At 34.0% G+C, this 144,179-nt stretch overlaps 2 protein-coding genes and 1 non-coding gene across 3 annotated transcripts; 1 reads left to right on the top strand and 2 right to left on the bottom strand.

Moving 5' to 3' along the window:
* Positions 1–25,994: 25,994 nt before the first annotated feature.
* On the top strand, positions 25,995–115,542 carry LOC143256640 (uncharacterized). The gene is made up of 17 exons (XM_076514115.1): positions 25,995–26,399; positions 75,758–75,875; positions 83,088–83,159; positions 83,837–83,962; positions 88,682–88,753; positions 89,291–89,399; positions 90,943–91,094; positions 92,155–92,322; positions 93,352–93,613; positions 100,826–101,089; positions 101,284–101,448; positions 101,693–101,888; positions 105,363–105,436; positions 106,049–106,173; positions 107,058–107,244; positions 107,965–108,054; positions 110,022–115,542. The coding sequence occupies exons 2-17, from the start codon at positions 75,777–75,779 to the stop codon at positions 112,682–112,684; spliced, it is 4,824 nt and encodes a 1,607-aa protein (XP_076370230.1). The 5' UTR covers positions 25,995–26,399; positions 75,758–75,776; the 3' UTR covers positions 112,685–115,542.
* A 7,357-nt stretch (positions 115,543–122,899) lies between these two features.
* TRNAE-UUC (transfer RNA glutamic acid (anticodon UUC)) lies at positions 122,900–122,971 on the bottom strand. The gene has a single exon. It is a non-coding gene; the product is annotated as a tRNA-Glu (tRNA).
* A 5,018-nt stretch (positions 122,972–127,989) lies between these two features.
* LOC143256639 (inositol 1,4,5-triphosphate receptor associated 2-like) lies at positions 127,990–132,640 on the bottom strand. Its single transcript, XM_076514114.1, has 6 exons — positions 132,115–132,640; positions 131,723–131,750; positions 130,964–131,104; positions 130,657–130,788; positions 129,766–129,975; positions 127,990–128,362 (listed from the first exon to the last, which is right to left on the bottom strand). The coding sequence occupies exons 1-6, from the start codon at positions 132,162–132,164 to the stop codon at positions 128,081–128,083; spliced, it is 843 nt and encodes a 280-aa protein (XP_076370229.1). The 5' UTR covers positions 132,165–132,640; the 3' UTR covers positions 127,990–128,080.
* Positions 132,641–144,179: the final 11,539 nt, after the last annotated feature.

The following is a 144,179-nucleotide window of genomic DNA, read 5'->3' as shown; positions in this document are numbered from 1 at the left end:
TAAACTGGTTTTGGGACGAATGTAGTGTAGTGTAAACTGGTTTTGGGACGAATGTAGTGTAGTTAGAATAATATCATTACACATTTCTCTAATTCTTGAGAATCACAATGGAGTTAGATATGGAATGTAATGTTAAAATTATAACATAATTAATAATATTGTCTTCTGACAATTATAATTACGTGTCTCAAGTATCTAAACGACGTTCACATCATATCAAAGCGAGTGATTATTAGATTTCATAATATGTACAAATATTCTATCATGATGTTAGAAAACATATAGGTTCAAGAAGTTTTGATAGAAATGAAATGGAAACTCTACAAAGCGAGCGCTTTCCAAAGGTGGACCTTTTTACTTCAGGGGAAAACTGGAAGTGTGATATAATCGAATGAGTAACATATACATAGAAAGAGTTTAGTGGCATTATGAAGGCCATCCAAGAAATGTTTATTTCTCTATATACTATTCTAAGCGTCTCATTTCCGGTACAATGTAGCAGATAGCAAGAATGTACGTGAAATGTGCTAAGGATATTGTAATTTAGAAATGGCTAAATATATATATTTAAAACTATGCTTAGGTGTTTAAGTAAAATAAAAGTGACACTTGGAGCCTGATTGAAAACGATATGTTATACTAATCAGCTTAAGAAACATAGGTGTGAAAAATTATATGAAATAACTAGTAAGTTACACCATCACTTGACACTTGGAGCCTGATTGAAAACGATATGTTATACTAATCAGTTTAAGAAACATAGGTATGAAAAATTATATGAAATAACTAGTAAGTTACACCATCACTCCACTGAAGAAGAAAGGTCCATCTTTTGAAAGCGTTACAGAGTTTATATTTCATTTCTACAAATATTCGATATCACTATTGCTGAGTTTTGCAGCATTCTTGATGACGTATTTATTGTCCACTTGTTATAAGCACGTGTACATACCAGACTTTTTTTCACGCATGAAGAATGCTTCCATTACAAATACTGTAAATATATTTTGGGAATACGTGGTTGTACCTGATGTTATATCTAGTAAGTTTGTGTCTAAATGTCTGATTTTTAGCAAAAATCGATATAGAGTACCCATCATATGCAACCCATATCGACAAACATTGTACAAATCTTTATATTGACTTGCTAGGAATGAAGGCGGTACAACAAAAAGGACCAATTACCGTTTTCTTTCTCAACACTTTATTATCCACTGGATTTTAGGGCCAAAAACTGCCTTTATAGGGACTCATTCTTTTAAAGGGTACTTTTACTTAACCCAGGTAAGTAAACAACAAATAAAACATTAATGAACAGTTAGTTATTCATTTAAAAACAGTTGTTTATTCCACTGCATTTTCTTCTACCAGAATACATAAACATTGCTGTCTATGAAGTTGCATTTTTTATTAAGTTCTACGTAAACTGTCCACTATGTCATCGTACTTATTTTAATAGGATATCTAAAATCTGACCGTTATATCATTACACTTATTTTATTAGCATGTATATAAACTATCCATTATGCCATTGTACTTTTTTATTAGGACAGTTATAAACTGACTATTACGCCATTACGCTTTTTCTATATAAAAATTGCCACTATGTCATTACACTTACTCCTAGAATAAGGTTTCAATGCTCCCCAGGAAAGAGCCTTTCCAAGCCTATCCAAGCGTTTCCATTCTTAGCTCATTCACTTTCCTTTCCTTAACTTAAAATATGTTATTGCGTGAATGTACAAGTATGACTCTTGTGTTAGGCTAAACAAGTTTGCTAGTAGAAACAGTTATAACCTATAAGCTTTTCAACAATACTTATAGCTTCACTTTTATGATGTGTTATTGACTTCATGAACTTAACTTCAGTGACTGTTTAAATGACCGATTTATTTGTTGTTTGTTAATCCCCATAAAAATAAACTATAGATAGTTGGGTTCAGCCTTGAACATAACAGTGTGCATTGTCAATTTTCTATTCGGTCGTGTACTTTTCCCACCATGTTGCTAGCCGCACCTGAAACTGAGAAAATAAACAAATTAAAACCGTTAGATGTGAGCACCTCTTACAAGTTTGGTTTGCTTTGAATTTCGCATAAAGCTACAGCAGCTATTTAGCTCTCCTTGATTTAGCAGTGAAAGACTAGAGGAAAGACAATTATTTATCACCAATCACCGCCAACTCTTAGGATATTCTTTTACCAATGAATAGTGAGATTGATAGTCACATTAATAACGCTCTCACGGCTGAAAGGGCGAGCGTATTTGGTGGGACAGAAAATCGAAACCACGGCCCCCAGATTGCAAGTCGAGTTCCCTAACCAACAAGCTATACTATACCATCTAAGAACTACCTCTAGTACAGCGGTAAGGCTACGCATTTACAACGCTAAAATCAGGAGTTCGATTCCCCTCGGTGGGCTCAGAAAATAGTCCGATGTGGCTTTGCTATAACAAGACACACACATAGTTGACCTAACGTTACATTAAAAAAAATGTTATAAATTTAGTATGCTGTTGTAAATAATATTATATTTATATCCACCTTTTGTTTGCATCCATTGAAATGAAGTACGCGTACATTTTTCAAAACAAAGAAAAGTTGAGGATTATTATAATAGATACTTCTCATACGACATTAATATTAGATCTGTTATATATTTAATACTGCGTTTTTTACTTAATTCCTTATGGATTTTCACGAATCCGAAAAATGTTTAATAATAGTATTTGAATTACACTGTGTTTACCATATCCATAACCGACAGGCCTGGCAGGGTCAAGCGGTTAGGACACTCAACTCGCAACCTGCGAATCGGGGGTTCGAATCTCACCCCAAACATTCTTGCTTTTTCAGCCGTGAGGGCGTTTCATGTTACGTTTAATACAACTATTCGTTGATAAAAGAGTTGGCGGTGGGTGGAGATGACTAGCTGGTTTCCTTCTTGTATTTACTGCTAAATTAGGGATACCTCGCGGAAATAGCCCTGTTGTTGCTTTGCGCGAAATTCAAAATAAACAAACAAAGCTGACGTTTTGTTTAATCCACAGCTCATTTTGAGTGTTATACATTCTCAAACTCACCACTGAGCTACTGAGAGGCCGTTCATTCAGAACAAAAGAGTACACGTATAGATAATATAACGATTAGTTTTTGATTGATTAATTTGTATGGAAGTGAAATGTGTTTTCTTATAGCAAAGCCACATAGCCATCCGCTATGTTCACTGAGGGGAATCGAACCCTCGATCTTATCGTTGTAAATTCGTAGGTTTGCCGCTGTCCCAGTGGGCGGACGTAATTGAAATGTTGTATAAATCTTGTAAAGTAAAGGGTGAGAAATTCGAAATGATTTATATTTACCTGTTTAACGGTCTTGGTAATCAATAGGGTGCACAACTAGCAAGCTGTAGATCGCAGGATCGAAACACGTCGCCAAGTATGCTCGTCCTGTCAGCCGTGGAGACATTATAATATTGCAGTCAATTCTACCATTTGTTGATAAAGAGTAGCCAAAGACTTGTTGGTGTCGACCAGTTGTTTTCCCTCTTGTCTATTATTTCAAATCTAGAGACAACTGGCTTAGAAAGAAATTTAACAAATAAACAATAATCAGTGACCTGTGTGACAACTAGTGTGCATACATTTCAGCTATTATATCTACGAAAGTTTTTTGTTAAATTTAATTATTTTAAGCATTTCTCATTCTGAGCGAACTGCGCGTTTTCTCTCGACATGATGATTTACTACATAGTTGGGAAATACTGTTGTCGTAAAAGCTGTGATATGCAGAAAAATGTCATAGATGAGAAATTTACGGATAAATATACGTTTTAGACTACTTCTCCCCTGGACAAGTTGTAATACAATGGAATGCTGGCGCCACGCGTCCACGCGGGTTGAACGTTTTACTACCAACCATGAGAGTATTTTTATCCTGTAATTTAAAGAGAGTGAATAGCCTACAGTTGACACGTGTGTTGAGTACAGCGACTATTATATTACATTTTATACCCGTGAGAGCAACTCTAAACGTAAATTCCAGTTTTGTTTTAGAGTCAACTAAAATTATTACGCCTGATATATTGGAACCCTATCTGTTTTGTCTTTTCAATTTCTCTTTGTTTTACACTATAAAGCTTAATGTAAAATTTATTAATATCAAGCCATTGATTGCTATATAGCTTTAAGGTTGTCAGTGTGTCGGACTTTCAAGAAGGCAACATAGTTTATTGGCAAGATTATTTCAATCTAGAGTTGTGCCCTAACAAAAGTGCTTGCGCATGAGTCGTAGTCATAAAGAGCTAATCGCTTAAATTTAACATTTCACTGAAGAATGGGAGTCGGTTGTCAATTTGTAGACAAGTTTTGTTTCCTACGGTTGTGGCTATTGTACTTTAAGCCCCACATTAACTTTTTCAAAGGTTTTCCATTCGGAAGTTTACATGCTAATCAGTATAGGGTTTTATTCACCCCTGGAGTAGTACTTATCGTGGTACGTATTTTTATTAATTTTCTAATAGCACTCTTTTAAACAAAGTAAATGAGAGGAAATTTAACTTACTTTCTCGGTACTTGTATATTTTACTTAAAACAGTGGCTCACCCGCTAGTACAGCAGTAAGTCTACGGATTTACAATACTAAAATCAACGGTTCGATTTCTTTGGGTGGGCTCATCAGAGAGACCGATGTTCTCTTGGCTAAAAGAAAGCACACAAATTTAAAACAACAATAGAACTCGATATTTCTGTAAGATGAAAGTGTTTCAAAGAACATTTCGTTTATTAAAGTTAACTTCTATTCCGAAGTTATAAATATTGAAAAATAGTAGTTTTGATGAGCAGTGATCATAGAAGTATTTAGAAGAAGCAACTGACCATAGTATGGTTTACGAAAATTTCATTCACCTAAAATACTTTAAGTTTTTCGCCCACGCCAAGCACACTTGGATCATTAATTTTTCATTTGCTTTGTATAGTGGATTATGCCTGGCGGTTAAGGCACTCGAATAACAATCTGAGAGACGCGGGTTTGAATTCCCTTCACCAAACATGTACTTTCAGCTGTGGGGGCGTGTTATGTGATGGTCAATTGTATTATTTGTTGACAAAAGAGTAGCACAAAAGTTGGCGGTGGGTGGTGTTGACTAGCTGTCTTTCTTCTAGTCAGTCATTACTATATTAAAGAAAAATAGTCAAGATATCTCTCGTGTAGCTTTGTGCGAAGTTCAACAAATCTATCTTACCCTGAATCAACCCTCTAGTCTATTACTGTTTAATAAGGGACGGTTAAGGAGATAACCTTCGAGTACCTTTACGCGAAATTCAAAACAAACCAAACTTGATGGATTACATAAAATGTTAGTTCTGGTCTCAAGGATTAATCCCTTGGGTTTGTTTGTTTGCTTGTTTGTTTTGAATTTCGCGCAAAGCTACTCAAGGGTTATCTGCGCTAGCCATCCCTAATTTAGTTGTGTAAGACTAGAGGGAAGGCAGCTAGTAATCACCACCCACAGCCAACTCTTGAGCTACTCTTAACCAACGAATAGTGGGATTGACCGTCACATTATAACGCCCCCACAGCTGAAGAGGCGAGCATGTTTGGGGCGACGAGGATGCGAACCCATGATCCTCAGATTACGAGTCGCACACCTTAACCCACCTGGCCATGCCGGGCCCAATCCCTTTGGTTTACAAGGTTAACCAACATGGCTGTATCGAGTGAAGATTCACATCTTAATGCAGGGTCGAGATCAAATGTCAAGCAGCTAGCTTTCGCGAGAATACTACTACTGACCTCACGATATCTAATAAAAAATAGGAGAAAAAATGTTGTTTATAATAAACTGGATTTTGTTCCTTTTTTTTACCACCAACTTTTCAATATACAAATGTATGTAGAAAAGAAAACGTTTTGTTGAAAGTATTCTTCGAGTAAAATGTTTAATTTAAATTTGTTTGGAATATTTCGCTCGTGCCCGTCATGACCACGTGGGTTAAGGCGTTCGACTCGTAAACTGAGGGTCGTGGGTTCGAATCCCCGTCGCACCAAACATGCTCGCTCTTTCAGCCATGGAGGCGTTATAATGTTCGGTCAATCCCACTATTCGTTGGTAAAAGAGAAGCCCAAGAATCAGCCGTGGGTAATGATGACTAGCTGCCTTTTCTCTAGTCTTACTCTTCAAAATTAGGGGCGGCTAGCGCAGATAGCCCTCGTGCAACTATGCGCGAAATTCCAAAAAACAAAAACAAGCAAACTTTATGTTTCAGTCATTATAATTATAACAGCATTGATAACTCTGTTGATGAAAGAAAAGTGTTAGAGTTTAGGTGGCAAAATAATTTAGTGTGCAGGTAGAGTAAGTAATAACTTTTGTTTTGTAATGTTGGTTTTTAAAACATTTAAAAAGTCAGTTTCCGGATGGGAAAAAATCAAATGTCTCAATATTTCTGCACTTAGTTGATATGCGCATAGGTTAATCCGCTAATTAAAATAAAATCATTTTGTTATATCTGCCCACCCCTCCCCATCCGATAAGTTGTAACATTAAAGTTCGTTTTCGGAGTGGTTATAGCGCGCAAGGACACAAACATACGAAAAGTATTGTTAGAAGTTACTGCCAAGTTTTAACAGTTAAATATCTGAACAGGTAATAAAATTTATTTATTACGTCCATTTTCTTTTTATCATTTTTAGTATCGTTGAATAAATAAATGTTATCTATGAAAAATAAAACTGAAACAAAGGAGCATTATTGTGTCTTGATTTTTATTTCAAGGGATTTTTAATGAATAAACGACACTTTCTAATTGAGAATATGAATCGTAGTGTCATAGTTTATTTTTGAATCAAGTATACATTGTTCTAAACAGTTTTAAAATGTGTCGTCGTCTTCAGTAGAGTATGTTGTACTCTGTGTGTGTATACCTACGCTAAGTGAACTTTCTTTCCCAGTCTGAGTAAACAATACTAGAGGGGTAATACTAATACAACGCTGTTAATTGATACGAATACCGAAGGAATAATGTTAGTTCTCAAGGAGAATACTACAATTTTTTAAAAGTTTAAAAGTGAGTCATCTCAATTAATTCTTTAACTTGACGAAAGGCCTACAGTGGCCGTGACTCACGACTATTAAACTAATAAATTGGCTGTGCCTTAGTGTTTGTAGTTGTAATTCAAGGCCAGTATGTGCCTTGTTCAACTGAAATTTGCGCCTGTTTTTCTTTCTTGTTTATATAATTAATATTCATTGTTATAATATTTTCGTCTTTTGTAAATGCCTTTTATTTGATATCCTTCAATACAAGCACGTTGTATTTTTTTAATATGTTTTTTTGTAGGGTAACCAGGCGTTCTCTTTTTTTGTACTTTGTTTCAGTGTCCCGAGAATAGTTGGCGAGACACACTAAACGTCCTGGTTTTATGGTAAAGATATTAAACTGTCAGTCACATAGAATCACAAATGTAATAGGCCTACTTGACTTGCTCATTAGTGTAATACGTACCCTGGTGTCGTCAAACTCTCTCGAAAACTCAGAATGTAAGAGAGGAGAAACCCATTAGTACTCTAGTAAACTAATAATAGTTGGGGAATGCGTCTTTCACCAAAAAGAAAAAGAATTTGAAGATATTTCAAAACTATGCCAAGATAAATATGTTTGGAAATAGTATGGAACAACCTATTGTCCCTCTTTTCTTTTGTGCGTGTGTGGTTTGTTTATTTTAGAACAAAGCCACTCGGGGCTGCCTGCTGTGTCCGCCGAAGGGAATGAATTTTAGCGTTGTACGTCCGTAGACACACCACTGTCCCTTCGGAGGGCTCAAATTCGTAATAACCATTATGAAGTTAGGCACAAGGGCTGTCTCGGTTTTTCGCTTTGGAAATCTGGTCACTCTGTTTTGGAATGTCTACTTAACATGAAACCTTTATAATACAATTACTAGATTGTTTGTTTTGTTTTTTTACTTTCATTTTATGTGGATAGATGGCTCTAATTAGAAGTTAATATTAATTTCTAACTAGTTTATTGACTTAATTTATAAAACAATTGATGATTAGGACGCTCAGTGACCCACTGGCATAGCTGTATACTTCCGGACTTAAACGATAGAAGCTGGGATTCGACACTCAGATAGCTCAGATAGCCCAGTGTGTGATTTTGTACTTAAGTTCCAACAATTAAGATGCTTAACTCGCAGTCTTCTTATTGTGAATTCGAATCCCATTAGCAGACATGGAAATCCTTTCAGCCATGAAGGCGTTAAAATGTGACAGTCGATTCCACTGTTCGAGCAGTGTGTGGTGATGACTAGTTTACTTCTTCTCCACCTTTCCAAATTAAGAATGGCGAGCGCAGATAGCCCTAGGGATGCTATGAGCGAAATTAAAAATAATTACAACAGCAACACTTATAAATGATTATTACTAAAATTAAACAAAATCCTAATTTATGTCATAACTTTTAAACAGTGAGATTTAATTGAAGACCCCCACCCCCATTGGTTGAGAAAATATAAACTTTCGGTTCATAGATAAAGTACTAAAGTAACTTAAGCACATGCATATTGTACAAAATATATCATGTTACAACTCTGTCGGCTACGCCTTCAAATTCATTGTGAAATTTCAATTATATGCATTGTTACAAAACCATTTATTAAAAATAGGAAAGTTTTCGTTATGTCATATTTTGCTACAGAGTTTTACGTAGACGTAATCTCTAATCTCATGCTCAGTTTGTTACAACTGGTAGTGAACCCTTAAGTTCGGAATGTCATTGGCTAGTTGAACGCCCTCTGGCGAACGATCAAGTTACGGAATCTGGTAGTCATTTTCGCGGTACTACAAAATATGCTTCTCAAACTGAAATCGAAATGAAGCAAACCTAGCACTGTTCGAACGCCTATTCATGGTATTGTGTTTGTGAAGGTTATAGGCGTATGAAGTTCAAGGTTATGCTTGATATATATTACGCTACTTCACTTTAGAGGGCATCACTTGCCGATTATTTCTAATCAGAAAAAATGAAATGTTCTACATGTGTAACAATTTGTATTTTAGTCAAAACGTAAAGCTCTTATCCTGTGTGACCTTGACGTTATATTCGCTGAACTTGTTGGTTTTCTCTTACTATATCACTCACTTCAGAGTTTGAATTCTTACTACGAGAGATTAAATAGGTGTATATATATGTTTGTTTACATAAAAACGTCAGTTTAATAGGGATACTTCGAGCTCTGGTCCCCGCTAGTACAGCGGTAAGTCTCCGGATTTACAACACTAAAATCATGGGTTCGATTCCCCTTGGTGGGTTCAGCAGATAGCGCGATGTGGCTTTGCTATAAAAAAAAACACACTTCGAGCTCTACGATAACTAAGGTATTAAAATTTAGGAAAACTTGTGACTAGCTGGAAAAGATAGGGTAGTGCTATGCTGTGTTGCATACATCGATAGCTCTAAAAGATATGACAGCGCTGTGTTGAGTAGCATACAACAACATCTATAAAAGGTATGGTAACACTGTGCTATATTATATAACGAAAGTTCTGAAGAATATGGTTGCACTGTGTGCCATAGTATACAACTATAGCTGAAGGATATGGTAGTGCTGTGATGTGTCACAGACAACGACAGCTCTGAGTAATATGGTACCATTGTTGTGTTTAGTGGACAATGAAGGTTCTCAATGATATGTTCTGTATCATATAAAGCGAAACAGATATTCAGATATTATTTTAGACATTTATCAACAAGAACTTAGACAATACTTATAAAACAGTTACAAGTGCGTGCAGTCACTTTTAGTTGTTTGGTTGTTTTCTCTCAAAGCAGTAGGGGTCTATCTGCGCATAGATGTTCTTGTGTTCGGAATAATAGATTAGAGAGGGAAGACAAGTGGTCAATAGCACCTATTGCCAACTTTTGGGCTACTCTTTTTTTATCCAACCTAATAATGAAGTCCTGTATGTCTTATATCTTATCTTTGATAGCATCATCCCTATCTACCCTATTGTTGACGACCCCCACTGTGTGGGCATTATTTTGCTGCCTGAGCGAAGCCCTAACTACTAACTTTTAAAGTAGCTGACTGCAGGCCCGGCATGGCCAAGTAGGTGTTTAAGGCACTCGGTTCCTAATCTGAGGGTCGCGGGTTCGAATCCCTATCACACCAAACATGCTCGCTCTTTCAGCTGTGGGGGCGTTATAATCTGAGGCGTTATAACTAATCGTTGGTAAAGAGTAGCCCAAGAGTTGGCGGTGGGTGGTGATAACTAGCTGCCTTCTCTCTAATCTTACACTGCTACATTAGGGACGGCTAGCGCAGATAGACCTCGTGTAGCTTTGCGCGATATTCAAAAACAAACAAACTAGTACAGATCGATCTTGTGCTGTTTTGCGTCAGTATTTACTGTTTCGTTTTCATCTTCGTTCGACTATGAAGTTCTTTTCGTCAACAGTTTTTTTTTTAACCGTGGTATCATTTGTTTTGAAAATATTTCCATTAAAGATCTTAAAATATAAGTTGAGGTAGGGGGCGCAAACTAATTACTTACAATAAAACATAAATTCACCAAATCGGTTCCTCCAATCACCGAAATCTTTTATTTATGAACATTTATTATGAAGTTTGTAATTTTATATGCGTGTAAATGTAATTTAAAAGTATGTTGTAAGCATTTATACAACAACCTGTTTTTCAAACAAAGGTTAAAGAGACAGATTTATTAATGAAAAAATCGAGAAGTGTCAAGTAAAGGAATAATATCCGAAAGACATCAAATTTTAAAACTTCTTTGGAATACATGTGAGAGACAAAAGAATGTTCATTGAATGACGTCTCATGCACACAGTGGACAGGTCAGAAGTTCCTGTGGTTCAGATACAGTTTGATCCATATTTGTTACGGGGATGGGAAGTCAGTTCAGAATGTGCACATAGCCGTACTAATAAAGTAGAGAGGCGTGAACTAGTCAGAAGCACTGACCGCCATTTCTTCAACTACTTTTTCTATAGCACATCTACAGGGCGGGGCGTGATTCCGCGACAACGAGACACAAATTTTGAACCCTTGGATTTACAGTCCACTAAATCACGTCCAGCTGGATTATCAGCACTCTCATAACGTATTCCACACGTGGCAGTATTTAGTAAAACAGTTATTCGAACCAGAGATCCTTGGACCTCCAGTCTGGAAAGCTAACCACTAAGTCACGTCCAGCTGGATTATCTGTACTCTCATAACGTATCCCACACGTGGCAGTATTTAGTAAAACAGTTATTCGAACCAGAGACCCTTGGATCTCCAGTGCGATACACTAACCACAAAGCTTTGCTTGGGGTCGCAAACAAGCGTATCAAATAAATATTTTCACTGCTGTGAAAAATTCTTCAAGTATGCAGTTATCTGTACTTGAGAGGTTAAATATTTATTAGATTATTAAAACAACTTTTTAGGTGTGTTTTGTTTTTTAGCCACGATAACAAGAGTAGATTATGTCATTTTCCTTTGGATTTGTTTGTTTGTTTTGATTTTCGCACAAAGCTACTCAAGGGCTATATGCGCTAGCCGTCCATAATTTAGCAGTGTAAGACTAGAGGGAAAGCGGCTAGTCATCACCACCCACCACTATCTCTTAGGCTACACTTTTACCAACGAATAATGGGATTGACCGTAACATTATAACGCCCCTGCGGCTGAAAGGGCGAGCATGTTTGGCGTGACCGGAATTCGAACTCGCGATCCTCGAATTACGAGTCGCACGCCTTAACACGCTTGGCCATACCGAGCCTTTTCTTTGGAAATGTACTGAAAATACATAATTTATTACCCTTGTCCTCCTAAGGGTGAAGGTATTACACTGTAGTCCGTGTGTGTATCTGTTTGTCTGTGTTTCCACGCAGCTTATCTCGAAAATTAATATACTGATGTAAACAAAAATTTTACACACGATGGAACGTCAGTATGGGACAGTCCTCCCAAATTTTGTCCAATTTCTGGATCACCTTGAAGCAATTTTTGTAATTGGAAGATGGAGCATTTTCGAAGTTTAGGTTTAATAACTGTAAAGTGTGATCGGATTTCTACCAAGGTTTATGAGAACACTTAGATTGAGAATCCTCATCGCAATGTATGTTTAACCTCTTCTAACACCTGTAGAGTAATTCTCTGTATTTCGTGGACTTCGCTGCATTTTTTTTAAAACTTAAGCATTAGATTTGAAACCGAAGTCTGCGTAGAGTGAAGGATCCGTTAAAAGGTTGTTAACACGTGTGACCTAAAATTTACCATGTCGTCTTTCGTAGAATGTCTTTACAATAAAACGAACAATAGTGCGGAATAATGATTTTTATGATAAATACGGTTGAAGATAGAAAAACTATTTTCAAAGGCAGCATAAGATCTGGAGCATTCTCCTTATAAAGGACGATTATCTCCTAGTACTTATTTATTAAGGTTTTATGGAAATTATATTTTTTATATGCCTATCTGTTGTATACAGCTTTAGGCTTTCAGGGCTATTAAAAAGTTACAAGCGTTAAAAATAGAACTATCTACCGAAACTTTGTACTTCCTATATATATATATTTTTTAACCCATTCCATTTAGCTTTATTTTATATTATTAACATTTTAAGCGAGCTGAGCACAGTCTGATAGTTAGCGCATCTGCTGCTGGTCCAAGGGTTCGAGGTTGTAGATACAGTGTGAAAGTTTGTTATTCGATTCATTTACCCGAGCAAAGTACTTATGGAAACGATTGCTTATATATGACTGTTTGCCTTCAAAATTAGGGATTATAGTACCTGAATCATGGGTCTGTGACCTGACCAGTTATACCGTGTGCGTGGTAAGGTGTTTCTCAGGATTACATATTTCAATTATCCATTGAATTAATTAAATACATCTCTTTAACACTACGATATTTTATATCTTACATCTCGTTCACCTTCAAGATGAGCATTGCGACATCAATTTATTTCAAAAATTCAGACTGACCGAGTTTTATAATAGATTCTAGTCGTGTCTGGTAAAGTCAAGCTAGAATCGTGAACCAAAAGCATCATGTGTTACAACCTCTTTGGTCTGGGGTTGAACTTATTATCTGAGTCACTGTATAGATTGGAACGCGTGTCTGTTCGTTAACTGATGTTGTACATTTACTTTCATCAAGTCACGTAATAACACAAGTTGCCAGGCGATGAATCTGAGAACATGGGCGTTGCCAGGATTATATTTGTGAGTTCGTTTCTGTTCTTTTTGATATGTATATACGTACACGTAAGACTACAACTGTTATAAAGGAACTTGGTCGACGACGAACAAGTTACATAGAAATAAATATTGATACAGGTTTCAAAAATAAACTTGATGCCCACGCAACAATTATACTTATGCAAATTCCTTTTTGGATAAATATTTTGCACCTAATTAAACAATATAAGGTGGGCCCTCTACCTTCCAGTTTAGTCCATACATTTAAGTATCGTACCATGCTAAATCGAACTGGCTAGGGGTACGTAGGTGTGAACAGATAACCATAGGCTTCAGCAGCATATTTAGTCGTTCGAGAGTTAATAAAAAAAATTAAAGGGTTTATTGTGACCCGAACGTGATTTTACACTGTGGCATTTGTCTGGTCATTACCGTGTAGAATGGCATGGTACTTGACCATTAACAATTTACCGAAGAACAGGACCACACGTTGAGGTTGCGCCAAGAATATTGTTTTCATTGTTAACCAGTATGGCGGTTTATGGAATTAGTTATGGTCCAAAATGAGATTTTCACGCCCCCCGAACCCTCTGTGAAGAGTCCAGGTTTTACCAAATCACGCTTCACAATTTGAAGCTGTAGGTACATTATAACGGTGACTGTCAAAAGCCACTATTTAATAAGGTTAGTCTAACAGTTGGCGGTAGGTGATCTTAGCTTTCTGCCTTCCTCTTAGTATTTCTATTCAAAATTAAAGATAGATAGCTTAAGAAGCTCCGGTGTAGCTTTGCGTGAAAATTATGAAACAAATAACAATGTTTGCACGACATTGGTGAGACCGATTCTGAAAAAACAATAAGAAAAATATATTATTAACAACAATATTACTTTATTCAGAATATTATTTAACTTCTGAGAAAGACAACAAACCTTAATGTTCTAGTTGTTATTAGTGATTGTATCTCCGAGTTCATAATAATCATGGACAGATTACTTTATTCATTCTTGTATTCTACTTCCTCTATTTGACAGACTAGTCCCCACCCAGTCTAACTTTTATCATAATAGCTTAATTTCAACTCCATGCATTTTGTTGATACATTACAAGGTGTTTTTGACAGTTGCTCATTAAAATTTGTAGACAACAAAATTCTGGTATGTTGATTACAGACCTGCCTAGAAACAGATAGAGATAAGATTTGTCGTGACGTTTTCCACTAAGTTCTTCTCAGTTTTTTTCTTTACCAGAAAATTATGAGTTAGGCAGGTTAGTTTTAAGGTTTCTTTGCTCTAGGTGTGATTTATAATCTTTCAACAAGTGCCGAATATCTAAAGCTGAAATAAATCGACGAAAAGTTTGGTACTGCAAACCTTTGTTCTAGTAATAGGATACTTATAGTATATACCTTAATAATATTTATAGTATATACCTTAATGATACTTATGGTGTATACCTTCTCGCCAGAAACACTCAATACGTTTACTTGTACTGCCCTGACAATCTGTGATGTTACTTTAAACGTATTTATCGAGATATATTTTCTTCACAATCAGCACGAACCTTGACTTTTATTAGTAATTAATTGCATGAGCAGCTTATTCCATTTTCATATTTATAAAAAAGAGTATGAGAGAGAAAATGAAAAGCATTTTTGAGTCTGGCTGTTTGTTCCTGACTACACATAAGCCTCTATTTATACATGCTTATATTTGCATGAGCATGCTCTTTGTCTTTGTAGGCACAAAGATCTTGAAGTTTAAATTTCCTATACATACACATTGTAACATCCATTCTTGTCTATAAACTTGTGGATTGTTCCGACACAACGAGAGGAAGGGAAGTAAAAACTTTGAAAGCCGTAAAACTATGTAGAATACATTTAACTTCCTTTTTAAGTTCACCTACAACTTTGAACTAACGCAGCAGTGTTGTTATATGATCCGTGTACATTGGTTTCATCACCACATGTGACTTGTAATTATATCCATGTCGTAGATTAGTTTCATCTCCACATGTGACTTGTAATTATATCCATGTCGAGATTAGTTTCATCACCACATGTGACTTTATGATGGTTTAAACTGGATAAGTTACTCTGTTTATCAGAATTTTAAAATTATAATGGCCATAAAGACTGTTTATGTATTGTTTTCAAAATTAATACCCATATTTATAATGCACACACACACACATTTATTTGTAGTATACCTTCTTAAATATGCACATTAAAAATGATGTAATATCATTATATTTTATATGTACAAAACTAGTAACTTATTCAGATCCGTTTACTTTAGGATACAATTCTGAATAGGCGCAGTTTCTAAAGGACTTCGGACATTGAATGAATATTAAATACCGCTGTTGAGTTGAAGATAAGTGTTATGATACCGTAAGTTTCTGAAGAAATTAAATCTGATAAGGCATTTTTTAGCTGCGGCATAACGGCTCATGCAACGTCTCTTTTTTGTTGTTGTTTTTTGAAGTAGAAACTTCGAGCTCATAGTTCTACCTTATTATTATTTTACAATTTTGGAATCAGAAGATCAAACCCTTTCGACTGATGTATTTTAACACGCCCAAGGCCTCATTGGTTAATTTGCTCTAATCCTAACTTAAAGAATTTCAATTGTAGATTAAGCTGGTGGAGATTCTGATTAGTAATCAAACTGAATAGAGTATGCCGTGTTCCATGCTTATTACTGCTGGCGCACAAAAATAAATCTAATAAAAAAGTTTCATATATTAATTTACTCCAACACCGCTTAAAGGAATTTCAAATGTCGTGGCTGTTGAGAATTCCTTCTTGTTTAACTGGCTATCCGTAATAAGAAGGCAACTGATACAATCATAAGGAATACGACTCTGTTAGTTTACAATAATTAAACAAACAATTTCACTATGTTATTTTATTTCTTAAAGAATGTGTGTGTATGTTTGTTTTCTTATAACAAGATCACATCAGGCTATCTACTGAGCCCACCGACGGAAATCAAACCCCCTGATTTTAGCGTTTGAAATCCATAGACTTACCGCTGTACCAGAGGTACTTTCTTCATGAAGAAAGCAGTTACATTCATTTTTAATTTGCTATACTGGGACTAAGACCAGAGTTCTGTTTTAAAACATAATAACTGTGTTTACCGTATTATGTGTGTCTGTAAGTTTACTTTGTGGTAAACCAAGAAATCCACAGCAAGTTACACAATAACAGAAGATTCGCAGGATCATATTAGTTCTTTTTGTGATTTATATAGTGATAGTCGCCCCCCGCTAGTACAGCGGTATGTCTCCGGATTTACAACACTAAAATCAGGAGTTCGATTCCCCTCGGTGGGCTGAGCAGATAGCCCGCTGTGGCTTTGCTATAAGAAAAACACACAAAACACAAACACATATTGACAGTTGGAATGACGTTACATGACACCAGGTTTCACAGATTAAGGCACATATTTATTTAGCTATAATTAATATAATGGCGCACACAGTGTAACCAAAACTGAACAGAATTTTGCACAATAATATCATTGTTAAAAATCATATACAAAAGGAAAAGTTACATATTAATATGACTAATGCTGCGGCAGTGCACAACCTCTAAGCTTTTCCAAACAAAATATTTTGATAGTTAGGTAGGACAGATGAATTAAAAGCTCAGGATAAATTCGAAGCCACAACCCTAACTAACCTTGCAAGCGATATTAACCCTATTAGTTGAGCTAGTCACAACCAAACAAAGTTGGATTGCGCTACTTCTGTCTTTTGACATTCTTAACAAAAAGATGTTGTTGGTTCTTGGTGGGGTTTCCCACGGGCGGTCAGTTCTTCTACACCCGAATTCTTGGTCTCTCTTTTCTTTCCAGCGTGATTGACGTTATAAAGTGATCACCACAACCAAACAGACCAACGAAAGAGTCTACATTGGCAACAATAAAACAGGTGAAATGTCTAACACTATGTTTACAAAAGAGCAACAGTGTATAACGTTTAAAATAAACGTAATATCATATAATAATGTTTTATGTGTGTTATATATCACTCAAGAGTAAAGTTCATAACATACCAAAACTTTTCTCAAATAAATGTGTATCATACTGAGAAGATATTCTGTGAATCACGTGGACTCATTCAGTTTTGGTGTGAAGAGACCGAATCACATATCTGAAGTCGTTGGTTTAGGACTGTAAAGAATGATTGACGTTTAGAACTTGACGTCATGCTGAATATCACGTACAGTTGTTTTGTAGATCCCTTATGTATATATAGTTATATCTATGTGCGATTATTTGAGAAAAGACTTCGGCTACTTCATTACAGTGAAAAAATAAAATAAAACAATCTTCTAAAAAAATAAAAGGCGCATTTGGTTTGTTTCGAATTTCGCGCAAAGCTACACGAGGGCTATCTGCGCTAGCCGTCTCTAATTTAGCAGTGTAAGACTAGAGGGAAGACAGCTAGTCATCTCCACCCTCCGCCAACTCTTGGGCTACTATTTTACCAACGAATAGTGGGATTGACCATCAGAATATAACGCCCCCACGGCTGAAAGAGTGAGCATGTTTGGTGTGACGGAGATTCGAACCCGCGATTTTCGAATTACGACTCGAGTGCCTTAACCACCTGGCCATGCCGGGCCTAAAAGACACGTAAGCATGTATCTAAGTATAAATATATTGATGACGTTTGTTTGCATTTATTTATTTGTACATTTACTTAGTGAATAATTCTAATACTTCAACATATGATTTCCCATCTCATTCTTCATACGTATATATAAATATACATATGTATGATAATTTTTCAGAAATGTCCTTTAATGTGTTTCTAGTTTAAAATACTGCAATGTGAAACTAATAAACCATGTATTTGTTTTAGAGGGAAACTCGTGCAGATGTTCTCGTGAACGAATTGATGAGCTCTTAGCAATACGCCTTGCGATTACGACAGTCTTAAGACTTGTTTTTATGATGATATAGCTATTAAGGTGATGGTAAGACTTGCTTCGCTTGAAAATATTTCTTTTATTTTAGTAACCTCGTTATAAAGAAACAACAACAAAAAGCGATTTCATGATTGGTTTCTTGCTAGAACAATCTCTCACTGAACAGTTGTAAAAATTACCTTCTGCTATTGTTTCCCTGCTATCGAATCTATTTAGTAGTCAAACTTCTTGTTTGATGTAGCTATAGTAACATCTATATATTTTTTTCACTCTTTTTACCGTAAATATACTGATTTTAATTCTGTGCAATAAGGTTTGAATTTCGTGCAAAGCTACACAAGGGCTATCTGCGCTAGCCGTCCCTAATTCATCAGTGTAAGACTAGAGGGAAGGCAGCTATTCATCACCACCCACCGCCAACTGTTGGGCTACTGTTTTACCAACGAATAGTGGGATTGACCAACACATTATAACGCTCCAACAGCCGAAAGGGCGAACATGTTTATTGCGACAGGGAACAGTTAGGCTTAGGAAAATGTTCAGGCATTTTTGCTAAATATAATTTAGTGTATTTACTTCTGTAAGAGCGTCCAAAGCTTCTCAACATACTTGTAGAAATGTTGCAGCAGTACGAGAATGAATCACGTTTTTAGTTTTTCAACATTACCACAGAAGAAATTTAATGGACTTACTTTTACAATTATAAATTGACGTCAGAAAATACCTGCTAGTGCAAATGGTAGACTATGCAAAAGATAGGCCTAATTTGGACCTATTGCCTTAGTTTTTTCGATATTTTAGTACAAAACTCGGAATATAACACAAAATATTAACATCTTATTAAGTTGAAACAAGTTTAAATGAAGAAATTTTAACTTTACTAACCACTAATAACCTATTGTATATAGTCTTACATTCTAAATTAGGGATGACAAGCGCAGATAGCCCTCGCGGAACTTTACGCGAAATTCAAAACAAACACACACAGTTAGTCACAGAAGTCGTACACTTATTTAACCTTTGTTTCTTATGCATGAAAATGCGTCAACACACACTGATATGCTTAAATATGCATGAGAAGGCAATGAGAAGGTAAGACTTAGCTATTACAGTAAACTTTAGATATTGTCCTTTAGTTCCAACCAGTATTACAAGAGTAACTTCAATACTATGTTTTTCACGATTTTTCTTCACTACAAAGAAAGCACAAAACACGAAAAACGACACAAACAATGCCAAATAAATTTGGACAGATCACAAAAAAGCTGACAAATTAATTATAGTTAGCGAAACTAAAGTTAACCAAACAAACACTTATGAGAATCTGGAGTTTGCTAGTTTGGAGCCAACTATTAAACAGAAGAATTCGCTAAGTTGACAAATTATTTTAATAAACAGAGAGTGAATAGATTTTACTCCATATTTCGCCATCTTTAGCCCAAAGCTTGTTGTGAATAAATTTGTACGTGGAGTAATTCCTTTTCATTGTATAATTATCGAATGTTTCTCACCTACTTTATTAGCCTAATAAAACATGTTATCAGTTTATTTTTAGCCCTTCCAACCTCATCGACATAAAATAAGACCTTGAGAACATCAGTGTAATTATTCCTCTGACAAAGCTTCTTACTCATTTTCTTTTCACATTTCAGTGAATATAATTAAATATTCCAATCGTTTCGAGTCACAATGTCAATAACTTGCTTCATAAAACTGATTAAACAGCCAGTCACCTGAATACTTCTGAAAAATAAAGTATTAGTATCAAAACAACATATGTTTCAAATCCTAATCCGATACAAACATTGTTTGACTAAGAAACCGTATGTTGAACTTCGTACAGACCGAGAAAAAACACTATAGACTGTCGACTTTATGTTTTAACTCACGTATAAGAATTTCCGTGTTCTTAACAGCTGTATTTGATTGACAAAATGATCATACTCGTGATTAACGTTTTGTTCAATCTTCTATTATAAATCAACGTTAAGTACTCTCGGGTAAGTATAGACTATTTATCATATTTCAGTCTATAAACTGACGGGTGCTATTGCTTCGGCAGAGTAAAGTTGTTCTTGACTTTCATTCTATCAGTTTTGTTTGTTTTTTTGAATTTCGCGCAAAGCTACACGAGGGCTCCCTGCGCTAACCGTTCCCAATTTAGCAGTGTAAGACTAGAAGGAAGGCAGCTGGTCATCACCACCCACCGCCAACTTCTGGGCTACTCTTTTACCAACGAATAGTGGGATTGATCGTCACATTATAACACACACACGGCTGAAAGGGCGAGCATGTTTGGTGTGACGGAGATTCAAACCCGCGAACCTCGGATTACGAATCGAGTGCCTTAACCACCTGGCCGTGCCGGGCCCATCAGTTTTGTAGAAAGGTTCTCGTCATTCTTCAACCTTCATATCGATGTTTAACCAATATATAAAGACTAAAAATAAGTTCATATCTGTAAAGAAGGCCACTCTTTCAATTAGCTAGAAAATATAATGTGCTGTTTTGTTCAGATCTGTTATGTAGCTTTTCTTTTTTCATTCATTTTACATGTTATCTTCGAAGTTTGGTGTAAAAGTTTATTTCAAGCATAGACCTACCATAAAGAAAATCAGTTCTTTTTACAGTTGGGTAACACTAATGGTCTAACCTCTTTATTTTGGTGAGGATATTCACCATGTCCACTCAGTTTGATAACCTTTTAACCACTGTTTTTAAACAGTTCTTCCTGAGATACGATAATCTTTATCGCACTTAAGAAGTAGTAATTTCGATTCTAACGGAGATACCATAGCTAGGCGCCTATAAACTCTGCACTCTTTGTACGATAATCCTTTTTATCTAGACTCCTCATGAAAATATAGTTTTAATGCGATCAGTGTTTTATATCCTTTCCTCTAATTTACCTGGATCCTCCCCTTCAGTACAACGCCCTCTTGTTCTTACGTCTGCTATTCCACCTACAAATTATCATTTTTTATTCGTCTTTGGGAACAAAAAGTCCTATGACGTAAGATGCGTGTTTCAGATCATTAATCGTCCTCACTTTGGCAAAGCAGGTGCGTTTTCACCATTACTTGGGTCCATTGAAAGTGTTATTCCGGGTGTGTTAGTTGCGATATGTTCATTCAACTATTCTTCGTTGTATCTCTTCAAGGATGACTTCTCGATTGGTGATATTCCTGTCCTTCTGGTTTCATTTTAGTCTAACGGGAGGGTATTTTAGCTTTTTATTTTTGTCTTTAGTACTATAACTTATCATGTTAATTTCTGTATACTTTTTTTATATTTTGATTCATTTTCGAAAAGTAGGTTGGACGGAGAATGCTAAATAAGATTTTGAATAGCTCTCTGTAAATAAGCTGCTAAAGCTGTGATTGATTTGAATATATTCATAGCTATATTAATGAAAACATATTACATATCAGCGTTTTAGGAAACAAATTAAAACTGTTGGATTGTAATATTCTGTGTTTATATAATGAAAAATCCTAACCAACAGATTGGCTAGAGAGGAAAACTTCTTAAAAGAACTCTCTCTCTCTATATATATATATGTCTTCCCTTGTTTCACAAATTGTGATGAGCTGCCTGAGCCAAATTCGATGAAATTTGATAACATTTAAATGGATAGGCAAAAACCAAACATCAGTGCCTTAATGCTGCTTGTAAGAGTTGAACTAAACAAGGAAATCAACAATGAATGAAATGAAACCAAAACCAAATGAAAATGGCGTATAATGTGGTTCAGAGCCTAGACATTTTTGCATTAAGCTAATGATTCATGTATTACGGATGAAAATAATAGAAGTAAGTAGCAGGTGCTTCCATGTAAGATATAACTTTTGAAGCACAGAGTTTTCTCAGGTACTTTTGCATCAAATGAACAGTTCGTGTACTACAATGAACACAGTATGAATGGGTGATCCACGCTTTCCTTTAAAACATTACTTTCTTCATTGCAGGTTACCTCTGCTTGTTCTTATAATTAAATGTGACACCTCTTCGCATGCAAACAAATTACCGAGAATTGAATTAATATTTATGGTAAGTTTTAATGCTACTTTCTGATAAATTGGTAGAATTTTGGTAAATTTACATCAATAATCATATGGAATTGTTTATACTTCTGATATTAGAATTAATATATTAAAACAAAGTGTAAATTTGTTTAAGCACAGAAAAAAAAGAGTTTGTTTCAGAGCAAAACTACATTAAACTACATTAAAACTATCTTTTTTTAGCCTTTTAAGTCCATAGGCTTATTGTTGTCCCACTGGGGGATAGAGAGAAGAGTTTGGTTTTTGAATTTCGCGAAAGGCTATACGAGAGCTGCCTGCGTTACTTATCCCTAATTCAGTAGCATAAGACTAGAGGTAAGGCAGCTAGTCATCACCGCCCACCGCCAACTCTTGGGCCACTCTTAGATCAATGAATAGTGAAATTGACTGTAACTTTATAACGCTCCTATGGCTGAAAGGCTAGCATGTTTGGTATAAGGGGGATTCGAACCCGCAAGTCGAGCGCCCTAACCAGGCTCGGAGAGAACTCGGTAACTTTCCAAGGATAAAGATTATTTATGGCTCAGAAAGGAGTTTGTGTTTATTTGCTACTGGAGTTCTCTTTACTTTTAAAAATAGAATAAATTGTTATTCTCTGTGTGTGCGAGAAGTCTCGAGCGGCGACTAGCTGGAAGTTCGACAAAACACGATTAATGTTCCAAGTATTAGGAATGTTATAGAGAATTGTTTTGGACTTTTTAGGAAATGTTCGATTTTACCAAGAAAGAAAAGAACTGCAGCAGACGCGTGCTACTAGAAAGTGTTATCTTTTGTTCATTTCTAATTCGATTCTTTGAATTTAGGTTTCAGTTCAGGAACATATGTATGTATATTAATTAACGAGAACACAGCAGAAGTACTCGAGAATCGTGTCAACCACATACGGTTTGTAACAACCAGTACAAGTATATACCGTACAATGTAGGCATAACATCATAACAACTCCAAACAAATTTGAAATATACATCTTAGTATTACATACTTACAGTGACAGAGTTTGAAATGGATGACAATTGTGTAACGGTTCATTTAACTGGTGAATGCTCATGAGAACTTTCATGGGATTTATGGAAGAGTCGAGCTCGTGCGATAAGAAGAGCTCAGAGGCAAAGTTGTTTGTTCCTTTTGAATATATGTAAGGAAAATTTTGATTTTACTTCACTGTGGTTGTTTATTTTAAGCATTTTAGTGTAACTGATTATAGTTTGAAATTTATTTTAGATAATAATTTTTAAATAATAAATTCAAAATTAAAGTTACTGTGGTTAGATTAGTCTTCCCATTTTCATCGTTATAATACATGTATAATTCACTGATTTGTCACGTAACTAAGAAATAAGCCTAATACCAAGTATAACCACTTTTGATTGAATAGCAGCCTTGCTACAACGTGACATACAATACAAAAGATGCTTGTAGGTGTCCTGGGGGCTTTCTATTATTCAATCATTAATAATGTACGTAATTCATGGAACGAGGTAGGTAGAGGACAGTGATGGTGAATTTATATTTCAACTAGATTGAGTTCCATAAATTGCGATGGTCCTGGAAGATGCCTGAAGTTCCCATCATGTTCCTCAAACTATGCACGCACAATCTGAGCAAGGTGGACGGAAACATTTTCGTCTTTGAAGTTAATGTCTCCATCAGTGTATTCATGAGACATCATTGGATTCACTTAATCAGAAATTATGTACGCTTTACAAGCCTGTTCAATCGTTTTAACCCCCTCGATCGGTCTCCAGCTGCTGGCAGATACAATTCTTTCCAGTGGATTACAGCTCTTTATGGACTTTTATGACAAACGTCATTAAATAGTTGGTCAAAGAAACTGATTTCAGTCAGTGTTTCTACTCGAGTCACCCCATTATCCTACCTATGCTTCGTTATAAAGCTGAGTCACTCATGTGATATATCACAAGGTCAATTTTATTTTATATTTTAAATAGTTTATTTCGTGTATAGGAGGATAATAATTGATAAAAATGTTAATAAATGTTTTGTGTGTTTATTTTTACACGCGTCATGGATATCCAACTATTTTACATAGTGTACAGAACAAGAGAGAGAAAAACCTATAAAAAATAAAAATAAGCAACATATATTTTGATACCCCTGTTACTACATCGTTTTCTATATGAAAGTAATTTACATTTATCTAATTAAGTTCAGGCTCATTCTCTGTTTTCAACGCGTTCTTACCACACTAAGTTAAACAGAGGTACGACAGTTTTGGAATTACATATTGCATTGTATTGAAAGTTTAACTACAATCGCTTCTGCTTTAGGATTAGTTTTCAAGTCTACAGTGAGATTAGAAAAGAACGTTGTAACTTCAGTTACGTGCGATAGTACGTATTCAAAAGATGTTTGAAACTGTGGTTGGTAATAAACCCGCGAGTCATATATCAATTACAATGAATCAGTTTGACATCCCAGACTTTCGTTTCTTTGTTTGGTGTTTTTTTTTTTTTTTAAATTTCGCCCAAAACTACACGAGGGCTGTCTGCGCTAGCCGTCCTTAATTTAGAAGTGTAAGACTAAAGGGAAGACAGCTAGTCATCACCACTCACGGCCAACGCTTGAGCTATTTCTTTACCAACGAATAGTGGAATTGCGTCACTGTATAATGCCCCCATGGCCGAAAAGGCGAGCATATTTGGTGTGACAGGGACTCGAACCCACGACCCTCTGATTACAAATCAAGCGCCCTAACCATCTAGTCATGCCGGGCCTAGACTTAACGTAATCATAATCTCCAGCATCACAAACTAAGGTAGGCATCAGAGCACCATTAGCTCACGCTCACTAGAGATCCAGGAAACATTAAACAAATAACCATACATACATATGTTTTTCCTGAAATACGGGACCAACATATTGATACCCGCAGACATGGCCAACAATGTGAAGACTACCGAAAACACTAACAAACAGTTTGAGAAAAAAAGTTAGAATTACTGTTCGGTATAATCAAAATAAGTAGGCGATAGAACAATTTTAAAATCGGTAGCTTAACACCTGGTGTGATAGGGTTGGCAAGTACACAGAGGTGATGTTAACCAACAAAATTTTAATAAAGATCTCGTGTTTTGTTGTAAAATTCAGTTTAAGCCTTATATGTACGTACGGAGAATTTGGCCCCCATGTGGCACATCGATGTGTCTGTAGACTTACAACGCTAAAAACCGGGTTTCGATTTCTGTGGTGGTCTAGATGTGTTGGAAAAATATTTGGTTTATTTATAATAAGTCTTCAATGAGAAATGTCAAGTGAATAATCCACCAACACGACCTTTTATAGGTATTATATTAACTATATCGTGTATTTTATCTGTAACATATTATTAAGAACAGATGTTGTATAGCCAGGACATTAATGGTTATCACAAGTTCTGAATTATATTCTTCGATCTGCTAAACATTGTGTTTATTCTGCAGTTTTGCACATGCGCATTGTGTCAGGAAAAAAATCAACTGCTGTAGTCGTTGTCACTTGGTTTTAAAATATTGATTTTAAATGTTGGCTTTTAAACGTTGAAAAAATTTAATCATATCGTACTGGTACGATTGTGCTAGCGTGAGAAGATATTGTGTATGTTTTAGAGTTGAGATTTAACTAAATCAATAAATGTTTAATAGCACTCCAGTTGTGTGCCTAATATTGCCTCGCAATGCCCGTTCTCCCCTAACTCTTCGAGAATGAACTCAACTTATGCAGCAAGGCCTCTCTGATTTGGTAAGCCGTGTGACTCCGCGAACGTTGTAGCAGTGAAACCGATCTTTGCTTTTGCCGGTTCGGTTGTAAACCCTGCCTGCATTATTTTTACAATATTATATTGTACGTCTTTAGAATATATTGGCAGTAACTTTTGCAAACAAGATATAAGTCTGTCCGTAATAGTCTCAGCTTTTCAAATCGAAAGGCTGATGATATATGCGTCTGTTTGATCATATCCGCAACTTGACTTTTGAGTGTCTTCATTTCGCCAGTCCTCGGTGAAGAGTAAACATTTGTTTTCAAATATTGAATAATATTAATTACGTCAATATTAAGATCATGGAGACATCTCCCAAGGTCGGTAGAAATGAAACCAAATTGCATTAAAAAACAAAATGTATGAAGATGTGATGAGTGAAAAAATATCTCATTTTGTTTTCATTTAGGGCCTCAGGTGAGTGATTTCAATTTTCATTTTTAGTTTTAGATTTAAACTTACACAGTTTAGCGTTTTGGTAAAGAGTCACTACTTAATATTAACTTTTGAAAAGCTGAATTGATAATAGCATTATGAATCCTGCTGTTCAAACGTTAAAGACCGGAACTTTAAGATATGCACTCTTTTATTTTCATCTTTAACAATCTGGACGTGCGTTTGGATAGGAAATTGAAGAGTTATATCCATAAAATGTGAGTTTCTTTTACATTTAACACTATTATTGTTTAATGTACCGTTTAAAAGATTCGAGAGACAAACATTTGGTTGATAAAGTGAATAATAAGTATAAGTGTCGCTTTTATTTTACAATTTGTATTTACGTACATATATATATATAGTGACGTAAGACCTTAAACTGAAAGTAATATAATTGGTTTAATATACGTTAAGTGAACGTTAATGTCAAGAAAATGTAGTTTTGAAAGCCAGAAATCTCTTAAAGTTGTAAAATCAGTCAATACAACTTAGCCCATGCTCCATGTTCTAGCTTTTGCTCGTTTGCTTCTGGAGCACACAAAGCTACAGAATGGGTTTAATGTGCTGTGCCCAACATGGGTATCGAGAGACGAATTTTAGCGTTACAAGTTCGCAGACTTATCGCTGATACGCTGAGTGGAGGAGGGGTGGGGCTGCTGCAGCTTTATTAGGTTTTGCAACAAATGTGTTATTTAAGTTATATTAACACTCCTACGAAAAGACGTTTCTAGTCCTGATTTCTCCAAGCCCGTTCTCCTGGCTGTGGTTTCGCTAGATAGTAGATAGGGACAGTGGGAATCTCGTTAATCCATTCATTAATGGATTTAAATGGTAATTTTATTTAAATACAAAATTATTAGCCTAATATTAATAACCTTTCAAGTTGCTCTGGGGCCTATTAGGCCCCACTTTTCGTAGGAGTGTTAAATAAAAGACAAACTGGTGTAGCAACTCTTTCTCCTCATTTTAAAGTGGCACATATGGTAAAAGATTGAAACGACCTGACGAATGTAGCGACTTTCGAATACTCTCGACATCGTAAAACTGTGAACTGAATATATATTGGAATACAAGCAAGCGCTGAAGAGATTATTTCATAAAATAAAACATCTGGAGTGAATTTGAAATTTATTTTGTGTTAGTGGCTGAACAATGTATTGTGCATCAGATAATGTTACATGCCAAAGAAGGTATATTTGAGGTGACCATTTCAAATACTAAACTTTAAACCAAACGTTAAAAAAAGTATTACGGATAAAAATTAATTATTATTGTCTTTCATGTGAGTTAGGGATTTTATACCATTAAAGAAATGTCAAGTTTTAGGTACTTAAAGAAATATTGAAACATGTCTTTGATGTTTTGTGTCAGTGTTACTTCATCGTATAAGTAATCAAAATTAAGTGAATAATGCTATGATATTTCGTTATTAACAAAACACGTCTTTTTCATATTTATTTATTGTCAACAAATCTAGCATCTGGAGAATGATCAGCTATAAACATATGTAAAATGTTATTAAAACACGTAAAAAAGATAAGTAAAAATTATATTAAAAAGATATTAACTGGTCAGTTTTAGGGAAAACTCCTAAAACGTTTTAATACCGTCTGAGCTCATGAAGGTTTTTACCACTTGATTTGTGTCGAAGTATCTTGCTTGTACGATAAACAACACAAGTAGAGAAAACGATTTACTGCCTAATGAGTTGTTGGAAGGAATAATTTAATTGTTTGATGATTTTATTTGTCAGAAGCAAAAAGAGAAAAAGCTTATTATTGCTAGGCGGACATTTGGAGAATCTGTTCTTTCACACAGGGAAACACCTGTACTGATAGAATCAACTTTATTGCTGCTAGTAAAACTTTAGATGGTTTCGCTGCTCATTAAGGTTGGTTTCATTTGCAGAGATGGAAACGCTGGCAGAGAAAGGATTAATATTTTTATTAGAAGCTGAATATTTCGAAGGTTTTATTTGCTCACTTATGGACGACATTATCTCTTCAGGAAAGTATTTTTGATTAACTTTTATGGTTTCAACTAGGACGCCATTGGTCCCGTCTCGCCCAATGAGGAACTCCAGGTGTTTATAAAATATTCAACTTGGTAAAAAGAATCTTTGAGTAAAGGATGCATTAGAAGTTCATGAATTCCTTTGAAACAAACTACTCTTTCATGAGGGTTTTAAAATGTAATCAATATTAGAGCTTCATTCGTTTATACAGATGCATTTATTATTAACATGTAAAGTATAACAGTAGCAAAATGTTTGTGGTATAGGACGTTGTCAGAGCTAATGATATATATATGAATAACAACTCAGCATTACCTAAAGCCATGGATTCGTTAGTCTAAATAGCTTATAGGCGCTATTTCTTTGGTTTGGAGAAACAACAGCGACAACGTGCAAAATATACCACGATATTTTGAAATTTCCACACAAATAATGTAAAAAGTAATAAATAATTAGATGATGACGTAATAAATAATTAGATGATGACGTATCTTGGTTCTTATTCCTTGATCTACTTATCAGAAAGTTTCCATTGTTTCACCGTTCTTTGGACTTATTGAATAGAAAAACTTTGGTTTTAAATGTACACGACAACGAGTTCAAAACCCTGCCTTATTTTTGTTTATTTCTTTCGGACTACTTTTATATTTTAAGATCTTAATGTATTGTTACAGTGACATTAAATTCTACGTTGACCAGTTTTTATCTGTTGCATTCTATCCCGGAGTGTCTAGAATTAGATAACATTAAGGAATTTATAAACAAAAGTTGTCCAGGATTACATTCTGTACGTTTGTATCTTTAAAAAGAGATTAGAAACCTTCGTCGAAGGAGTTGTCTTCTGTAATAGTGTTTGCTGGTATTTTGTAACACCAGAAGCTTGTTATAGTTGAACAATGCGCAGGAGTGGCTAATGTTATCTTTAAGTTATGCGCGTTAGTTTTTTTCTCATTAAAATAGAAAAAAAAAACTCGTTTGAAAAGTTAACACAATGGTACCTTGATACGGAAGTTGACTTGCGAGACACTAGATTTCAAACGTTGTTTCCCGATTAGATTACCTATGCATCACGTATTTCTCTTGAGAATCATGGTTCACTAAACATACGACATGAACCATGATGACATTTTGTGTTTTATTTCACGAATCTGGTGTTAATAGTCAATTATGTTTTAATCACCATTTTTATGTATTTTCATATGGTGTACTTTTCCTCTTTTAAGTCCCTCGCTGGTACAGCGATAAATCTACGGATCTACAACGCTAAAATGAGGGTTCCGATTCCCCTAAGTGGACTCAGCTGATAGCTCGATGTGGTTTTGCTATAAAAACACAGACACACTTCTTTTAATTTGAATATATTAAAATCCTACAACGTCGTCTAGCGACAACCAAAAGAATTATATATAATGCTGCTGTTCATTCAGAGAAGAATTGTTTTTCCCATCATATACGGTCTAAAGAATGTCAAAATAATTATAATTATATAACCTTTTATATGTAACTATTGTAAATTTTCTATGACTTGCGTTAAGTAATAAAGTTGATTAAAATGTACCGCATTTTAAAGATGAATATAAGTTTGACTTAGTGATTGTTTCTCCTCGTGCATTAGAATTAAAATGTATTGGCCGTTAGTGTAATTTAAGTTTAAAATAAAGTGCTTTTTTATGTTTTCTTTCTTTTTTTTCTCTATGTGTTTCGAGAGAGATAAGATATGTACCTCCTCCCTACTTCTACGCACTCGAACTTGTATTGCTTGAACGGGTATCAACGTTTTTACTTGTTCAACAGTGCAGTTTTACTTTGTATTCATTCCAACTGAGACATCGTGGTATAGTTTGTAGGTCTTTCTTGTGTGATAAACAGCACATAACACGATTTTAGAAGAGGACATTGGGGAGGGGGCTGTTCTTACTCTAAATAAAAATAGTTCACTATACCCACTGGTATGTGTGACGGGAAATTTATAATACTGACCTAATATAGCCACATGTTAGATTATATTTGATAACAGCACATTTTTTCCCCTTCTTTTTATAATTAATGAGTTTAGGAAAACACTTGGTCTGGCCTAAAGCTATCTAGAATCGGTTCACGTGCCACCTTTCATCACTTCGGGCCTCTGACCGCACGAGCTGATCAATATTCAGGCACGTGACGGTTTTTGTGTGTTGCTAAGCAATTTAATATCGTAGTTCACATCTTGTTTATAATTCGGAATGAGTGTGGTATATATTTACAAGCAATTTGTGTGTGTGTGTGTTATTTCTAAGGAAGCAATGGATCATACGTACTATATTATTTTGTGTTTGCAGAGGCTTGGCGGCAAGCCTGAAGGTTTATAACGCTAAACAACCGGGTTTACATACTTATGGCAGGCAAAACACAGATAGCCCAATTTTCCTGCTTGGACAATCGTAAGTCTATGGATTTACAATGCTATAATTAGGCGTTCGATTCCTTTCAGCGGACGCAGCAGATAGCCCGATGTGGCTTTGCTATAAGGCAAACAAACAGATAGCCCAATGCGTAACATTGTGATTAATAACAAAAAAAATCAAATATTGAAACTAATTTTTTTATAGAATAAACATGATCGGTTTTACGGAGTACACTAATATTAAACTGTTTATTTTCTAAACTTAACAGTTTAAATGGTGAAAACATGTGAAGTATGAGAAACCAAATGGTCTAACTTTCGCGGTAAAAACAAGTTTGTTTTTGTTCTTATTGTTCAAAATTTGTTTACATCAGAGTTCAAATATGAAATGTGTAAACCCATTCTATCTTTTGTTTCACACAACTTTCACATATCTCTGACTTCAAATTCGAAATGGGATTAAATGAAGAGGAACATGAAGAGAAAACAAACAAACAAACCAGCAGCTGATGTGATGCTTGTGACTCCTATGTAACCGCGACTATTTTTATGAAACTTTCCATTTTGACTCTCTTATAAGCTCTGAAAGAGTGAGATTTTGTACTGGTTCGTATAAAGTGTTCTCTGTTCTGTAATTCATCGAGACAGGCTAACTCGAGAATTTATCTTGTGAGATTTCAGTACTAAATGTGTACACGAATTTAGCCTATCTAGTTGGTTGAACCTAAGAGGCTTATTGACCAACAGACAAACTATATACGAATACGACAAGGTTTACTGATGTTATGTTTTACTGATTGAAGGTGTTATTTATCGGTTGCCTCTGGTTCGTTCGTCTTAATGTTAATATGTTGTGTCAAAGTTCATTGAAGCAATGGAGATAGATCCACATCTCTTTCTCTCGTTTCGGCTAGTCACACATGTTGATAAGACAAAAAACAAGAATAACAATCTGCAATGATAAAAACACGAACAGTGTGTTTCTAGATAGACACTGCCCTGATTATTTCCATGTTTTTATGAAATAACACCTTTCAATACAGTAATAAACCAAACTTTCGTTTGTAACTTTTTGAAATTGATTACAAAATGACCATGTTTATTTTCCATTTCATAAAACGTACAGTATGTGTTATTGTAAGAAACGTTTTATACCAACACTCAAGAACAATGAAAATAACAGCCTTTATCTGGTTCAATTTCCATCATCCCCCGCTTGATACAGCGGTAAGTCTAAGGATTTACAACGCTAAAATCAGGGGTTCGATTTCGGTGGACTCAGCAGATAGCTCGATGTGGCTTTGCAATAAGAAAACACACACAGTCAACTCCCATCGTACACTAACAAGTAACCTAAAACATACCAAGCAGCATTCGATCTGATATCGTTATAACTCAGTATTGACCAGTGAACATAAAGAATATAAACGGTTGTTGTATTTCCAAAATAGCCCCTACTAGTACAGTGGCAAGTCTACGGATTTACAATGCTAAAATCAGGGGTTCGAATCCTTTCGGTGGGCTCATCAGATAACCTGATGTGGCTTTGCTATAAGAAAACACAAACATTTCCAAGATATCTTTCACAAATTCAAACATAAAAATAGTGTCAAAACGTTGTTTAGTGTAGCGTTTTATCTCATTTAAATATGATATATACTACTATTTTGACCGTTTTTCGATACCCGTAGACAGAGCACAGATAACCCCTTGTGTAGCTTTGTGCTTAACTTCAAACAAACAAACTTCTCAGGATAAATGCCATCGTTCATCGAATTTTAATGGACCAAAAATGATATATTCCTGTTTATTTAAATATGTACAATTACTTTGGTGAAATTAAAATAATTATAGCATTGGATAAGGTAACGTCCGTGTGTATTTCATCGAAAGTCAAGTATCAAAACTTATATTCTGTTCGACTACAGTACAAGCCTAGAATCCTGTTCGTAGGACGGGTATAAATTTGTACTACTTTAAAGAAGAGACCCAAACTTCACCCGTATGGTGCTTTTTCATTTTTTCGTCTTTACGACGATATATTACCTTCAAAAAGTGTTTCAAGTGAATACATTTACGTTGAAACATATTACAAAAGTTCTAATGCGGTTGTAAGAAAAAGGAAAAAAAAATTTTTTTTGGCTAACCTGCTGTTGTATTTTTGTTGTGACGTATCAGTACTTAGTGTTGATTATTCTCTAAGCAGTAGCCTGTTAAATAACTGGATATAATAAAAATTATGCGAAAAACTATCTTCAAACTTAAGTATGAAATAGCCCCTCCCTGATAAGTTGATGGATTATGACAATAAAACTTTTGGTTTCAATACCTGCGGTAAGCAGAGCACAGATACCCCATCGTGTATCTGTGGACATAACAACAACTGAACTGTTAAAGAAGAAATAATGTCGTTTACTATAAAATTTGTCCAGGAGTGAACTTCCATGTTCTCGCTGAACGAAACATTGTGTTATCCAAACAAATCAGAATTCTCATGTGTTGGAATGGTGTGAATGTGTTATTGATTAAACAAAGATTCCTTTTTAAATGTGTGTGTTTTTGCACGTGAGTATATATATTTTTACAAGTACAAACATACACGTATATATTACTTGTATATTTACCAGTGTAAATACAGATACACGTTGTTAGGAGTGTGTAAATAGTTGGTCATGGTTCAGTAAATGTATTTCTCGTACAACTGTTTTTAAGGAGGTATTACAAACTTGTTCCATTAACATCATTGGTAATAACACAGTATACATCATATTTCTGACCATTAAATATAGTTGTACAGAAATTTCAAGTATGCGAGCATTTATTCTTTTCTTATAGGCATGATAGGGCAGGGAGGTCACGTGACTGTATGACGCACTCTGCATTACATTCGTGATTGGTTGTAGGGGTCTTTTTATTTGTCAATGTTATTGTCGAAATGAACTAATGAAACAATGAAAGAACATTATAAATGATAGCGTATTAAAATGGAGCGCTAAGCAAAACGAAACCTAATTTCTTCCAACATACAAGTGTGTAATCTCGTAGAGTTCTCACTGTAGCGTGACTGAAATAGTTCTTCAGACGTTTGGAAGCAATTTGTTCACAGAGTTGTACGTTTGCTAAAGCATCAGAGACAAAATACACTGTAAAAACAGTTAAGCTTCTAAACGTCTAGCTATTTGTATCTTTAGTCAAATTTATTATATTCTACAGTCAAGCAGTCTCAACCTTAAGTTATGCATGAAAACTTTTTGCATATTGTGTAAATAAGTGACTGCAAGCTTATAAATAATGCTGTTTTCTTTTTTATTTTCCAACTTAGAATTCAAAAGAGCTTTGAATGATCAATTATTTAGAATTTAGGCACTAAGCTACACAATGGGCTGTCGGTGCTCTGCTCACCATAGGTATTGAAACCCAGTTTCTAGTGGCGTGAGTCCGCAGACACATCGTCATGCCACTAGGGAAGGACGAGTTAAAAAAGAGATTGAATATAACTGTTTTGTAAAATAAACCCTCAGTGCCATTAGATGTAGTATAAAAAGAAAAACACAGGATACATGTAAATTTACTTTGTTATATAAAGTTAATAAAAGGGGATTTCTGATAAGTAAAGGCAGAAGTTTTAATCATACAGGTAAAATGTTTAGGTTTGCTACATACGAGGTTAAGTACAAGTCTTCCGGATTAAAGTTATGTAATTTCGTGATTAACGAAAGGTTATCTTATGACATGAAAAGTTGATTTCCTTATATGTATTTGTAAAGTAAACCCAACTAAACGCCAACAAAAACTGCATAACACACAACGTGAAACCGCAATTGGGATGTACCTCCGCATGGGGGGAAAGCTGTGGCAAAAAAACGCCCGTAAAACCAGCAAAACTGAAAATGTGTATGCACCCCTGTATAAGACTAATGAACCTCCGTACCAGTTTTGGTGAAGATCCATCCACATCCTATGTTGTAGTTACATGGACATATACAACAGACAGTACTATTGTATTTATATAGATAACAGTCTTTGATTGGAGGAAAAACAAGCGTCTACAGAGGTGACAGTGTTAGTATAACTAGTATAGTTTTGTGTTAGTGAAAACGTCACTCTGTAAATTAAAATAGACAACAGATCCTGAGGTAGTAAATAGGTTTTTCTAAGGCCCGTTGGCTGTTGCTGTTTCAAATTTACATCTCATAAAAATTACATATATAAGTCTGTTTGTAAAATTAGGCCACACAAGTTGTTAAAGAAAAAATAAGAATTTTTATATTAGTTCGCTGTCAGAAGAATTAGTGTTCTACATTCTATGACACGGAAGGTGTTTGTAATTTACTTTTATTGTAGGTTAAACAACAGTGTGAGCTTCGAAAAAAAAGTTACACCTGAAAAGCTTCTTTCTCTTATTTGTGGTTAAAGTCGATGTTTTTAGTTGTGACTAAACTACCCTTATTAATAGATCTAAAATTTGACATACGACTCAGCCTTCTTTTTTTTTCGGGGGGGGGGGGTGAATTAGGAATAGGTTTTGTTAATACATTTTTAAGTGCATGAAATATTACCATTGTAATGTCCTGGGTTATACAATAATATTACCATTGTAATGTGAATTAGGAATAGGTTTTGTTAATACATTTTTAAGTGCATGAAATATTACCATTGTAATGTCCTGGGTTATACAATAATATTACCATTGTAATGTCCTGGGTTATACAATAATATTACCATTGTAATGCCCTGGGTTATACAATAATATTACCATTGTAATGTCCTGGGTTATACAATAATATTACCACTGTAATGCCCTGGGTTATCTGATAATATTGTCATTCAAGGATAAACGTATTTCACAAATGCAGTATTGTGGTAAAACCTAAACCTACAAATAATGTACATTTCTCAATGGATATTTTCTCTCTATCTAAAATATACCTCTGACCAGTAGTGAAATCGAGGTTTCCTATGCGAACTGGGAACATCAAGTTTAAGTGTTTTATTAACATTTAAAATTGTACTGTATACGGATGAATTAGACATGCCTTAAGGGAAACATTATTGAGTTTTCGTTTTTTAAATTGGTGTACTTTGTTATATACTGACAGCTGTTCGAGTTTCTTGGAAGCATTGTTACAGGTATTACCCATAAGCAACATGAAGCGTTAATATGAACTTCTGGGAATTAGAACCAGCGATAAGTTGAGTGACCACGTTACACCACTAGATGGCAGTTTGTTAGCGACTGGGAAATATTTTGGGTATTACAAAATATTTGAAAAAGTTGTCTTCACTGATGTTATTAGTTATAACTAAAAATACTTCATGGTTATACTGCTCCAAGATAAAAACAAATAATATTTTCCTTATTTTATCACATTAGCCAAGCTTGAGTTTATTACTGTTATTATTATCAGATACCCCCCCTTCAAAAAACCAATATTTACGGTAGTTTTCATGCATTTTCTCTGTTTATAATTTTCACGCACGGCGTTTAAGCTACGCTTTTTTGCAGACACTATCTGTTAGATCGCTAAATTTTAGCCTATTTCATAAATATTTACGAGGTCTGACAAATAACTTCTCACAGACTTAACTTCATTTAATAAAACTTCTCGTCAAGCTAACAATAAAGTAAAGTAATGGGTATTATAAAAGTGTACAAGGTATGAAACAGTTATGAGTGTTCAGTGTATTACATTTTTTTACAATGTGGACAAAGAAACTCGTAAAATAAAGAATATTATTCGCACAAGTAGCTAAAAGATGTTTCTAATAGTCTACATAGGAACAGAAGATAAATTGTTGCAAAGTAAGAGTGAAGTTCTAATGAAGGTACACTTAGCTGGCAGTACAGAAATGCCTGATTGCATGTACATAAAGTGATAAACATGTGGTTTTTAATGAGCTGTATTTGTATATTTTAGACCTAAATAAGTCGAGAAAGCCCATATCGATTGTATTTAGGGTAATGCTAATTTTTTTTAGGAAATTAAATGTGGGTTAAATGTTTTATGTTTGAAAAAACAAACAAACTAAAGCTGGAATCGAAGCCAGTCTTTATGTGATGACACAGATATTATACCATGGTGTAACATACTCTTTTAATTAAAAAGTTGAACTAAGCAAAACAAGAAAAAAAACAGATAAGTTGGTTCTGAATGGAAAACCAGTAAGCAATCCATAATCCTTGGACAAAGATCTTTCTAACTATATAAGATTTGTAGCATTTGGTCAAGCAATTTCCGAGAAAAGTTCGAAACAAACAAATCGATAAACGTTATTATTCATACAAATTATCTGTAAGCACAAAGCTACACCATGGACTACCCATGTTTTCCTAACCGCGGGTATCGAACTCTGATTTTTAGCGTTATAGGCTCTCAGACTTAACGCTGAGTCACTGAAGAACCTTAAGTTTAGAATGATTAAAAGGACTCTGGGGCTATTAAGAAACATTAAATATCTGAGTTCATTAAAAAACTATTATGATTAGTTTCGTTATAATGAGAAAACATAATAATTTGCGTTACTTATTATAGAATTCTTGCCATCAAGAAAACGTGTTTAATACACATTAGATTATGCAGTTCTTTAAGTAAATAATTCAGCACGTTATAATAAAACGGGCGTAGCAGTTGTAAACTTCTCACAACCAAAACATTAAATGTACCATGCGGGAAACAGTAAATATAATAATATGAACGTGGTGGAACTGATTAATTAATATAATCATACGGTAGTGGAAAAAGTAAAGATATTGTAATTTAGTGCTTGACTACACATATAAATATACATGTTCAACCACCATTAAACAGAAATTCAGTAAGTTCGTATATGTGGGAACAAAAGATTGGTTTGGTTTGAATTTCGCGCAAAGCTACATGAGGGCTATCTGCGCTAGCCGTCCCTAATTTAGCAGTGTAAGACTAGAGGGAAAGCAGCTAGTCATCACCATCACGAGGGCTACCTGCGCTAGTCGTCCCTAATTTAGCAGTGTAAGACTAGAGGGAAGACAGCTAGTCATCACCACCCAACGCCAACTTTTGGGCTACTCTTTTATCAACGAATAGTGGGATTGACGGTACATTATAACGCCCCCACAGCTGAAAGGGCGAGCATGTTTGATGTGACGGGGATTTGAAGTTGCGACCCTCGGAGTACGAGTTGAGTGCCTTAACCACCTAGGAACAAAAGAAACATACAGTTTGTGTATGTAAAGAAGCTATTTCCTTTACCTGCGTCAAAATTTCTAATACACAGGGTGGCCCGTATGTCCCTACCCATCAATATATTTTATGTATCCAGTGTATCTGTGTGCTCTCCCTCATTCTCGCTGCATAATATTATGCCACAATATGCTCTTCAATGGGCTTACATCGGTCATATTTATCTGAAGAAAAAAATATAATACATACGTAATTTAATATAACATAATAACATATGGATGGGTGGGGACTTATGGGCCACCCTGTATTATATATAATGTATGGAAACACATATCAATTTTCAGAATTGCACGCTAAGACGTCACTGTAATTGACTTTTCTCATTGTTGGCAAATGATGAACTTCCGTTTAAAAAGCAAATAGCAAATTTTAAAATTATTATTGTAATATATGAGAAGAATTAAATAAAAGATTATACCTTACCCTTTGTTTTATGAAATAAAAAGTTATACCTTACCCTTTGTTTTATGAAATAAAAGTTATACCTTACCCTTTGTTTTATTAAATAAAAGATTATACCTTACCCTTTGTTTTATTAAATAAAAGATTATACCTTACTCTATGTTTTATTAAATAAAAGATTATACCTTACTCTTTGTTTTATTAAATGAAAAATTATACCTTACCCTTTGTTTTATTAAATAAAAGATTATTCCTTACCCTTTGTTTTATTAAATAAAAGATTATACCTCACCCTTTGTTTTATTAAATGAAAAGTTATACCTTACCCTTTGTTTTATTAAATAAAAGATTATACGTTACCCTTTGTTTTATTAAATAAAAGATTATACCTTACTCTTTGTTTTATTAAATAAAAGGTTATACGTTACCCTTTGTTTTATTAAATAAAAGATTATTCCTTACCCTTTGTTTTATTAAATAAAAGATTATACCCTTTGTTTTATTAAATAAAGGATTATACCTTTCCCTTTGTTTTATTTTTTGAGATGGAGAAAACCTTTTTTTTTTTCTGACGAACGAAATACATAGTGTGATCTATTGCCTTTTAACAAAAAGTAAACAGGTGGCCTCTTCCCTTAACTTGTAATAAAAGAGGTATTTGACCCATTTCCACAGTAAATAGGTGTACGAGGTTCATTGTTTTAATACATATGAGGAATGTGGTGTGGCCCCTTTAATATATAACAGTTTAAAGCAGTTTGTGGTTATTTTATCAGTGAATAGAGAAGAAAGCAGCTGTGATTCGATTTTTAATATCTAGTTAGAAAGATAGCAATTACTTTCACTACTGGATAAAAAGGAAAGCCACTATTAGTTAATTTTTAGTGAGTAAAAATGAAGCTTGTAATCCATTTACGAGAACACGGTACACGGTAAACATGTTTATGGCATGTCATGCATTTTCGTTGGCAAATTAGGAGAAATCTCGTGTATGGTTAATTTGTTAGTAAGGAATAGTGGCAAATGATGGATTTTCTTGGCAAGTGAAACGAAAGCTGTCAACTGACTTGTCTCATTAGTAATATCGTGTTAGTTTCCGATTAGAGCAAGTTACATACTTAAATCAAGACTAAGAGCTCAACCTGGTAACCGTTGTAGCTAATTAAATACAGCATTTTTACGTTTCTACTTACAAAGATAAGAATGGATTGTTTTATTAATTGGCTATTGATGATATTTTCTGCCATAATCCCAGAATACCTAATGATATCCGGTTACCTCATGAAATTAGTCTTAAATATATATATGTTAAGCTAGCAATGCAAAACAGTCTTTGTATTTAAAGCATGCAAGTGAACAAAAAGAAAATAATAACATTTGACATATTAAATAGTATGACCCATACTGTTAACAAAAGTAACAACAAACACTAATATAGTAGGTATCACTTTTGGAGCTCGGAATCGCTGGCTGTTGGCTTGAGGTATTGTTGAAATATATTTCTTTGAAAAATGCAACCTTAATATAACATGCCTGTTTTACCTAACGACGCAGACTCGGCATGACCAGATGGTTATGACGCTCGACTCGTGATCCGAAGGTCGCGAGTTCGAATCCCCGTTACATCAAACATGCTCGCCCTTTCGGCCGTGGGGGTGTTATACTATGACGGTTAATCCCACTATTCGTTGGTAAAAGAGTAGCCCAAGAGTTGGCGGTGGGTGGTCTTCCCTCTAGTCTTACACTGCTAAATTAAGGAAGGTTAGCGTAGATTGTTTTGCGCGAAATGAAAACAAACAAACCTAACAACTCTTGAAAAAAACACAAAAACTAAGCCACTCCCTTAGTCTAAGATTAAAAGAGAGTGATATCTGTTATAATTAAAGAAAGTTGCGCGTGATCCATTTTCTTCGTAAGTAATGAAAATAGCATATCAGTTCCGTGGTTGAATATCGAAGATAACATATAATCTCTTTCTGTAGTCAGTGTATAAGGTGACATATAATACGTTTCCATAGAAAATATAAAAAAAAATACATATGATTCATTCATTTCTTTAGTGCACAAAGAAGATGATGAGTGATTTCTAATGAAGAAAGATGCTACATGGCTACATTTCTTGCCAATTAGACAATGAGTATTTTTATTTACAAGTCATACGTGTTATTTGTAATTTACATAATGCTGGTTTGAAAGCCGTAAGATGACTTTTATTGGATGTAGAAGCTGCGACCTGTAAAACATTTGTGGTAGTTTTCATGCCCTTCCCTTGAAGTTCCTAACTTCAAGCGTGGCTTTAAGCTACTCTTTCTTGCAAGCATTATGTGATAGGTCGATAAATCCTGATCTGCTTGAAAAACATTTGCGTGGTTAGACAAACTCACGTAGACGTAATTTCATTTAATAAAACAACACCTGAAGTAATACTGTTTTCATAGTGTACAGTATATGAAACAGTTATGAGCGTTCAGTGCGTGACCCAGTTTTACAAATTGAAACAAAGAAATTCATAAAAACTAAAAAAGAAAAAGTAGCTAGAAGATGTTTACAGCAATCTGCGAAACGAACTGATGCTCAGGTATTACAAGGGAAAGTAAATGTAAAGCTGTAATGAAAGCAAACTTAGCTGATTATGCAGAAACGTCTGAATGCATGTTCACAAAATGATAAAGTTTTCAATGAACTGTGCATATGTATTTTAGACATAAATAAGTCGGGAAAGCCTATGAAAATTGTTTTTGTACAATGTAAGTTTTTCTAGGAAATTACACGCTACTTAAATTTTCTGTGAAATACTTTGCAAAAAAAAAGGTAGAGGTGAATGCAAAGCCAGTCGTCACGTGATGACAACATCATTGTGCCATCGTATACTATACTCATTGCATTGAAAAGTCTGACATGCAAAAGACAGGTAAAGTTATTTTGAATAAAAACGCGATCATGCAGTCCAGACTCCTCTGACAAAGGCCTTTCTAACACCGTAAGACTTGTAGCGTTTGATCAAAAAATTTGCTCTCTAAGTTCTGAACAAACAAACTCAAGTATATTATTTATATGGAGTATTAATTTACAAAAACGTTTTAGCACACATACATCTGCCTTCATTAGATCAATTTGCTCTTCGGATATTCATACAAACTTACAGAAGGGCTATCTGTGTTAGGTATCCCCAATTTTGAACTCGTAGATTAAAGGATAGGCATCTAATCAACAACACCCACCGCCAAATCTTGGGGCACTGTAATCAATTAGGGTAATTTTACCATTGCTCTTATAACGAACCCACGGCTTTGATTTATATAGCACTATTTCACCGCTACATGACGCGACCGTGGACCACCAAGTTCGCAGTCCAGTATATTAACCACACCTGTCCCTCTAGGCATATGGAAAAAGTGGTAAGTGTTCTATTCAATAATTAAACGAAAACATTGCTTCTGATCCATTTCCGAAGTAAATATACGTGAAATACGCACTTGTAGTCACGCACACACAAAAACTGTATTGTGGTTCGTTTTCTTTTCAAATAAGCGACACCATACCTTTTATTTGCTTGATAAATACTGAGAAATAAACAGTAGTCATTGTCAATATTGGAAACATGACTGTGATATGTTAACCATTTTTTTTGTAGTAATTATGTGCAAAAGTGGAATGTGCTCCATTTCCCATGATAATGACCAAGAATGCAATATATCATTCTTTCTTGCGGTAATATGTATTATACTAATAATTTGTTTTTATCTGCTGCTGATATCTGTGCACACCCTATTATCTAAATGCACATGCGCGCGCACTTCATTTCGACAGATGTAAACAAAAGGCGGGAGAAAATATACTTAAGTAGACATTTTGTACAAGATACCGAAAGCTTATCAAAGTTTTTAAAAGGTGTAACGTTAAGTCATATAATAATGTTATCATTTTATTTAATGGTAGTATTAAATAAGGTAAAGTTTAGCTCTAATTAAAAAACAAACAAAGAAAACGTACACAAGTTACAGTGTTAATTTATATCTTTATGGAATATAGGCCCCACTTAATAAAAGCGTAGCTTAATGTTAGGCCTAAGACAAGTGTACTTAGAGGTTTCGATGTTTGCAATTACAGTTCTTTTGTATTATTATAGAATCCTTGTATCTCAAGGATTACTGTTGCAATAAAGATACTAATTTACCACAAATATTTTGTGCGTCTCTGCTAGTATACAGATGTTTCTAGTTTCGTAGAAAGTTAGGAAAGATAATGATAGCAGGCGTTTTGTTTTGTTTTTTATAAAAAATTATCAAGTTTCAAAATTATATTCCACTGGGGACATTTTTATCAGTACAAACTCCATGATAAGGAAACAGCTTTTTTAAAACATTTGAAGCAAGTTCAACATACGAATTTTTTGTTTGTGTTATAGCAATTTAAGAAAGTAGGGAGTCATATGAAACTTACATGTCAACATGTACAATTCATATTTTATGGATTGAAATTGTGCATAGCTCTCGGTTACTCTGACTGTAGCTTGATTTTATACACTATTCAAGTATTATCATTGACGCCTTAATACGCTTTTATTATATCTATATTATAAAGCATATTGTGTCCATGTATATATATACCTTTCCATAGCAAAACATTCTAACTTCCCGACCTCTAAATAGAGCGCGGACCAGTGAATAGTATGTTAGATTATAAATATGAGGTTTCACAGTTCGTGTCAATTTACCACAAAATTTGTTTTTCTGTACTTTTCGAGAATGTCTGAGCAAAATTCAACAAACAAACAAAATCCTGACCATGCAACATTCAGAGGCTCTGGATGGTGCTCTAAATGAAACTCCTTACGAAACATTCAGAGGCTCTGGGTGGTGCTCTTAATGAAACTCCTTACGAAACATTCAGAGGCTCTGGGTGGTGCTCTTAATGAAACTCCTTACGAAACATTCAGAAGCTCTGGATGGTGCTCTAAATGAAACTCCTTACGAAACATTCAGAGGCTCTGGGTGGTGCTCTAAATGAAACTCCTTAATTCACTAATATTTTATTATTTACTAGATTGACAGAAATTTCAAATTTTCATTTTTGCTACTGCCAACGAATTGAAATACATGCCGTTTCTGGCGGGGATATCTTTGCTGGCGATTTTAACTTTCTAATGATTTCTTTTCTTAACGTCAACTGAATTAAAAAAGAGCATAAAAATTAGTTTTTGTTTTTATATATAGTGAGTATAGTTTCGGTATCGCACTGTTTGCAATATTATTGAAACTTGATATGGAAAAAAATAAAAAATGAAATAACCACATTAAAAAAATTATGAAACCCTAAAACATGATTGTTTTCTAATGGTCTACATTTCAAAAGTGATCAATTTATAGGGTTTCATATATATGTATATATATATATATATATTGATTTCCAAACTACGTATTTTTGTAACATCACTAACAGTTATATTAATATTTGTATTTTTTTATATATAATAGCATTATAATCATATATATGTGATATTTAGGTAAGTTCGCAAAACTTGTTTATTAGTCTGTTTCGTATTAAGATGAAATGTTCAGTACTGTAATTACATCTCAAATCGGTAAAGAGATGATGGAGATATGAGATAAAAGTTTGTAATTGAAAATAAAGAACAAACGAACTCAGTGTCATTCCATAAGAAGCTCTACCGCGACTAAAAATAACTGTTAGTTTAACAGAACTAAAGCTAATAACTTATATACTCATTTAAACGTTTTTAACAACTTTTAGCATTTAGTCAATCATGACTCAGTGACTAGTGTACTGGACTATAGAACTACGTGTCCACCATTCGTATTCTGTTATCGTAAAAAGAAATCGTACTCTTCACTCGGGTACGTTATAAGGGTTCCGTTCAGATTCTATTATTTGGTCAGACAAGAGTAGTCAGAATTGGCGGTGGGTGTTATTGATTAGCTATCGTCATTTTAGTCAGTACAAAACTAAGGGTCATCCGCTAGTACAGCGGTAAGCCTTCGGATTTACAACGCTAAAATCAGAGGTTTGATTCCCCTCGGTGAACTGAGCATATAGCCCGATGTGGCTTTTCTATAAGAAAACACACACACACAAATTGAGGACTGCTAGCGAAGGTAGTCCTTGGGTAGCTTTGCACGAATATCTGAAAATATTTCATGACACAATTTTCTTTAATTCTTATGTGAATGTGTTGATTCGTTCCCCTGATATATTATTGTTATAGGTCACAAACTGATTTTGATTAGACGTTGTTTAACTCGTATTTGATAATTCAGAGTAAAGAACAAAATGAACACTTAATTTTAGTGTATTTTAATATAAGAATCAATACTAAAGAATCATTAAATAATTGCGTAATCTTCTGCTAATGGTGCGTATTAAGGTTCATGAAAACAATAATATAGGAGTTTGACATGCAGATGTAATGTTCTTTTTTTTGTCTATTAGTCAAGTGATTTGGAAAAATGCTCACGATTTTCCCATTTTTCCATTCTATAATCCGTTAGACAGGAGAAGCGTAAAAGCTACAGTACTGACCCGATTATAAGGCGACATTTATTATTATTATTATTAATTAGGCTGTAAAACTCATTGTCACCTTATAATGGTGGCTGACCACAGGCTTTTTCCCCCTGCTTTATCCTGTCGCATTCCTGAATGTCCAGATACATCTCTCGACTCCTGCGTGCCAGATAGATGTTTACTTATTTCTTGCATTTAATCTACCTGCAGACTATTTAGTTATAGTATTGGTTTTGCGGACCTAAAAATGGACGTTATCAGACTCAACGTTTTTTCTTTTCCATGGTTTCTAAAAATGGAGGTCACCTTATATTCAAGATCGCCCTACAATCGGGCCTATATTACGTATGGCAGTCATTTATTAAAAAAGCGGTTGCTAGTCTTACATAGGAAATTGGAATTTCCTCTCTTTTTTCATTCTGTGTTATTATTATAATACTTAAAGTATATTTATAATATTTCTACTCATTTCAAAGCGTTGACTACATACAAACAGTGCTATCTTACCTTATTATTATTGTAAAATTTGAAAATTACAGAAAATGAAATTATAAATGCTATATACACCTTTTGCAAAAACAAGTTTTGGTAATTCATTTCCCCTAAACACTGATTGCAAGCAATGTTTATAGTTCAATGGCAAGTAATGAATAATACGACCGAGTAGGTAAGGTGCATGTGCACGTTTGTTTACCTAGCACTACGTGGAGGCATTCAGTATTGATTCCAAATGCTTGTTCTCCATTTGTAAGGTAAAACACAAATAAGATATTAAAGAAATTGTCTGATACTCTTGTTTTACCGATTTTTACCGACATCACGTGTATGAAAACAAAAATACTTTGATAATCGATTTATAATGTTTCGCTCTTTTCATACCTAATTCACAAAAGTATGCAAATATCTAAGAATGTGATATTTGGAAGATATAAGTAATGTCGGAATATTTCTTAGAATTATTTGACGCTGTTTCGGTAATGCGTTGAAAAACGGACAGTGCACATGCAAGTATTCAACTGTAGTCAAAACTGTAAAACAGGTAACCAATTTTGAGAAATAAACCACTAAGGCACCAACAAAGTTATTCAAAACAGTTATTGTAAAATAATTATTTATATATAGGTCATAGTAAACACATGTAAACTCCATTAGAAACATATAAGACTTTAAAAAATTAAAACATAGATCATAACAATATAAACACCTTGAATTAGTTACTCAAAATGCATTCACAATTTTAATATAATGTTGTTTGTTTGTTTGTTTTAACACAAATAAACTATTTCACTATGTCCGACCTGAAGAAAGAACCTAAATTTTAGCTTTATAAGACCGGAACCTTAACGCTAATTTACAAAGAAACGTTTTATAAAATACATCATACAAGTTTATTTTATTTTTTTACAAATTCTTCGTAAAACCAAAGAAATGCAAAATAATCTCACACTGTTTTAATAACCATGAATTTTGATGATATATTTTTGTAAATGTTTTAAAGCATTGTAACCGAGAGTTCTGACACGAAAGGTATGCTGATTCATGAAATAAAAATTGAACGAACGGCCACTTCCTAAAATAATTTTAGGATTGTAATATTCATCACAAACACTTGTGTGTCGTATTGGCGCTTGTATTCCATCTGTATTGTGTCCAGTTTGGTCATACGAGTCTGTTGGATAAGCTTACTAACTATCTGCAGCATAACTACAGAACCGTTAAGGATGAATTAAAAAATATACTAACAATGGACTAGCAGTGTAACACTAGAGGGAAGGCAACTTGTCATCACCACCCACCGCCAACTCTTGGGCTACTCTTTTATCAACGAATAGTGGGATTAACTGTCACATTATAACGCCCCCGCGGCTGAAAGGAGGAGCATGTTTGATGTAATGGGGATTCGAACCCATGACCCTCAGATTGCGAGTCCAGCGCCCTAACCACCTGGCCATGCCAGGCCTAATAGAGTGGGTAAATGATGCATCACATAAAAATATCTCGTCAGAACCTTTTGATCAGGATTTCTCCAGCTTTTGCTTATAACAACTCCCTATTGATTCCAGATGTGTATACTAACCCACCTTTCATCTATTTTATATTCTAATAACAGTGTTTTAAAGTATCGAACAATTATTAATCTGAAACTAATTGCCATTCGCTACGGCCTTGGAGTGTTATTTGCGAAATTGTATATTACTTCAAATTTATATAAATATATCTGGGCTATTTATCTTATTTTTCAGTAACTAAAATAAATTATTATACTTTAAGAATACACTTGTGATAACATAAATCGAAAATAATACAAGACTCGTTGTGAAACGGGCAATAGTCAACTGGTGAGTTCTTGTTTATGAGGTAGAAATAGTAGGTTTGCATTCCTTTCGAATAGAAGGTGTAGATTTTTTTGTGGCGTTGTTGGCATTATTATTTGAATCTGGGTGTTCTAATAACGTGATGTGAGACATCAAAAGACGTCTAACTGATATTCTAACTGAAATGAATAGTGTTGAATGTTATTTCATGGACATAATTGCATGGGTAGCAATTCATATGTATATATCAATCCTTTTATGTTTTGAATTAATGACCAGGGCATTTTCACGTTTTTGACGTCACTCGTAACGAGCATCCATCACGCACGTGCTCAGTGTATTCGACGAACGGCCAACACGTGGGGAGTTATTGTGTAACGATTAGGTCATTAATCGACGTAAGAACTGCAAACGTGATAGAAGGCGACCAATTATATTAGTTTTTAGGATGAAGTTATTCTGTGCATTGAAATTGAAGACTTGTTTAGAATTTTGTTTTATTAGTGCTACTTCGGAAATTTCTACTATTTGAAAACGTCAAACAAGTCAGGAACAAAGTATATAGTCGTGACTTCATGGACGTGTATATATCACGAAGTCGTTGGATTTTGGGGGCTAATAAGATTCCGTAAGACTCTGATACTGAGCTTATAACACCAACACTGATTTGTAATTAACCTCTTGGCATTAATAACTTTTGATCGGATTGGTGAATCATATGGTAGACAGGTTGGCTTTATGGTGATAGTTCAAATATATTATTGGTTTGTAGACAGAATATATTGTAAGGTTTGTGTTAGGATAATTTTGCTCATTTCAGTGGAATTGCTTATGTCACTGTAGTAAAGTTTCTGTAAGATACAGGTTACATGTAAACTGTATAACAGCCACCTGAAATGTTGCTTGTATAGAAGAGGGAGAAAATGATTTTGCCGCGAAAATTTTAGATTTGAGTAAGGTTGCTGTTTAGCAAAATCTGCTAAGTGTGTAGATTCAGTCTAGAAACCAGCCCACGCACATCACCCACAGTAAGATAATACTTGTAAATGCAAAGCTTCTTAGTAAAGATAGTTTGTAATTTTTGAACAACCTTTAAGAATGTAAATGTTACTGTACATTGAAACCTTCCAGTTTTGTGTTGGTAAGATATTCGAGAAGTCTGCTAGACAACTGTTTGGCCCTTTCTCAGTCCAGTATAATTTAATTTCGTTGATAATAAAAAACAACGAGTTCTAGAGTTCGATGTGCGGAACTGATATCAGTATTTTAAGCAACAGACGACTGTTTTGTACTAATCAAGTGCTTGATAAAATAACTAAAAACTGTTTAAAAAGTGGAATATGCATCGTCAAAAAAGTACAAAAACAAGTTGAATCAAAATGGAAAGATTACATTTTTAAGCCTACAACTAGAGACTTTTAAAGAGAAAAGTGAACAAACTAGATTGGAAATACTGTGTGTATTATTTTCTAAATCTACAAATCCCTATTTTAACTCAATGACTATAATCTGTAAATGTAAATTCCAGTCTTTATTGATATGGTTCCAAATACTTACAAGTGCTTGGTTCCAGTAAAATGTAAAAAATGACACCTAAAATATATCCGAGTGCAATACCACATATAATGTTTAGTGGATTACTATAACTGCCCTTCGTGTATATAAATATTATAATCTATTTTATAAATAACTTTTAGGTTATTTTGTATATTTTCTGCTTCTGACGTTTTGATGATATGCTATGTGACACTGTTGAAAGCTTTAGCATTACACTATGTAAAAATTTTTACTTTTTCTTGTTCATGGGCAGAAAGTGTTGTTTCTCAATTACTTATGCCTAAAGCAAATGGAAAAGACCTATTTTTCTCTACAAATTTTGCTTTTGTAACCTGGGAAATGAAATTATCAAATTTATTCTTTTTGCAGAACATTCCAGGTAGATTCAGTGCTGAGAAGCTGATAGAGAATGTTCTCGAACTTACAATAATTTTCAAGAACTTTCTAAATGTTGTAGAACTTTCGAGAATTTTGAAGAACCTTTTACAATTTCCTAGAACTTTCCATAGTAATATATATATATATATATACAGGAGCTCACCACTTCAGTTTAGTTCTAGCTGTCTAAGTGAACACATAAACCTATCTGATTGCATCAAGAAGTTGCAAGCATTCTCCTGACGCATTCTGCTATGTATGTGGCCACTTTAGCAAGACAAAAGGAAAAAGTACTTAGCTGCCTTCTCTCTAGCCTTACACTGCTAAATTAGGGACGGCGAGCGCAAATTAAAAAATAACACAAAAACGTACTCTGTGACAGAATCTGCTAAAATGAGTGAAGCCTACAAGGCATATTTCGGTATGCCTATCGGGGATCAAGACAAACCCTGGGTACATTATTTTACCTGTGAGTACTACAAAAAACAAACAAACCTCTAAAAGGTAAGACGGACAATTTTTGCTTACTTAAATAGTAAGAATTCACATTATACTGCAGGGACACCGCAGTGCACTACAACATGAACCATTGGCCACAACGGACCGAGTTCTCTGTGGGGAGGCACAATGTCAAGTTTGAGCCACCAGTGGACCACTAGAAGGTGTTGTTCCCACCATTGCACATAAAATTGGGTCTTATGTAACAGTTTGTTACATCTCTTAATAAGGAGTCTGCAGTCTTCAAGTGCCTTCGAGACTTCTTCCCTAAGCTGTCTGAGGCAAAGGTCAAAGCTGGTGTCTTCGTTGGACCACAAATGAAGAAGATCTTGGAGTGCACAGAATTCCTTAAGAAACTTAGTAGGAAGGAAAAAAAAGCTTGGGGCAGCTTTGTCGCAGTGGTTCGGGGCTTCTTGGGCAATCACAAGGCCGAAAATTATGTGGAACTGGTTGAGGTCTGGTGAAGAACTACGGCAAAATAGGCTGCAGGATGTCCCTGAAAGTCCATATCCTTGACGTTCATCTTGACAAATTCAGGGAGAACATAGATGAGAGCATACATAAAAGAGCAAGGCGAGCGCTTCCACCAAGATATACTGGACTTTGAACACCACTACCAAGGAGCGTATAACGAAAACATGATGGGAGACAATATTTGGGGACTTATACGTGAAAATCATTTACATTGCAGTCGCAAATCTCGAAAAACTACTCACTTCTAAACAATTTTGTTCATTTTTGTATAACTTTAGTGTAAATACATGTAAATCTTGATTCATATGTTATTTTAATTAGACCTTATGTAAATGAAAATGTGCAAATTTGCCCGTTTTTACATGGACAATAGGTTAATTTCTGATTCTCATTACCCAGGTCACAAAAGCAAAGTCTGAAGGGAAAAATGGCCATTTTCTGTACTTTTACAACATAAGTAATTAAGAAATAACACATACTATACTGGAACAAAATTTGTGTTACATAGTGTTATCGAAAAACGTTGCTCTTTACCATCGTCTAATGATTTATAATTGGAGCCCCTCTCCAGCGAATCTGGAAGATTGTTTTCTTATCGTATTGTTTGTTTGAAACTATATGCTAATACCACAGTTGATGTAGCTAAACGAAACATGTTTAATTTGATTGGATATCTAGTTATAAAACATTCTAAGAATTTCTAAAAATTAACATTGTATTGTTACATTTCTTTACAAAACTTCCTCCTGCGATTTCTCATTACACCCTCATTTATAAACCTTGTTTATTACGTTGTATCTATCTAGTAATGTAACCAGAATGTAAGTTATTTCAATATGCATTGGATGTATAATCGTTTGCAACAGAAGTGTGTTACGAATTATAATTTACCTCGGACGAGTTTCCAATTTATTATGCTACGAATCATTTCAAATAATCGGAAATTTGAATTTGAATTTATAATCAAGTAAATGTTAATATGTATCAATGTTACGATATTTGCCAACAAGATTGATACTCACAGTTTTCTTTCTTTACATAAATATGTTAACCTGAAGATGACCTAAGAAGGTCAAAACGTCGTTCTGTACTTTAATTAAAGTTTTAATACCCATACCAGCTGTCTTTAGAATACACTTTTACTTTATGATAACGGTTATTACTAATAATAAATACAAATGATGGTTTATATGGAAGTTTTACAAACTCTGGTTTTGAACTAAATATTTTATAGAAGCTTCACATACAGCGAATTGATCAAGTTCAAACATACGTACTATTCACTTGACGGCGAAGCTTGCTTCTTCACAGACCCATGTGTTTCACCACCAAAGTTATACAATGTCTTCGTTGAAATACTAACGTCCGTCCGAAGTTAATTCACTGAAGTTGAACGATTTGTAATGTTCGAAATCTATAAACATTTCTGGTCTATTAATGAGCATTAATGACAATTATAGCTTCCTAAATATATAACATACCGACGGTAGCAGATTAATAACAATAACGTATTTGTCTCTTGGCGCGTCGGTTTCTACATACCAATCACGTGAGACTCTCAAACATTCAAAAGTTATCTTTCAACAATACTGCTAACCACTAGTATTATACAGAAATCTAATACATTGTTGATTCTTATTTTAAAGAATTCTCTACAAATTTTGAGAACAGGCGGGATTTGTGTAACACATAGTCAAGATTATACGTCACATGCAAAAAAAAGAAGAAAACTCTTCAAAAACAAGCGTAGGCACAAAAATAAATGTATAACAGTAAATCTATTATAAGTTTGTTTGTTTTTGAATTTCGCACAAAGCTACTCGAGGGCTATCTGTGCTAGCCGTTCCTAATTTAGCAGTGTAAGACTAGAGGGAAGGCAGCTACTCATCACCACCCACCGCCAACTCTTGGGCTACTCTTTCACCAACGAATAGTAGGATTGACCGTCACATTATACACTCCCACGGCTGGGAGGGCGAGCATGTTTAGCGCGACGCGGGCACGAACCCGCGACTCTCGGATTACGAGTCACACGCCTTACGCGCTTGGCCATGCCAGGCCTAATTAGTAGGTAGATGTGATTCGTCGAATTTTGTTCCTCGCTGTTCGCACGATACCTAAAGTTAAGTACTGACCGAGGTTAATTAAAGTTCAAACTTAAATAACTTTTATTAGTGGACGTAAAACATGATACATACAGCATGGTAGTTGTGTGTACGTCTAGCTTTAACTGCTGTGACTGACGTATATTTTAGTTCGTGATGAAAAATACCGTAAACTACAACAGTAGCAATTGTTTATATTGTACATTGCTATACTGTCTCAACGTTGTTCTTTCGTTGGCAGGTTATTTTAAATTGTCTGGTGAAAATAATTCAATGTTCAGTCTACGTTAGGATAATAATTCTGTTAATTTCCTCTTTAATGGTTATACACAAGTTTCTACACATTGGAACTTCTATTTCTAAGGAACTTTTATGACGCTCAAATAAATTATTTGTAAAACTTCATGACTGATCGATCAACTAGGTGATTTGTTTGTTTTTGAATTTCTTGCAAAGCTACACGAGGCCGTCCCTAATTTAGCAGCGTAAGATTAGAGGGAAAGCAGCTAGTCATCGCCACCCACCGCCCACTCTTGGGCTACTCTTTTACCAACTAATAGTGGGATTGACCGTTAAATTATAACGTCCCCACGTCTGAAAGGACGACCTTGTTTGGTATGACGGGGACTCAAACCCGCGACCCTCGGATTACGAGTCGAGTGCATTAACCATTTGGCCATGCCGGGGCCTAATAACCAATCTGATTCTATACCTTTCACACTGGTGGAGCTTGTACATTGGATGATATTGAGCAGTATCATACTTTTGTATATTACTACGTTTATTGTGAAGAAATGATCAAAACAATTCCACCATGGAATCATTTTTTTTTCTATAAAAAGCTTGGAATATCAGAAATAATTAGCGATTATTGTTTTTTTTTTGTTGTTTTTTTTCATTTTTCACATGTTTCGTATATTAATTAGTTTCCTATAACCAATAAAAATTATGGACCTACAGACAATTTATTGGAAAAATGGTCAAGAAAAAATCGCTTAAAAAGTCCATAATGTCCATACGGTTTAAATAAACTTGTTAGACATTGTATTTTACAATAAATTAATGAATCAAATACAAGTTATGTTCACAGTAGTAATTTCAACGTAGTTTTGATGAAGCTATTCCACAAACGTAGACACCCACCGAGTAACGTTACTAGTCAAACAGGATGCATATTAGTGATTAATGGATATTATTGGACAGGTGGTAGAATCTAATGGAAAGGTAAACAAGTCAAAAGAACTGTTTGAATATTTCGCTGCCGCAACAGAACAATGGCTTGAAAAGTTTGAGCTAGTTACCGTTTGTGTTTGCAGCTGTTTGCAAATTGCTTTAACACTTCATTACGACTGAAATGTAAGTATGAACCTTTAGTTACGCCATAAGTTTGTAAGTTTGTTTTAAAAGTTTTCATGTAATTTGTATCCAATCCGCATGTGTATTTATCAAGTGAATATTTGTCTTACTCTTCGCAATTTTTATCATGCAACTCATATCGTACATGACCGCCGGCCATAATACTTTCTGCAGAACAATTATACACATATCTTCACTGCCGTGTTTAATAACCAGCTTTACTTTAATGTTGTTGTTTTTCCCTTCTTTCGTTACTAAGTCGAATCTTTCTGGAGTTAGGCATAGACAGTGAATTATAATGTTTGATATTACACTGTATAGGCTTTTGCACCGTATCCGACTTTAATAAGTTTTAAGCTTACTTCGAATTAAAGTCTAGTAAAAAAAATAGTTTAAATATGATAGGAAGAGTATCACCCCAGCGCATTTTGAGTTCGACTTCCGCTACACCTCTACTAATACGACTCATTACACCATTTATCATTTTGTAATTTAATTTTGTGTTCTATACATGCAACGCTATTTTAAGACTAAAACGAATATATATATATTGTTACGTATTATAATTTTTCTCGGACGAGTTTCCAATTTATTATGTTACATATTACGATTTCAAATAGCCTGATATTTGAAATCGAATTTAGAAATTAACAAAATATTAATACGTATCAATTTATAATATTTGCTAACAGGATTGATACACACAATTTTCTTTCTCAACAAAAAATGTTAATCTGAAGATGACCTAAGAAGGTTGAAACGTCGTTCTGTACTTTAATTAAAGTTTTAATACCCATACCATCTGTCTTTAGAATACACTTTTACTTGAAGAGGGTTATTCGTCATCGTGGACAAGTATATTTTAATATACAAACAATAATACAATTTATAATAATAGTTATTATAAATGATTGTTCATAAACAAGAGTTTTGGAAATTTATAAACAATACAGAGTATTCTGGTCTGAAACTGAATATTATATCAATGGTTCACGACGAGCGAATTAATTCTGAGTTAATATTATTATACTTTGCTTAATGGCTATCATCACGCTGCTTACAAGATGACTTTTCTCTGACAAAGATATCTGATGTCCTCATAGAAATACTAACGCCCGAAGTTAATTCACTGAAGTTAAATAGTTTGTAAATATTCCAAATTTATCAACGTTCCTGGTCAAAAAGTCCTGTAGTTTTCCGATAATAAGCGATATAAAACTATCTCTCCGTGTGTCGGCTTATAAGCTTTAAGGCAAGGTTCTCGAAAGTTCAGTTAGCAATAATATTAGCAATCATCACGTTATATTGAAACGATTTTGGATTTCTCATCACATCTTTAGTGCAGGTCACCATATCCGGTTATGCTCTATTTGATGACCGTGCATCTTGGCAATAGTCCCGCAGCGTAGTTTCCATTGCCAAAGGCTCTGTTGTAAGGCTGTCATGTTTGAAACACAACAGTTTTCCCTGGATATGTTTCCTAATCCATCTAGTGTACAAGGGCGACAGTTTTTCGGTGTTAAAGTGCGATCGCACACAAATCCACAGGTGTTGGATCCTGTAGATCCTTATAGATCGGTATGTCTCATACCTTCCTATGGAATATCATGAATACCCCTTTTCCCCTTCCACATGTTTAAGGTATGCAACGCTTTAACAGAGATGTTGTGAAAGCAACTTATGTACAAGTAACCAATGTCACTCTTTCATACCTGTCCTTCTTGATTATGTTGTCCTTCGCTTAGGACATAGGACATTTTGTCGATATTTTTTACAAACGCTCCAGTTGTTTGCATTAAAATGGATTACAACTCGTTTCACATCTCTTTCTGGGTGGTCTCAGGTTGATCTACATGTCTTTATTTATTTAAAATGCCATTAAGTACAGGGTATATTCCTGTCTGAAAAATTCCAAATCTCCCGTTTAAACCATTTTTGTAACATGAATGAACATCTTCTGTTCGTTATGTGTCTTTCTCAGAAGTGATAAATTTTCGGTGAGATTACACAACTTACTTACCTCCAAACAATGTCAAAATGTAGCAGTGATATAGTCCATTCTTTAGCGATTTTATAATAGCTGTGGGTTGGATGTAATTTAGTGATTTACATACCGTATTGCCCCTAATTAACGACTCTGGGGGGATTGCAAACTGCAAAGGAGACACTAAATATAGTTTTTTGCAGTCCCGGATTTTTTTTACGTGTGATTTGCGGAGCACATGCTAATAAGTGTTTGTTTCTTGTTAGTTTTTTTTTCTCAAAACGTAAATGTGAATTACATGTTAGATTACTGATGCTGGCACACGAAATAATCTGTATAAAAGTGTCTGGGGACAATAATTAGAGAGGGAGTGGTGGACATTACGGTATTTAAAGCCGTTGTAATATAACGTACTTTTATACTGAGCTGTTTTTATGAAATACTTAAAATTATGTTTAGGATATGCCAGATTAGTAAAACAAGTCTAGGAATAATTTTATTTCCAGTGGTTTCTGTCCTCAAAATTTCATACACGGAAGAGTGCATTTTTGAAACTTCTATATTTCCAGTGTGCTGTATAAAGTCATTTGTTGGACTTTTACGCCAGTGAAAGTGAATTTTTCTGAGTGTCAAGTTTTAAAGATAGATGTTGAACAGTTTTATGATGAAAAAAAATTGAATCTCTAATATATTGCAGTATAACTCAGTAGGGCGCATGATTTTAGTGTGTCTGCGGGTTTTCATTTTAAAACGAAACCGAGGGATCAAAAGTTATTAAATTTTAAGATAATTTTTGTAACTTTCCCAAACTTGTACCTCTTTGTCCAAATTGTCTGACTTCTATTTCAAGTTTTTAAAGGTAGCTATCCTGCATATGTTGATACAGAGGCAATTTCAGAAAGATTGCACGAGTCTAATAACAAATGAATTTTTAAGATTATTTACTAATACTAATATTTCCAAATGGAGGAACCGCTGGCTAGAATCATTTAGATTAGTATGATTATTTACATTTACTTACTCAACAAGGTATAAGTTAGACTTATTTACATTTACTTACTCGACAAAGTATGTTAGTCTTACTTATATTTACATTTACTTACTCGACAAAGTATGTTAGTGTTACTTATATTTACATTTACTTACTCGACAAAGTATGTTAGTCTTACTTATATTTACATTTACTTACTCGACAAAGTATGTTAGTCTTATATTTACTTACTTACTTATGTTAGTCATTTACATTTACTTACTCGACAAAGTATGTTAGTCTTACTTATATTTACATTTACTTACTCGACAAAGTATGTTAGTCTTACTTATATTTACATTTACTTACTCGACAAAGTATGTTAGTCTTACTTATATTTACATTTAAATTTTGCAAATAACCGCGTAAAGAATCTTTCGAAAATAATTTGATACTTACAGAACACTTCATAGTCTTATTACACACCTTTCAAGAAATTCACTCATGACACGTTTCCTATCAGTTACAATAATAAATATCTCTCACTGTCAACTAGCCCTGAGCGAATATCAGTTTTAGAAATCGATATTTGCAAATAATCCCGATTATGATTATCAGTTATTCTAATTTGGTCATTTCTAGAAAAAAAATAAAAGTAAGATACATGAGAAAAAACCAGATGATTTGGTGTCCTTTAACTCATTGAATAACACTAGATGTTGTATGGGGTTCGCATCTCCGTCACACCAAACATGCTCGCCCTTTCAGCCGTCAGGGCGTTATAATGATACGATCAATCCCATTATTCGTTGGTAAAAGAGTAGTCGAAGAGTTGGCAGTGGGTGGTGACGGCTAGCTGCCTTCCCTGTAGTCTTATACTGCTAAATTAAGGACTGCTAGCGCAGATAGCCCTAGTGTAGCACTGAGCGAAATTCAAAACAAACAAACCAAGATGTTGCACGAAAAATAACAGGAATCTGAAACCAATACATCATTAATAAATAAAAAAATTGTTATTTTGTCTTGTTGATATCTTCAAACACCGTTATACATACGGAATAATTTGTGTGTACAGGTAGGTATACACATGCGTGTCTTTGTACAATACACATTCAAACAATGTCCATCGCCTGTACTATTGACTGACAAGTCGTTTTTGTGTGTGTGTTTTTTTTCTGACTGAAGTTGAATGGTCTCTATGTTAAGCTGGTTGATACGCGCTCTGACGGCTATATTTAGAGCTGAAGAGTGTGTTTTTCTGCTTGCATTGCTTCAATGCTCTTCCTACCCCGTCAGTAAATATTGTACCGATGCGCAAGTACTCGCAATTATTACCCAATGAAATCAGTTAACCTGACAGCTGATGTTTCGGGAAGTAAAGATAACCGAAAAGACGGTTATTACGAAAATTCGTACACGTAATATGTTTAACACCTTATTTCTAACATTTCTTTTCTCTTCTGTTATCCCTCTAAATAAGATACTGATTAGAACAGTGTTTGTATCAGTCCACAAACAAATAGTGCTATATTTTTATGTACTAATCGCATCGAAACATAAGAATTAAGTAATCGTATAAATTCGGTTCAATATTTATTATAATAATCCGAATTTTGATTAATCGCCCGGTACTTTAAACTTTAAACACCTAATTTCTAAAATAAATGTTTAATGTGAATAAAAACGTTGAATACTAACACGAAAATTACCCTAATGAAGAGCAAACAGTGAATATTGGAAATCCACGCTTCCCTGATGTTCAGGCATACCACATGTTTGCTAACCCCCACTCTTGTTTTAATATTGAAAGGTTCGTTATTTTTCGTTTATTCGGGTGTCTGGATGGTTTCACATAATACGTTTACAAGTGCTTTTCACTCTAAATATCCATTTTCATGTGTTATTTACCTGAGATATCACTTTCGGTAAAATTATAGATTTACTGTTACCACTAGTCGGTCAGGTGATGTCTAGATGTCAATTGTTCGATAGGAATGACCAACAATCACGTGGATAGTACACGTCATAAGTTTAATTTAATAACGGTGTATTTTCTCAGAATAGGTGAGCTTTTCAACTTATACAGATTTTTATAGATTAGATTCAGTTACAATTTTAGCTTCGAATCCTAGATTAAGATGTAAATTTAACTTTATTTAGGGATGTCTCTCTCCCTTTCGTTCTAAATAAACACACAAACTGTGTTTGTGTTGTGGTGAACAAAATATTGTGTTATTTATACTTACATATTCATATTTAATGTTTCTTTCATAAACTGATGTTAAAATAATTCATAATTACTTTTTAATACGTTCCCAGTGGCACAGTGGTATGTCTGCGGAGATAAATTGCTAAACACCGGGTTTCGATACCCGTGATGGGCAGTGCAGAGCGTAGTCCATTGTGTAGCTTTGTGCTTAATTCAAAACAACAACACTTTCTAATATATTTTCTGTCGAATCTCCTGTTACTATGTAGGCCTAACAAATACTTAATGAAAATATAAGAAGTACAGGGTAATAAAAAAATTACCCTTCCTATTTGAAAATTTAATAAGTAAATAACTCCAGTGAGTAATTTTACTCTGTAAAATGACAACTGTGCAAGAAAGGTTCAATGCGTCGTTTGGCTAGCAGAGACCAAGTTTTCTCATTATCAAGCAGTCAGTGACTGTGATGTAGGGTAGTTAAAGACGCCAGTACTGGAAAGAAGTAGGGGTATGTTCAGAATATCATATGTTCCATAGTTATAGCAAACATTACGGAGTTAAAGACCAAAGTAACGGATGTCATTGCAAACTGTTTGGTTTTGAATTTCGCACAAAGCTGTAAGCGGACTATCTACGTTAGCTATCCCCAATTTACAAGTGAAAGACTAGAGGGAGGGAAGCTAGTCATCACCACCCACCGCCATCTCTTGAACTACTCTTTTACCAACGAGTAGTAGAACTGACCGAAATATTATAACGCCCCCACGGATGAAAGGACTAGAATGTTTGGTGGGACTGCGATTAGAACCCGCGACCTTCAATGACAACTGTGCAAAAAAGGTTCAATGCGTCGTTTGGCCAGCAGAGACCAAGTTCTCTCGTTATAAAGTAGTCAGTGATAATTATCACACGTGAATACAAAACGTATTGTTTGCCACATAGTAAATGGCACTTAAAACTGGTTTTCAGAATTTAGTCAGATAAGTATCTGGTCAATAAGTTTACAATATATGCCTATTCTGGTTTTGTTTTTTTCATATGATAGTTATATAATTATGATATTTGATTATAAGTTAGACCAAATATTCTTTTCTAGATAAAAATGAACTGTTTCTGTGCCTACCATCAAGATGAAGTAACCATTTTTGTAGTAACGTAGTTTGAAATGTGTTTTGAAATTTTTGTTACCATTTTTAACCAAATAACAAGTAAAAGTAATGTTAAGTGGTATTATGAGAAAAATTCACATATTTTAATACATTCAGTTGATGTAGAAAATGTTGATTTTGTATTGAAAGTCAGGAAGTGGTGGATGGAAGGAATTCGGCTTCTTTGATATGTGTCTATACCAATTTGGATGTACAACACAAATGCAATGTGTAAAAACACATACTGATAGCGCGAACAAAACAGTGAAATTAGGTATAATGATTGACTGTTCTGATAGTAAGTCTCTAGTGACAAGATGGCCGCGTAATTATAGCATAAGACGACGTGATAAGTATTTAAAAAGCTATAAACTGAAACACGTGGCGAGAAAAGAAACATAATTATCACACGCGAATACAAAAGGTATTGTTTGCCACCAAGTAAATGGCACTTAAAACTGGTTTTCAGACTTTAGTCAGATTACGCCAAGGAGAATCGTGGCTTGAGGTATTTGTATCAAATCTTCGTTCCAACAGTGTATGAACATTCTCTAAGGAGTCACAAACCTATCTGTTTGAAAAAAATAATCAAAAAGTTGATAACACTTTCGTATCGTCAGACTAGTCATGACCGTGCACGTAATAAAGAATATATAGTATACAAACGCTCGAGCTTTACGGAAATATATTTAAATATACAACACTAACGCTGGTGCTTTTCCTGAATTTTTTAAAAATAAACTTAACAAACAAACAAAAAGAAAGAACAATGTTCTTTTTGGTATCAAATCAACGGTTATATATTATATGCTGAAAGTGATAAAGCATCTGGTCGCCATAGTTCGACCACTTTTAATAAATAAAATAATATTTTGTAAACTTTCCACGCGTGATTCCCTAAACTATAAAAATAAAACGAAATGTATAATTGAGTCATTATAAAGAAACCTACAACCAACGCAATGAGTAAGGTAGAATGGATCTTAGTGGAAGAGGTATCTGTATTTGTAGGATGCACAAAATGACAGGGATTCACCTTTTGCAAGTCGTGCACGAGAAATAACTCCTACATTTAAAAATAGAAACAGGTGTGGGTGCTCAAGCCCGTAACGCCCTTTACCTAAAGCTTCGTTTAGAGTATGCAGTCAGTGTTGTGGGTGTAGTTTGGCTGTAATTAAACAGAGAAGCAGTAAAATAAAACAGTTTGTTAAAAGGAGACCCTTGTGGGTGAGTTATAAAAGTTGTTCCTTAAGTTGGCATCTCAGCCATGTTGTACATACCTGCATGGACAGCATGGTGAAGTATAATGTGTCTGGTCAATAAATGCTGCTAAGTAGAAATATGCGTTAAATTCTACTAAAACTACAAATGTAAATTACCTAGCCATTTATACTCTTATGAGGGTTGAAGTTCATAAATTAAAAACGCTCGAATAACTGTTGTATGTACAAAAGGAAAACCTAGCATGTTCTGGTGGTTAGTGCTATCGAATCGTACTCTGATGGTTAGGGTTCGAATCCCTGTTACTGAACAACACGTTATAATGTAACAGCCAATTCACTGTAGGTGAGTGCTGTTTACCGGCTAGCTTTCCTGTAGTCTGTCATTCTAAATTAGGGAGTGATAGCGCAAATAACCTTCGTGTAGCTTTGTACGATATAGTCTACCGCTTGTACAGCGGTAAGTCTACGGATTTACAATGCTAAAATCAGAAGTTCGATTTCCCTCAGTAGACTCAGCATATAGCTCGCTGTGGCTTTGCTATAAGAAAACCCACACACACCTTGCACGATATTCACATCAAAACACTAAAGGACAGCAGCTTAAAACTTTCGTCTATTATGCTATTATAACAGCAAAATAAAACAATACAATTTGTTTGACTAGGTTATATTTTCATCAGGTTCTATCGTCCATTCATTAACTATCAATGGACGTTTGTTTGTTTAACCAATATAGCAGGACCTTCTGACATCAGCAGCAGTTTAATCTAGGTTAAAAGAAAATAACTTCTCACGAACTAAACTTTCATATGATTGAATGGTTATAGCAATGTTCATTAAAAATAGCGTAAATCTAACTTTAAAATCATAAATAATGTGGTTTCATGACAAGATAGAAACAGAGAATCGTGTAAGTTTGTGTTTATATTATGCATTAAGCACTTACAAGTGATACCACTAACTTGTGAAAATACACCAACACAACTGCACGAGATGCTGTCATGATTAAAATGATTGTTTTTATGAACTGAAATACGTTTTCATTGGAGGTAGTAAACAAATGTACAGGTATTGAGTTACCATTTCAGGTCCTGTATTCATTACGAAACGTCTCGTATTCGACATTTAATCTCAAAGAAAAAAATTGATACCGGTCAGTTTTGGTAATTTCACCTCCTAAACTTTCTTGCAAGACAGTAAGCAATGCATGCAAGAGGTTACGTATCTAAATAGTATTGAATACGATATGTTAGTGATATTCTTTCGCGTTTCAACTTCAGATGTTACTAAGTATTGATTAGAACAGACTAATTTTAATTTAGTTTTACTTTTATAGATAATGATATTAAAACGGTCTTCAACCAAACACATTTGGAAACAGTCAAAGAGAGATTGTCTTAACAGAATGTAGTTTATCTTAGCTTGATTCATAGAGTAATTTGTCAAAATCTCGACCAGTCGATTACTGAAAGATGTTTTAAGATATACAGTAGGTTGTAGGTGGGCTGTTTCATTGCGTTGGAACTGTACTTTGAAACTAGGTACGGGCCATATTTGCTGTGTTGCAAAAGGCATTACCTTACTCGGACAACATATTATTAACCTGTGAGTAACAACATTTCACTCTAGCCTTAGTAATATATTTATCTAAGCTCTCTATATATCCATGACACTTAGATGTGTAGACGTTACACAGAGAAAGCCAACTCGCAAAACGCAACTGACAACAAAATCCCCTTCCTGCAACAATTCCGTACCTGTCTTTTTCCAGGTCAGTTTGTTTGTATGTTTTTTAATTTCGCACAAAGCTACTCGAGGGCTATCTGTGCTAGCCGTCCCTAATTTAGTAGTGTAAGACTAGAGGGAAACTTGGGCTACTCTTTTACCAACGAATAGTGGGATTGACCGTAGCATTATAATGCCCCCACGGCTGAAAGGGCGAGCATATTTGGCGCGACGGGGATGCGAACCCGCGACCCTCAGATTACGAGTCGCACGCCTTAACACGCTTGGCCATGCCGGGCCTCCAGGTCAGTATTCAGTTATCGCTTTAAACTTAAATGAATAGTTAGTCATTAGGCACAACATTTACAACCAACTAGCGTACTTTAAACACGGCAAAAAACAGATATCACGTATTTTTTGAGAATGATGTACAGTTTTTCACAATGCATTACTTTTTAAAGCTCTATGATTGTATTCTCACAAATGTTGCCCATTAGCGGATGGCCACTTTGGATGTACTAAGGTAGCTGTTAATACGCTGAAAGACAATTTCCATAGTTCTATCATGTAAACACATACCATGCTTTACTCTGAACTTTGTGACATAAAACGTGGTTGTACTTTCTGTTCAAATAATGTATAGTTTGATGAACTTTCAGAAACTCTAATTTCAAAATGGAATTTTAAAATACTTTACTTACAGGGTATAATATTAGACGACCATAATAAAATATTAAATAATTATTATTTCCAGAAAAGGTTCTACCATACATATTGTATTTTGTTCAGTATTTGTAAAAAGTGTTATTAGTAACTTCCTGGCCCGGCCCGTCGAAGGCGTTCGACTCGTAATCTGAGGATCGCGGGTTCGAATCCCGGTCGCACCATACATGCTCGCCCTTTCAGCCATGTGGGCGTTATAATGTAACGGTCAATCCCACTATTCGTTGGTAAAAGAGTAATCCAAGAGTTGGCGGTGGGTGGTGATGACTAGCTGTCTTCCCTCTAGTCTTACACTGCTAAATTAGGGACGGCTAGCACAGATAGTCCTCGAGTAGCTTTGTGCGAAATTCAAAAACAAACAAACAGAATCTTCCTATGGCAAAGCAGAACTGTAAAATCTTTGTCAAATAAATACAACACTTGTAGCAGTTTTGTGACTTTGAGCGAAATCCAAGAAGAAATAATCGAACAAAGTTGCTGGTTGATTATACCTGTCTCGTGAAACTTACAAATGTATAGATGATATTACTTAATTTCAAGTTGTTTGAATAACGTTTTCTTTCAGATCATTTTGTATTTCCATTCACTGAAAGCATGCCAGGTGAAACCAGTGGGTGTTTTTTATTAATGTAATTTTTGTTATCCTGGTAGTAGATAGTTTAATTTTATGTTTCGTATATGTTAGTACTAGTTAAAATTTTGATACAAATTTTAAAATATTCCATTTTATACTTTTGTACTTCGACCATGACTGTGGCCTGTAAATGATTTAGTTTCAAATTATGGGATATTTGAAGTGGTAATATTTTCACGGAAAGAAATTAGTAAATATTTATAATTAAATAATAATGGTCCAACAGTACAAGTAAAGTTTTAAACTTATATACAAGTAAGCGCGATTATCTTTCTTTCTTTGTTTTTGTTTGAATTTCGTGCAGGTCTATCTGCGCTAGCCGTTCTTAATTTATCAGTGTAAGACTAAAGGGAAGGCTGTGAGTCATCGCCACCCACCGGCAACTCTTGGGCTACTCTTTTACCAACGAATAGTGGGATTGACCGTAACGTTATAACGCCCCCACGGCTGAAAGGGCGAGTAGATTGGTGTGACGGGGACTTGAACTCGAGGGTGTCGGATTACGAGTCGAGTACCTTCCCTCTATTCTTACACTGCAAATTTTGGGACAGAGAGCGCAGATAGCCCCCGTGTAGCTTTGCGGGAAATTCGAAACAAAACAAACCAATAAAACAGTATTCTTTCTGATAGTTCAAAAATGCAAGGTTTTACGAAAGAAAACCAAAGCATTCGCTTCTTCAGTTTTAATATTCTGTTCACTTTTTATAACTAGATCTTTATATTTATTTTTGTGAATGAAAATTGCTTTAGAAATTTTGTGCTTTAATAGAGAAAATTGCATGTTTGTTGACTCTTTTCAAAATCATTTGCATAACTTTATGTGATCTAAGGTGAAAAGCAGTAAGTTTTACAAATACAGCTAATACTGACAAAAATTAAAAGTATATATATATTTAGTTTTGTAAACAGTAAATCTGCCGACTTATAACGTTAACAATTGGGTTTCAATACCCGTGACCCCGCACCGCATAGATAGCCTATCTATTGTGTATCTTTGTATGTAACTATAAACAAGCCAAGATACATTGTATTATATCATTCTTTTTGTTGTTGTTTATTCTTCCATTTCAATGGAGACATACATGTTCCTGTAGGCAAAGAACTATTGTTGTAAAAGGAACACGTATGTCTCCATGGAAATGGAAAAATTAATATTGACGTTCTTTTGTACACTGCTGTAAACGTTTTTATTCAATTGCTTGAAACATTCCACTCATTTGTCTTCCAAGACTAGATTTCATGTGTTTCAGTTCTATAATCTAATAAGTGGAAATAACAAATCTCTCTATAGGGTTTGTGTTTATTAACTTATTCGTGTTAGAATAAAACACCGTCTGTAGGTTTGGCGTGATTTCATCGGCTCATAGTTTTATATTTAAAATAGCATCATGACAAATTGAAAACAGTTAATTACAATAGAATGAGTCTATTGTAAATTGTACTAAGCCTTATATTCGTCTTTAATGCCAGGTTTATGTGTTTATAATGTGACCCATTCTTTGTATACGACGAAAAGTTGTAAAATATTCTACTATTAAAAAAAGGATAAAAAATGTTCATCTTTGCTCCTAAATGTTCGTGGTTTGATATCTTTTGTATAAAAGATTCTTTCACTGGTGCATTATGTTAGTTTCGAAGAACTGCTAAAGCTTTATACAAGAGGGACACAGGTTGACCCTGGGTTAGAACACTGGATTTCGAAGTTGGTGAAATATGTGCTCGAGGTCATTTGCATCTGACCCTCCTGAGTATCTAAAATTCAACAAATACTCACAAAGAAGAAGCGAAAAATCTGTGCGATGTCATGAAATGTTCTCCTACTTTCAGGAGTGTGTTCGTTATAAGAATGACATTCAATTCTTCAGTAAATATGCACACTAAGTGCTGCTGATTGGCTTTTTCTCCTCTGGTCAGTAGTAGCACGTATTTAGGAATGGTGAAAGATAGCTTTGCCATAAAAATAAAACATAAATATGAATTTGTAATAGAGTAGAATGTTGTGAAGAAATATATAAAGTAATTCAGATTGATACATAATAAATATGTAATCATGTGACGACCATACGTTTATTAGGCTGTTACTATGAATGTTTGTAACATTTATGTAAGATTCTATCTGGATGTTTAGATTTTAACACAGCTGTTATTTCGCAAAATATGGATATACTGAATGTAGAAAAGAATAGTGAATAATTGTTATGAAGTGTTCTATAAATGACAATAAAAGTACTTGGCCACAAGGTTAGTTGATTTTTCCCGTTATTTTACAAAAACATTAATTTACACAACGTTTGGTATTATGTCATATTTTTGCTTTATAATTGCTCCCCAGTGGCACAGCGGCACGTTTGCGGACTCGCACCGTTGTAATCCAGGTTTTGGTGGGCAGGACACAGATAGCCCATTTTATAGCTTTGTGCTTAATTCTAAATAAAAAAAAAGATTTATAATTTTCTAGAACTGGTCCATAATGTAAGCTTAAAACGGAATTAGAATCTAATTACATCTGAGCATTAATCATTGAAATATTCTGACAGATTGCGAATTGTCATGACTTTCAGTTCCATTGGTTGATTTTGTTTCTTTCTCTGTCATTATAAGTTTAATATCGAGACTGTTTCATTTATTTTCAAGATATTTCATGTTAGTTTAGAAATTTAGCAATTTTTTCTTTGGAGTTAACCCCTTTAACGGGAATAAATAGGGGCGTGAGCTGATATATGTTCATGTGGGCGTCTTTTTCTCTTTTGATGTTGATAAGTTACACGTGGTCAGAATATGAATTCAGTATTTCTCTTTAAAGTTAGCTGTTCCAAAATACGGAAACTACGTCAGTAGAAGGTGATAAGCACATAACAACACATCTGTAGGTAGAACTTTGTTTTATTAGTTGAACATAAAGAAAAGGAAATGAATGGTTATAAAGTAGGGCGTGAGACAAAATGTGGAGAAATCTGGATGCGTTTTCTTTTTTATTTTTAAGAAATATGTAAATACATTAAATAACAAGGTCGTGATTGTAAATCTGTAGATGATTTATTAACGGATTCTTTTATGTAATACTTACGACAGATGGCGGAGGTATCGATGCAGTCTGTTTATCTGCAATGATACCATAAACGGTTTTTTTAGAATGGTTACAAATAACCATAGACAAAAGTCACAGGTATTAACATGATACTTGGAATGGCTATAACATAATTTATGATTTTTTGACGTCATAAGTTATGTCATCACGTTTGTCGATTGCCCTTTGGAAAACCAATCTCCTGATTCCTTTCCTGTGTATATTTAATTTTTAGACCCATAAATGATTAACCTGTATCAGCTAATACTTTCCACAATATAAAACATTCCTTCTTTCTTTCTTTCTTTCTTTTTAAATGATAATAATTTGGACGAATTGTTAAACAGAGCAAATCCTTGTGTAATTTCCAGTAACTTCACCCTCACCCTGATATACGAGGGCTGTTCAAAATATACGCGAACTGACGTCATAAAACAAAATGTACTTTATTTAGAAGTTACAGGTCTGGGACCCCTTCAAAGTACTCTCCTCCCCAACGCACACACTTATCCCAACGGTGTTTCCACTTGTTGAAACAGTCCTGGTACGCTTCTTTTGTAATGTCCTCCAGCTCCTTCGTCGCATTTGCCTTAATCTCGGGAATCGTCTCAAATCTTCTTCCTTTCAAGGGTCTTTTGAGTTTGGGGAACAAGAAAACATCGCAAGGAGCAAGGTCAGGTGAGTAGGGGTGGGGTGGGGAAGAACAGTGATCGAGTGTTTGGCCAAAAACGCACGAGTTCTGAGGCACAAACTTCGCAGCAACGCGGTGCATCTTCAATTTTTTGGTCAAAATCTCGTAACAAGATCCAACTGATATCCCAAACTCTTCAGCAAGCTCTCTGACAGTCAGACGTCGATTTTCCCGCACCAGGGTGTTGATTTTGTCGACGTGTGGGTCGTCAGTTGACGTGGAAGGACGTCCAGGACGCTCATCATCTTCAATGGACTGTCGACCATCCTTAAAACGTTCATGCCACTTGAAACATGCCGTACGCTTCATAGCAACATCACCGTAAGCCGTGTTAAGCATAGCAAAAGTTTCAGTCGCAGATTTTTCAAGTTTAACACAAAATTTCACAGCAAGTCGTTGCTCCTTCAGGTCATTCATTCTGAAATCCGCCAAACGAAAAAATCGCATTCCACTTAAAACCGCGTAGCTAATACACAAATGAAGATATCTGCAATCGGGAAATGGCGTCGTAATCAGCTGATCTGTGCAAACCTAGCGACACCAAGCGGATTCCACTGGAACCAACTGGAGTCGCGCAATTCAAACAGTCCGCGTATTTTTTGAACAGACCTCGTAGTGTAAAATGGGCCCTATTGTTCCTTTTTGGGTTTGGTTTGTTTTTGAATTTAACTTAAAGTTACTCGAAAGCTATTTGCGTTCGCGGACCCTAATTTAGCAGTGTAAGACTAGAGGGAAAGCAGCCACCCACCGCCAACTCTTGGGCTACTCTTTTACCAACGAATAGTGGGATTGATCGTCACATTATAACGCCCCCACGGCTGAAAGGGTGAGCATGTTTGGCGCGACGGGGATGCGAACCCGTGACCCTCGGATTACGAGTCGCACGCCTTAACGCGCTTGGCCATGCCGGGCCACATTAAACACTCGTATCAGCCGTTTTTACTAAATATGTTCATAGACTAGTCTAACAGTATATACAAGATCTCATGAACGAAGAGAATCCTGCACTTCATCTAATTTCCATCTGAATCTAAGCGTGATTTACATTTGTGATATACGAGTTATTATTGTCTAACATTGCAACATAAAAAGAAACGTTTCGCTAACTACTATCAAAGAGCAATGTCTCAGCCACCTAACGTTTCTTTCCCAAATATCTCCTGCTTTTATTTCCCTTAGGATGTCACCACTGCCCAAGAATCAACGAAGTCAATTAAGAAAAATTACTTATTATATGTCTTAGAATTTGTAATTTACTTGTAAAATGTGCTTTGCATTGCTGTTGTTTTATATCCTATAGAAATGATCTAATGAATACACAATTTAGCAAAGATTGGTGAATTGGTATATCATCTTTTTTTTTCATCCCTACATAAATATTTCAGCAATTTGTAAATCTTTATTCTTTGTTGAAATATGATAAATATGTTCGATCCTGTCCAATGAATTATGTACTTGGAGAACATCCTGAAGTTCCACGTACTTTTCGCAAGAAAACCATTACCTTTCGAACGTGGTCGATCTCATTTTACGCCTTTGATTTGTTTGTAGATAAGCACAGAGCTTCATAATTGGCTATCTGCGCTCTGCCTACCACAGATATCGAAACCCGGTTTTTAGCATTGTAAGTCCGCAGAAATACCACTGTTGCACTGGGGTTTTGTCTTTCATTATCAATCACGTAAGAGTTTAAAATATTTTTTACGTAGTAATGTTCGTTTACAAGTCCTTGGTATTTGGTATAGTTCAGCAGATGCATAAAATATTGTGTCGATAGAATATGACCTCGCGCACATTCCAGGCCATGTTTAGATTTTTTGTGCAAAGCTACACGAGAGCTATCGGTGCTTTGACGTCCCAAACTTTGTTTTTGTTTGTTTGTTGTGAAAAAACTAAGCTACAGAGTAAGTCATCTGTGATCTGTGCTGTGTCAAAGACGGGTATCGAAACTCGGTTTTTAGGAGACACCTTAATTGGGAACTGAAGGCTATTCTACAGAGGACCAAAAAACTATTGAGGTGCGCTTGTCTGTTACGTTTTTTGTACAGTTACGGCCCTAAAACGCGAAGCATGGTTTTGTGGTTAAGAAACACGGACCATGAATTTCCAGATTCAATGATCGGACTTTCCAGTTGTGTTGTTGACGATTTAATGCTATTTAGACGTGTTTGTTGCTGTTTAAACTGATTCATGTTGTTCGACCATTAAATTTAGTTTCAAACTAATAACTTGTTCGGTGTGGTGCGCCATTACAGGCTGTTAATTATGTATTGTTAACATTCCTTGTTCACTTTGAATTTGAGTTTCTGTTGTTACACTGCGTACTTTAGAGGGGTGAAATTTTATTTGGTGTGTTTTTACCCTGATCTTCTGTTGTTGTTCGGTGTCGTGTGAATATGTTTTTTGGAAATGCTATGCGTGATTCTAGCTTGTTCCGTGTGTAATGTGGTATTCAATGTTCATAACCTTTTACTGTGTTGTGGTTTATTTACTGTAGGGTTAACGTTATCTAGATTGTAGAGTTTGTGTAATGTCTAAACAAACACCTAATGAATCGCTAGAAATAAGCAAATACAATTTATTTTCATAGAATTATTGACCACAAATGGATTGTTCTATCATTTTGCTAGGACAAGAGTGGAAAGATCCATTATCCTGCCATTAATAAGTGATTTCGTTCCTGTCAAGTTGCACATGGTCATCTTTCATTTTGGGATAGACACAAAAACGTTAGCTCCATAAGACTGAAAGCTCACTAGACCATACCTTCCCCTGTCTTAAACACACAAATTCGAAGAACCTAAAGCCTGTTTATCGATTTCTTGTTCAATGATGTAGTGATAGCACGATAAAGGACGTTATTTTCGTCACCATCTCACTGGTTCCAACGTATAGTTCATATATCTGTAGGAAAGGTCCTATTCTATATTAAATAGTGTGTGTGTGTGTGTGTGTTTTCTTATAACAAAGCCACATCGGGCTATTTGCTGAGTTCACCGAGGGGAATCGAACCCCGATTTTAGCGTTGTAAATCCGTAGACTTACCGCTGTACCAGCGAGTAACATATTAAATAGATTTGGCTTTTGTTTCTATATTTATGTAAAACTCGTTTACGAAAAGTTGGTAGAACTTAGAATACCGAAACATAGTTTTCAAAGCAGTCATCAAACCTGGCTCATTTTAAACTTTAGATTAGATAGGAGGACTTTTTTTGTTTTAATAAAGAAGGGACTGTATAAAACGTAAGGATGGAAGGTTTTAAATACGTCCTCCTATATATTTTTACAACATAGGTCCTTATTTTAACTGGAGTTTGAGTTTTAATGTTGACCAAAGACAAACAATATTATGGTACCTCCGAAAATGTCATCCAAAATGGTGCACGTGCTTAGTAAAAGAAAATAGAAAAGTGAATGAAAAATAAGCTGACGTCAGTTTGACGTCAGTTATGTTTTGTTGTTTATAAAAGTAAGTTGTTGTGAGATAATTATAACCTACTATTATAGACGGTAAACCAAACTGACCCCAGTCCATTTTTTCTCCACTCTCCACTGTTTTATTTTACAGATTGTCTACAATTTAAAAGACTTTCTACAAAAGCGCGTTCATCGACGTAATTTTTCTTTTGATTAAGTGAGTGAAAAATAGTCGTAAACAAGCGATGATCTTTGCTGTATTATTCTGCAGTTATGATTGAAAATATAATGCGGGTCGCTAAGGTCTCATTTTTCTCTCCCCATAATGAAGTTGACTTCATAGAGCTCAAGTAGTTAATCATTAGATATTCATTATTCATTAATTTGAAAGCCAGGATACATTTAAATTACAAGATTAAAGAAATTGTCATTATTAATGTTATATATATATATACTTCGTGTTGTTCTTTAGGCATGTTCAATTTTGTTTTCAGAATAAGCGGAATAGAATACGATAGCCACGCGCATTCTCAGGAAGTTTAAACAGTAACCATATCAGCGTTAGACTTGTGGGCATGCGTGATAATAAACATTAAAAATCGGGTAAATGCATGTTTGAATAACTGTTACAGGCAAGTTTATGGGCACTTTCTCTTGTATACATAGAAATTCACAGTTTTGTTATCTTTTTCGAACTGGTTTCGCAGCTGATGGTTAGTGATCAGACAAATTGTTAAGCCTTAATGGGATATGATTACCTCACCACCCATTTCCTGTGTCCTCATTCCATATGAATGAAGGTCAGAACGAGAAGTGTGCTACCAGTTAGTCTTATCTCCTGAACTATCTGTTCCCTGACAAGAATAGATATATATATGTTTATCTACACGTAGCGTGATTTGTGCATTAGTGGTTCTACTTGTTCTCCTATGCAAAACTAGGGCAATAAGTCCAGTAGTCATTTTTTTGACCGTGATCCTTCACAGATATTATTTTGCACTTAAGTTACTTATAGACAGACTGATAGGCAAGAAAGTATTTTATGATAACGTCCTGATAAGTAGGTTTGTTTTAGTTGTTCTCTCAATCCCATAACAGCAGTAGTGAATATAGGAGTTTGGTCGTCATTGAAACTAAATAAATTAATGGATGAATATTCTGAAGTTAGCCTTAATGCTATGTCAGCCGTAATGATTGAACTCAGAATTTTAGCTTAATAAGCCATAAAGTTTACTACTTAACCATCCGGGTCTGGCATAGCCAGGTGGTTAAGGCAGTCGACTCGTAATCTGAGGGTCGAGGGTTCGAATTCCCGTCACACCAAACATGCTCACCCTTTCAGCCGTGGGGACATTATAATGTGACGGTCAATCCAACTATTCGTTGGTAAAAAAGTAGTCCAAGAGTTAGCGGTGGGTAGTGATGACTAGCTGTCTTTCCTCTAGTTCTACACTGTTAATTAGGGGCGGCTATCGCAGATAGCCCTCGTTTAGCTCTGCGCGAAATTCAAACCAAACCAAACCAAACTTAACCATCCTTAAACATGTTTCACCAGCTACCAAAGAGTCACAAAACAAATAGCTCATTGATTTCTTTCTTGTGTTTCTGGTGAATATGTTTTTCAAGAATACAGTATGCTGTGTAGTTAAAATATAATCCAAATTGAAATGATGTTACAGCTGTAACGATTAGTTTTTAACTCTCTTCTTTTAAACACACAGTATTTTTTTCTGGTTTTCGTATCTGATAATTTGTTCAGTTTAACAGTTCTTTTATACTTCCTGTCTGATACCTGGTTTAAGATAACCGTCTTTCTATGAGTATCTGATACTTGATTTTAATATAACCGTCTTGCTATGTGTGTCTGATACTTGATTTTAATATAACCGTCTTGCTATGTGTGTCTGATACTTGGTTTAATATAACCGTCTTTCTATGTGTATCTGATACTTGATTTTAATATAACCGTCTTTCTATGTGTATCTGATACTTGATTTTAATATAACCGTCTTTCTATGTGTATCTGACACTTGATTTTAATATAACCGTCTATGTGTACTTGATACTTTGTTCAATTTAACCGTCCTTTCTATTCTCTGTACCTGATACTGTTTTTAGTTTATCCATGTTTCTTTTGGTATTTCTGTTACCAGTCCAGTTACCTCACTTTTATCTATGTATTTATCATATTATTATATCCCGTTATTATTAATGTAATTGTTCCGTTTTGTCATGCCGTTTCCCACAGGTAGTTTTTTCTTTCCCTATGATTCACACAACCATCAAACTTTTTCTGTCCATTTGTCTAGTTCATTTCATGGTACGTGCTGTATCAATCTATTCCAATTTGAAACGTAACACACGTGTCTTACTTTTATAACTTTTCATTACGCTTTGAAATTGATGTAAGGAATAAATTATAAACAATTTTACTTCTGTAAGCGAAAATACGGAAGTTTTCAAAATACAAAAAATCTCTTGTAGAATAGCATTGTTTTATTAATTTCAATTCTTATGCCAAAACATTCTATTATGATTAGAAATTAGTAAATATTAAGCCGAAGCTACTGTATAATTTGTTGACCAAAGTAAACTTAAATGTTAAACGACTTTTTGAATGTTCGAAGAAATGGAGTCTTCATGTCACTGATAAGTTCTGATTATTATGCTTCAGAGAACTTGCTTTAAAGCACATTAATGTACATTAGAACTTCTGTACAAACTAGAATCACTCGACCATTTAAATTTAAAGAGCAGGAGAATGTTTTAACATAGTGGTTTCTGTAGGAACGCCATTTCGCTTAAAAACTCATTTATAGAGCTAGATATCATTATATATATTTAGTAATAATGTGGAGATGTTAGGATCATTGTGCTTATGGACAATTAATATGTTGTATTAACTGATAAAATGAAAAAAATAAATCGAACGTGTTTACACACGAGCCCGTCTGTACATATAGCAAGGTTTTATTTTTCTGTTGTTTTTTTTTTTTGTTTTTTCAGTTGTGTTACTTGTTGTCGTGGTATTATAGCACTGAATTGTGTCATCTGATTTCTTTTGATTTCAACTCGGATAAAATTAGCAAAATTATTTTCCAAGTTTTTATTTTTGCCCTTTTAGAAGATAACAAAATATCTTTCAACGTAATGAAATACATTATAACAACTAGCTTGTTTATAAAGTTCTAAAGTTCATTTTGTGTGTGTACACAACACACATATACATACATATACGAAATAATGTACACTTGCAGAAATGCAATTTTTTTTCAGCCCTGTGAAGACTGTTTTCCTAGAAAACACGAGCGTTCCACAGAAAATACGGTTATACAGCTGCTGTAAGGGTTTGTGATGTAGTATAGGGCATTAAAAAACAACAAATTTATTTCTTCTCTTAAATTAAAATCGTTACTTATTAGAGAACTCTAAGATATTCCAGTTTCTTATTTCGCTACCTTTGTTTTCCTTGAGTATCTGTTTACTTGTGCATTGTAATACATAAGGACTGTTTATTGGTGCATTGTAATACATAAGGACTGTTTATTGGTGCATTGTAATACATAAGGACTGTTTACTGGTGCATTGTAATACATAAGGACTGTTTACTGGTGCATTGTAATATATAAAGACTGTTTATTGGTGCATTGTAATACATAAGGACTGTTTATTGGTGCATTGTAATACATAAGGACTGTTTACTGGTGCATTGTAATACATAAGGACTGTTTATTGGTGCATTGTAATACATAAGGACTGTTTATTGGTGCATTGTAATACATAAGGACTGTTTACTGGTGCATTGTAATATATAAAGACTGTTTACTGGCGCATTGTAATATATCAGGACTGTTGACTGGCGCATTGTAATATATAAGGACTGTTTACTGGTGCATTGTAATACATAAGGACTGTTTACTGGTGCATTGTAATACATAAGGACTGTTTACTGGTGCATTGTAATATATAAGGACTGTTTACTGGTGCATTGTAATATATAAGGACTGTTTACTGGTGCATTGTAATACATAAGGGCTGTTGACTGGCGCATTGTAATACATAAGGGCTGTTGACTGGCGCATTGTAATACATAAGGGCTGTTGACTGGCGCATTGTAATAAATAAGGACTGTTTACTGGTGCATTGTAATACATAAGTACTATTTACTTATTACATTTATTAAATTCTTTTGCTTACCTGTTTTTAATATAAAGGTTACAAACTTTACGACTAATATATTTATTATTGCTCCTGAAGTGAGTTAGTTCTATGGGCTCTTGTGTTTAACGTTTACATGACACAGCGTTTTCTATTTCCAGATGTAGAAGTTGAGTGGTCATGAAGGCGGTTGCCATGGAAACATCAGATGACAGCGGTTACAAGGCTTGTGAGGATATTATCAGCGTGCGTGTTTTTGTGCCGGACCTACAAATCGAGGTACAGTAATTTGCTGTCTGTTCTCTTATAATTATTTTGTCTGTTTTTCTATTTTTGCGATTGGTTATCCACGAAACAAAACCCACGGTTCTCAAGCTCTACTACACTGGCCTCTAGGGTTCCGGAGTGTTTTGTGGGAAGGGAGGCCCGTGACTCTAAACGATCTTGTTTTCATATCGTAGATAACAAAGAAACGATACACTGTTAGATGGTGTTAATATAGCGTTTTATTTATGCATTAGATACATATGTCACTATCGCTTTAATGTATTCTAGGAAAACGTGAGTATAGACGCGAAAGAAATTGATGTATGAAGCGGTCCATGAGAAATACAAGATATAGCGCGTGTAGTTTAAGCAAATAAAATTCAGTTGACATAATTTGTGCTGTTAATAAATATTTTATTCAGACATCTCTTCGCTTAACCCCACACATGGCTTTCAACACTTTTCGTAAATTTATTATAATATAATAATTCTATATTTACATCACGCGGCAGATTAAATAAATAACCCAAAGGAAGCCTTGTTCAAGTCCTTCATTTAAATAAAAACACACACAAAACAGGACATCTTACCGTATGGAAAAGTTATGGTCTTATTGTATCGCATTTGATAAAATGTTCGAATCGTATTAACGTTAGTTTCGCGCTATAATAAGTTGTAAAAATAAGTTATAGTAAATAACAAGTTTTTTTCTGAACTTGATATTAGTGGGTATTAATAACTTAAATGTGTTTTAACCGTGTTTTCTTCTACGTCTGTCTCTTCTAAACAAGCTCCTTTCGTTTATTGTTATGACACGTATATTATTTCTTTATGTGTTTTCTTTATTGTCTTAATTATTTATTTCTCAGTGCGTAACTGAATTTCATTCTAGCTGTTCAGTTATATCAGTTTTAAAAGTGCTGTGTAGATATGTTCGTTTCTAAGTAATTCGTTACTGTTTTCTCTAGGTATATTAGTTTCAAGTGAGCATTTACGTCTAAACCAAGGCCCGGCATGGCCAGGTGGGTTAAGGCGTTAGACTCGTAAGCTGAGTGTCGCGGGTTCGAATCCCGGTCGCACCAAACATGCTCGCCCTTTCAGCCGTGGGGGCGTTATAATGTGACGGTCAGTCCCACTATTCGTTGGTAAAAGAGTAGCCCAAGAGTTGGCGGTGGGTGGTTGGCATTATTTTTAGCGATATATATAAGTTTTAATTTTGGTTCTATTAACACGTCTCGCTTTTAGTCCAGTGTTTTGTCCGTATTCGTTTTTAAAGTGAAACTCCGGGGTTAACATAACATTTAGTGAATGGTTTAACATTGATACGGAGCATCTGAAATAGTTTAGCAAATATCTTAAACCAAAAATCAATATTTTTCTTTTATAATGGCAGGATTAGAGGAAACGATTTTCCTTTCATCTGCCGCCTTCATCCTCTGTTATGAGGTACAAGGGTACAGGAAGATACGTCCGTGTGATTGGCCTAATGGGATACACATCTTTGTGCTTATGCGCTGTACTGTGTACTGCCGAAAACTATGATTTGAGGCGGTCTTAATCCGCGGGAAAATTCGCAATTATCTATAGAAATCTTCAGTAGCCATCTGCGTGGAAATTTAAAAACTCTACAGAACATCTACTGTATTCAATATTTTCAGCTATAATAGCTAATTATACATCAAGTAGAGATTACTATAACAAACAATTTGTTTGTAGATAAAATAATTTACCGAACATCTAGATTGTAAAATCAAAAGCATTATCATTACAACAATAAACATATCGGTTTTAACAATAGCAAATTACTTTTTAAACTGCTTATCTCTTACTACTCCCCTTTTCATAAAAAAAACTATAGCGTAACTGACTCCTCATTCTAACCTTACATAAACCATCTTTTTCATTTTATTTTTTATATCTGCCTCCACAGTGGAACGATTTTGTATTCTCTTCTCGCTTTTAACTTCCTTATACGGCGATTTGTCTTCTAAGGTGAGGAGCCTTCAGGTATTAACGGTAGTTCTAAATGTGATTCAGGGATAAGTCACATAAGAAAGATACTAATGTGAAAGAGATTAAAAACATATAAAAACTTCATATTTTTTTAAAGTTATGAGCTATTTTTTCTTTTGCTTCCATTTTTGAAAATATTTTGTAAAATATAAAATGATAAATTGCCCCTGACGACAACTGTTAAAACGTTCAATTAACGGGTTGGTGCATCTTGATGAATCCAGAATTTGTTGTCGATGGATTTGCATTCTCTCGCACAATTTTCTACTTTTTTTCTCCCGATTTCATTGAATTAATTTTTTAAGACTCAAAACTTGCACTTCATGTTGTTAATACGTTCTTTTCTCTTTTACAATTGATTTTATCTTCTTATTCTCATAAACTCTACGCATGGTAAATGTTCCTAACTTTTATTTTTGGACTGAGTATTATATTTTTTCATTTGCAATGTCCTTTAGATTTTAGCTTCGTTTTAATTTTACTATTCCAATATGTGTACGGAATATACTGAAATTATTTGAAATGCGTGAAGTAATAATAGAGATTTTTCCTTTGTGGAGCCCGGCATGGCCAGGTGATTAGAGTGCTCGACTCGTAATCTGCGGGTCGTGGGTTCGAATCCTCGTCATACCAAACACGCTCGCCCTCACAGGTGTGAGGGCGTTATAATGTTACAGGCAATCGCTATATTCGTTGATAAAAGAATAGCCCAGTAGTTGATGACTAACTGCCTTCCCTCTAGTCTTATGCTGCTAAATTACGGACGGCTAATGCAGATAGCCCTCGTGTATAAAAAACAAACAGTCAGTCCTTTTCGGACTTTTGATATCTTTTTATTTTATTTCCTGATCGTGGACGTTTCTTGGCTCAAGTAATACTGATATTTATCAAGTTCCTATGTAATAGAACCCCTTTCAGTTATTCTAATCTTTGTTTTTATCATCGGTCACAGTTGTAAAAATTTTTTGCTCTAATTTTGATTCCTCAAATATTGATGATTAAACAGTAGATGTCAGTAGAGAATGTTTAGCTTAGTCTGTTTATTGATATATCAGTAAGTGATAACTCATTGACGTTTCAGCTCCACTGTGAATTCAAAATTCGTGTAAAGAATTTAAAATATTAAGAAAAAAGTAGGTTCGTCTTTGATTTGTTTCAAAATATTAATCAAAATATCTCTGTCACTTTTATCTGTCCTCCGCTGGTTTGATTTTGCTCGGTGGACTCAGCAGATAGCCCCAAACGGCTTTGCTTTAAAAACACACACACAGTTTTATCTGACGTATTTTGAAATTCATTTTCGAAATTTCTTTCGACGGTTTCATGTAATTTTTCTTCCATCTCAATAAACGTAAATATAAATTCCATCGTAGCAATTCATTAGTTTGAAGATGACTTGAATCATTGAATCAGAAATAATTATAACTTCTAGTCTGTGTAATGTAAAATACTTGTCACAGTTGTCAATCTAAAAAGTAACAGTTTTTAAGACAAGTTCAGTTGGAATATTGGTACAAAGGTTTATCACACAAAAGCCATCCATTAGTGATATTTCTTCCAGTTTTTTCTATAATGTGACTAAGAAATTCATTGCCATCATGGATAAAGCTAAGTACGTTTTGTTAAAAATGTAATAATACATCTGAAGTAAGATTGTTTTTATATAATTTATACATATGTTTTTCTTTCATTTGTATTGCCCAGCATGACCAAGCGTGTTAAGGCGTTCGACTCCCAATCCGAGGGTTGCGGGTTCGAATCCCGGTCGCCCCACACATGCTGGCCCTTTCAGCCGTGGGAGCATTATAATGTGACGGTCAATCCCACTATTCGTTGGTAAAAGAGTTGTCCAAGAGTTGGCGGTGGATTGTGATGACTATCTGCCTTCCTTCTAGTCTGCTAAATTAGGGACGGTTAGCACAGATAGCCCTCGAATAGCTTTGCGCGAAATTAAAAAAAAAGCAAACAATCCATTTGTATTTCACGCTTTCTTTATAACACTAATATAAGAAGAAACTATGAAAACGGTAAACAAATAGGCATAAAATGCAAATGTAATGGGATGGTCCCAATATAAAAATGAATTACACCGTAACGTGTCATGATTTGATAGCTTACACTATGATTGCTTGTCATTTATCCATTCACACAGTGTCACGCCAAAATATTGTGCATAAAAGTACAAGCAGCCATATGTTTCCTGGTAGAGGCGTGGTGAATGCACACGTGGCATTACAGAACAGAAATATTACTTGAAAAAATCGAATAAATCTAACTTTTAGCTGGTGAAGGCTGCTCCATGTGATAGAATGAAGCAAAATTTCTTGGTCTAACTTTTAGCTGGTGAAGGCTGCTCCATGTGATAGAATGAAGCAAAATTTCTTGGTCTAACTTTTAGCTGGTGAAGGCTGCTCCATGTGATAGAATGAAGCAAAATTTCTTGGTCTAACTTTTAGCTGGTGAAGGCTGCTCCATGTGATAGAATGAAGCAAAATTTCTTGGTTCAGTAGATTTTCGTTTTGAATATTTTTGTAAAGATATTCATTGGCTATCTGCCATAGCCATCCTTACTTTTGAACTGATAGGTTTAAAGAATGGCAGCAAGTCGATAGCTACCCACCATCATTTCAAATGGCCACTTTATTTTAACCAAAGAGTGGAATTTAACTCTCGCCTTTATAATGCAACCATGAAGTTAAAATGTCGTGAGCAATTATTTTTTTTTTTTTTGTGATTAAGACGCGAACACCGTAGAGTTGGTGTCCGACACACTAACAACTCAGTAACGCTCGGCCATGTGTTTTAAACTGACCTGTACAGAAACTAAAGAAAGTATGAAACTAGTTCTGTTTGTAGTAAAAACAGTAAAATTATAAAGTTCAAACTCTTCCAAAGTAATGTTAATTAACTCATGGTATGCTCTTTACATAGTACACAACGATAGTTGAGAATTTGCCAATAGCAGAGCTGTAAATGCATTATGTAAATGTAGGTATGAATGTTATCTCTACAAAAGCGAGGTCATATTGACCTGAAGTAGCCCTTAAAAACGATCGTTTGGAGATATAACCCAATCAAAGGTTAGAATGGCCATCAAACAATATGACAAAGCTGGAGGAAGACTCTTTTACAAACGAATCTAAGTTCAAGTTATTTGGCAGCAAACAATAATAGTTTTTTTTGTTGATGGAGAAGAGATCCGTATAATGTAGATCTACACTGAAATATACAGGGGGGACCATTACAAATCTGTACTGCGTTTCAGTCAATGATGTTAGAAGCCTACACAAAATTGATGGTGCACCAACTGCAGACAGGCACAGCAGGTTATTATCAATCATATAATTCCTCCAGGAATAAATAATTGTTTAACAGGGATTCATATTTCAGCAAGAAAGTGATTCCAAAAATCCTGTAAAAGTAGTGAAACGATATCAGGAAGAATACAGAAACCGATAGAACACAGTAAACCGTAGCCTGGTTGTATGAAGTCCAGATATAAATATCAAGGATATATGGATTTGTATGGAAACTGCGAAGGTAAAATTATAACTAAACAATTTTGCTGGAATTTGATATGTACTACTTGCTATTTTGAACAATATTTCACAATCAAACGTTGATCAACTTATGGAAAAGTAGTACAATGCAGAAGCTGGTTGTTTTTCTTTCCAATATTATATAGCAATACAAAAGTACTAATGATACATTGACTATTTAATTAAAATTACGTATTGTTTGTGACTCAAAATAGATTTTAAGTATAAAATACAGAATCATTTTCAATACTGAATAAGTGAACACAGTTCCTAAAGACGGTTGGTATGAATATTAAAACTTTACTTAAAATACAGTACAGAACAACGTTTCGACCTTCTCATGTTATCTTCAGGTTAACAGAGCTGTCTTAAGAATACATTTTTACTTCAACTGAGTTTCTCGTAATCATGAACACAGCTTCTGCTTCTCACATGCATTAACGCTTTATTAGTTTGGACAAACACACAGAAACATTTTTCGTTACTGTTATAAATGTGATCAGAAATAACATATCAATATCGATACACACACGTACTTGCATGTCTTACTTCCCTGCCAATTGTCACCTGTTGTTTACTCCGTTTTTTTTTTAGCTGGGTGTTGAAAATTAGAGCCATGTGTTCAAGAACAGAGATAACGTTTCATAAGAAATAAGTTTTTCAGCTGATTTAAGTTTTACTCTAAAAGGAAGAACTGGGAGATAAGTGTTAGTCATGTAATCTGCTTAGTACGACGCTTAGATGGAACTACGAATGTATAGCGAACTTACGAAACGAAGAACTTGCTGTTTGCTAACTCTAACGAGTGTGAGAGATGAGAAGAGAAACCAGAGGTCCAGCATAGCCAGGTGGATTAAGGCACTCGACTCGTAAACTGAGGGTCGCAGGTTCGAATCCCCATCGCACCAAACATGCTCGCCCTTTCAGCCGTTGGGCATTAAAAGTGACGGTCAATCCCACTATTCGTTGGTAAAAGAGTAGCTCAAGAGTTGGTGGTGGGAGATGATGACTAGGTGCCTTCCCTATATTCTTACACTGGTAAATTATGGACGGCTAGCGCAGATAGCCCTCGTGTAGCTTTGCGAGAAATTCAGAAACAAACAAAGAAACAAGAAACAAAATTGGAATTTCTAACTTGGCTTTATAGCAGTTCAGTTATAACATAAGGTACTATGTGCATTAAAATAAACAAATGTTTCTAAAGATTAGTGAAAATTTGTCCAGTTTTTCTAATGTTTTCCTGAGGAAATAATTTTCAGAAGACAGTTGAAAACACAAACATCATCTCAATAACCCTTTTAATGTTACAGATACTTGTACATTATCTGTATATAGGGAGAGTGAGGGATGGTAAAATAACATTCATCATACATATTTACTGCATATGTAATACAATCAACTCATTTGGTAATACCATTACTTTCAAGTGTATGAAAATAATTTTACATTGCAATTCTAATTTGAGTCATTTCGTTTTATAAGCCAATAAAATATGTTAAAACATTTGGAATTGGTTTCGTTATAAATTTGTTTTGTTTTGAATCGTGTAGTTATGCTTAACGGAACATAGTTTTAACCAATAAATTGATGGCTTGATGCGTCCCAAAAGATTTTGAACAAGTAATATCTTGTTAAAATATATATTTTTTATCATATTTTTGTCTCTTTTCAGAAGCTTTTTCAGTTTCACCAAGAAGAGTTGGTGTGGGATGTTAAACAACAAATTCTGTCTTCTCTACCAAAAGTAAGTATGTTTTAAATGAGTCTTTTCCTCACTATTTTCTCATCCAAAAGTTGAAAAAAAAAAAAACGTTCGCTTTTGTTAGTCATAACGCGTGTTCTTTCTCACTCGTTTTCCTTGGCTACAAAAAACGAAACATCTATACAAAGAGATAGGAACAAAGTAGAGACCAACAGCAACAACGGAAAAGACACTTAGGTTGACAAAATCTCTGTAATCTGTTTTCCAAACACTTGGAGTACCTAACGTTTATAAACCTCAATAGTGGAAAATTAAAATTTTATGGCTAAGGCCTTTGGTTTTCAGCTATGATAATAATTTAACTTTTAATGTAAAAATATCAGTGTAATATAATTTTGATTGAATCAGAAATAATACTGCTTTTTTAAAGATCTTTAAATAACATTATAATAATATGCAAATTTTTATTAACTACTTGCACGAACATACAGAACAAACGTTTCCCAAACCAGTGGGATTGGTGAAGGAGACAGACACTATTTTGTTCGTTCGAACTCAACGCACACACCCAAGACTGTTAGGCGTTTATATCTTGCACTCGCTGTTTAAATACTGTGTTACGACTTATCTATAAGATAATTCTCTCATACAAGTTGCCTTAATTTCGTGAAATATTCCAAATACACAAAGTGTACTAATCTCTCTCTCTGTTCTCACAGGAACTGAACGAAAGTGTCAACTATGGTTTGTTTACAACTCCGAAGAACGGGAAAGCAGGGAAGTTCCTGGATGAAGAAAGGTTTCTGATCGACTATCCGTTTAGTGAACCCGTGGGTTATCTTGAAGTACGTTTGTTAAGTAATAAATATTTAAGGCGCTTAGACAGAAATCGTTCTTATAACAAGTGTTATTCACTTATTTCTACAATAGTGCAGAATAAGTAGAAATTCTAATGAATACAATTTTCAGCATATGGCGTCGTGAGCATTTGTTTTGGCCTTGTGAATGTGTGTGTAGATTGAAAATAATAAATAATAAAGTACTGCAAATGTTATCAACGTTTAGTTAACACACTACTATGAACATGAAGATGATGAAGAAGAAATAAAACCGAACTAAAATAATTTCTCACATTTGAAAATTATCTTTTTTTTTTGTACTACGCTATTTAATATTTAATACTTGGGCCTGGCACGGCCTAGCGCGTTAAGGCGTGCACTTCGTAATCTGAGGGTCGTGGCTTCGCGCCCGAATCGCGCCAACACATGTTCGCTCTCCCAGCCGTGGGGGCGTTATAATGTGACGGTCAATCCCACTATTCGTTGGTAAAAGAATATCCCAAGAGTTGGCGGTGGGTGGTGATGACTAGCTGCTTTGCCTCTGGTCTTACACTGCAAAATTAGGGACGGCTAGCGCAGATAGCCCTCGAGTAGCTTTGTGCGAAATTCCAAAACAAAATTTAATACTTTTTAATATGTCGAAGATAATAAATGTTTCGTTGCTTGTATATTTTTCTTTGCAAGTTCAAAGTAATTTTTACGAGTGTACATAATACAGCTAATTTGGCCCCGGGCCTGGCATGACAAGGTGGGTTAATGCGTTCGACTCGTAATCTTAGGGTCGCGGGTTCGAATCCCAGTCGCACCAAACATGCTCGCCCTTTAAGCCGTGGGGACGTTATAATGTGACAATCAATCCCATTATTCGTTGGTAAAAGAGTAGCCAAAGAGTTGGCGGTGAGTGGTGATGTCTAGCTGCCTTCCTTCTTGTCTTAAACTGCTAAATTATGGACCGCTAGCGCAGATAGCACTTGAGTAGCTTTGCGTGAAATTCAAAAAACAAACATTTGGCCCCGTAGTTTCGTATGTCAATCTTCATTTGATTTCATTCCAATAAATGACTACGTCACATAGTTTACAATCTTAACATGCCAGCATTAAGTGGAGATACTTGAGGCTCTAAGGAATTCTTTTGCTTTAGCCAAGTACATTCCTATAACGCACACAATTTAGGTACGTGAAACATTTATTGTGTAGCACGAGTTGGCTTTATTCTGTTAACTTTAATGATTCTATTTAACTAAGTGAAACGCACGTAGAACGAGTTGACTTAGTTATGCCATTTATGTGAAACGTCTGTAGCAAGAGTTGACATAGTTATGTAATTAAGCCAAGTGAAACTTGTAGAGTTCGAGTTGACTTACTCGTGTAATTTAGTTAAGTGAAATTTTTGTACTCTGGGTTAACTTAGTGATCAAGTTTAGGAAAGTGAAACGTGTGGTTATTACAGCCTAAGTTACTCATGCGCTGTTGGTAGATTTCACTCGAACGTAAAACTTGTAACAGATAAATTTAATCGCCTCAAATAAACTCAGATGACAGAGATGGTGTAATTTGAATTTTTATTCAAAAAAATTAATGTCAACTAACGACAGAAAATTAGTCGAAAGGCCTGAGAATTATGGTTTAAATGTATATGCAAAACTCAAATTGAAAAGGTTTATTACAGAGAATAATTTAAAATTCAGAAGACAATAAGAGAAACAAACAAAAGATAAACAAATAACAGTTATTGCGTGATTGTTTACCGGGCTGGTTTTTCTCCGATTGGCTGCTGGAGTTGAATGTAGGCTTTGACACTCCCGAACAGCGAAAAAACAAAGCAAATTCTGATTTACTGTTAAAATTCAGAAAAAAAAAAGTTTAGTGTGGTATACCAAAATCCAACTTAGCATACGTCACCGACTATTTGAAATAACATGTTTAGGGATAGAAAACAACAATAACAACAAAAAACACAACCTAATTCGTATAAGAATCAGTACTGTCTCGAAATGGGCTTGCTCCCCTTCTTCAACGGTGTCATACACAGGGCCAAAGTTTTTAACTGTTGTGTAAAAGAACTAGCATGTGTTTATGACCTTTAAACATATATTAATTAGAATGTTGGTAGCATATACAAGACACCTGCTTGAATATTTATTAAAATATATATGTAAAAACGGCTCGTTTGGGTTAAAAAATTTTTTTTTTTTTTTTACGTAGAGGAACGAACAACGTTTCGACCTTCTTCGGTCATCGTCAGGTTTACAAAGATGTAACTGATCGGAAGCTGACCAATACAAAGGAACACTTTTACACCTATATTAAAAATTATATAATAAATAACAATAATAAAATAAATAATATAAAATTATATATTCAAACATATAAGCACGCCCTATACATTCCGACACTCAATTACACAACCCCTTTCAAACATGTGGTCGCTTCCGGTCAGTTACCTCTTTCTTTCTTTGTGAACCTGACGATGACCGAAGAAGGTCGAAACGTTGTTCGCTCCTCTACGTTAAAAAAAAAGTTTTCCAAACCCAAACCAGCCGTTTTTACATATATATTTTTTCTACAAGTGGGTTTTCTCGACATCACTGATTCATTAAAATACTTCTGACAAAAGATATATTGTAAACTAGTTATGAAAGGAGAATAATTTATAATTATTTTAATCAATACAATCACCCCCATCGTTGGTTCAGTTTTTAACTTTTATTATTTGTTCTTATACTACGGGCGAGTGCCTTACCAAATGAACTCCCCTTTCAGCCATGGGGGCGTTATAATGTTACGATCAATCCCACTATTCGTTGGCAAAAAAGTAGCCGAAGAGTTGGCGGTGGGTGGTGGTGATTAACTGCCTTCCCTCTTGTCTTACACTGCTAAATTAAGGACGGCTAGCGCAGATAGCCCTCGTGCAGCTTTACGCGAAATTACAAAAAAACAAACAAACCAAAGTGACCACGTGTAAAATTTCTTAACAGTCCAAACCACCATACACTCGCACTTTAACAAATGTTAAGTTAATTAGTTAGTCTCTGTGCTAATTTTTTAATTTTCTGAATTATTCAGTATTCAAGATGTTTGAGATAGTAAAAGTAAACACGAAGCCCAGTTTATTGTTTGATACCAGTTTCGAGGAATTTCAGTCCTCATCAGAAGCTTCGGACAAGACAAAAGTTGGAAGAAGACGTTAGGCCTCTTATAGTGAACTGTGTATTATTTGTGTAGTGTGTTTGGCATATTATATTCAACACATTTCATACATATTTGTATAAGATTTCAATAATGTCTAACATTTACGCTGCTAATTTTTTTTCTTCTGAATTATTCACCAGGCAAGCTGTTAAAATACTAAATATAAATGTGAATTCCATTCTACCATTGCATTTACCCCTTGTCACTGAGTTATAAACCTTGTACGAGGACTGTTCAAAAAATACGCGGACTGACGTCATAAAACAAAATGTACTTTATTTAGAAGTTACAGATCTGGGACCCCTTCAAAGTACTCTCTTCCCCAACGCACACACTTATCCCAACGGTGTTTCCACTTGTTGAAACAGTCCTGGTACGCTTCTTTTGTAATGTCCTCCAGCTCCTTCGTCGCATTTGCCTTAATCTCGGGAATCGTCTCAAATCTTCTTCCTTTCAAGGGTCTTTTGAGTTTGGGGAACAAGAAAAAATCGCAAGGAGCAAGGTCAGGTGAGTAGGGGGGTGGAAGAACAGCGATCGAGTGTTTGGCCAAAAACTCACGAGTTCTGAGGCACAAATTTCGCAGCAACGCGGTGCATCTTCAATTTTTCGGTCAAAATCTCGTAACAAGATCCAACTGATATCCCACATTCTTCAGCAAGCTCCCTGACAGTCAGACGTCGATTTGCTCGCACCAGGGTGTTGATTTTGTCGACGTGTGGATCGTCAGTTGACGTGGAAGGACGTCCAGGACGCTCATTATCTTCAATGGACTGTCGACCATCCTTAAAACGTTCATGCCACTTGAAACATGCCGTTCACTTCATATAGCAACATCACCGTAAGCCGTGTTAAGCATAGCAAAAGTTTCAGTCACAGATTTTCGAAGTTTAACACAAAATTTCACAGCAAGTCGTTGCTCCTTCAGGTCATTCATTCTGAAATCCGCCAAACGAAAAAATCGCACTTCACTTAAAACCGCGTAGCTAATACACAAATGAAGATATCTACAATCGGGAAATGGCGTCGTAATCAGCTGATCTGTGCGAACCTAGCGACACCAAGCGGATTCTCCTGGAACCAACTGGAGCCGCGCAATTCAAACACTCCGCGTATTTTTTGAACAGACCTCGTACAGTTACGGAGGGACAGTGAAATTTCCTCACATTCGTATAACGCAGTGGCAAATAAGAACGTAATGATAGATTGTGGTTCATATCTGTTTTCAGTATTGTGAAATATTGCATAATTAACATAATATATTTTGAGTACAGTACCTCACATTAAAAATTATGGAATACACTGGTCCTTTAAGCCGTAACCTATTTTATCCGTTAATTCCATTATTAAACTCATGTTTGTAAGATAATGAATACTGAATATCGCTGTTTTTCTCACAGTGAAACGAAATTATGAACATGGATTTTTTTAAATTGTGTTATTATGAGTATTAACCTTACATGATAATGAAAACTTTTAAATTGTTTGTTGCCACTTAAAAAAATTGCAAATTTTGTTTTATTTTTATCTTTCTAGCTGCGATATAAACGTCGTGTTTATAAGACGATGAACACTGATGAAAAGCAAGTTAAGCAACTGCACACAAGAGTAAATATTATTTACCTCTCTAGAAATTGTAACGTATAAATTTAAATTCGAATCACCGTCACACCAAACATGCTCGCCCTTTCAGCCATGGGGGCGTTATAATGTGACGGTAATTTTCCACTATTCGTTGGTGAAAGAGTATATGTACATGAAAAAATATTTCTAGTAGATTTATTTTTATCTCGTATATGCATGTTTTAGGGTGTTAACAACTAGTTTATATGTATAAATAAATTTTAATTTTTGTATTAGGTAAATTATTAAAAAATTAGCCAATAATGCACATGTTAAGAAACAAATAATACAGTACTTTATGATATTATTTATAACTTGATTTTTTTTATTTATCTATTACAGAAGGTTATATATTTTAGGTAATATTTTCAAATTCTTCAAATGATATATAATTTTAGTAGACTAGCTTTTCAATGAAATGTTTCTTCTTGTTTCTCATCACTTAATTTTTTTAAGATATATAATTTGATTATTGAATGATATACATGTTTGATGGCCATTATTTGTTTATTTATTTTACAGACAAATCTTCGGAGAATGATTGACTATGTTAATAATGGAAATGTGGATAAAATAATTAAGCTGTGTGCAAAAGGATTAGACCCCAATTTTCACTGTCCTGAGAGTGGAGGTATGCATTTCATTCTAATTATGTAATTCTTGAATCTTAAGTATGAATAAATTACAATTACTGATTTAATATGTTCATGGCTATTTTTCAGCATTATTCATTAGTATGAACTAGAAGACAATGTGGAGTTTCTTAAGTGGCATAACCAATTTTAGGCTATGTCATTTCTCATTTAAACATTTCTTTTGTTTTGCCAGAGGGAGGTTTGATGTTAGGTGAAAAGTAAGTGGCTTAATGACTAGAATGTGTTTTGAAATTTTAGGATATGATTTTAGCAGTATAAATCTCAAGTTAGGCTAGGGCAGATGGTGGATGATTTTGTAAAACTGAATGCCTCACTCTTAGAAAGGAAGATGGAAACAAACTGATGCATAAACTTTACAGAAATCAGTACAAACAATTGGCTGGAAGTGGCACTTGTATATAGGAATGTGACAATTCTTGTAAGCCTCTTGTTAAATTTTGGTTATAAAAGTTAATATGCATTATTAAACAGTTTTTTTTTCATTACTTGGGAATTAAAAAAAAGTTACTCATGCAATTATACTTTATGTACCATTGTTCACTTATAGTTTATCATCATTCCAGTGATCATATGTGCAAGATCAGACAGTGAATCAAAGGATTCATAATCTGTGATCTGTTGCTGCAAAAATGCACTCAATATCTCAGGACTGCACATTGCTATACAAGTAATGGTCATACTATACTGTTAAATTAGACAAGAGTATCTTAAGTGTTGATGGTGTTTACTATTGACTAGCTCCATTGACTGATTTAAGATGGCACTGTGTTATGAGAGTCTTTCTTCCTACAAAGTGTTTACTTCAATTTCATGCAACAAGGACATTTGGATTGGCTGTTAGAATAAATGAGTTGATTAATAAGCTAGTAAGTTTATTAAACATGTTTTTCAGTTACCTACATTCATTTGTTTAGTTTCATGAATATTGAATTTGTATTTTAACTGAAAAATATAGAGAAGCTTGCATGTAAGTGGAGTTGTATTATTTTCATCTACCATGACCTTAATCCTGTCATCAAACATGAGTTACATACTCTGGGACTGAGTGGGTTATAATAGTGATGGTGTCTACTGTTGACTAGTTGCATTTGCCATCTTCCTAGTCTATCTGTACTAAGTGAGGGATGGCTGTGTACAGATACCTCTTGTGTAACTCTGTATGAAATTTTGAAACAAAGAACAAAATGGATTTTACTAGGGTTTAAGTCAGAAAGTGTATCCTAAATATAGACATATAACATTATATTGGCATAGTTGAAACTATATCTTAAGCTGTTATTTTAGGGATGGTAAAGAAACTTAATAAATTATGCCTCAGTTGTTAAACATTAATTTAGAATTTAACAACACTACAACATTGACATAAAACACAACATAAGTTGAACAGCCTTAGTTTATTTTCTAAATGATAAAATATATGTGCAGAACAATGTTAATATACTTTGTAATTTTTAGGATGTAGTAATATTCTACTCATAAAGAATTAAATTAAAAGTATTTGGCATTTCATTGTTGTAGAATCTCCTTTGATGCTAGCGACGACCTTGCATCAGCCAGCTGCTGTTCTGATGGAACTTGTGAATGGTGGTGCCCATTTAGATTACAGAATGAAAGATGGAAGGACTGCACTTCATCGTGCAGTGGAGAAAAACAATTTTGAAGCCATAAAGGTTGCAGTAACATTAACTTTGACTGTTAAGTTTGACTTACTGATGTGGTGATGTCTGTAATAAAAATATCTTTTTTTTTTAACCAACTTAGCTTTTATTAAATGGCAAGTGGTTTTTTGTAGATTATCTTATAAAATTGCAATTAAAGTTTTATGTAAAAATTATCAAAAATATGAGAGAAAGTTTATCTTAATTATAATATATTATTTTATTTTTTATTTGAAACATTTAATAAAACTCAGTTATACACAATTGCAGCATGGAACATACTACCCATCACATATATTTTATTATGATCATTGTAGTTGAAATGTATCAGATTCTCTCATTTAATTTAGGTCCATAATAAGAAACGGAATAAATTGATGCTTTATTGAGTGAAATTTGTTGTAACTTGATTTATCCATCTCTACATTCTTTCATTACAAAATCTTATTTGAGGTCCTGTAGTTTTAGAGCCAATTATAACATTTAGTTTTGTAGTTTCCTAAATACCGTATCAACCTTAAAAATTCATACTAGTTAATAAAATATAGTGAAGCTAAAAATTACATATTTGTCTAAGTTCCGTTCAATCAGTGATAGAGAAAAAATATAACTCTTATTTATATGTGTTGTTATTTCTTGTTAGTTCAGGAAAATATCAGAATTTTGAAGCATTTTGTTAGTTTCTTGTTGAGTATAAACTTTAAATTACAAAACGATATCAAGTATTTTGGAAATATAGTGTGTAAGTAGGAAACTTGAAAGAACTACAGGATAAGAAAAAGTATCTTTAATGTACATTTAAAACCAAATTAATGAAAAATGTTTTATAATGACTTGCTAATATTAAGTTTATAAAAATATTTTGAATGGGAAGTTATTTTTGTTTTTACAAATGCATCAAGTTTTAAACATCTAACTTTCAAGTGATGTTTAAACTACGTATAGGTACTTGTTAATAATATCCAATGTGTTATTTGCATTCAAACTAGTGTAATTGAGAATTTATGTTCTAAAAATTAAGATCTAGTTCAAGATATTGAAACTGAATAAATATAATATTCCATAATTGTAGAGTCTGCTTGACCTGAGAGCATCACCAAACTACAAAGATAACAGAGGTTTAACACCACTCTACTACAGTGTCTCTTATGGCCGTGATCCAAAACTAACGGAATGTTTGTTACATGATCATGCCATCTTTGGAATGGCTGATCATCAAGGATGGCAAGAAGTTCATCAGGTCTGTATCTGTATGAATTAGAACTCCATTAATTAATATTCAGAGATTATAAATTGTTCTGTTTTGTTTAACATGAAAGATTAAAAATCATAACATTTCTTTGTTTTGATGAATCACTTAACCATTGTGAATATCCTTTAATTTTTTAGAAGTATTATTATATATTTAATATATGTACTTATATATAATATAGAGAATACTTAAGTCTTATAATCTATCTTAATTAATGTTATTTATAAGTATTTATTCCACAAGTAAATTATCACATTTAAAAATATAAATAGATTTTATAAACATATGTTTTATACATAAACGTGGAATAGGTATGCTAGCTATACTCCTTCCACAGCTCAGGAACTGAATATATTGTCATTCAGCTGCATCAGGTAATGTCTTTTTTTTTAAATTTCATTACAGATTTTTCTTTTTTCGATGCTAGTTCTGGACAAATTATATTAACATTGACTTATATTTGATCAAGAAAACTGGCCCAAGTGTGTCTTTCCCTAAAATATTCCTGGTATGCATACAAAATTTAATCAATAACTTATTAACTGTCTGCCATGTTTATTATAAGTGGAAAAGACAATAGTGGAAATTCTGTTACAGGACTAATTAGATGTCATGGGTGACAAGTGACCTTATGTGGATCTTATAAATGGAATATATTCCTGAGCAGGTCTGTTTGTTGGCTATATATTTACTCCTATGACCATTTAATGAAAGTTGCTTTGTGCTCATGTCTGTTTACTATTCACAGAGAAGCTGATGTCAATGGTCAGAGGGAGTATGAAGTATATTTTGTTGTTCTCTAGGTTATTTTACATGCTTTTATCCAAACATTTTTCATAACCCTAAAAATACTCGTTTTACACATTTTTAAAACTAAAATCTAGATTCAAATTCATATTGTCTACTTATGGAGTTTTCTAGTAAATGGTATTGTTTTTATATTGAATTGGGTTTTGCTTGTTTTTTACAAGCAGTAAGACATTTTTATAAAGCAAACTGCATTATTTTACTTTTCAGGCTTGCAAACATGGTTTAGTTCAGCATTTAGAACATCTTTTGTTTTATGGAGCAGATATAAACTCTCGTAATGCTAGTGGTAACACTCCTCTTCACGTGTGTGCAGTGAATGACCAAGAAAGTTGTGCCAGGGTTTTGCTTTTTCGAGGTGCCAATAAGAATGCACTAAACTATGCTAACCAGAGTGCCTACCAGGTGGCAGTAATAGCTGGAAACCATCACATGGCTGAAGTAATACAAAACCATAGGGCTGAAGATGTAGGTAAGTGTTACACAATAATCTCACTTATAAATATGTACATATAATGAACTTTTTTTAGATACTTACTCGTATTTTTCAGAAAATCAAATGCTCGAGTAGTGTTTTTATAGTATAATGAAAGCTTGCTCTAAAATGATACATTCAAAGGTATGACTGATACTTAGTGCATCTTTAACTGCTTAATTTGCATTATGTTTACTTTCTTATTTATTAATTGAATTATGTTTCTGAAAATGTTAATCAATCAGATTTGTATAATATGCATAATGTTATGTAATATGATAACAAAGCAGTCAATTTTTGGGTTATGGTGCAGTTTTTGTTCATTTTGGTGTATCTTTATCAATTGTAAAAAAAAAAAAAACAGTTTTAAAATTCTGAAGGAGTTGTATTTATTACAAGTTTATTTACTAAAATGGATTGCTGGAAGGCAGAGTAACAAATCTGTACAAGAATAAAAAATTACGTTTATCATTAAGAACTCAGTGCAAGTTTATTAGTTAGAGTTTTTGTGTTTCTTTACATATTTTTTATTGAAACATTCCATTGAAAATGACTTTCATTCAGAGTTAACTCTTCAAATGAGCATTAGAACATAGATCTACTTTACAAATGTTTTAAAATAAGGCTTTTTTGTGATAGAATTAAAGGATTAATTTCTTTTCCTCAAACTTGTACATCCAGTAATTAGTTTTTTTATTTTCAGTGATTGCTATTAATTTTTCTCTGAAAATAATTTAATTTTATTTTGTTGTTTACGTAAAACATGTTGTAAATGAATCTTAGCAAACTCAGGTTTCTATGCTCACAGACCGACAGGTAAGTAAGTTATAGTATATTCTTTATATATTGTTTATACCATTGACAATGTTTGCTTAAAATGTTTAATATTTATTTTTTATTATGTTAGCTATAGTTATTATCATGTTGATTTTACTTTTGATTTAAGCAGGTGGCCTACTTCCATCCAAAGTTGTGAGGTATAATTCTTTCATTTTGTGTTAATTACTGTTTTTTATAACTTGTATTCCTTTTCCTGTGTTCTTTAGTTGAGTTGTCTTCAATGTTTTCTTATGAATGATGACAACTTGCAACCTGTTGATTTAACTATCATCAATATTATAGTCAGACAGGATGACACTGCATGGGACTGAGGTCTTTGTCCCTGTAATTATAGTTTATTACTTTTACTTAAAAGAAAAATCATTATTTTAATTAGCTCAGTTATTTATAGTTTATGATGAACAATTCTTTAATGTTCTCCCTTTGATTGTGGTGAGGAAATCTTCTAAACAAGGTTCTGTATGCACAGTTTACCTTCTCTGGGATCCACACATCCACTCATATATTTGTTATGCATGGTGACCTATGAAGGGAGGAGAGGATTCTGGTGGTTCAGTGGTGCATAGATCACTACACACATCACTTTGGCATTTCAGTACTGTATAATGGAGATCCTGGTGGCTCCCTGAAGGTAAATTGGTTAATCACGTGTGTCAAGGACCAACTAATCACCATTAATGGACATTTTCAGTGAGTGTTACAGACATCTGATATTGGTGTTTGAGTTATGACATGTGGGATGTCAACTTGTAAGACTCCACAGTGGGTGGAATCAGTAGCCATTTAATTTATATTTTCCCCTATGAATAAAAAAATCTCTAAAGCTTCTCAGATTGATTCTATGAAGTGACAAGGAACAGATGACTTTTACTATGTCACCATGTTCTCCAGTTCCTTTACCTTGTTTTCTGATTTTATATGGGTTGTAGAAACTTCTCTTTTAAAAGTATTCCCATCTGTAAGCAAAAACCCTTTGAAGGGCTTGTTGGATCTTCAAAATCAGTAAGGAATGTAAAACATGGTGACCTCACAGCCAAAGCATCATGACCTTATACTAGGGAAATCCTTTTGAGATTGAAGGTTACTGGGGGAATTCCCATTAAGGTCTCCCTTATAATGGAGAAGGACTTTTTCCACAACTTCAAGTCAAAGATTCCTTGCTGGTATCTCCAGTTAAAGAGTATCAACCATTATGTGAATTTACTAGATATATGACTAAATTTTTAAGATTTCAAATATTGGGTCTGGTCTGTGATCTAGAAAATTTTCCTTTCTGTAATTATGAAACCTCTCCTTGGACTACTTAAAGGTGGCTCATGGACTACCATTTTGGGTACCTGTGCTTTAGATTATGAGTCTTAAAAGAGATAAAGAGCAAGAGTTACAGAAAAGAAAAATTCTTAACATCATTTCTTGTCATGAGGTACAGAGGATGGTGACAACCTCTCAGAAACGGAGTTATGCAGCTGCACCTCATTCTACTGCTACATTGGATATGTAAACAGATCTCTCTCTTCCCAAACAGTCACTTTCAAATAATGAGAAAGCTCTTTTATCCTTTGTGAATAAGCACGTGGATAAATGTATATCAACCCTCATCTCTATCCCTACAAGTAGCACCAATAAGACTATGTAACACAAACTTTGTTTCTGGATAATATGTACTATTTCTTAATTGCTTATGTTGTAAAAGTAAAGAAAATGGCCATTATTTCCTTCAAATTTTGCTTTTGTGACCTGGATAATGAAATTTAGAAATTTATCTATTTTCTATGTAAAAACAGGCAAATTTGCACATTTTCATTTACATAAGGTTTGAATAAAACAACATACAAATCAATATTTACATGTATTTATATTAAGGTTATACAAAAATGTTTAGAAGTGAGTAGTTTTCTGAGATTTGCAACTGTAATGTAAATCACTTTAACATTTCACCCCCAAAAACAGTCTCCCATCATGTTTTCATTATACACTTCCAGGTCACAAAAGCAAAGTTTGAAGAGAAAAATAGGTCTTTTCCATTTACTTTAGGCATAAGCAATTGGGAAATAACACTTTCTGCCCAGGAACAAAAAAAAAGTAAAAATTTTGTTATATATATATATATAATCAATTAAGACAAGCTATATTGGCCCCAGTGAGTAAGAAAATGACCTTGTTTTGCCTTAGTTCATATACATCCTTTTATTTTGATGGGAATATACCATGGGAGTAAAAGGTAGTAGTCATAAATCCAAGCAAGGGTGCTCCCCACCGAGATACCCTGAACACCCTAGTTGAAAATAGCCACAGCAGTACATGAAAGTGTTGAGATTTTTTAGCTAATTTAGAAAATATTGTAGTGATATTTTCTTACTATTCTGTGTATATCTCTTTACAATAGATATTTCTTAAAACTGGTGATACTATAACCATTTGGCAATTTTCATTACACAGAAAGAATAAGCACGTTACCTCTCTGGAGGTACCACTCAGTACATATATGGAGGCCATCACTATCCATATCTCTATTGGTTGTCTCATGACACTATGCTGTTTTACCAACCTCCAAGAGAGGAAGTCAATCAAAATAGCTTTGAAGATCTTATTGATTAGGTACCATCTCTCTTCACTGCACCATTTTTAGAGAATTAGATGGACACAAACCACTCACAGTTGGTGTAGATATTGATGTGAATGATCAGTTCTTGGAGTGTTTGCTTTTGGATCACAACCTTTCTGTCTTCAGTACTGGAATATATATAGTTAATGGTTGTGTGAAGATAATAACCGATCATGTCATCCTGGCAGTTTTCTTTACTGTCCCTAAATTTCAACACATTTTCCATGGTATCCTCTTCTGTAGCAGATACTTGACTACCAAGAGCAAGAAGGGCTCAGAAATAATGCTGGAATATCGTCATCAGATATTCCACTTTTACAACTATACAGCTTTTTAGAAGCCAATATATGTGACCAGCAGATTAAGTGTTAAAGCCAGAAAGTCTTAATTAAATTCACTTCCAACATTTCTTCTACCAACGGTTTCAAGATTGATTGGAACAAGGCTCAAAAGGTGATTAGGAAGTATCCATCCTTTCAATTTTGGAACCAAGTGGTTAAGAAATAATTCATTTATTGTGTTGTGTCAACACCCTCAGTGTATGTTTAAATGGTAGTTCCTCTGTCTTCTAAATTATCAATGCATGAGCTGAATGAACTCCATATTTAGCAAGATTGTTTTTATGATTATAGTCAACCATTAAATGTGATATAAATTAAACCTGCTTTATATCAGTCTGGCAAAACATCAGTCAGATAGGATGAGATTAATTACAAAATGCTGCACCATTTCTCTCTCTCTTTCTCCAAATGTGGTAAGAGGTTCAAGATTCCTTCTAATTAATACTTGTCGTTTTAGCTAGCTGTCTTTAAAATTCTGGAGAGAATGGTTATTGTTTGACTTCTTAGGTTCCTTGAACCACACAGAATTTGTTTTATCACAGTGTAGCTTCTACAGACAGTAATCTACCATGGCTACTTGATTTGACTAGAATTGTCAATTGTGGAAGTCTTTCCCAAGAGAAAGCATCTTGTTTTGAACTTTTCTTTTATCTTCAAAAGGCTTGTAAAACTACATGGAGGTTCAAAATGTTACAGGACCTACACTGCTATGGGTTACATGGTCATTTGCTCATTTTGATCCATAATGTTTTTGGTAGAGAGGTCATTCATGGTCAACAGTTTCTGGTTTTTTGTACAAATGTTTGGAGTGCCTGAAGGTTGTATTATGAGTGTCACATATTATAGCATTAACTTCAGTGTCCTCACTGAAAAGCTTCCTTCTGCAGTTGTTTAACTACATTTTCCTGTCAGTCAGTGACTATGAGATTCATTGAGCAGCAGTTCCAAACTGCCCTTAATTAATTGTAAGAGAACCACTACAAATAGTTTCAAATTTTTGTCAACTAAAACCATTTATATGAATTCCTGCTGTGAACAGATATTGCAATTATGCCCTAAGCTACATTGAGGAGATCTAAAAATTCCTGCAGTAGTTAAGAAGAAACTTCTCAGGACAATAAGCTTATCTTTATTCCACACATAAACTAGCTTAAAGTCAAGTGTACAAGAGCAACTGAACATTCTTCACATTCACTTTCTCTATCATGTCTTGATCAGCAGATATGTGTCCTATGCTAGTAGATTATCATACCCTTATTTAATCTAAAATAGACTGTGGTCTGCACAATAGTCAAGAGAGCCCCTACATTGAAGATGTTGAACACCATGCATCATCAGGGCTTTCTTCACTTCTCCATTTCAGAGTATGTACACAGTGTTCCATATGTTTCTAATTCAATTTTACACAGAGTTCCATAAACCTCGATTTCATTTGAGGTACATTTGCAATTCTCTTTGCAGTATGCTGTAAAGCTTCAATCATACCATAACGTTTTGCCTAATACTTTTGTCTTAATCCCTTAGTGGGTTTTGTCTTTTGCAGACAGGTAGTCTGCTATTACTATTTTGAACTCCATATCCAAGTAAAGTTAATAAAGTTTGGTGTGACATTGAATGATATTGCTGAATCTCATAATCAGCTCATTTCACCTGTGGTTTGTTAATGAACCCCACTGAAATTTTTCTTTGAGTCCTTGAAGAAGTTGGTACTTTCAAATAGAAATACTGACTTGCCTTTAATAATACATTTCAAGTCATCCTTTAATTTCTGTTTTTTTTTATATATAGCTGAAAATCAGATGATTTTGTGGGCTCTTCTATGGTTTGCTTTCACTCTGTAGTTCCTTACAAGATCTTTTTTACAGGTGGTTTATTCAATGATGAGTTAGTTGTTTGCAATCTCTCTTGCAATGGATCATGCAGAACTTAAACAGTATATTAATTGTACAATCAGTATTGAACTCTTCAAAGGACCTTGTATTGTTTAATGTTGGTTTTTATCTAGTTATCTTTGATATTGAGAAATGAATAACCAATTTCTTACTTTTACCTATCTCTATCCAATTTCTCTGTATTCCTGTATGTGTCACAACCAAAGGAAAAGAACTTGCTATCACAACAACCTTGGCCTCCACTGGCAACGTCATGCCTTTCAAACGTGTCATCTAGCTTATAGCTTCATGCTCGTCAGTAGTCAAGATAGGATGAGCAACAAACTTTAATGTATGAATCAAAATATATGTGACTGGCCATCTAGTTTTTTCAGTAATTGGAGTTGGAAAGTTGTCCTTGCAAGTCATAGGATTGGTCACAATTTCGTTACTCATTAGTTCAACTTGTAAAGGAATAACCTACCAATGTATGAGCAGTGTGTCACATAAATCACAAATGCCCACATATTACTTTTATGCCATCATCAGTTTCAACGTGTTTTATCTGTGGTAACCCTTTCACATTGAACAGTGTCACTAGCAATAATAACTACAAAAAAGACTAACCTAACAACCATTTGTTGGGCAATGATAGCTCTATGGTTTTGTGTAAAACAACAACAACCTGAAATAAAGACTTTTAACCACTTTGTTAATTGAACCAAAGTTTTTAGTATCTTATGCTTTGCCAGTTTTACTATAAACTTTAAACCATAGACAGATTATTTACAGAAGAACTGAAACTTGTTCGACTGTGGTAGCCAAAGGCTTTGTAAATTCTGAATTATTTTGATGTAGAATCTCTAATGTTTAAGGCTGCCTAACTAGCTTGGTTTGATAACAGCTTTTATACTAGGAGTTTTGTAAGCTATAGTCTCATCTGATTATTAAAAGCTGTCTATTTGTCGTTCCACTGGTTTATGCCGAACCTGTTGTGGACATGCAATGTATAATGGACAAAGTACGTTGTGGAATCAGATAACAATCTCAGCCATTCAGTGAGAATGGTTTTATCTGTGCTCTGTTGTACTAATCACCATTTCTGTGTTTAACATCAAAGTTATTTTGGCCTCACTTTTCTACCAAAACTTACTTTATTAATATGACTTTAGGTTAAGATGCTTATTATTTTCCAACTTATTAGTGTGCTCCAGTAGTCATTGCACATTTTTAACATTCAGGTTTGGTTTAAGAGTTCTTTCACGTTCTTAATTGACAAGAATGTTTATCATACTGTCATTTGAAACTATTTATTATAATACTTAGAAATGCCTGTTCAGATTTATCTAACGGAAATATTACTATATTGTCATTCTTAATTAACATAGAATGATAACCAGATTTATGCTGTCCGTAATAAAGCTGGGTAGTACATGACTGTTTAATAATGCCTTTGAGCTTTGGTGTAATACTGTCTTCATAATTTGTGATGGAATTATGTTTAGCATGGCAATGTTTCATGACCTACTGTCTTTCATATTTCCCACTGCAGTTCCATACCGAGAGACTCCACAGTATAATCTTCGGAGGCGAGCCAGTGTTGCCATGGTAACAGTTTTGAATCGCACTGACAGTGACCCACACTTTGAACTAGTTCTTGGTGGCAAACCACCCTCTCCTTGCCCTTCCTACCGGTCTTTGCCCCCTTTCTCCTCTGTTTCAACAATTTCCGAGGCATCGACTGGTTCTTCTTCCACCTGCACACAACCAAGTGGTGAAGATAGTGAAGATACAACATCAGCTAGTGTAATAACAGGTATGATGCTGAAAATGTAATTTATCATTGAAGTTCTCTTGTTTATAAATTGCACTAGAATAATTTTACTCTTCATGAAATTCATGGCTACAAATCAAACAATTAACTGAACATCTTACAAACATGTTAACACTCCCCACTATCTATCACTTGGTATTTTCTTCAAATTCTTACAAGTTTTTGTTTATCTTCAGAAAGAAGTATCACTAGTGATTCTTCAGGTGTTTGCACAAGTAACAGTGGAGCAAGTGAATCAATTACTGAACTCTTTCCTCCTGGCACTACCTGTGTGTGTATGGAAGATTACTACCCTTGTAGTCCTTCTCACCTTCAGTTGACACGAGGAGATATACTGGATAGTAAGCTTGTGAAATTCCCATAATTACATTTTTGTTATAATGTGCACATCTATATTGGTTTATTATAATTTGAAAATAGGTACAAAATAATTAATTCATTACAGGTGTGGCTTTCAACATTCCAATTTTTGTTTTTAATTTAACTTTGTATTAATATGTATTTTGTCATTATTGGCTTTCAATTCATTTTTCTGTTACAATTTCTAATTCCAGATTGATTATGTGAAATACTAATTTTCTTTAGTTGTTGGTGTCTCTGACTGTGGACTTCTTGAAGGCAGGCTAAGAAATGGAGTAGAAGGTTTATTTCCATCTTCATGTGTGCAGGAAATAAAGCTAAGACAAATTGAAGACCTGCCACCAATTGGCCAACCTCGAGTTGAAGGACGTAGAGAAATGAATACACGAAAGAATAATACCATTCCAAGAAGGTGGAAAGTGTAAGATACTAAATACGTTTATTTTAAAACTAAATGACCTGGCAAATGTTAAAAGTTTGTTTATTGGTGTTTAAATTACATAGAGAAAAGAGGGGTCAGAAAAAATAAAAATTGTCTTCTCGACTGCACTTAATACATTGACTTCAGGATCATTTCTATAAGCTTAACCCAAGATTCTTAACTGTAGGATTAGTGCTCTACTACATGAATGTCAGGATTTTATAGAGCCAGATTTTTTCACAGTATGTGTTGGTGATAAATTTCAGTGATGAATGGACAGCACACAAGTAACTTGTTTTAAAATAATATATTCACAAGTGAAATGTATGTACAAGAATTCCTTATGCTATTAGTTATCACTGATGTATCTAGAGCTTTAAACAATTGTCTTCCTATCATCAAAATCCACACAGGTGAGTTGAATTGCTTTAGAACAAGCTTTGACAGAACAAATGATTTCTCTTCTTATCTGTTATCACAATATAATCAGTGATAAATTCACTTTAGAGATTGATGCAATGAGTAAACTGGCAATCACACATCCTATTTTCACTTTTTTTTCTGACTTACTTTAACTTCTCTTTACATTCTCTATCTGCATGCATTTATAACACGACAGAAAAATCTAAAATTATTCATATACTGAGAAAAACCTAGAAGCTTTGAGTAAGATAATGACATCAACAATATTACATATGCTTAGTACAACAATCAAACTGCATATACAACATACAACTCATATTGTGTTACATAAGGAAGCTTGTCATAACTATCACTTTTTAAAATAATTAACTTTAACATTCTTGTTATGAAAACTAAATGATAATTAAATGTTAAATTCCTAAATAAACTAAATATTAACTCTTCAACTAATCAGTCTTATATTCAACAATGAACTACCAATACATTAAGGATGTCTCATTTTAACTCCAACATTGTTACCTTATTTAACACAGAATTTCTCCCTCATCAAGAGGCGCCTCAATGGCAGGAAATAGTTGTAGAAAATCCAAGATTTGTCTGATTTGAATGAAACTTACATAACACATGATAATTAAAATTTACAGTTTTGAAATCGGAAACAAATTGGTAAAATTTCTGACTGGCTACATCATCAACAGCAATTCCATAGTTGATGATAGTACATTTTGTTGTGTAGTCAATGGGTCAAATATATATGTAACTTCTTCTTCTTAACCCATCATTGCATCTGATGTTCAACCAATAAAACCAGAGCCTATCAGAGCTACAGCAGGTCTTGCTGACTGTGAGTGGAACTTTGTAATTCTTCCATGTGTTATCATTGTTTACCACCTTTCCCTTGATTACCTGCATGTGCAAGGTTTCAAGGTTATCAGCTTGTAATATGTGTAACTGCTACAGATGCAATCACTTTTGGTTAAATCCATCTTATCAAGTCCAATGATACTATGGTAGTACTCAAAAATAGGTTTGTTGCTATCAAATTTGTAGTAAAGTACCCCCTGCCAGCTCAACAGATCAAGAACAAGGTCTCCAACCTCAAACAGACAATCATAAATGATCACATAATTTGATTTGACAATAAAAAAAAAGATAATAAATTTGTGTGAGTGACTGATTCTGGTAAAATGGTGCACCAATTCTGAAACTTTTTGTGTCTGTGACTGTTTGTGTTTCTTGACCAAATTATGTTAACATCATGTGAATTGCAGTCAGGATACAGCAGGTTATGGATTTTTTAATGGTGTATCCAACACCTCCAAGAAAAAATTACACAAATTTCTTGTTCCTTTCCCTGCCACCCCACATTACTTCACCTCTGGTTGAGGGAGAGATACTGTGTTAATGTTGTAAAATACATCTTATATAAAAACTTTATCATTTAAACTTGTAAGGCTATTAAATACTGGAAAATGTTATTGTGTAACACCCAAAAAATGGTATTATAAGTATTTTCACATCTGTCTCATTTTCATCACTTGAAAATTTTTCTGTCCTGCAATCGCAATTAAATATATATATATTTTAATAAATAAAATAAATCATTATTTGTTACTGTTTAAAAACCTGAATTAGATTATTTGTTTCAACAAAGAAAAGTTGATAAATATATAATAACTTCACAAAAGGTTAAAGAGACAAATAATATGAGGAAAACTCATGGATTAAATGTATTAATACTTCAATTGATCTTTTTATTGTTCAATAATTTACAGATATAAGGGTTTAAATTATAAGCAGTTATATCTCAGCTAATCCTGAAGAAAATAACTATGATATGAATGATGAAAACAATTTCTAATATTTTAAGATAACTTCTATTCACTTTCTTAGATATAATATCTCAGTCAATAAATGCTAAATTAGTTAAATATAAGATGCCACATTTGAAAATGTATTAGGTTGTCCAGAAATAAATGTTGTTTTTTTAATTGTGAAATTTGGAAAAGTATAAACCAGTGCTGATAAACATGCTTTAATCAAAGTAGGCACCATCTGCTTCAACACAGTTTTGCCAATGTGTAACGATGCTGTTTATACATCTGCTGTAGAAATCAGTTTCTATGGTCAGTGATTTCCCTGAAAGCTTTTTCTGCAGCTGCCTGGTTTTGAAAACGTTTACTGTTCAAAAAGTTGTCAAAGTGCTTGAAAAAATGAAAATCTGTAGGGGAAAGGTCTGAGGAATAATGTGGATGAGGCAGAATCTTTATTACAAATTTGTTCAATATTTGGAATATCATCCTTAACAGGTCTCATAATGCTTATTTTGTTGATCTTCAGTCAGCTCATGCAGAACCCATATATCCTGCTTTTTCGTCTTTCCAATTGCACTCGGGTGGCTGGCAATACTTGATTTACTTGTGCCTAGATTTTCTGCAAGCTCACATGCTGTTATGCGAGAGGGTCTGCCTTAACTGCTTCTCTTAATGTATTTTCCTTTAAGGATGGCTTCCTTTCACAACCTTTGTGGTCTTCAAGAGTTTCCTCTCCATGTCAAAACCTTTGAAACCAAAACTGAACTGTACATTCAATAACAGATTCACAGCCAAATACCTGGTTGATGTTCTGTATAGTTTGGTAGCTTTTCATCCAAGTTTGAAGTCATAGAGGAAAATCAGATGAAAGTCCTTCTTGTCCATGGTGCCTTGGGGATTGTGAAAATTACTCTAAGAGTTGAAACAGCAGACAATGAAATCTCCTTATAAGCAAGAAACATTGGATTAAACCAACCAACCAACAATAAGTTACTCAATATTCAGCTTCTAAGTCTCATCATGAGAAATCCAACATTTATTTGTAGACAACCTAATATAATGAATATATCAAATAACACAAAAACAACTTAGTCATACTTCAAACTTTTGCCACTTGTCCAGCAAATTCTTTTTATAATTGCTTTATTATCTAGGACATGTACATATGACAACAAGTAAAAATACAGCTAGTAATAAATGAAGCAGACATTTTGAATTTTTCTTTTTAATCTACTAGGTATGGAGATGCACGAACTGTGATTCTCCACAAAGGAAAGAAAGGTTTTGGTTTTGTTCTCAGAGGAGCTCAGTGTAAGTTTGACTTACTAGTCTGCTAGCTATAATTGTATGAGTTTTAGATGATTTCTTATTTCTTTCATTTTAATCTAGAAATCCACTTTGCGTAGACTAGTATAATACAATACTAGGAAAGTAAATGAATTATATGACCTCTGAGTTGTTGTTTTGGATGTAGAGAAATTTTCCTCAGAGAAAAAATTGACCCAGATTACAGTGCTTCCAGATTTAATTTAATTATACCATATGTTTAGAACTAATAGGGATGTATAATTATGTTGCTCCAATTTCCATTAAGATATAGCCTTCTATTAAAGAAATCCATTTCTCCAACATAATGTTCAATATTAATCCAACTATTTCTGTTGCAGCTATGTGCAGTTTTATGTGATGTCAATAATATATAGTTTTTAGTATCACATTATTAATATTGTATTTGATTTGAACAACATATTTTAATATGTGGTATAAATTGAATGTAGTTATATTACTAAACTGCAGATAATGAAATCTAGCTTCATGGTTTTTCTAATAAAGGTCTTAAGAATGGTATAATTAATGTGATTGAGTAATAAGCATGCCTTAAAGTGCAAGTTTAAAATAAGTTACATGAAATATTTTCTTCAGCCACAAGCCCACTGATGGAAAGGCAAGTAACAGATAACTGGCCAAGCTTGCAATACCTTGATGATGTAGACAGAGGTGGAATTGCTGATTTAGCTGGATTAAAGAAAGGAGATTTCCTATTGGAGGTTAGTGATACTCATCTTTATTTAGTGATTGGTGTCTAGTAAACCTGCACTGGATGTCAAATGATGTTAAAGGTTATGGGAAAGGTTACCTGTGTATACAATATCTTATCCTGTCTTGTCTTTCATGTATTAGCATCTTTCTGACCAGATGATATTTGTTGCACCATTGTTGGTCCTTTGTGGATACTTTATCATATGTAAACAAATATTTTTGTACATACACAACCATCTAATCAGAATCACCTTACATCAGAATCATCTCACTTCTTACTAATATGAGAACAATGTTTAATACAACATGAGTTGTTCTTATCAGGTGTGTTAAACATTTACCTTTTGTTAGCATTTGACAACTAATATTTTCCAACACATCCCCATGTGTATAGCTTAGCTAGTAAAAAACCCTAGTTAAAGCATGTGTGTTTTTTAAACTGTCAGATTAACTCATGAAAAAGCTTAGTCTAAACATTGTTTAGTAGTTTGTAACATGACCATAAGTCTGCCATTAACCTGTGTGAATGTGTAGTTATGAAACAATCATTTATTTTAGGTGCTTGAGAAAGGAGATTTCCTGTTGGAGGTTAGTGACACATGTAGTACAAAAAGTCTTCATAATTATTTACAATGAAATGAATAATTACAGTTTTTACAAAAAGGAAGTAAAAACGATGTGCTTGAGATATTATGAGATGAAATATCATTTTTTTTATATTTTTGTGAATTTTCAGTGTATGTTTTAGCTCCAGAATGCTAAAGCTTTTGCTGAATAACATTTAAATAAACCATTTGATGAGAAATTATAATGTACTGACTGGATTTTTTTATTGCTAGTTTTCTATATTTTGGGGTTTTTGATCAAGGGTTTTATTTTACTTTGTCATCAGATCAATGGGCAGGATGTGTCTCAAGCTCCACATGAAAAGGTTGTAGCAATAATTCGTCAGTCTGGAGACTTAGTTGCCATGACAGTAGTCTCAGTACAGACGCAGCTAACCAGAAATGCTAGTGATAAATCTGATACTGTGCAGCGGCAGTGCGCTACCCTACCTCGTAAACTTTCTCTTAAAAAAGGTAAATCCTGTAGAGATTTTGTAATTTCATAATGAGTGTTTGTATGGGTGAATTATTTCAATAGCATTAAAAAAAAACATTAACAGTATGTAAATTTTTAGAATATTTAATTAAGAAACATACACTTAGGCCACTTCATATTTTATCAATAAGGGATTCTTCAGAATAATATTTTAGCTCAGTTGTTTTAGACCTTGAGAGATGTCACTTACCAACTAGCTTGCAGTCTGAAAGGGCTAGTCAACAATTATTCAATTGTATGCTGTTTTGTTGCCACATAATATGGTTAACAGTTCCTGATTTATTTTATTTTTTTACAAAGTCTTAAATATCTACCTCGTACAAGCATACAGCTAATTGCCAAAGCAAATTTGCTCTTAAATGAACTTAAGGTGACTGAGGTTAGATAGACACAGCAAGATTAGGTGTGTTGGTTATAAATTAGTGTATTAGATATGGTTTCAATTTCACTTTTCTTTTTGTAAGAGATTTTAGCTTGATATCTCATAAATCTTTTAAATTTGGATTACATACATATTTTAAATAATTACATGGAATACTGCTTTAAACATTCATGATCCGTATCACATGCCTGATTTTTAAGAAAAGAAAGTGTAGTTTTAAAATAAAATGAATTCAGATAGATTAAGGTAAAGGTAAGAAATGTTACACGTGAAAACATCAGAGTTTTGTATTTATTTGTGTTCTTACATTTTAAAGCTCCACCACCACCAAGACGTGATCCCCGAACCACTCTTTCTGTTGGTAGAGCACGAGCACGTTCCCTTGTGGCAGAACTAACAGACATAGGTTTGTTATTTAACTTTTGTTTTGCAACATTTTACTTGTTATAGTAACTGCATAATGACAAGACATTTGCACCCAGGCTATACTGTTTTCAAGCATTACAAACACAAGAGAAATAGTGGCTGAAACACTTTTTGATTATTTAGATTTATATGTTAAAGTAAAGATAATACTTTAAAAATGTAGGGATGTTTAATAGGAGTAATTCCTTCACTGAAAAGTTTTTTTTTTAATGCAGTATTTTAATAGAATAGGAAGATGCTATTTATAACAAAGTTCTAAATACAAAGACATTTCAACTGTAATACTTATTGCTTATCTGTTACCCTTTGGTAATTCCTGTTTCACCCTGTTCTTGAGCTTTCAAAGGAACACTAAATTTCTATAAGAAAGATAACTTCTAGGGGTAATGAAAACATTGTTTATGCTGGGATTATGATTTTTTAAAAAATTACTGTTAGTTATTAACAATACTCATAAAAGCAGATACCCCACTTGAAACTGTTACCTTGGTAAAATAGGTTGACATCATTAGTTTGGCTTAGTTATCATGTAATAAAAGAAAGTAGAAAGAAGAACAAGAAATTCAAACTTTTCACTGTGATATTTACAGAACTTGTGACTCTGTCATTACATAGATATTGTTATAAAAGGAAATACTGTGTGGTATTCTAAAGTTCTGATGACCATTTGAAGAGATAATAAAGATACTGTTTTGACAAACAATCCAAGCCATCCCTATATGGGAAGTGCTACTGCCTGCCTGATTATTTGTAAAAACAGGACAGATATATATAAGCTTCTGTAATTTGATTTGTCATACACATATCTGAATACTTGAGGAAATCCACAAAAAATTCTAAACATTTAACTTAAGAGCATCTCAGTGGCTCAGTGATAAGTTTCAAGACTTATAATGCTAAAAATTTGGTTTGATTTGTTTTGAATTTCGCACAAAGCTAAATGAGGGCTATCTGTGCTAGCCATCCCTAATTTAGCAGTGTAAGACTAGAGGGAAGGCAGCTAGTCATCACCACCCACCGCCAACTCTTGGGCTACTCTTTTACCAACGAATAGTGGGATTGACCGTCACATTATACGCCCCCACGGCTGGGAGGGCGAGCATGTTTGGTATGATGGGGATTCAAACCTGCGACCCTTGGATTACGAGTTGAATGCCTTAACCACCTGGCCATGCAGGACCTAAAAATTGGGTTTTGATAAACTGTGGCCCATTATGTAGCAGTTTTTTCACAATAAAAACAAACAAATTTAATTTAGACTTCATAGTTTTATGGATCATAATTAAATAATTTAAGACTGATTTTAGATACATGAATAGTCAATTAAAAAGTATTCAATAAAAAAATTGGCTGGATTAATATTAACAAACAAAATAAGATTGAAGTTCAGAAAATGTTTTTAAAACAGATTAGAGAAATACACTGTTTGTGATGATTTAAATAAACATAATTTGTGCATACTCAGAAGTGAATACAAATTAAAATAAAATCTGTTTAAGTGTACATTTCTAGATAGCAGTTAACACTAAAATATATGGAAGTAAGTTTAGCTATAAATTAATCAATAAGATTTTTTTTAAGAGATGTATGTATAATTATAAACTAACATTTATGATTATAATGTGGTATTTAAACATGATATTGTAAAACATATCACTCGTGCATAAAGATTGTATTATTACTTCAATTGTATATATTTTTTTATTTATTGTGTTTGTAATCTTAACATTTTATGATAATCTTACACCAGGCTGTTATGATAAACCACAATAATAACTTAAGGAAAGAGGTCACACTGAAATTTCAACCCTTATTTCACTCCCCTAAGCCCATGTACATAAGCTGAACAGTTATATTAACTAACAACTTAATAAAACTGAAGATGTAATAAAATAAACTTAATTGTAAGGTTTGTTAAGGTGAATTTATTTTATATTTCTATTCTAGAAGCACTGGACAGAACAGTTTGTGAATATGACTCTGAAGGAAGATCAACAAAAAGTAGTTCCATTGAAAGCATTTCAAACAAGCCAGGAAATTCTGTAACAGAAAGCTCAAAGAAGGTTGCTTCAACTTATCCTGCATCATGTGCAAGAGATATTCCCTCATCAAAATTAGAGTCTATTTTATCTAACCAGAGAGAAAAGAATTATACAGAAAAATCTTTTACACTTTCAAAAAATTTATTTTCTTTGACTAAGATGCCAAAAGTTTATGCTAGTGTAGCAGCAATGAAACGTTCAAAAGCTACACGTTCCAAAACTTATGATGTGGTGAAAGCACACAAAGCATTCCATAGTACTCCAGATCTAAGTGTTACTGTATCCGATAGTCCAGATCAGAGGGCTACTGTATCTGATGTGAAGAGGTATAACAGCTTTGGTCATTATAAGACTAAATGTCTTAGTCAGGAAGACATCCATGTTTTGGATGCCAAAAACTTTAGACATTCGTGGGCACATCCTCCATACAACTATAAAAAATGTTTTGGCCCTTCATTCCAAAAACATGATACATCTTCCTATAAGTCTTGGAAGTCAATTGAAGATTTATATGACCAAGTTACTAGTGCAGAAAAAACTGAAGTTCCTTCTCAAATTTATGCAGAAACTCTGCCTCTTCATCAGAATAAGAAAATTCCAGTGCCACCAAGAACCAAGTGTCCTCCTTCGACAGACCGTCCACAAGGATTAGTAGTGAAAGTTGATGTTTCACGATCATCAGGAGAATATGCTAATATTACCACTGTAAGAAGACCTGAATCTGCAGTTATGTCGAGTTTTCGTCCTGGAGATAGCGCCAAAATATTTGTCCCTCCTGAGTCAATGGTGCCTATAGGTTACAAGGCTACGACTGAGACTCTGAAACTTGAGCATTCTTCCTCACAGATAGCCAGTAGAGGCTCCAGCTTCAGGTCTCATTCCGTACCTCCAAAAATATCAGGATCAAAACTGTTAACTACATCAAGTAATACCTTCTCTGAAATGGAAAATAGTGCAGACTCTGGGGAAATTCACTCCACTTTTAGAATGGATCACAAGCAAATAGATTCTTTATCCTCTAACGGTGGATTGATGTCTGATAATGGGACTCTGAAAATACAGAAGCATCAAGCTGTTAGTAGAAGAATTTGCCCTGTAGAAGTTCGTCTTATTCAGAAAGCTGTAAATTGCAAATCTTCTGAACCATTCATTCCAGAACCTGATTATGAAAGCAGTGAAGAAGAGGTTAATTTTTCATCCAAAGGCTTGAAAGATCAGAAGACCTCTCTTGGAGACAAACTAGAATCTACAGATTGTTGTTCAAGTTCTTCTCATCTTCAAAATTCTCATATGCAAGCAATGCAAGCCATCCAAGAAGCAAGAACGAAACTCAAACTCGCTCAAGGATACCAGAGCAAAACAATTAGTTGTGACCATAAACTCACTGTTAGTGCTAATGATACTAAGCAAATACCCAGAAGTTATAATGATAGGAAAATATGTGATGGAGATATAGGAACAGCACTATTGAGATGCAAGCAGAATGAGCTTGGAGAAAATTCAAAGTTAATAGGCATCAAAACAGAAACCATGACTGTTTCCCCAACTTGTACAATGTCTTGTTGTTCTGATCACCATGAATATTTAACAGAAAATGACTCTAAAGATTTCTGTAAAATAGAAAACATACCAACAGGTCTCAAAGAAGAAATAATCATAACATTTTCTCAGAGTCCAGTAAATGAAAATATATCTGTTTTTGAACAAAAAACTAATTCTAATAAGTCTGATACCTCACCTTCAAAGAAGGTTGATGGCCTCCATATAGCAATCACTGGACCCGAGAACAGACCACAAACAAACCAACAGAATGTATCTTTGCCTCTTAGCACTTTAATAAGATCATCCAAATCATTTCCTAAGAACTATGAACATGAAGATATTGATAAATATGAGAACAGTTCTAGTGGTGTATCATCAGATGTTGAAATACAAAATGAGTCTATTGTGACTGGCTTCTCATCAGAGGATTGCCATAAATTAAATGGGCAAAATAAAGAAAACCTTTCTGTGAAAATGGAAAAGCTTGATGATAGTTCAGTCCAAACAGAAGTAGTACAAAAAGTGGATTCTCAAAGCCTAAACAAGAAAATTAATACTAGCTATGATAGTTCTTTATCGATAGTTATGAATAGAGTCAATCATAATAAAATATTGGTTTCTAGCCAAAATTCTGAATCTTATGTTGACAGAACTAATCCTACTTTCGAACAAAATCAGAATTCTAGTTCAGCAATTAAACTTATCAAAACAGTAGAATACGAAGAAAAACGTTTTGATGTTAATGAGATGGAAAATAGTCACAAAAAGACTTTCTTAGACAATCAAGTTCGGTGGAAGAAAGTTGAAACTTCAAAACCGATTCAGTGTAGTGATGAAAGCCTTCAACTGATCCGTCTTGAGGTGGATTCCCTGGGTCGAGCAGCAGTGAATGAGGTGGATGTGCTCACTGAACTTGTACCTCCCCCTCCAGAGTTTGCGGCACTGCCTCCGTCGTCTAGTTCCTCTAGCATTAGTTCTACTGAGCAGTTTCCACCCATGATAGCACCACCTCCTGAATTTTACTAGTAAGGTCCTGACTACTTCCACAAATTATCTATCATTAAAATCTTGTAGATCAAGCACGTTTTCTCAATTATCAGGTAGCTAGTCATCCCTGTCAAGACTGTTCACACAATACTCTTGGTAGTACTGCAGTTTCCTGGTTCTTACAGAATGAAAAGACATACATGGGTAGTCCAATATGCAAACTATAGATTATCATTTGGTACATCATCAATTATTCTTATCCCATAACATCTTATCAAGTAAGCAACCCTTGAATTATGTCTTTGTTTCTTTTTTAATCACCAGAGCAACGTATTAGTAAAATAATTGTAATGACGTCAATACACAAAGAATTCTATCATAAACTACTACTAGAATGAACTTCTGACTAGTTAGATAATTTATTTTTTTCCAAATATAAAACTTGTTTCAAGAAAGCAGGAATAGTATGTTTTAATTTAATGAACATAAACAGTAATGACATGTTAGCACTTAGCAATGTTGGGCATTGTTTGACTATCAAGGTCAATTATAAAGAAAAGATACATGAATTAGTGGTAAACACTTTTCTTAATGTCATTAATTTTTAGTAGAAAACAATGTACTAAATATTTACATCTATATAGATATTAGTGAAACATCACTGTTAAGCTGTTCTTGGTATCTCAATAAGTTAGTTTCAGTAGTGACGAGAGAAATTGCAAAGAAAAGTACAAATTTTAGTGTTATCTAATTTAAAAGTATGTATAAATTTGTTTAGATAAATTAGTTTCTCATTTGATAAGTTTATATTATTGTGATTGATTAAGAAAGCTTTGATTACGTACATAAAGCTAAATATGATATTTGTGTAGTTCTCTTTTAATAAACATGACTAAAATTACAACATGATTGTAGATGTAGACATATGCTACTGATAATTGATGTAGCTGATTCAACAAACATTTTCTGTTTTTAAATTTGCTACACTTAGTTTTCTTTAACATGTTCATTCTAATGTATGATAGAATCATCATCAGGTAAGGTTTCTTAGATTTGTGATGGAAAAGAATTTGCACAGAAATGTAGTAGAAACCTAAATGACATAACTAAAGGAAAGTATGAAATAGTCCATTTTTAATGTTTCACTAAACCAAAGACCAAAGTAACATTTAGTAGTTTTTGTAATTAATTTGCAAAATAATTTGTACTATTTTTTGACAATAATGTGATTGAATGGGTAAGAGTTCTATATGTAAAAATGTATTACATTACTATTCATAAGAATCTGAAATCTTATTTGTCACATTTAATGACAAAACTTTATTACACAGTATTGAAAACTTAATAATGTAAAACATACTTTTGTGTTATGTTTTTAACACTGTAAAACGTGACTTATTAATATATATATATATAGGTCTCAATAATTGTACAGGTGCTGCTTATACTTGTTTTTTGTTTGAACAGAACTATTTTTATTATTTATGTAATTTCTTTTCCATGAAAAATCAGTTTATTTGCATTACTTCATGAATTTCAAGAATTATAAAATCATTACTTTTGAAATGTATTAAAAATTAGTTATGTGCACAGAACTTCCTTTTTTTATTACTTTAATTACAGTTAGTTTGGGGTTAACACACATTTTTCTAAGCCAGTAGTTTGTAAATCAAGGTTACTGGCCCAGTGGGCAATCATACAAGACAAACATGTTCAGAAATGGAGATTTGAACTTGTGACCATCAGGTTGTAAGTTGAGCACACTTACCACAAGACTATGTCAGACCCATGGAACCGATTAACCCCTCCCTTTAATAAGTAGATGAAAAGTTTTTCACAGTTCATGTTTGTTTTAACTTGAACAAAATTTATACAGGTTTTATAGTCGTATACCATATGGCCACCTATACTAATATATTAAAAAATAAGGAATGATGCATTTAATAAAATATAGTATTAATTCTGTATCTCTTAAACACCTTAGCCGTAATATTTTTTTCATTGATGCTGAAATCTTAAAATATTTCTTTTTCACAAATAATTAAAGATTCTGCTTATTTTTCATAGGCAGCAGTTTACTTGCAATAAAGTAGTTTTATAAAAATTCCAAGGCAAGTAATCTTTCAGGCAAGAGAAATAGCATATTTATTAAGCACAAATAAATTTTATCAGTTAATCTCTATTGCTGAAAACATTAATGTTTCTTTAAATTTTGCACATTCATGTAAAGAAGATTAGAAGAAATTATTTCGAGTTGATCTGTTTGACACACTAAACATTTGCAAAATGGCTAAATTATAGTCATCTCCATTTCTAGTTTGAACAAAACTTTCAACATGACTGTAATACAAGATGAGGAATATTGAATACTATTAGTTAATTTTTGACAGTATTAAGCTACACTTCTGGAACCTCATCTACAAATGAATTAATCTAATGATGTAACCTCTACACACCAATATTATTAGTAATAGAATTGGGCCTCAAAATGGCATTTCTCATCATGCAACATTTTTCTTTGGAAGTGTTCTCACATAATGTTATGTATTATTCACTGCTTATATAATTGTTATATTTGTAAGATACCAGTTATGTTATATAGACTTGTAGTTATAGGCTTGTAAACTGTGTATATTATACATTGCCTTTATTCTTAAAGTAAGTTCCAGTCAAATGTTTAGTTACGTGTTTATGATGCTTTCATGTAATGATAAAATTATATATCATGTAAAAGTATATTTCTCATGGTTGAGGCCATCAACCCAACTTATCACTGATACTTATCAAGATATACAGTAGATCCATTTCTAGTGGATTTATTAAGGCTTTATGTTGTATTACTTTTAGATTGTAAAGATGTTAATAAAAGTGGAAGCTATCATACCCATACCTCTCTATATTTGTATTCTAAACAACTTGTTGAATTATGTTATCTGGCTACAAATGTCCACGAATCACCTTTCATAATTAGTTCTTTTCTTAAACAGTAAATAGTGATATCAGAATCTTCCCTAACAGAAACAAAATAAGTTGGTTAATATAAATTTTTTGCTGTCTTCTATAGTTTCCTTTCCCCATCTAACATCTTGTCACCACATTCTGAGCTGTCTTCTATAGTTTCCTTTCCCAATCTAACATCTTGTCACCACATTTTGAGCTGTCTTCTATAGTTTCCTTTCCCCATTTAACATCTTGTCACCACATTCTGAGCTGTCTTCTATAGTTTCCTTTCCCCATCTAACATCTTGTCACCACATTCTGAGCTGTCTTCTATAGTTTCCTTTCCCCATCTAACATCTTGTCACCACATTCTGAGCTGTCTTCTATAGTTTCCTTTCCCCATCTAACATCTTGTCACCACATTCTGAGCTGTCTTCTATAGTTTCCTTTCCCCATCTAACATCTTGTCACCACATTCTGAGCTGTCTTCTATAGTTTCCTTTCCCAATCTAACATCTTGTCACCACATTTTGAGCTGTCTTCTATAGTTTCCTTTCCCCATTTAACATCTTGTCACCACATTCTGAGCTGTCTTCTATAGTTTCCTTTCCCCATCTAACATCTTGTCACCACATTCTGAGCTGTCTTCTATAGTTTCCTTTCCCCATCTAACATCTTGTCACCACATTCTGAGCTGTCTTCTATAGTTTCCTTTCCCCATCTAACATCTTGTCACCACATTCTGAGCTGTCTTCTATAGTTTCCTTTCCCCATCTAACATCTTGTCACCACATTCTGAGCTGTCTTCTATAGTTTCCTTTCCCCACCTAACATCTTGTCACCACATTCTGAGCTGCTTTTATTAATTCTTTAGTCATTCACCAAAAGTAGGATTTTTATTCTGCTATCTACAAATTCATTAAAACCTTTGATAAGCTAAAATAGTAGAAAATACAGGCATTTTCCTTATTAAATTATTGTTTTCGTTAGAATATTTTTAGAAACCATTTCTCACTACACATCAAGTAGTTTAATAAAGAAACCTAAAGAAGATTAGTTTGAATGGAAAGAAAACATGATTGATAGTTTTGTAAAGATATGGATTGAGAATTTTTAATGGCAGAATGTAATGAGAAAAATTTTAAATACACAGTAATGAGAAGATCTTCACTAATAAATACACAGTAATGAGAAGATCTTCACTAATAAATGATGTACTCATGACAGAAGAATAAAATATTTTGTAGAAAGAATAAAAATATGAAAGGGAAGAATTAGAAATTTTAAATAAAATATGGAAGTAAGCAGCTAAGGTAATGGATGACAAGAGAGGGAAAGGCTAACATTGGTTTGATATAGAATGTAAGGAGAAAAAGAAACAAGTAAAAAGATAATTAAATAAATTTGGAAAGACACTAATAAAAGAAGATAAGATGAATTATGTGTAGCCTGTAAGAGAATTAAATTATATAATAAAAAGGTTATTAGATCTGGAAGAAGATAAGAAAAAGTATATTAATAAAGGATTTTTGTGAATGGGTGAACAAATATAAAAGGAAAACAAAAGTAACATGACATGATAAAATTAGATGACTGAAAAATAACATTTTATGGAGGTATTAAAGGGACATAAAAAAAAAGAAGACTGGACTTCAGAAATACATTATGGAAAATCAGAAAAATAGAAATTGAGAATTATTTAAAAAAAGTCAAATATTGAATACAATAGGTACAGGTTAAGTTCAAGGACTAAATGAATTTGTCTAGGCATCAGCACTAAGTGAATATAAATATTTAATTATTTATTAATATCTAAATAAGTCTAACACTCAGAATATAAATATTTAATTATTTATTAATATCTAAATAAGTCTAACTCTCACAATGAAGTACACCTCACTCATATTTTATAAAGCTTGTTTGTAATTTGCTGGAAAACAGAGGAATTTTTTAATATATATTTCTTCTACCTATAAAAAGGAGGATGGAGTAAAAGAGTAAAGTGTTATTTGAATATAGAATGCAGGACTCACGGAGAAGTGATCAAAGTGCAAAGGGAAAAATTAATGAACTTAGAATCACATACGAACAGAAATAAGTTTTTTAAATATTTTTTGGAAAGAAAACTTTTATTAATGTAATATGGCTACGAGTTTTTGTCACATATTTCAAAGTAAAATGTTAGTTTCCTATATTTGCTTTTGCTTGGTAATGAACATTTTTACTAAAACCATGAATTCTCCATGAAGGTCACTTGTAGAAACATTGAAATATATCAGAAAAGCAAATTGGTAAATAAAATTGTTTACAGTTATTACCCATTTTTTTCTTGTAATGAAAATGAATACCAGCTAAAATGTGAACGAAACACGTTTACAGAAATTTGGAACGTAAAATAATATTGTGGTAAGTTAATATAACGATATTCTAGACATTACAAGATAAATTTTAATAATTGTTTCAAAAATAATAACACTTAAGAACATATTAACTTTCAACCTGAGGAGACTACGATCCAGAAAGTAAAATCAACTTGGTTAAGAGTACAGGCTGTATAGCTTAGTACATATCCTGTCCTCAATTATAATGACTACGTCATATTAGTTAAATTGGTGTTAAGCCTCACTCACCATCAAAATTTTTTTTTAGTGTAACTTTGTGTTTGCGTTTTAGCAAACATTCCCATCGAGATGGGCTGATTTTTGAAGTGCGCGGATTACATGGATTTCTACATTTGTAGTTAAAACAGTTACATATGATTTTAAAATAATACTTAAGATATGTTGTTACAAATTTTATATATATATAGTGTTCCAAAACATATTGTGTCGTGTCTCAGCCGACCTGACAAACTCTGGATTGAGGGAAACGCGACGTCGGTAATGGATATAACGAACATGGTATGATTGAAATGCTACTATTATACATTCCTCTGTTTCTTGTAAAACAAAAGGAACTGAAATAATAATGCAGTATTTAAAACATAATATGCGTTATGTAAATGTCTTGTGACAAATATATTTAATAAAAACTACTTTTTTTAAGTTACAAGGTTAAATTTAATCTTCCCCCACCCAGTGGTAGAGCGGTATATCTGCAGAGTTACAACGCTGAAAACCGACTGTCGATACTCATGCTAGAGAAGACACACAGCTAACCCATTGTGGATCTGTTTTGTTCATAACTATTACAATTTTTTCCTCCGCGGCTCAGAAAATTCAATCCATAATTTAAATTTACGATTTATTTAGTATTGTTTTATATAATTTCAAATAGATCAAGCATTTCGTAGAATAATTTTCAACTGTGAAACTGTTTTACGCATTTGGAAGAGCGACTTGGTTTATCTCTTATTTTTTACTGTAAACCTAATGGTGTCAGTTTGTTCTTGAAGTAGACTGTACCGATCTGGGCGTTTAACCTGTTGACTGCCAAGTATTTTAGCTGCTTCAATACAACTCTAATGCTTCTTCATTTTCTAACTTTTTTTTTCGTAACGCCATTTTGGATCGCAAGTGAAACAATTTGTAAGTAGGTCAAATGCATGTATGGTGCTGACATCTAGCGTTGAAGTTAGGTATTATTGAGAACGAGATAACTCGTCCACGGCACTGAACAGGTTAAACTTTCTTTTTTTTCACAAAATACGCAGTTTTATCAGTGTCCATTTTACTGAACTGTATAAAACATTTGCTTTTGCATTTAATAAGTGGCCTTGTGAAATAGGTAAATTTTAATCTTAAAAAGTACAGAGATATAACATAAAGATACGTGAAGTAACAGAAAATGCTGAAAACTTCATTTTTGGGGAGATTAATTACTTAAATGTTCTTGATTATACAATTAACATAAATAGTTATTCCACTGTGTCTGTGTTTTTTTTTCCTATCATATAAATTAAGCTTTTAAGAAACATCAGTTTTGATGAATATTCATGATAATGATATTTTTTCCTGAATAACTGCAATAAGAACAAACACAAACGGACAATATACTTGAATTTCATAAGACTGGGACTATTTTGAAGACGCAAAACGTTTTTGTAACATCAACTGACTCCTTTTCAAAACCCTTTTAACTTTAAATACATTCTTAATCAACTACACCATAAAGTCTTAATGGCCAATTTTAATGTAAGTTCCCTCTTCACAGAAGTCCCAACCATTGAAGCCTGCAAAATAGCTTTAGAACTTTACATCCAAGACCCCAACCCATTGATACACACCCCTATTAACCCCTATAGGATTCACTATCACCAAAACAAACTTTATGTTCAATGACCAAATCTACCTACAAATAAATGGTCGAAGTATGGGGAATCCCGTGTCAACAGTTCTAACCAACATTTTCAAGACACGGAATGAACCTCAAGCGATCAATTCAGCCCTACATTCACCAATGTACTGGTACAGATACGTTGACGATATAAATGCTGGATTCACGTCTACAGAACACGTTAATTATATATATACTGACATTAAGTTCATTTGTGAACATGAAAAAAAAAAAAAAACTAACCCAATAGCATTTCTCAATCTCATGATCACAAGAACCGATACACAATTCAAAACAGAAATCCACAGAAAAATCACCTATACTGGATTCTACATTCCCTGGGACTTGGCACATAAAACAAAACAAAAATTCAACATATTAAGAAATCAAATAAACACAGCCACAAAACTCGCCCGATGAAATCAACAAAACAACACTTCATCACCATCAACAAATTTCTTCCGTTGACAAAATTATACGCACACACCTAAATCAACAATAAACAAACAATAATAAATCCCAAGATACAAAAGACTACAAAACCTTATACTACTGCATGTCGTATGTTCCTGACATCAGCGAAAAAATAACCAACATTTGGAAAAACGTATAAGAAAACACAACATTCCAGTAAACACCAAATTTATTCAAAACAAGATACAAAACTAAAGCTCATGCTATATAAAAAATACACTGAAAAACACGACACTAACATTATTTATAGCAACAACTGCCACAGCTTCTGTATTGGAGAAACAAGCAGAAAAATGGAAACCAGATTCAAAGAACACACACACACACAAAACAACCTTCACATGTTTTTGAACACTGCAAATCAAATAAACACAACGTATCCATAGAAAACCTTCGTATACTAAGTAGGGAAACAAATATAAACAAATGCAAAATCCAAGAAACCATACGAGGGCTGTTCAAAAAATACGCGAACTGACGTCATAAAACAAAATGTACTTTATTTAGAAGTTACAGGCCTGGGACCCCTTCAAAGTACTCTCCTCCCCAACGCACACACTTATCCCAACGGTGTTTCCACTTGTTGAAACAGTCCTGGTACGCTTATTTTGTAATGTCCTCCAGCTCCTTCGTCGCATTTGCCTTAATCTCGGGAATCGTCTCAAATCTTCTTCCTTTCAAGGGTCTTTTGAGTTTGGGGAACAAGAAAAAATCGCAAGGAGCAAGGTCAGGTAACTAGGGGGGGTGGGGAAGAACAGTGATTGAGTGTTTGGCCAAAAACGCACGAGTTCTGAGGCACAAATTTCACAGCAACGCGGTGCATCTTCAATTTTTCGGTCAAAATCTCGTAACAAGATCCAACTGATATCCCACAATCTTAAGCAAGCTCCCTGACAGTCAGACGTCGATTTTCCCGCACCAGGGTGTTGATTTTGTCGACGTGTGGGTCGTCAGTTGACGTGGAAGGACGTCCAGGACGCTCATCATCTTCAATGGACTGTCGACCATCCTTAAAACGTTCATGCCACTTGAAACATGCCGTACGCTTCATAGCAACATCGCGTTAGCGGTGTTAAGCATAGCAAAAGTTTCAGTTACAGATTTTCCAAGTTTAACACAAAATTTCACAGCAAGTCGTTGCTCCTTCAGGTCATTCATTTTGAAATCCGCTGAACGAAAAAATCGCACTTCACTTAAAACCGCGTAGCTAATACACAAATGAAGATATCTGCAATCGGGAAATGGCGTCGTAATCAGCTGATCTGTGCGAACCTAGCGACACCAAGCGGATTCCCCTGGAACCAATTGAGGCCGCGCAATTCAAACAGTCCGCGTATTTTTTGAATAGACTTCGTACAACAACTAAAACCAAAATTAAACCAATATAAAGAAGCACCTTTGTACCTGTACTAATTAATAACCTAATATTTAACTACAACGTCCCCTACAATCCCGTACTCATATACACTCTGGTCTCTAAGACATGTGCCCGGCAACGGTCAGTTGCAAACTCTCTTTGTTAACCTGAAAATGACCTAAGGAAATGGAAACATTTTTCCTTACATTATTTTAGGCCTAGCGCTTTAAGGCGTGCGCTTCGTAACCTGAGGGTCGCGGGTTCGCGCCCGAGTCGCGCCAAAACATGCTCGCCATCCCAGCCGTGGGGGCGTTATAATGTGACGGTCAATTCCACTATTCGTTGGTAAAAGAGTAGCCCAAGAGTTAGCGGTGGGTGGTGATGACTAGCTGCCTTCCCTCTAGTCTTACACTGCTAAATTAGGGACGGCTAGCACAGATAGCCCTCGAGTTGCTTTGTGCGAAATTCCAAAAAACAAACAAACAAAACAATACATTATTTTATTTAAAGTGCTAATACCCATACCAGCTGTCTTGAGAATACATTAAAACTTTACTGTGTATATATTGCGCACTAATGTACTTCCGGGTGGTGCTGAAAGTATTCTGTTCCAAGAGTAAATAAATCCAAAATTAAGAGTAGGAAATATTGGTATTTATTATTTGCGAAGTTCATATGTTATACTGTTTTGTAAGCTACAGAGTGCGTAATTATTCTCGTGATTCATGGCATACGCACGTTTACATTATAACGTTAAATGTCCCTATGTGATGCCATTTTAGTGCCTACTATCTAACTGACAGACAACACACTACAGAATTGGTGTGATTGATTAAAACAGGTATGTTACCCCTTAAGGCGACCTTCGGCCCCCTTTCGGGAAATGTATATACTCAACTATATACTACTTTCCTGTAATGAGTGTGGATCTCTAGAAAAATTATATTAATACTCTTCCTAAGGTGCATGATAAAATGCTCATAACTTCAAATCATGCTTTTCTTACTATTATTATATTTGTGAAAAATCGAATACGCCTTTGAATTTTGTTTTGTCATTATAATTGCGAAATAAAATAGGACGTTTATATAAATTCTTATTATTTAGGCAATAAATAATATTTTGAAAGGTTTGTATGTCCATGTCTTAAAATTTGAAATAAAGTATAAAAGTTGCTGGATAATTAAAAAAGAGAAAAGAAAATTGTGTTCCCATGCCGGGAATCGAACCCGGGCCTCCTGGGTGAAAGCCAGGTATCCTAGCCACTAGACCACATGGGATATGTGTTATTCGCTCTACTATTAAAATATTACATTTGCATTTAGTACTATTAATAATTTATTTTTCAGTTTGTTATTCTAATATTTTAAATGAAAGCAGAAAAGAGTTAAAACTATATTTTATCATTTAAGCAACAAATTAATTCTTCTTCAGATTTCTACCCAGCTGTCATGCACCGCTGCGTAACTAGGACTTACGTATTTTTATGTGAACTGTGAATACTATCTATAACAAGTATTCTAAGGTAACATGCATTGCAAAATAAAAAAAAGTAAAAGAAGAAACCGAATTTAAAAGTTTACGTTTGAAAAAATGTTAATTTTGTTTGTTTTTCGTTCTCTTTACAAAATTAAAAGTGTATATGTTACATTACAGTAATGAACAGACTTAATAACAACTTTAAATATCATTATACTATTATACACTTTGGATAAATTAGATATTAAAGGCCATGTTTTAATAGAAGTTTTATGTATTCGACTATCATTTTATCAGTCTCCATGACTGTCGTTCAGCAATGTAAGACTAGAGGAAAGGTTGCTAGTCGTTATCATCAACTGTTCTTTTATCAATGAATAGTGGAATTGACTGTCATATTATTTAAGAGCTGAAAGGGCGAGGATGTTTGAAGTGACGGGGATTTGAACTCTTGACCTTCAAATTATGATTCGAGCATCCTAACTACCGGAGCATGTCCAATTGATTCAGTTTTTGTATTAAATTCTTTGAAAACATTTCTTCTATAAAAATTAAAGTGTGGTTTAAGCCAATAAACTTGACAGCATCTGCGAGTCTTTACATTTTCTGATCAACAAGTGATTCAATGTTAGAATGAGTAATGTGTCAAAAAAAAGAAAGGAAGACATAATCTCGTTTGAAAGTCGATACAGCCTTTGCAACGTAAGAAGCATTGCTGTACAAGTTATTTTATGAAAAGTTTGGATTTTTATTTGTAGACATACACTGGTAGGTCACTTTACAAGGTTTCGTCGTATATTTTTAACAATTGTTCATTGTCATTTGTAAAACAACCGATTAGGTGGATTTATGGAAAATTATTCGTTAACAATTTTTCGAAATAACAATTATTCGAAAACAAATCTTCAAAACTAGTTCTTCCAAATAATAGTTAATCTAACGTCCAATTTTTAGAACGAATTTTAATTATAAATTAATGTTTAAAATGTTCTAAAACTGCACATGCATATATGTGTATGTGTGTGTGTATTTATACATACAACTTACCTTTCGATGAACTTGGGAAGTGAAATTTACTGATACTGTTCAATGCTTAAGGAAAGACATTTTTTATACATATGTAAAAAACGTGATACCAACTGCATGTTGAAATCCAATGACAATTGTATTTATCAATGCAAGTTCAAAATGTGTTACTATAGACACGGGATTTGAGGCAGATGCTGCTTTATCTTTCTAAGAAGTTCAATATATATGTGTTCATTTTTGTTTGGCAACAATGCATAAATTAAAGAGACGGCAGTGAATCATATACAATTGTTCAAAAATGTTTTATCAGCATACAAGTGATTGTAGCTTGCTTGTACCAATATGTTAATGTTTGTATAAAAAATTCAATATTAGATCATCTTTTATTCCAGAGTCAAACATTTAAAAACCGTTCTCTATTTTCAGTTTTAATGTATTCTTCTGGAAAAACAACATCTCTTCAATTATTTGAAGAAACTAATCCTAGATTTTGTTTTTCACGTGAATTCCAACTGGCTCTTTTTTTTTTTTATGCTATCTACAGGTGGCGGCTCAGGTGTCTCAGCTCGGCTGATTCCAAAGGATGTGCTTTAAACAATATAATGTGGTGCATCACGTGTATTTCTGGAATATTTTGGTATGCTGTACATAACACTCTTAGCTTTAATACCTGGCCTAGCATGGCCAGGTTTTTAGGGCGCTTAATTCGCAATGCCAGAGTTGCAGGTTTGAAGCCCAGTCACACGAACATGCTCGCTCTTTCAACCGTGGGAGCGTTATAATTCGTTGGTTAAAGAGTAGCCCAAGGGATGGACGAGCTAAATTAGGCTAGCGCAGATAGCTCTCGTGTAGCTTTGCACAAAATTAAAAACAATCAACTTCAGTACTAGAGGCATCGCAAGATAGGTTGTGTTCACGACACTCTCGACCAACGTTATCACTAATTATAATCATATTTGTTGCTCTAATAAACTTTTCCTACAATTGTGTATCTTTAACAAATAAATATTCGTTCAATTTTAACTTTAACTTATGTTTGCCTTTTTCACTCTCAACAAAATTTAATATTTTGGGAGAACCAGTTTGCAATAAAACTATAATACATTGTTTGATATAGCACCCACACAATGCACTGTGTACGACCATTTTACAGGACTATTCGTACGCAGTCAACAGATGGCGCTTTCAAACATACAAGTGAAATAGCGTTTCCGGTAATATTTTAATATAAGTAGCAAATCAAAAATTAACTTTTTGTAACAGTGAGTGGGCTGTGACGATGAACCTTGACTCAATAGTTTTTTTTTATTATTGAATATATATATCTGCTGTTTAATGTCTTTTACATCTTCATGTTTTTGCTAACTTCTTCGGAAACTTTTTCTCTCTTTAGCATGCCGTCCAGTGGCTCAGCGGTTTGTCTGCGGACTTACAACGCTAAAATCTAGGTTTGGATACCCGTGGTTGGCAGAGCACAGATAGCCCATTGTGTGTAGCTTTGTGCTTAATTCAAAACAACAACATCTATTTAGTGAAGATGAATGAATAACATTTTTCTCGGGTTTATTTCTTAAGGTATAATATACGTATGTTTCCTACTATGTATATTAGTATTTATTTATTTTTACCTTATAAGATAGGCTTGTATTAACTATATTATATTAAAGTGTTTAAAAGTTTTTAGAGAAACTGCAATTACTTTGGATTCTTGAGCTCTTTTGGACATTATGATGTAAGTATTTGTCAAATATATTTATTAAAATATTATAAATGTTGATTTGGGTCAAATATACTATATTAAACTTCTAAAGAATTTTATTGTAATGGTAACAACTTGGCATTGTTTAATTTATTCTGTACGTTAATATTAGGTTAATTGACCAAATGACATGGAATTTGAAATCTAGTTCTGAGTGTGTGTTTTCTTATAGCAAGGCCACATGGCGCTATATATTGTGTCTACCGAGGTTAATCGAACCCCTCGTTATAGCGTTGTAAATCCAAAGACTTACTCTGTCTCAGCGGGGTACATCTAGTTGTGGATGAACGTAGTTCTATATTTTAATTATCTGATCTCATAACAGGAATTTTATTCAGAATTAATATTTCTTGTTTCATGAGCCTTGTTCATGGGAATCTTATCACTTCTACGTTATGTTGTATGACGAAAAACGAATGTTTAAGAAGCCAGTAAGCCTTGGTGTTGTTCCAAACAAACAGTTCACGTTCATAAGCCTTGGTGTTGTTCCAAACAAACAGTTCACGTTCATAAGCCTTGGTGCTGTTCCAAACAAACAGTTCACGTTCATAAGCCTTGGTGTTGTTCCAAAAAACAGTTCACGTTCATAAGCCTTGGTGTTGTTCCAAACAAACAGTTCACGTTCATAAGCCTTGGTGTTGTTCCAAACAAACAGTTCACGTTCATAAGCCTTGGTGTTGTTCCAAACAAACAGTCCACGTTCATAAGCCTTGGTGTTGTTCCAAACAAACAGTTCACGTTCATAAGCCTTGGTGCTGTTCCAAACAAACAGTTCACGTTCATAAGCCTTGGTGTTGTTCCAAACAAACAGTTCACGTTCATACAACATTCAACTGCAGTGTGATGATGAATCTTCTTCTGTGTTATTTCTTAAATAAATTATACTTTTATGAATTAATATTTAAATGTTTCATTAAATCTATTTGACAACGATTTACCTTACTGTACAGTTTTTTTCTTTGAATCCGGAAAAATGTTGTAACGTTTGTAATATATCTTTTCTAGAGAATTAAAAAATCGCAAGTTGATTTGGAGGTGATAATATTGTTAATAATGTAAACTACAAATGTTTTGGCAGTAGATTTATAGTTTATTATCACGTTATTGTTCTGTATATATTTGTAGAGCGAATTTTGTCTACATGCATCGTTATATACCCTTCGTTTTAAACATTGTTATCATCCTCCGAGAAAAGGAAAACTTTTGTCCATTTTTACTTGTACGAAGAAATAAGAAAATCCTAGTTCTAGCAAAAAGTAAATCAGCCTTTTTTTCCTACTTAAGCTCAAGTTGGTTAGAAATTTACGAGTGAATTGAAACTTAATGTTACCAGATGTATAAGATATTATGAAGTAACGAATTTTCGTGTCTTTTCGCGACACTGTAAACCAAGCAAACTTATCGTTTTACAACATGATCTAACCATTTAGTCCATATGTTCCTTAGAGAGTCGTTCAGATTGAAAATAATAATAACACTAATCTCGTTTTATATGTTGATAATGTTTATTTTTACCTTTCTATTCTATATTTCTAAATAGCGTTCTTTAAAGTGTACTACAACAAATATTTAACTGAAATTCCTTAAAAGCAACTACAAAATATTCTTCATTATACAGTGGCAATGTACATATTTATTATAAGGTGAAGTCAAAAATGAAAGAGAAAGAAAAAACTAATAAAAAACTCTTTGCAACACAAGTTGCACAGTTGCTTAAGAGGAGTGACATTATGATGTTAATAGAAGCATAGGGTAGAAAATATGACGAATATATTCCATACTGAGTGTCAATAAATACTGTAACATCACATAAGAAACAAACATAATGACACATTATTTTTCGCATTCAGGTGTTTATCCTAAGTAGGCATTTGGTTGGTTAAGATAGGTCTGAGTAGAGAGAATGAGCCAATAAGAAACGCAGAAATGTGGATGTTAAAAGAGAATTTTGTTCATGAAACTGTCAAATGTTCCAACAGTTTTCTTTGTGGTTCTGTCTAGATAAAAGTGGCTAACTTCGCACGAACAGCATTCGTAGCGACAAACTTTGCATCGGTTTATTGAAAGAAATCCTTGCCATACACTTGAACGTCGGTGAGTTACACCTTTCTTACATGTATCCTTATTCTTCCTCTGTGAGACATTCAGATTCTTGCTCAGGAATGTCCTCCTGACTCCAACTCTTATTCTTCAGAGCTGACGACAAAATGGAGGACCGACTAAAAACACATAAATGCTGTGCAGTCGGTAAGGAGCTGCGTCTGCTTAATAAATATTTTGATGACGGAGTACCAGAAGAAGTGGATGGAGGACAAAATGTTGCTCCAGATGAAGAGCTACTACCATCAGCTGTTGGTCCAGTAACTTTAGTGACCACTGTACTCAGTCGTCGACCTCGACCTTCCTAGTAAAAGGTCCAGATGATAGATTTAAGCATTATAATAAATAACTTTGAAATGAATATGATAAAATAACAGTTGCTAACTAATTTACATCAATGTATACGAGACATCTATACTTGCATGCACATGAATATTAAGACGACACCTTAAGTGTAACAAAATTAATGTCAAGCCATATTTAATTACAAAACGTATTGAAACTTTTTATTGACGCCTTTCGCGAGGTAACTGAATAGCGACATTCATCGCTACGGTTATAATTTTGTATAGTATCAAGTACACAACGTGTTTAGAGACAACTATAACCACATCCGGTCTGGTAGATACAAATTTATTATTACTTGTTTGCATTTTTATTTACTTAAGTTTCTAATGAAAGATTTTCTTCTTAGCAAGCAAAGATCAAACCATGTAAGGCCAGAGAATCATAACAATGTGTATTTTTTAAATTATATATTTACAATCTCCTCGGATTTCAATCCGAGACCTATCGCACTTTAGATTAGAGCTACGGAGAGAACTAAATAATTTGAACGCTCTGTAACACATGAGAGATAATTTCGAAAATATACGTTAGTTAATAAGCTTAAAAACTAATTTTTTTATTTCACTAATCATATATACAAAATATGAATCATTGTAAAGTTAGATAACAAACCTTCCAGTTAGCCTATAGTCTAAAATGATAGAATCATGCTGTTATGGTAGGTAATGTTTAAAGACGGATAACATGAAACAATTTTGTGCCAACTTACTATTCTAATTCTGCCGCACAAACGGAGCAAGAGTGGAATAAAGTACGTGCGAAACCTGAACACGGTATTTCTGGGGATATAAGAAATATAGTCACCAGACAGTGTGAAACTTATCTCAGGCACATAATGTATGGTAGTCTTAAAATGATTAGTATATGAAAATCAATTTGTTACTACAAGAAGGTAGATCTGAGGGTTATCGCCCCTAGTTCATCTGCCTACAGCATGAAATTTAGTACAACAGTGTTAAGTGCACTTAAAATACGTAGAGGATAATTATCACTGAAAAAACTGTCGAGTGAAACCTTAATCTGTAGCTCTGTAATGATGTAATATATTGCTTTTCTTTAAATATTAATAACATTAAAATGAATATTATGCAAAATATGGACAGGAGGAAATATATGGGCTTTATTTCTGATTTGGAACAAGTCACAAGGAGAGAACGTTTATTTCATTAGAACATTATTTGCGCTTTAAATTTTGTCTAACTTCGAAAGCCTCCTTCTAGGATAGATGCTCATTCATTTTGCATTATTTTTCGACAATGTAGGACATTTATATCTATCAAACCTCAAGGTTAAAGAGCGCCGCATTATTAACATATTCAAACAAACAAATAAAATGTGTTATCTGAATATAAAACTTACAGATAGTCCACTAGGGGAATATGAAGAAGATAAACGACGCTTTTTCAGTTCGTCGATTTCAATTCCACCATTAATTTTAGTAGGTAGCACTTTATTTTTAATTAACAAACGTCGAATTTCTTCCAATTCCTGGCGGTCTTTGTCGTAAACTCTTTTCAGTTTTTCTACGTATTTGGCTATAACTTCAAAGGCTCGATTCATTCTCTCTTCCTGAAAAATTAATTTAGAAATTTATTCCTTTGTTCCATACTACTAACGTAAAAATCCCATTCGAGTCTAAAAAACCTCTCGATTATTACATTAATTCCAATTGGTCGAGTCAAGTTTCGAAACACAAAAAAAATAGGCACATACAGATTTTTATATTCATTTTTCATCCAAATGTTTTGAGTTGCTTGAGTAGCCTTTTTTTTGATACTTCAGAACCTGAAACTTCGTAAGAGGAAACTCACAATAACCTAATGCCGTACATTTTAGGCTATATCTTTAGCTTTTAACAGTGTTACAACGTTAATTTTAGGCCTAAACTTGAAGTGAGTAATTCTTACTATTTGTACTTCTATTAAACTCGTATGAGATTTTCTAGTGGAGTGTATCAGTGCTACAACGTTAATTTTAGGCCTAGACCTCAAGTGAGTAATTCTTACTAGTTGTACTTCTATTAAGTTCGTATGAGATTTTCTGGTGGAGTCTAGTTGCATTCAACGCATTTTAAACTATATTTTTTGTGCAACAGAAATATAAATACAAAAATTCGTGTTATTCAATTTTAATACGTAAAAGAAAATTTTAATTTAGTTTTCCAATCTTATTTGTAAGTAACGATCCAATAACAGGAAATTATACGTTTATGGATCCTTACCTGATGCATAAAACTTTAATAAATCTTACCAGTTGAACAGCTCCGTATAATTCCGCGCGACTCGAAACAAATGTTGTCGCTTCTTCAACCATTTCAATTTGTTGGTATATCTTGCTGATTAGTTTTTGCATTTGAGGGGTCTTATTTTGTTGATCCAATATCTTTAACAATAGAAAAACATTTTTGTTTTTGTTTAACTGAATTTAAAATCATCTTTGCTTATATATATATATTATTCATCTGCTGTTTTTTTTTATTTAACAAAACACCATTCTTATTTTTAATGGTAGAAAATTGGAGACAAATAAAAATCAGCGACGTTTGATAGATTCTTACATTAATATACTCTTTAAGAGCCTTCGCTTCATTTTTCATGTTTTTCTCAGCCGTTTTTCTGTAGCGTTGCTGTAGTTCTTTTCTTTGGTATAATGTCAATTTATCCATTTTAAAACTCAAGGACAGCATGCTAAACTTGCTCTGTGATTCAACAAAAAATAAAATTTAAAAACATAATTTGTGATCTAAATATTACAATTAATTACTTTCAAGTTTAGATTTTTTGATTAATTGGCTTATAAAACGACGCATTTTCTTTTGCTAACATAGCCTGAACTAGATGGCACTAGTGTTCGTAAGATATTTAAAGTGTCGCCAATTTAAATATTAGGTAAATGTACTCACGATGTATGATGAAAAAAATATCTTCTGTTTGCTCAGTAGTAACTACAATAATTCACCAAATGTAAGTGTTACAAAAAACAGAGGGTCCAATAAAAAGGTAAAAGCGCGGGATTTTACCTCATATTGCCACTTGCAATATATAAATATTTACAAAAATATATTGAGTTTGAAATTCATTACAGTTAGTAGAATGATTCAATGGTTCCTTCTCTACGAAACTGTGCAAAAGTGCACAAATATATCACTTACACATATGCACACACATTACACATATAAACTCAAAATAAATGGATATGAATAAGATACAATAGAGAGAGACAGACTAGTCTTTGTAATGTTAAGTAATTAATTATAAAAACAATAAATTGAAAAATATATGAATAAGTTCAACAGTTATTTGAAAAACTTCTTTACCTCTATTTCTTTTTCACTTAACTGGCCACTGTGTAAAAAGAGAAAAACGTATGTGAAACAAAACATATACATAATTTGGTCATACACAATAAGTACTTCAACGAAGTATCACTGTTATCAATTCAATAAAATTTCAAACGTACGACTTCAGAACATTTGAACTTTTGAAACATTTGATTTATTTGTAGATAAAAATATCCAATATACTAATTATTAACTACACAGTTCAAGTGTAAACCTTATTCTCTAAACAGTATTTTTTGCAAAACATGTAAGAGAGGCAACTGAACTATATACAATCTTACATTTTTACAAACACTATATTAAACAGTAAACCTATATCATTAAGTAGCACGTTCTATATAAAGCTTTGCTTTACAAAAGATACTCACGATTTTCGTAATGCCTGCACCAAATCATAAATAGAAGTGATTTTGGACATCTCTCTCTATTTTCTCTCGTAATCTCGGTATATAGAAACTATTTCACGATCGTGTAGGTTATTTAGTTTATACGATTGACATGTTTTGAATCAAGAGACCTAAGGGAACCAAGAGAGCCTTGTATCGAGGGTATCTTGCTGCATGAAAACAGTAGAATTAATTGAAGAACACCAACAAAAGGTTTAGTCAAAGTTTTAGTTTAGATGCTGGTCTTAATACTGGTGTCATCCATGTAGAGGAAACTGTATGTAAAAAGGCTGTCGCTAGTCTGACACTTGAGCAACACTCATAGTTTTATGACACAGGTCCAGTTGTGTGATAGAGCTTGTCGAGTTTCATGTTTTATAATAGTCTTTGTATATTCATCCAATAATTACTAAGTAGTTGTGAAGAAAAACAAAGCGCACAACCATTATTAAAGCCATATATGATATAACGCCAGGCATATTCAATGAAGTACTTCATGTGGGAACTTTACGAAGCATTCTTAGTTGCAACCATCCAGTCATATGCTATTTATGGATCGTTGGTGATGTTTTAAGCAACCTAATATAATGTCTAATATATTTTAATTTGCATAAACCATGAGTCAGATTATACTTACAAAGGGTCAAAGATTTAACTTAAACAAATTAGAAAGTATTATATTACGTGATGTTTTCCATCAATGCAACAATTAAGTTTTTGTTACCTAAGTTACGTCATGAAAACAAACGTGAAACCTAGATCGTGACTTTTTCTCAATATTCCAACAAATGACTTGATAACGTGAACTGAAAAAACTGACAATTCTTTATTTTTGTTTCTTTAAAGAAACTACTATTTAAACGCACCACACTTTCAAAAAAATAATTGGAATGAAATTGAAATTCTGTTAAAACAAAATTAAGCTGTTAGTTATCTAAGAATACTTTTAAACTCACAGTAGAACTTGATATAGAAGTAAAAATGTCATTCTGTGGTCTTCTTACATGCACATTGAAAGCTTATTTCATTTGTTTTCGTTTGTTCTGTCACTGTACAAATTCTGAAAAGCAAAGAGCAATTAATGTGGCTGATTGGAGATAAATATTATTATAATTATTATGTTACATTATCGAGGCCATTCCTAAATCATAGAAGAACATTGATTATCTCTTGTTTAAAATTCATAACGTAAGTTAATGATAAAAAAAAATTATTCGTGTTTTTATCTTGGCATTCACTGTTTATTGAGCAAACTTTGAATTCCTTTGTTAACAATAAACTTATTTTTGTAATTTTATCCAATGCGATAATTTTTGTTGTTGTTTTGAATTAAGCACAAAGCTACACAATAGGCTATCTGTGCTCTGCCCAGCACGACTATCGAAACCCGGATTTTAGCGTTGTAAGTCCGTAGACATACCGCTGAACCACTGGGGGACAACGCGCAAAGCTACACGACGAGGGCTATCTGCACTACCCATCCTTAGTTTAGTAGCGTAAGACTAGAGGAAAGGCAGCTGGTTATTACCACCCACCGCCATCTCTTGGGCTTATCATTTACCAACATAATAGTGGGATTAAGCGTCACATTATAACGACCCCACTGCTGAAAGGGCGAGCATTTTTGGTGTGACGGGGATTCGAACCCGCAACCCTCGGACTACGGTTCAAGAGCCTTAACCACCGGACCATGCCGAGTCTTATTTGCATGGTCTTGTGCACTAAATATACACCAGATTTACTGGCAAACGTAGGTTAATATTGTATATTAATAAATTAATGTAAATGTAATTAGTATCGAACATATGAACTAATACTAAGTACCATGGTAACCTTGACTCAGACCTACTGGTAGGTGTGGGTTGTTATAGGTTAATATAGATCCTTTATGTCAATGGATGCTTTATTTTGAGTACGATTGTGAGTTTTATGAAAACAGCAACAAATGTTCATTAGACAAAGTAGTTAGGTAAGAAAATCAGTTGAGTAACTTACAGCAAAACAATAATAATAATACAAAATGTATATGTAGGCTTTTCGGTTCCATAGTGTAGAGAACAATTTAAACCTTCATGGCGCTGCTTGCATAACGTAATAATACAAAGGAGTTCTAAAGGCTTAAGTTATACTGTAGGATTTCTTAGAATCATGTGACGTATCTCTATATTCTAAGTAAACAAATGTAGTATACCATGGTTTGGATTTCTGATACTAATGTTTTATATGCTGTCGTACAGTGTAACACTTGAGCCGATATAATTTGTGATTGACCTCTTGAAACCCGTGAAACAAACGTTAAATAAACATCCACTTTAACGTTGAGAGGCGTGACAATTTACGCCTGCGTCATTGTGACGTTGCTTTTTACAACATCCTTACCGAATGTCTGTGACACAGCGTGTAATTTATATACTGACTATGCTGCGCAGTTCACACCAGTGCCAGTAACGTGCTAGAATTAATACAATTTAAATAATGTGAGTGATTTACGTTTAGTATGACAACTACAGGAAATGCTGGTTTCGCAATATATTTGAAATTTTAAATAATTAAGAAATTGACATCTGTATTTGCTTGAATGTTAATTAAACAGAGAGCGTGAAAAAGGGTTTGTTTATTTTTCTGAATTTCGCACAGACGTACACGAGGGCTATCTGTGCTAGCCGTCCCTAATTTAGCAGTGTAAGTCCAGAGGGAAGGCAGCTAGTCATCATCACCCACCGCCAACGCTTGGGCTACTTCTTTTACCAACGAATAGTGGGATTGACCGTCACATTATAACGCCCCCACGGCTGAAAGGGCGAGCATGTTTGGCGCGACCGGGATGCGAACCCGCCTCCCTCAGATTACGAGTCACACGCCTTAACACGCTTGGCCATGCCGGGCTAAAAATTTACCGCTGAGCTATCGAAGAACCGTGAAAAACGGATCGTATTATATTTAGTTAGTAACCGCAGTTAACAATATCCAGTTTCTTCCTGAAATACACTATATATTCTCTCCTTTATGCAAGAGAAGAATAATTTTAGATGTTTGTGTTTTTAGAACAAACGATACGTAATGGGCCATTGCACACTGTACAAGGGAGAATATAACCCTGGATTTTGATGTTGTCAGTCTGTAACTTTAACCCTGACCCTCCAAGCGACGTTTAAAAAGTAAATCATATTCATTAAACGTAGCAGTGATGTTGGCTCTAGTCTTCAGCTTTGCAAACTAATACGCTCACAGTCAGCACAAAGAATTGTCTTCATTGTTAAATGTGGAGGTTATTCAATTATTACGTGCTATTAGTTGTAGTTACAGTACTTGTACCACACATGGTTAGTTTCTTGTCCGTAATCCCTGAAAATTATGATCTTGGTTTACATCTGGATTTTCTCGTGAAGCGTGTTGAAAATTATAATATACGACAATGGATTTCGGATTTTTTTTCTTTTGTTGCCAAGTGTATGTACTAGGAGGGCATCTAAGGAGTATGTGTGTTTTTCTTATAGCAAAGCCACAGCAGGTTATCTGCTGATCTCACCGAAGGGAATCGAACCCCTGATTTTAGCGTTGTAAATCCGTAGACTTACCGCTGTACTGGCGGGGGGTTTGGATGTTAAGACATTTAATAATAATAGTTCTTATTAACTTTTAGTAGTTTTTTTGGTTTTTTTTGAGAACCTGGATGCTGTTATTTTGGCTATTCAGTTTTATTGCTTCATTGTAGTATTTTAAGATACACTTTTAACTTTCAGTTGAGAATACGAACAACAACAATTATGGTTCTCTCCACCCCCGGTGAATGAGTGATAAATTTACGAACTTAAAATGCTAACGTCAGAGGTTCAATTCTACGCAACGGTACGAGTGCGAATAGCTCATTTTGTGCCCTTGTACTGAGAAAACAACGTGTGTGTATGTGGGCTAAGCTATAAAGTCCACCGAGGAGAAATCAACGTCAACGACTATGTAAGAGAAAACAAAGACTTAACCGTTTGGGTTGAAAGTTCGCACAAAGCTACACGAAGGCTATCAGTACTACCCGTCCCTCATTTAGAAGTGGAAGACCAACAGAAAAATAGCTAGTCATCACCACCCACCGCCACCTCTTAAGGTATTCTTTTACCAACGAACAGTGGGATTGATTATAACATTATAATGCCCGCGCAGTTGAGAGGACGAGCGTGTTTAGTTGGACGGGGATTTGATCCCGCGACCCTGAGATTACGAGTTGAGCGGCTTAACCACTTGGCCATGCCGAGCCCTAATGTTAGAAAGACAACCAAGCCTAATTACAAATATGGAGAACGGCATTATATTTCTAAAACATTTTTTTTAAAACTAATAAATAAATGTGTAAAACTTTATCCGGGATATTTATTTTCTGTAAAACTTAGCGTATAAGTTAAATATTCAAATCGTTTTGGGTGAAGTTATCTCACAAGCGAGAGAATGAATAAATATCTGTAATTATAATTTAAAAATAGTGTTACTAAAAAAGCGCACACCATCGTTACTAATACGCTGATATTACGCAAATAACTCACAAAAAAGATTACTTCCACTTTCTAACAAGGTTAATGATTTCCCAGTCAATTATTGTAAGGAAAGAAAGAAGAAAAATTAATTCCATATAAACATGGCTTAAAAAGTCATGGTATGTAATAGACAGTAGAGGGACTAAGAGCTATCAACATTCAGTGAAACAAAATAACTTACACGCATAGAATATGAGGTTAACTGTCGTCCTAATGTGTAAACATAGTTCCAATATTACACGGTATTATACTTCATTAATTGTCCCAACTACAATATTCTATTTTTCCAACGTTTCAGCCATAAAGTTCAATTATTTTTCTATAATCACTAGAGAGGGTGTCTAAAACAATGGAGATCTTGTGCAGACCGAAAAATTAAATAATAATATCGTGAGAAATTATCGATAAATGTATTTGTCTATGGCCGCGGGTTCGAATCCCGGTCGCACCAAACATGTTCGCCCTGTCAGCCGTGGGAGCGTTATAATGTGACGGTCAATCCCACTATTCGTTGGTAAAAAAAGTAGCCCAAGAGTTGGCGGTGGGTGGTGATGACTAGCTGCCTTCCCTCTGGACTTACACTGCTAAATTAGGGACGGCTAGCACAGATAGCCCTCGTGTACTTCTGTGCGAAATTCAAAAAAACAAACAAACCGTTTTTCACGCCCTCTGTTTAATTAACATTCAAGCAAGTACAGATGTCAATTTCTTAATTTTTTAAAATTTCAAATATATTGCGAAACCAGCATTTCCTGTAGTTGTCATACTAAACGTAAATCACTCACATTATTTAAATTGTATTAATTCTAGCACGTTACTGGCACTGGTGTGAACTGCGCAGCATAGTCAGTATATAAATTACACGCTGTGTCACAGACATTCGGTAAGGATGTTGTAAAAAGCAACGTCACAATGACGCAAGCGTAAATTGTCACGCCTCTCAACGTTGAAGTGAATGTAAAAAAAGAAAACCCAAACATCTCTCGTCCTGGACACAATTACCATTTATAGTTAAATTGATAAAGCTTGTAACGCAATAGTATTTATCATAGAGAGCCATCATTAACTTCCTAATATTTCAAAAATAGAGAAAGCATACCGCATTCCTAACAACCTTGTTCCATCACCTGTCGCTTCCATTATTACATGTGTTATAATGAGACATGAAGTCCTTGAAAATGTAACACGTTAAATGCCAGAAAGGTTAAAATAATGTTACAGCCGACAGCCTAATTCCAGACTGGATTTGTTATCTTCATAATTCTAGAAACAAATATTTAAAGCAAGAGAACATAACTATAAACATTTACTTCAAATTAAAAATCTGTTTTTACTGGTACGACCAAGAAGATAAACACCTTAGCGTTTGACATATCGCAGTTAGAGTAAAAATTTGAATTCCAATTTTAAATTTCAGAAAGTTAAACCCTCTACATATTTAAGTGTCATTCGTTTTTGAGCTAATAAAAATGTTCTGGTGAATTCCAACACGTAAGAAAACAATCGCTTCAGAGGTATTTACCGAGAATCATTTCAATGGAACAAGTGCAATATTCCAATGATTAGTGAAAAAAAAACCGATCAAGAATTCAGCTGGTTGCGAATACTGAATTTGGACTGAGTGTAATTATTTCTTATCCAGAGTTACTTATCTATATATTAACAACTTAAGCACTGGTTTTGTTAAATTAGTGTGTTGGAAGAGATACGCCTCAGTGAACTCCTAAAATGTGGTCATGTGAATTACGAGAATATTTATTTCTAACATTTGTGAGAAAAAGAAAGTTGTTGTTAGACTTGCAAAGTTATATATGTAATTAAGAACTCAGGTATCATTCGTTTAATAATATTTGTTTTCACTACTTATGTATTATTAAAATATAAGAAATAAAAATTCATTTTCTTCGGCTAAGCTATAACTATTGCTTTGTATATTAATACATACATATACGCAAACCGTAGACCAACTTAGGCTACACCGACACGTATAGTTTTAAGTTACAGTTTATCTTAATACACTTATCTGTAATATCAACAAGTTTACATAGAAACGTCACATGGGATATGCAATTCTTGAATCTTTTTTTTCACAGCCGGTAACCGACTGATTCAAAATTTACGAAAATATTTAGAATTTATTATTCTTGAATACGATAAACTTAAAAATACACACATATACACACAACGTTATTTTAAAAATTATGAAAGGGCACATTATTCTTAACAAATATCGTTTGTTTAGTTGGAATTAAACACCAAGTTGCACGATTGAGCTATCTATGCACTACTTACCACGGGTATTGAAACCCAGTTTTTGGTTGTATGAGACCACAGACTACGCCTCCAGGGAGTTGCTAACAAACTTAAAATATGGTTTAATCGTAAAGAAAAAGTATTCAAATGCAAATGAAATAACATATCACTAATTGTTCATTTCATTTATAACTTGAAAATTAGAGATTTCTATACATGGTCAAGTTAAGAAAAATAAAATGAAAGACAACTTGTAATGCCAATTGAAAAATTAATGCTTAAGAACAGAAAACATGTGGTCAGTACAATTTTTTATTGCCATCTTTCTTGTTTTAACAATTTCTTTCGTAGCTCCTTATTTAGACTACTCTTCAAACCAGAGAGTTCATGGTTCGTGTTCCGTTGTCTTAAAAATGCGTTCTCACATTAGATCCGTGGGCGCTATAAAAGTGAAAGTCGAATCTCATTTTAGGGCCAGATAAGAGTATCTCAAGAGTCGGTGGGTTCTGTTGACTAGTTACCTCCCCTCTCGTATTTCGGTTTAAGATTCGAAGGTCTATGCGCAGATGTAGCTAGTGTAATTTTGAGCGGAATCCCACAACAAATAATCATCAAATCTCTCTTTACTTCCAAGTTCTGCAAGGTTTGTAGTATTTATAAAAGTAACAAAATTCACTAAGTGTGTTGATTTTATCTGTACTATGTAATCTCGTGTAAGACTAGTCAACAATAGATGGCAGCACTGAGAAGATGTAAAAATACGGGCTTCCTAGACTGTGTAATGATTTGATACAATTTTAATGGAATAAGAGAAAAGCGTTAAAAAAGAATATTCTTAGAAAACCAGATAATCTGTTTAGAAGACGACTTTCCTTTTCTCATAGGTGCTTTCGAAAATGTCTTCCAATGTGTTCCAAAATATTAAATAAACGTGGGAAGTATATTGTGCTTTACCTACATTTACTTAATGTTTTTATCTACTTGAAAGAGTTTTGTTAAGCAATATTACAGGTAGCAAGCTCTTTTCATATATGCTTTTTTATTGGTTTTGATATATGTACATATATGACTTTACATATTCATATGGCGGTCATGTCCTGCATTGTTACTTTGTTCATGCATACAAAAAACACTAACAATTATATTACTCATTTGATAATACTTTACTCAACAGAAGGAAAACTTCATATTGTTACGCACTTTAGTATACTGAGAGTATGTTGATAATACCTGAAAGAATTCTTTTTCTTAACGTTTTTCTTTCTCTGACTTTTTTATTTGCAATTGCAAGTCAATACTAAAACTCCTTCTGCAGAAAAGATAGCTTGGTTTTTCATATTTCTTTTCTATTCCACTTTTATATTCCTAAAAGTAGCTGGGCGGTATCCTGCCTTTCGGGCTTTGTCCTTAGGAAGAACAAGTTAAACAATCGTTTGGTTACCAAGCAACGAGTGACGTAAGCTTATAGTCTATTCAAAGCAGCTGGGATATTGGTAATTACAGCACGAAAGTAAAATTGCTCGTGTTTTAAGTTGTTGCAAAAGATGCATTTCTAAGTTTGAAAATATTAATCTATGTAATTGTAAATGGAAATTTCATTTGAGATTTGAATTAAATATACAAATTTGTTAATAATAAAATTATTCAATTTTATGTATAATTTAGGTTGGTTTGTTATTAAGCGCAAAACTACGCAATGGGATATTTATATTGTATACATAACGGTTATGAAAACTCCATTTGTTTAGGTTTTAAGCACGAAGGCTTAACGTTGAGCCACCTGGAGCGAATAATTTAGGAAAAACACAATGAAACTTAAGACAAATTACATATCGTATTAGCTGTCATCACATTAGGTAATATATAACACTTTGTATACTTCATTACAAAACTGTCTGTTAATTTTAATGTAAATTGCATCAATTTTGAAAGATTTTTCATTCAGAAATCAAGCCTAAAAGATAACGAAAAAAGTTTTTAAAATGCTTTAGCTAACAATTATTTATAATTGACAACATTAAAGGTTAAAGGTACACATAACTCTTCCATGTTCCTGTTTAGTAGAGAGGTGTCGCTTAGCTTTTCGTTACAGACATTATCCGACACGCAATAACAGGATAGCGCAAAGTCACCTGGGAAGTCTTTGGCGCCATGAGCAAACTGATATTCACATTAAAAAAAAAATACCACTGTACTCAGCATCCCAGGAGAGAGTCTGATATTAATGAATTATTAAATTTACACAAGTAGAACTATAGAATAGAATATAGTTTACCTTCTCTTCTTTATTTTTCAATAAGATAAACATTCAAAAATACATATAATATTTATAGTTTGTTTTTTGGATAAGAAAGTTATTTTTGATAAATTAATAAAAGAACAATTTTTATGAATTGAAAAATCCATTAGATGTAAATAAAATAATATCAAATTATTCTTTGATTTGGAGTTTTAAAATTGAAGACATTTATGTATATACGTTCAAACAAAAACAACAACAATTTAGAAGTAAAAGTCGAAGTTTGAACTTAATAACAAAACCCCAGGGTTTTCTATCAAAGGAAATAATTAGTTGTTAATAAAAAACAGTAATTTTTTAAAGTAAATAACTAATTGCTACTAAAAATACAGATTTTTATTAAAAGTTTTATTCTAGTTAAGCGCAAAGCTACATAAAGGATTATCCGTTCTTTCCCCCCTTTCCAACGGGTATCGAAACCCACTTTTTAGAAGTTTGAAACTCCAGACATAACGCTGTGCCACTGGCATGTTTTAGTTAAAGGAAGTAACCAATTATTATTAAACAGACGGTCATATATTAAAGGAAATAACTAACTAATAAGTAGACAGTTTCTAGTAAAAGTGTTTGGAGTTGAATGAATCATGAATACGATGATTTATGGTTCTCAGCTCGCAACTGCAAAAATGAGTACAGGGAGTGCAATAACAATGAAGCTAAGCACAAAGATTCATAATGGACTACCTGAGGTTTTAGTAGTGTAAGTCCGTAGAAATACCATTGCACCACTATGGTGGGGGCCACTCTTCAAGAGTAACATGAGTTGCCAGTGGGTGCTGGTGACTAGCCGTGTTTGTTCTGGTCTGTTAGCTATAAATTAGTAACTGCTATGCCCAGCATAGACATTTCACACCTAATAAGAAAATACCACCTAATTCCAAAACACAGTGACCATAAGTTGTATCATTGTTTTTCTTCCGAGCCTGGAGAAACAAATAATAAATATCAGGTTACATATTTTCAAGCTACAACCCTTTAAATGTATTTATAACATTACATTATTAAATGTCAGAAATGAATATTGTTAATAACTTTCTAATATGTACTTACACACCGCGAATCACCAGCATGTTTTCTGATCCAGTTTTTCAAATTCCACTAATTAAGTGCGACATTAAATATTCGACACAAATCATTTACGTGATCTCTCCGGTTGCTAAGCGACAATTTTTAGTATTTGTATTCTAACAATTGGGTTTCGATCCCCGTGTTGGGTAGCTCAAAGTGCCCATTATGTACACTTTTATTGTAACTAACAAACTAGCTATTACAAGAAAAAATACCAGTCACCAGCCCTTTGTGGTTTTAATAACTTATATTATGATTTTGAATCGCCGTTTATTAATGTGTTTTGTTCAGTTTTTAGTTCGTGTTCAAAGTTTTGCTTTCTGTTTTTGTATTACTACAGTTTTGAATATGGTAATGACTATTAATTAGTTTTCGAGCATCACTGTTCCCTTTAATATAACTTTAATGTTGGTTATAGTAAATAATACATTTCTCAGATAACAACTGATTATTTAATCTATAAAGTGTGTTTCAAAAAGTCTGGTTTGTAATTCTCAGAAACTTTCGGCACTAAATGAGGAACTAGCAGCAATGTTTGTTTGTTTGTTTTTAATTTCGCACAAAGCTACTCGAGGGCTATCTGCGCTAGCCGTCCCTAACTTAGCAGTGTAAGACTAGAGGGAGCTAGTCATCACCACCCACCGCCAATTCTTGGGCTACTCTTTTACCAACGAATAGTGAGATTGACCGTCACATTATAACGTCCCCACGGCTGGAAGGACGAGCATGTTTGGTGCGACTGGGATTCGAACCCGCGACCCTCAGATTACGAGTCGAACGTCTTAACACGCTTGGCCATGTGCAATGTATCTATCACTTCTAGTTATGGTTTATTCGAACAGTAGTGTTATACTGAGCGCAGTATAGGTTATTTTAGTTTAGTAGGAAGTATTCTTAAGTGAAGAAAATATGAATGTGAATATAATATGTTTGTTTATTATTAAGCACGGTGGTATTTAATAGTAAATATGAACAATATTTCCAAATACTTCACGTGCCGAAAAACTGCACTATTGAATTCCTGAGCGGAAAGCCCCCTAGTGGCACAGCGGTATGTCTGCGGACTTACACACTAAAAACCGGGTTTCGAGACCCATGGTGGGCAGAGCACGGATAGCCCATTGTTTATCTTTGTGCTTAATTCTAAACAAACAAACCTAAGTGGAAAACCGACCATTCAAAGTATTGGTTATGATATATTATTCGCACGTATACCTGTAACGTTTCCTGTATAACAATTAAAAAAAATTCTATAATTGCAACGTTTCCGTTTTCTACCCCTCTACCAGATTGCGTCAGCAAGGTTAACCCTTAGACGGCTCAGACTATCGCTACAAGATTTCTCCAGCAATCCTGACTGGTCTGTGTATACCCACTTTTGATATTCCAATAAATGTATACAGATTTTTTTTATAAATAGTAAACATATCATGCACGTACTTAAATATCTTTTCAACCCATTTCAAACCAACAGATGTCGCCTGACATCGATGGATAGACACGTTACAGTTTCTAAAGGTAAAGTATATACTTTATACAGGTATGAGATAAAAGTAAACAAAAGAGAATACTAGAAAAAAAAATGAATTTTTGAATAGAGTAGAAATTTTGTTGAAATGTAATTAAACAAGAATTAAAACCAGGATAACAAATTTATACAATTCTGTCTCTACTTTGACAGCTTTATATACTTATCTGTGGACCAAAATAAGGATTAGATTTATAAATTTGTGATTGTCGTTCTAATTTTTGTAAATGTTATAGCTATCAGGAATAGGATTATTCCGAAAATTTGTATATGTTGTGTTCATTCTACAAACATATAAAAACTGAACAAATAAATAGGGGAAAAAAAATAAAATTTTAACGGAAAGTAGGGGTCGTTGGTTATTCAGAAAAAT

The sequence above is a fragment of the Tachypleus tridentatus genome, chromosome 7, assembly GCF_004210375.1.
Source record: "Tachypleus tridentatus isolate NWPU-2018 chromosome 7, ASM421037v1, whole genome shotgun sequence".
Lineage (NCBI taxonomy): Eukaryota > Metazoa > Arthropoda > Merostomata > Xiphosura > Limulidae > Tachypleus > Tachypleus tridentatus.
Note: the sequence above shows the minus strand (reverse complement) of the source record. Positions and strands in the feature narration are given on the sequence as shown.

Bases quoted from the DNA above. Each gene is read 5' to 3' on its own strand.
- LOC143256640 (XM_076514115.1), top strand. From the start codon at position 75,777: ATGAAGGCGGTTGCCATGGAAACATCAGATGACAGCGGTTACAAGGCT. The intron at 101,889-105,362 runs GTAAGATACTAA...TTAATCTACTAG, and splicing joins ATTCCAAGAAGGTGGAAAGT to GTATGGAGATGCACGAACTG. The intron at 105,437-106,048 runs GTAAGTTTGACT...TATTTTCTTCAG, and splicing joins TGTTCTCAGAGGAGCTCAGT to CCACAAGCCCACTGATGGAA.
- LOC143256639 (XM_076514114.1), bottom strand. From the start codon at position 132,164: ATGTCCAAAATCACTTCTATTTATGATTTGGTGCAGGCATTACGAAAA. The intron at 131,105-131,722 runs GTAAAGAAGTTT...GTTGAATCACAG, and splicing joins TAAGTGAAAAAGAAATAGAG to AGCAAGTTTAGCATGCTGTC. The intron at 128,363-129,765 runs GTAAGTTTTATA...ACCTTTTACTAG, and splicing joins ATTCCCCTAGTGGACTATCT to GAAGGTCGAGGTCGACGACT.